Genomic DNA, 108,789 nt, shown 5'->3' with positions numbered 1-108,789 from the left:
AGCTCCCACCCTCTCCCCCAACACCCCCACCCCTCTCCCCCCTACACCCCCACCCCTCTCCCCCCTACACCCCCACCCCTCTCCCCCCTACAGCTCCCACCCCTCTCCCCTACAGCTCCCACCCCTCTCCCCCCTACAGCTCCCACCCCTCTCCCCCCCAACACCCCCACCCCTCTCCCCCCTACACCCCCACCCCTCTCCCCCCTACAGCTCCCACCCCTCTCCCCCCTACAGCTCCCACCCCTCTCCCCCAACACCCCCACCCCTCTCCCCCCTACAACCCCCACCCCTCTCCCCCCTACACCCCCACCCCTCTCCCCCCTACAGCTCCCACCCCTCTCCCCCCAACACCCCCACCCCTCTCCCCCCTACACCCCCACCCCCTCTCCCCCCTACACCCCCACCCCTCTCCCCCCTACAGCTCCCACCCCTCTCCCCTACTTTGTGTGCTGGGATCCCTCAGCAGCGCCCCCCTCCGCCGGAGGCCCTCCCGCCGGCCCGCCGGCTCCCCCTGGCGGTGGGGAGGCCCTCGGTCGGCGCGCCTGCCGCCTCGCTGCTGCCCCCGGCGGCGGAGCGCGCTCACTGCAGGACGGGCGCCCGGCGCGGCCCGTCTCACTCGCCCGACTCCTGGCCGGAAGGCGCCGGCGTTCCCTCACACCCGGCACGGCGGGCGGAGGCAGCCTGGCAGGAACGCGGCCGGCAGCGGTAAGGAACCATCCTCCCTCCGTGTTTCCCGTTGGGGGTGGGGGGCAGTTTCGGGTGTTGCCGTCGGTGGCGGCGGCGCGGTTAGGCCCGGGGCCTGGGCTCCTTGGCAACGGCCGCCTCCGCTGCTTTGTCCCCGCTGCAGCCCGGCCGCTCTCTTAAACAGCATCAACTCCTAATTATCTGTGTTGCTAAGGAGATGGTTGAATTGCTTCCTCTGTGGTTGTGACTGCTGCACATCCAGTGATAGAGTGAAACAAAGATGTTGCTTGGCAGCGTGTTTCTTGAAATCGGTTCATTGTTCTAACCCCCCGGTTCAGGGAGATGCCTGAGCACTGGGCTCGGGCACAGTGGGCTAGCTCTGTGTACGGAGGAATTGGGCTTTAAAGACACTCATTTTTAAAAAAAAATCATTAATTTTGGTCCTTAATGTGGAATTTGAAATATGTAAATTGCCAGAGCAGAACAGCAGCACAAAATTCTACACCAACAGTTCCAGTGCTGAGAGCTAAAAGATCACATAACACTCTTGCGATTAACAGCAGGAGGGTTATCTCCAGACCTGGTCAATCTTTATTCCTCATTCAGCATTGCTAACTAAGCAAATTGCAAAGTGCTTGCTGCCTGCGTTTCTTGATGTTACAACAGTGAGTACACTTCAAAAGTAGAATTGGAATTGGTTTATTATTGTCACTTGTGCCGAGGTTCAGTGAAAAACTTGTCTTGCGTACCGTTCATACAGATCAATTCATTACACAGTTCATCGAGGTAGTACACGGTAAAACAATACAGAATGCAGAGTAAAGTGTCACAGCTACAGCGAAAGTGCAGTGCAGGTAGACAATAAGGTGGCAGGGTCATAACGAGGTAGATTGTGATGTCAAGAGTCCATCTTATATTAGGGAACTGTACAATAGTCTTATGACAGGCAGGGTAGAAGTTGTCTTTGAGCCTGGTGGTACGTCTTAAAAGCCAACATGAAGAAATGTAACATCGACATCAACAATTGGGAAACCAACGCCAAGGACAGGAAACCCTGGCAAACCATCATCCGAGAAGGAACAGCAACCTTCGAAGCCAACAGATGTGCAGAATTAGAGGAAAAAAAGAAAATGGAAAGAGAGGCAGCAACAACCAAAGCCCGATCTGCCATCTGGAACTACCTGTCCTGAATGCGGAAGGACTTTCAGAGCCAAGATTGGGCTCACAAGCCACTTGAGAGCCCCTAAGTAGATCAACGGAATGAAGACCATCATCCTCGACCTCGAGGGATAGCCACGACGACGTGCTTTCAGGCTTTTGTATCTTCTGCCCGATGGGAGAGGTGAGAAGAGAGAATGTCCAGGGTGGGAGGGGTCTCTGATTATGTTGGCTGCTTTACCGAGGCAGTGAGAAATTTAGAGTGAGTGCATGGAGGGAAGGCTGGCTTCCGTGATGTGCTGAGCTGTGTTCACAACTCTTGCAGTTTCTTGCGGTCCCGAGCAGAGCAGTTACATACCAAGCCATGTTGCATCCAGATAGAATGCCTTCTATGGTGCATCGATAAAAGTTGGTGAGTGTCCAAGGGGATATGCCAAATTTCTTTAGCCTCCTGAGGAAACAGAGGTGCTGGTGAGCTTTCTTGGCAGTGGTGTCTATGTAGTTGGACCAGGACAGACTATTGGTCATGTTCAGTCGTAGGAATTTGAAGCTCTCAACCCTCTCGACCTCAGCACCATTCATGTAGACAGGAGCATGTGCACCACCCCACTTCCTGAAGTCAATGACCAGCTCTTTTGTTTTGCTGACATTGAGGGAAAGGTTGTTGTCATGACACCATTCCACTAAGCTCTCTATCTCCTTCCTTTACTCTGACTCATCGTTATTTGAGATACGCCCCACTATGGTGGTATCATCTGCAAACTTGTAGATGGTGTTAGAGCCAAATCTAGCCACACAGTCATGAGTGTATAGGGAGCAGAGTAGGGAGGTGAGGACGCATCCTTACGGAGCACCATTGTTGACAATAATCGTGCCAGAGGTGTTGCTGCCCATTCTTACTGATTGCGGTCTGTTGGTCAGGAAGTCAAGGACCCAGTTGTAAAGGGAGGTGTTGAGTCACAGGTCACAGAGTTTGGTGAAGAGCTTGCTTGGAATTATAGTATTGGAGGTGGTGCTGCAGCTGTAAACAATAGTCTGACATAGATGTCTTTACTGTTCAGATGCTTCAGAGATGAATGTAGGGAGATGGCATCCACCATAGATCTGTTTGGTGGTAGGTGAACTGCAGTGGGTCTAGGTTCCCTGTGAGGCTGGGGTTAATGTGTGCCAGGACCAGCCTTTTGAAGCACTTCATGATGGTGGATGTCAGAGCCACTGGTCGGTAGTCATTAAGGCATGTTACCTTAGTTTTTCTTTGGTACTGGGATGATAGTGGTCTTTTTAAAGCAGGTGGGAACCTCAGATTGAAGCAGGGAGAGGTTAAAAATATCTGCAAGTACCCCTGCCAGCTGATCTGCACAGGATCTGAGGAGACAGCCAGGGACACCGTCCAGGCCAGATGCTTTCCACGGGTTAACTCTCCGGAGACTGTTCTTACTTCCTCAATCGTGACTATGGGTTCAGGTGCATTGGAGGCTGTCAGGGTGGGTGGTGACATACCAATCTTCTGTTCAAAACTTGTATAGGGAAGGATGTGCTGTTGGCGGCAATGCTGCCTGACTTTTTTTTTTGTAGCACGTTATAGCATGTAAGCCCTGCCACAACTGAAGGCTCGATTTTGGACTGATGTTGTCTCTAGGCATCTCTCGATTTCTTGTAAAGGTCAGGATCACCTGATTTGAATGCTGAAGTCCTAGACTTCATTTGATATTGAGCATTGCTGAATACTTAAGTCGATTGAGTGTTAACTCGGCGAATATGCCAGCTGTTCAATGACTGATTGAGTCTCAAACTTTACTGGGTTGTTTTGCCAGCAAATGTGTTTTGTGTGGGAGAGGCTGTTGAGGGAGGAGTGCTGCTGAAGAATTGTGCCGTGATACTTTTTTATGATGTTCACATGAAACATTGGAACAGGCAGTTCCCCAATTTTTAAATCTCCATTGTGAAGTATTCACTTCAGACAACACTCTCTCAGTCTTGCACTGCTGATGTTTAAATCTTCATATGGAAGTTGCACTTGTAACTGTCTGATCCTTTTGAGTCTGTTGTCATCTGAGCCGAGTTCACAGCTTTTTAAGAGGGAGGGGTTTCACCTCACTGAGATATTGAATCTTCAGTAGGATTTATCAGCCAAATTGGTTCTTTTGTTTTTTAAAAAGACATGAATTTGTATTTATGGCAAGATGTTCCAAAGTACTTTACAGCTAGTGAAGAACTTTTAAGTTATAGGTTGCAGTATTGTGGGTCAAAGGGCCTGTTCTTGTGTTCTGCAGTTCTGTGTTCTATAGAAACCTGATGTTGAAACCCCTGTAGCAAGCAACAGGTTTGTGTGCTGCAGCCTCCCAGAGTAATGTGATAATGATCACTCACTCTCTTCCTCATCTGCAAACCGTTTATGTCCACCTGAGAGAGCAGTGGGGAAGATCACGCCTCCAACAGTGCAGCTCTGGTATACAGGAGAATGATTCTAGATTTTTGTGCTCAAGCCTCTGGAGTGAGAGTTGAGGCTGCAACCCTCTGACAAGGGGCCAGAAGACCCACTGAGCAAAGGCTGAAATGCCAGTACAGATCCACGCTCAATAGCTTTCTTGCCTTGGAGGAATTAGTGCTGCAGAGACCTGAAAGATGGTATTACTTATGATTTGAGGTGGATATAAATGTGAGTAGTCTACACAGCATTAAATGTACAGTGCATTTCCTTTGAATTTGGCTGAGACATCTTGTAATGAGGTCCAGCATCCCAACGAGATGGCAATGAACTTGAATCCCAGTAATCCCTTTTGCTAATCAGAATTATCACCTCCCAGCCTCTGTCGCTATCTCCATCCACTTGTCCCTCTCACCTCTTTATATTGGCTATCTCCCCTTTACATTCTCAGTCCTGATGCAGGGTCTCGACCTGAAAGGTCAACCCTCCTCTTGCCTCCACAGGTGCTGCTTGATCTGCCGAGTTCCTCCAGCAGCTTGGTTTTTTTTACTTGTGGATTAGACTAATTTCTACACTTGACAGAGGAACTCCAGTGTCACCAGCAGATGCTCACCAACTATACCAAATGCCTCTGAGCTAGGGTGTGGTGCTAATACCACACCTTAATTCAGCACACTCAAGTGACTAATGGTTGCCAATGAGTCACTGCATTGTGAAAAACCTGTAATGCACCAGATGCAATCATCGTAAACAAGTGATCGGAACTTGTGTAATATGGGAAGTAATATACCTCCTAAACGTGTTTAGATCATGATACTCTTGCCCTGTTAACACGCATCCTTCAATGAATGCAACTTAAAACACCTGGAACTTTTCCTGTGTAAATTGGCTTTTCTCCTTCATTTTTCAGGAAGTGAGTGTTGCTGGCAAGGCCACTATTTCATTCCCATTCCCTACTTTCTAATTCTCTTTGTAAGCAGTGACTGCATTTACAAAATGCTGAAGTGCTCTGGGCTGTGAAAGGCATTACATAAACTTGCGTTATTTCGTTGTGGTCAAAGGTATTTAACTTTATATGCTCTGAAATTCATGTCTGTGTGTAATACAGTAATGCTAGGTGCTTGTGAGTGGGACTTGGCTGGTGCCAACATGGAATGTGCATCTTGGCTTCTCAGAGTCAACCCAAATCAAATCTTTGTACCTTTTGAACAAATTAATTTAATTTTTATGCATCTCCACCCTACGCATGCTCATCTGAACATTGGCCCAACTCACTGGGGCACAATTCCATTTACAACACTCATTAGCTGGACTCTCACTTAAATGACTGACAAGAGTCAACAGTGAATACCAACAGCTGAGTCTAATCTTGAAGCCCATTCACTGCATGTCCACTCCTCAGGACTTGTGATGGGTTCTGAAGCAACATGAATCCTCCCTGACTTTTCCCCTCCCCAACTTTAGGGCATGGTGTTCAATTCTAACATCCCATCCCTTGTTAATGAGAAACTGTTATGATACAAGCCAGTGATTGAATCCAGCACCTTCTTCGACAGTGAGACTCAGACTTTACATTTTGTTATTTGTTATGTCGGGATAGCCAAGATGGGCCAACTGGCCTTGATCCATTTTGATTCTTAAATTTTGTTTTCTTTCCCCACCCCCCCCCCCCCCCCCCCCCCCCCCCCCCCCCCCCCCCCCCTTCACTCACCCAAGCTCTGTTGCCAGTTGAAAACCATTGGCTTCAAATGTTGGTATGATTTTCATGGGCACCAGATTCACAATCACAATTGGTGATTATCAATGGCTGACATGCATCCAATGTCACTTGAAACACTTGGGTCTTTTTTGTTTAAATTGGATTTTTTTTTGTTTTCATTTTTCAGGATGCATGTGTTATTGAGGCCAGCAATCAATACCCATCTCTAATTTTATAATTCTCTGGATGAGTATTGACTCCATTTAAAAAATGCTCAGGGTCATTGAAGGTGCTGCATAAGCTTGCATTCTTTCTTTGTTCATATGTAAATCTTGAAAGCGGTCTTGGGGGAGGTCATGGGGTTCTTGCATGTGTGTAAAAGACTGGGCTGCAAAGTGTTGTATACAATGGAGGCTTGGGCACCTTGTATAAAATTTAAACACGAGAATATTTCCTTTTGTGGGAGATTCTAGAACAAGGTCATCTTATTTTATGAAATTGATTGAGGGATAAATATTGACCGCAAACACTTAGCGCAAGCTGTTAAAAATTGTGTCACGTAATCTTTTTTGTCCAGCTCACAGGTCAGACAGGGTGTCAATTTCAAGTCTCATTTGAAAGGTGGTATCTTCAACAGTGCAGCATTCTCCCAGTGCTACATGGGAGTATCAGACTAGATTTTCTATTGTCAAGGCTGTGGAGTGGGACTTACCACCACAATCGCCTGACACAAGCACAGAAGCCACATCTGACACAAAGATTACTGAGAGGTTTTGATGAATCGCTTTAGGAAGAGCTGTTGTAATGCTTGAGTATCAGGCATTGCAGAATGTGGCTAATAGATTGTAGGATTGATTCCACAACATTTGGGGCTGTAAGAAACTGGATTTTGAATATTTTTCCAGACAAGGAGTTAATTCTCTTCTTGGCTTTGTGGAAACTTCACGTGGATGGGATTGGGTTAATTTCCAGTTCGATTTCTTTGAGCTGGGTGGGAATCAGCTTGTCTTCTTTTTGGGCACACTTATTTCAAAAGGCACCACAAGTTGGAACTTGAGCTTTAGATTTCTCTTTCTGCTGCGATTTGAATCTTTATGAGGAATTCCTAGGTGGAAATCTGCCATTTCAACACCATTTTGTTGTTATATTGCAAAATTAGGGATTTAAGTATTTTTAACTAATATCTGGATAATTGAATCAGAATCAGATTTATTATCACAGATGACCTAAGATTTGTTGTTTTGCAGCAGCAATACAGTGCAAAGACATAAAATTACTATAAATTACAAAAACAAATAAATAGTGCAAGAAAAAAGAATAATGAGGTAGTGTTCAAGGGTTTGCGCACCATTCCGAAATCTGATAGCAGAAGGGAAGAAGCTGCTTCTGAATCATTGAGTGTGGGTCTTCAGGCCCCTGTACCTCCTCCCCGATGGTAGTAATGAGAAGCGGGCATGTCCTGGATGGTGAGGGTTCTTAGTGATAGATGCCGCCGCCTTGAAGAAATTGCTGCTTTTTAAATTTATTTTCTCTTGGAGGGGTTTGTTTAATGTAGAGTACATTATCAAGAAAACTGCCTTGTAATTCATTTCGCTAATCCACTGCAGAGTAGAAATTGCTCTAATCTGCCTTAGTAATGTGCATTGGTCCCAAGTCCAGGAAAGACATGGCCATTATTGTTTTATTGTTCCTATTACAGTCGATTGACCTCTTGCAGCTCTTGAATACTCAAAGTTTGGGCACCTGTGTACTAATGTGAATTCCTTTTCTCCTTGTCAGCCATCCTTATGGCCTTTCTGAATGTAAGTGGTACTTTGAACATAAGCGTGAATGGTTGAAAACATAGCTGGGCTGGTGTCCATTGGGATACCATGTTTTTCTCTTATATCCCTTACTTTTCACTGAAAACTCAGTCATTCTCTAAAATTCTGGAGGCAAAATGTCTTGTCTTGATAAGATAAGATTTTTTTATCAGTCATATGTACATTGAAACACACAGTGAAATGCATCATTTTGCGTAGTGTTCTGGGGACAGCCCGCAAGTGTCGCCACGCTTCTGGCCCCAACGTAGCATGCTCACAACTTCCTAACCCGTATGTCTTTGGAATGTGGGAGGAAACCGGAGCACCCGGAGGAAACCCACACAGACATGAGGAGAACATACAAACTCCTTACAGAAGCGGCCGGAATTGAACCCGGGTCACTGGCACTGTAATAGCATTACGCTAACCGCTACACTACCGTGCCTGCCTAGATTTTCATGAAACCATTTTTAAAGTGGCGAATCAGTGCAGGAAATGACTCAGTGAAAGCACAGAATTGGTCTGTGGGTCTGGATATAATCAGGGAGAGCTGTTGGCATGTGTTGCATCAACATGGACAGCTCACCCATTTCTCACCCTGCTAAGCACTCGCTAAGTAGAATGAAAGACCCCAAAGGCTTGTTCTACTCAGTGCAGCCCAACTTCTGATAAGAATTGTTCGGTACCCTGTCCCTCATTTGCATGAGGAAGATGACTTATGCCTGCTTTAGGTAGCTTTCTTGAATGGCTAAGAAATAACCTGACCAGATTTTGGATCTAACGTGATTCAGACATTTTTTGGGACCCAGCAACTCGTGCCCCTGAATTGATCATTTTTCTGCTGGTTTCATGTCTTTAACGCAAGTGTAACAAGCACAAATTTCCACAGCCATAGTTTTTCAGACTATGGAGGCCCTCAGATTTTTGTAATCCTTTCTATTGACTTATTAGGCTGTAAATGCTTTAACATTCAGCACTCAAGGCATTGAATGCTCATGGGGGAAAGTTCCTCTTTTATCAGAAACTAAGCAGGGGGCCTGTGAGAATGTGTCAGTATTCACAAGAGGTACCTGGGAACATGTCAGTATTCCAAAGTGTCTCGCGTGCAGAAGAGTTTGCAAGTCACTAATCACGTCCATTGCAGTAGCCATTTTTAATATAACCTCATAAATATTCAAATATAAATCTTGAGTCTCATTATGAATCCATGCTACAAGCATATTTTTAATGAATTATGCAAGGTGTCTGAGTCAGGATGAAAAGCAATTATTTTGTTGAAAAATTCACATGGAGGTCATTGCTCTAATTATTGCTGCTCCAGCTTTTCAAAAGAAATCTGTGCAAAAGATCCAAGCTGCAGTGCATTAAACCATTTTTAAGTAGCAATTGATGTGAGGACTTGAAAGTGACAACTCGGGGTTACTAAAACATCACTGCTTTCTGTCCCCACTGACGTATTAAAATGGTGGCAATAGAATGTGCCAAACCACTTTACAGCCAGTGAGGGGTTTTTGACATGTGGTCACAATTCTAATGTAGGAAAAGTGGAAATTAATTTTTGCACAACCACATCACACAAGACATTTTTATTAGTCACATGTACATTGAAACACACAGTGACATGCATCTTTTGCATAGAGTGTTCTGGGGGCAGTCCACAAGTGTCGCCACGCTTCCAGCGCCAATATAGCATGCCCACAACTTCCTAACCCGTACGTCTTTGGAATGTGGGAGGAAACCTGAGCACCCAAAGGAAACCCACACAGACTCAGGAGAACGTACAAACTCCTTACAGACAGCGGCCGGAACTGAAACTGGGATACTGGCGCTGTAATAGCGTTACGCTAACCGCTACACTACCGTTCCAGCACCCATGAGATGGGCTGAGGGATAAATATTGGTCTGTTCGTTCCATGTGCTTGTTCCAAAACAATTAGTAAATATTTAAAAGATTGGTGAAGTCTGCACTGACCACATCCAAGTTATGTAGAATGTCAAACCAACCAGGATCTTGATTCTATTCACACTATTTTATTAAGGTGGAAATGCAAGTGAGTTAAAAGCTAAATAAAGCATTGTGCAGCTTTTAATGCAAGAGTGTTCAGTGCCATCATCACCAACCTCCTGAATCTAAGGAGCATTCAAGAATGAAACTCAAAAGCTTTTAGTCTATAAACATTGAACCTTCACTGTCTCCCGTCTGAAATTTTCATGACTATTTAGGTTAAAATACTGTGGTCTCCTTTACGTTTAACTTTCTATTTAAATGGACATTGCAGCCACAACAAATTTCCTTAGCTGTCTCAGCTGTCAATACAAAATGCCATCTGGCTGTGCATCCTGAGCAGATTTTATTCGTTGTCTCCTTCTACGCTTCTACTAGTGGCGAGCACACTTCAAAGATTTAAAGAACAGCAGGGTTTAATCGATTAGCTAGTTAAGTGAAAATGAACACTCGTAGATGAAGGAGAGACAAAATCTACAGCAATATCATGTGGATCAGAAAGCCATCCATCTATTAGATGGATTGTATTTGCTGATAGCTGAGATGAAAGATAAATTTTACTCCCATCGCGGTGTTGAATGCACTGTTGATGTATGAGGCTGTGCTTCAATTGTAGGCTGCAAATTTGGAAAATTTGCAACTCACCCACGTGGATGTTGCATTCTACACCCCCCCCCCCACCCCCGCCGCCATTCTTGTCCCTTCAATTTGTCCACTTAATTTGGAAAGTATTGTGTATGTGAGAAAATACAGTATTTTAGCTAATGAGATGATGAACTGACACACTTAGACGGTAAAGTAATATTTTCACTGGCCTGGTGAAATAGTGCTGTGCAAGCAAAATGTTTGTCCCATGTCCACTTGAATTCTGAAAAGCATCCAGAAATGGCAACTTTGTCCCTCCAAACTACAATTTTTTTTCTCAGTGATTTGGCTTGTAACATGGTAACTGGTTGTTGATCAAAAACCTTGATTCATTAGAAGAAAAGATGGCTGATGGTTGAGGATTTATGCAAGACTGTTTTGTATCTTATACATGGCCTTTGTTAACTCTAAGCCTGGATATCTTTTCTTTTTCAATCTTTTTATTGTTTCAAATTAATATCAAATTAATATACATAACATTAGTAATTCTACACATGGTGCAAAGAGATCGGGATAACAATAATAACAATAATATATACGCTCACAGGGAGTAAAATATATAATCTGACCCTCCCAATCTCTTATTAAGTGAGCATAATACAAAAGAATTTGAAAAGAAATTTAATTATATGAAAAGAGAACCCCCAAATTTAAAAAAAATAAACAAAAGTAAACCAAAAACTTCAAAAAAAAAAGCTGGACTGATATTTCTTTGGTTAAAAAAAACACTATTATGTCGTTAGCTCTGCTCCTCTATATTCAAAGGTTATTGAAAGGGATTCGAAAAAGGTCTGGTTATACCATATGGAAATACTGAATAAATGGACTGCAGACTTCATCAAATTTAAGCAAAGGATCAACAGTACCACTCCTAATTTTTTCTAAGTTTAAACATGTTATAGTTTGAGAAAACCATTGAAATGCGGTAGGAGGTATAGGATCCTTCCATTTAAATAAAATGGATCTCTTGGCCATTAATGTAACAAAAGCAATCATATGACAAGCAGAAGCAGATAAGTGGCCAGGATATCTTGTTGCTGGAAATGGTTCTCTGAAGATGAATTCCCCAGCAATTATATCTTCTGCTGTGATCCACTAAAGAAGGATATTGCAAGAGGCATCTTACGCAATTTTAGGGAGTAGAATAGTTCCCTACGTGAAGCTTTAAAAAAAATGGAAATTGTGCTTGGTTGAAAGCTTTCAAGGATTTATGTTGTTCCTATCTCTGCTGGCTGTCGTGTACTTTTTGCCACGAGTGTTCAAGTTCTCTTTCAGTGACATTTTTGCCTTTAAATAAATGTACATGTAAAATGTAATATCCAATTCTGTGATTGTGATATGATGAAAAGGTCAGGGTGTGTGTTTGCATCAGTTAGGCTTTTATTTACCAAGGTTTAGGAGATTGGCAGTGGGGGCAATGGATGGGAACTAATAGAAACCTCAAAATTCCTACATAATTCCAAAATTCCAACGGATTGAAGGCAGGAAGGATGCTCCTAATGGCAGAGCAGTCCAGGACCAGGAGTTGCAGACCAAGAATAAGGGGTATACTATTTAAGACTGAGATGATGAGAAATTTCTTCTCTACCACAGAAAGCAGTTGAAGCCAAATCATTAAGAAGGTGCTGGATATTTTTCTTGGGGCTAGTGGGATTAAGGGATATGGTGATAAAACTGAAACAGAATGATGAACTTGGATGATCAGCATGATCATACTGAATGGTGGAACAGGCTCAGAAGGTCAAATGGCCTCCTGCTCCTATTTTCTGTATTTCCATGTGTGAATGACCTTAATCATTTGAGCCATAACTTTCAAGGTGTGAAGTGAAGCAAAAACACAATCTGCTGGAGGAACTCATTGGGTCGAGCAGCATCTGTGGGGGTGGGTGGGGGTGGTGGAGGAAATCTCTGCATTTTGAAACCCTGCATCAGGACTAAGAGGAGAAAGCCAGTATAAAGGGGGAGTGTGGTGAGATGGGCCAGAGGTAGTCTGAGGGGTTGCGGGGGTGTGAAGGATGATGGGCATATCAGGCCAGCAAGGAAAGGGGGAGGGGTGGAGTTGGGAGATGGATGATAGATGGAGGCAGACAACAAAAAAGGAGGAAGATGGAGGTAGGAGGGGGAAGGGAGGGTGAAGGTAGAGACAGCTGCTGGAGGTTGACAAGCAGGAACACAAAGACCACCAGGTCTGGAACCTGATGTGAATATGGTTTTGAGAATGTGATCTTGCAGGATTTGACATTCAATGAATTACTGATTAATTAATGTCAATTATTGTTATCAATTCCACACAATGTGTTTAAAGAGCTATCTAGTCTCTCTCTGGTGCATTGGTAGGTTCATTCAGTGAGGTAGAACTATGCAGATGAGGATGGAACAGGTTTGATTCCAGACCTGCATTGTTAACTTGACATAGCCAAAGTTGTGAACAGGGAGCTCACATTCGGCTTAACATGGGGTGAGGGAGGAGACTGTAGGCCAGATTTTTTGTTCCTGATCTCTCTAGTGGACTATAATTGGTTATAGGTGATACAGTGGTGATCAATTATGTGTAGGTCCACATATCCACTGTGGTCTCTCAAGCAAGCCACCCGGCAGTGACTGCCACGTGTACCCAAGTAGTATAATTGTATCGTATATACTTTAATGCCATTGTGTGAGAGAATTAGCAAGGAAAGGAGTAAGTCTCAGGAAACAAGCTTATTTTCAGTCTGGTTGAGTTCAGGAAAAGCAGAAATAGCATTGATCTCAGTATTTTTTTTAGCCTTAAGTGGATGTGCCTTAGCCATTTTAAATAGCATCTTGAAGAGCCACTAAAACATCAGCAAGGAAACAACATAACTGATTATTCGTTTCTCCTTTTCAAAAAATGTGTAGATTAGGTACAGTTGCCAGATGGGAATACACTTCCAGCAGGCAGGATTTGTTTGGCAATGTCATTAGAGATTTAGAAATCTCCATTGAACCTGGCAAAGGATTTTTTTTATCTTTTATAATTCCTGTGGTGAATAGGATTGCCCTCTGTTGGCATCTCAGCCTATCTTCTTAAAGCTGGTTCCTTGGGTTGGTGCAAAGCAAGAAAAGATCTCTCTCAAACAAAAAAGAAATCTTTTTATTAAGGAATAAGAGGACTTGCATTTATATAGTAACAATTATCACAGCAGATGATTTTTTTTGATGTGTAGTCATTGTTTTAAATGTAGTGAAATGCATCAGTCAGTCAATACACAATATGCCACAAACAGCAATGAGATTATAGATCAGGTAATTGTAAAATAGATATTGGTTAGAATACTGTAAGAATTTTGGTTCCTCTTTAAATAGTACCATAGATCTTTGAGTTGTCATAATGAAGCAGGATGGTTTTGGTTAGGCTCTCATTCAAAAGCATCTCTAACAGTAGCAAACAACAACCTGCTGGAAGAACTCAGCGGCTCGAGCAGCATCTGTGGAAGGAAAGGAATTGTCAACATTTCGGGTCAGAACCCTGCGTCAAGATTCTGTAACAGTATATCACTCCCTTACAGTAGCACACCTAAAACTGTGTTCACGTACATATGTATGGGCTCGCATACATACTCTTATAACTTGGTTGAATGCTGCCGGTTAGCGAGCCCGAAACTTGGATTTCAGCAGAAAATTTTGCCAAGTAAGTTATCTCTCTGCAGGAGAAGGAAAATTAATGGGAAATTTCCTTGTGACCTGCCAAAAGCAGAAATTTTCCATCACCTTTCAACTACGGAAAGTTTATAACCAAAAGAAGGAACAGAAGGGAAAATAATTTATTGGGAGACTTCTGATTTCAACAAGCACAATATCAATGGTGGCATCCTCCAAGGCTTTAGACAAACTGAACTACTTTCAAGTGAAGGCCTTGATTAAATATTACCACCAAACTATGAAGGTTAAACGGTCATTCCACTTCAGCACAGGAGTGCTGCCATTTGTTGGGTGAGGCATGTTGGTAACAAGACTGTAGTGCATGGGAGATTCAAGATCTTAACTGTTTAGAAGATAAGGATTTAATGGCTCAAACTTTGTTGGACAATTGAGACAAGTTTGTTGAAGCCTTTGAGAGGACTTTTGTGAGTGTAGTTAATTTGGCAGTAAGCATATAACATATTTCCTCTGATTAGAAAAACAGTACTCTGTGGAGTGTGTCTAATTTCTAAAGCACCAATATCTAATACTGTGATCCACACACGTTTCTCAACTGTAATGTCATCACTTGCCCTTGAAGTAGGTAACCATTACAGATCCTTGATCCCCTCGAGTGGTGTCATTTTAATCTCTGGGTCCACCCTACCATTTTCTAATCCATCTCTTTAAGGACTGCTGTTTAGGCCCAGTATTTGGAAATAGTGTGTCTCTAATGTTATTAAGAAGATTTTGCCAATTTCCTTATTAAACTTGCAATTGAGATACTCCAGTAGCACGGGGCTCTGATTCACTTATTTTAAACTGGCTCACTCTGAGATCTGTTCAGAGATTCAGTCAAATGGCTGGAGAGGGTGAATGCCAGATTTGCCTCTGTTGATTGTTTCTTAGGCACTTGGAAAAATGCTCCACAAACGTGGAAGGTTTGTGCAAAACATTCTTTTAAATTCCTTAAACAATATCAACAACTTGAACTTGTATTTTTCACATAGCAGTATATTATAATACATCTCAAAGGTGCTTTACAAGTTTTTTATATTAAAAAAAATCTCACACTGAGCTACATAAAGAAGTATTTGGACAGATGGCCAAAAGCTTGGTCAAAGATTTGGGTTTTCCAGACCACCTTAACAATGGAATGTGAGCTGGAGAGGTGAAGATAAATATAGAAGGAATCCCAGAACTTGGGCTTTGGCAGCTGAAGGCATGACCACAAGGAATGGAGCAATTAAATTCATGGATGATTGAGGCCAGAAATAGAGGGGCATGAAAATCTCGGAGGGTTATGGAGCCAGAGGAGACTGCAGAGAGAGAAAGGGCCAAGATTATGAAAGGAATTGAAACCAAGGAAGAAAACCTGTTTAAACTAAATTACATTCAAGACCTTAAATGTTTATAAGGTAAGGATTTAATGGCCCAAACTTTGCTGGACAATTTATACAAGTTTCTTGAAGCCTTTGAGAGGACTTTTGTGAGTGTAGTTAATTTGGCAGTAAGCATATAACGTATTTCCTCTGATTGGAAAAATGCAGTGCATGGTGGAGTGTGTCTAATTTCTGGAGCACAAATACCCAATACTGTGATCCACACACGTTTCTCAACTCTACATGTCACTGCATCACTTGCCCTTGAAGTAGATAACCATTATAGATCCTTGATCCCCTCGAGTGGTGTCATTTGAACTTGCAGCTGTACTTCTTTCTAAGGTTACCAGGCATTTTAAAATGTAACATGAACCATTGCCTTAAGCCTTATTTTCCACTCCAAGGCTGTATTATGTGAAGCATCATAGATTTTTAATTGGGTTGTAATTTTCTATATCTTTCATTTAAAGTGGAGATCTTTATAACTTTAGTTGAATGGATTCAACACTTCTAGAGTCATAGAGTTGCACGGCATGAAAACAGGACCTTTGGCCCACCATGTCTTTGCCAGCCATCATGCCTATCTATTCTAATCCGGTTTGCCTGAATTAATTCCATGTCCCTCTATTCTCTGATCATTCAAGTACCTGTCCAGATGCCTCTTAACTGTTACTGTTCCTGCTTCCTCCTCCTCTGGCAGCTTGTTCCAGATACCAACTACTCTTTGTGTGAAAGATTTACCCCTTAGGTCCCCTTTGAACTTCCTTCCTCTCATAAACCGATGCCCTCTAGCTTTAAACACCACTACCTGGGGAAACATGTTAATGAATTTCCATAGCCTCTTTAACAACCTCAGGATATCCCAAACCATTTCATAAATGGAAGTACTTTTGAAGTGTTATCATATGTAGGAAACGTGGAATCCAATTTGATCACAGCAAGCTCCCAAAACAGCAGTGCAATAATTAGCAGGTCATTTACCCTATCTATGTCCCTCATAATTCTATATTACTCTATAATGTCACCCCTCAGCCTCCTTTTCTCCAGGGAAAACAGATCCAGACTATTCAATATCTCCTGAGAACTCAGGTCCTCCAATGCAGGCAATGTCCTTGTGAACATTATCTGCACCCTCTCTAACTTAATCACATCTTTCCTGTTGTGTGGCGACTAGAACTGCACCCTGATTCTATGTTTCACCACCCATCTGCCTGCCCAACCCTGCACCCAAAGTTTCTCCCCCTTTTGATCAACAGCCGCTATAGACCACCTTACCCAGCTGGCTACTTTGTAAATGGCTGTGTTTACCAAGTGTTGGCTAGCTATTTGCAAATGAAGAGTATTGTAACCAAGTTTCTCTATGATACCTTTACAATGGGAGCAGAACAAGGTAAAAAGTGACCAGAAGAAGGAAACGGTGATTTAATTCCACTTCCCTCTCCCATCACTTACCTCTGTTGCCATTCACACCTCCTCATGGTATTGACTATGAGATTCATTGTCCAGACTCAGTTACCATTCAACTACATTTGGCACTGACTGGGAACCAAATCTTGTACATCCTACTATGCCAAGCAGGGTTGCTTAACTTTATTATGTTGCTTGATAATATAGCCAGCCTCTGAAATGCCCAAGCAAACCATGCATCCCATGAATGAATTATAAACAATTGGATAGCTGTTTTAGCAAACTGGCGCTGATGCACTAGATGGAATGACTGCCTTCTGTGTTTTAAGACTTTAATTGCATTTTAAGATCCAGTTGCCATGACTATAATTTGTTTACATTATAAATTTATGTTAATTTGTGCATATTAAATCAAAGCCAGTGTAAATGAAATTTATCTCAAGAGTGTAAGTTGTATTAGTGTAATTCATTGATTTATAGTATAACCAGGCTGTGAAGATGAATTTGCACAGCTTTGACATTCCACCTCTCCCACAAACATTGTCAAGCTATCCTATGGGGGTTCCTTGCATTTAAAATTACAATTTATAATCACAAAGATTCATGAGTAGATTTGGAATTAAAGGAAAAAATATGCAAAACATGCAAAAAATAGCCCCTTTAACAGTCTTAGGATATGCCAAACCATTTCATAAATTGAGGTACTTTTTAAGTGTCATCACTTGTAGAAAACATGGAATCCAATTTGACTGCAGCAAGCTCCCACAAACAGCAATGCAATAATATCAGATCATTTAATTGGTGTTGTAGATGAGGAATAAATATACAACATCCATTTCATATAATACTCTACCGTGTATAGGGGAGCACTGAAATGAGTCTCCCTCATAGGATTGAGTCCTCAGTGCTAGTTAATTGTCCAGATTGCAGCCCCACCTGTCTCACCTGATGAATAACCCTTTCCACCCCACATTTCTTACCTGCTTGACCATTCTCCCCCCATTAGCCTGAACCCTCACCCCACCAGCGCAATCCCTGTTTTTGACCTGATGGACCACCCTCACCACAACCTGCCTGACTGTCTTTCTATCTCCCACCCCTCTCCATCGCTCCCCCCCGTTGTCTTTGGTGACAGGAGATCACAAGGGAAAAGGCCTGTTCTACCGAACATAATGACCTTGTGAGGCCACTATGTCAGAGTCTCTCCTTCAACAGGCCAACATTCAATTCTACTTCATCCTCTGGAGTTGGACTTAGACCCACAAAGTGCCGCCCACTGAGTCACAGCTGAAACAGTGCAAAATTACCAGCTAGCTAGAGAATATCATATATTGACCTCAACATTGTGTATAATTTTCATTCTTTAATTGTCTAGGAACAATAATTTTTAAAAAATGATGGTCAGTACCTAGTTGTCCTGTATACAGTAATAGCACTGTAACAATCTGACTGAAGGTGTATGCTCTATTGGTTTGCTAGTTCACAAGCTACATGATGCAGCTTGGAGATCTTTTCTGACGAAAAGCCATGTTGTCACTTTTTGTTTCAAAACCCAATAACTCCATTCCCTTTGCCCTACCCAAGTCCTTTTCGAGGGAACAGGCAGGTAAGGACAGGCAGGGAACTGAGGGATATGGAGCACGTGCAGGCAGATGTGCAGTTTAAATTGGCATTATGATCAGCACCGACATTGTGGGCTGAAGGCCTTTTCCTATGCTGTACTGTTCAAATATACTCCTTGCCAAAAAAAACCTCAAATCTCATTTCTTTGATCTTGCTTTTACTCAGGTCTCTCCTTTCATGGCTTACTTTTTTTTGATACAGGTGTTCTAGTTCACACCTTGAGATGCCTTTATATTAAAAATGAAAGCCCTTTTGTTTTAGTAAAAGCAGTTTACAAATCTTTTATAACACAGTGTCAGCAGTACCTTGCACTTTGCATTCTGAGTTACAAAAAAGGAGCAAGTGAATGAAGTTGCTCGATTGTATTTATCAGATAGTGTTTGTTCTGCATTTTTCTCCACTGAAGTGTGTGTATGTACAGCTGGAAATAAAACAGATTTAGATTAGTATATTGTCATTTACACCAGAGTGCAATGAAATTCCTTGCTCACATGGAGCACACAGAGTAAAGAGTGTACATGGTAATAATAAATGCAACAATAAATATGGCAATGAGCACAAAACAGCAGAACGGTGTGGAGTATAGTAGTGCAATCTGAAGTAGTGCAAAAAGAAATTCTAGAATAATAATAGAATAACCAAGAGAGGTCAAATTAAAAGTTTGAGAATGTGGCAGCACCCCTGTAAGGGGATGTGAAAGAGGTGATGGGTTCAGAAGTCTGATAACAGTGGAGAAGAAGCTGTTCTTGAGCCTGGTTGTCCGGTCTTTCAAGCTCCGTGTGTTTAAAGTCACAATTCTAAGATACAAGATTGTGCATAAAATTAATGAATGTTAGAAATGCTGTTAAGATTCTACTGTGCTGCACAGCCTGCAAAGTGGAATTACTCAACAAATTGTGAGCTCAAGTAAGTGTGTGGGATGTGTCACAGACATTCTCAAACTGACTTCACAGAATACTTGTTGCTTGTCAGTGACTGAATTCTCACAAGGAACATTTGGAGATGTTAAAATTGGTTCTGGATCTCCATTGTCTGACAACATTGATCCCCAGGCTTGAATTCTTCCCTTGTGCCAGTAATGGATACCGCCCCAGCTGTCTTATACTCTGGTATAAAAATTTTCATGCTTCTTGGTAAGGTCTTCTATTTTTACTCTTGCCTTTTCTCTGATGATTATAGCATTTATGAAATCCCCACACTGGATATCTTCTGAAAAGCAATTTAACATGGTGTTTGTAAAAGCTGAATGCAGCAACAGTTATTGGCATATTTGTTTAATCAGCACACTATAATATTTTTATAATAATTGTTCATGGGCTGATGGTATGGGTGTGGTTGCCAACAGGTGGGTGTGAAATAAAGTTGGAAAATAATGTCAATTATTTCTATTCTGTTGAGACAAAGGTTGAGATGAGGAACAACAAGATGTTTGGGAAGGACAGCCAGGCAGGTAGCCCATTAGCCAAGTACCTGCGTGCTCCAGTGGTCAGGAATGTAAGTATAAGAATACATCCCGGTAGACCAAAAATATAGATTAAAATGGATATGGATTTTAAAAAAATAGGTACTAAAACCTACTGTTGCTTGTAGACACGGCAGAGTTTTCCAGCTGAGAAGCAGAGAGACTAAGTGGTCTCTCTTCGCTATTCTATGGATTGAATTTGTCCTTCTTTATGAATAGTACATAGCTGGGCATCCACATTGTTGGGTAGATACCAGTGTTATAACCATACTGGAGCATCACACACAAAATGCTGGAGGAACTCAGCAGGTCAGGCAGCATCTATGGAGGGAAATGATCAGTTGACATTTCAGCTGAGACCCTTCATCAGGACTGATTTCCAGCTTTCAGCATCTGCAGTCTCTCTTGAGTCTCCATTATGACCATACTGGAACAGCTTGACTATCAGCATAGCTAGTTCTGGAGCACGAGCCTTCAGAACTACAGTGGGGACGTTGTCTGGTCACATAGCCTTTGCTCTATCCAGTGCTCTCAATGTATGGTGATGTTTGCTGAAGTCTTCAGGAAACAACTCATGCCATGCAAGTTTGAATACTACAGTTCATGTGTCACTCTTTCCAGTCAAAAAAAAATTAAAGAGTAAAGAATGGATAAAGAAATTCTGTCTGATCTCTGTCCTGAATGGCCAACCCTTTATATCTGAGTCTGTGGCAGCTGGTTATGGACACCTTAAGCAGGAGAAACGTCATCCCTGCATCTAGCCTGCAAGCACTTAAAGAATGTTGTATGTTTCAATAAGATTACCTTTCGTTCAGAGTCAAGTAAAGGCCTAATATGCTTAATCTCTCCTCATAAGACCAGTCCTCCATTCAGGGTTCAAGCTGGTGAATGTCAGTTGCACACTCTCTATTGCAAGTACATCCTTCCTGAGGGAGGAAGATCAGACTTGTAGACAATGTTCCTGACGCCATCTCACCAGAGCCCTGTATAACTGGAGCATGACATCTTTACTCTTGCTTCCATTTCTACCATCTACAAACTACCCACCTCCTCACTTCACCAGGCAACTCCTGTCTTGTGTGTGGAAATGTCAGCGGTTCCTGCACTGGCCTCATCAGAATCTCCAAAACTAGCAACTAATCCTTGATCCTGAGGGACTGCCTAAGAAGAAGGAAATAGATCCTGGCAGCTTCTATGCTGCTGATGTCATAGAACATAGAACAGTACAGCACAATACAGGCCCTTTGGCCCACAATGTTGTGCCGACCTTTAAACCTCACTTAAGACTATCTAACCCCTTCCTCCCACATATTCCTCTATTTTAAATTCCTCCATATGCTCATCTAGCAATCTCTTGAATTTGACCAATGTCCCTGCCTCCACCACCACCCCAGGCAGCGCATTCCATGCCCCAACCACTTTCTGGGTAAAAAACCTTCCTCTGATATCTCCCCTGTACTTCCCACCCATTACTTTAAAGCCATGCCCTCTTGTATTGACCATTGGTGCCCTGGGAAAGAGGCGCTAGCTGTCTATTCTACCTATTCCTCTTAATATTTTGTACACCTCTATCATGTCTCCTCTCATTCTCCTTCTCTCCAAAGAGTAAAGCCCTAGCTCCCTTAGTCTCTCCTCATAATGCATAATCTCTAAACCAGACAGCATCCTGGTAAATCTCCTCTGCACCCTTTCCAATGCTTCGACATCCTTCCTATAATGAGGCGACCAGAACTGGACACAGTACTCTAAGTGTGCTCAGACTACCTGGTCTGTAGTTCTCAGCTTCTGAAATAGTAGGTTCTATTTGCTACCTTCCAATCTGTGGGAGACATTCTTAGATCTAGAATTTTGGAAAATGGCAAGCAATGCTTTTAAAATCTTGGAATGTAAGTCATCAGATCCTGGGAATTTATCATTTTCAGCCCCAATAATCACTCCAATACTTTTTTGCTAATGTTTGTTTATTTCAGTTGCTCATTCATTCTAGACCTATTGCTTCTGAGGTTTCTGTATCTTCTGTGAAGACATGCATAAATTATTTATTTAGTTTCTCTCCCATTTCCTTATTCCCAAACGTAATTGCTCTGGTCTCTATCTGTAAGGTACCAATGTTGACCTTTGTTAATCTTTTCTCTTTTATATATCACCAGAAGCTTTTACAGTACTGTTGTGTTTCTCACTAGATCACTCTTGATTTCTACATTCATTTTCCTTGTCAATGCCTCCCTTAGTGAATTCTGAAGTTTTCCCATTCCTCAGGCTCAGGCTTCTTTTTGGCAACATGATCTGTTTAATACTACCTTTAACGTCTCATGTTAGCCATGATCAGAAATTATTCCTTGTTTACTGTAATACCTTTTAATGTAGTTCCCCAGTCTACTTTGGCCAATTCAGGCCTCACATCTTTATAATTAGCTCTACTTAGATTTTAGACCATGGTTTCAGATTGAATTAATTCATTTTCAATCTTCATTTAAAATTCTGTCCTATTATGATCACTCTTTCCTAAAGGCCCCTTAATTACCAGATTATGAATTAACCTTTTCTCATTGCACAATGCTGGTTCTAAAGTACCCCCTTCCTAGTTAGTTCCTCAACATACTGATCTGTAAAACTATCTCTTATTCACCGTCTTTTGCACTATTGTTGCTGATTTAGTTTGCTTAGTCTATACAGATAAAAGTCCTCCATGATTATTAGATTACTCTTGTTAAATGCACCTCTAATTTCCTGGTTTATACTATGCCTTACATTATCATCTCTGGGGAGCTTTGGACAATGCTCACCGATGTTTATTTCTGCTTGCTGTTTATCAGCTCCACACAAATTGATTGTACGCCTTGGTTTTCTCAGCTAAGATCCTTTCTCCGTTGAAATGAATAAAAATGGTCAATGACTTAAACTGTAAAACTGGCAATTTAAAATGCCTTCATCCTGACCTTGATTTCCATTAAGATGGAACGGTTACATTTTCTAGACAGCATTTAGCAAAATATATTGACTCATAAGTAATTGTAATTTTGCCTATAAATTCTGTTCTTCAGATTGTAACTGGATGGTGAAGGAGTTATCAGAGATCTTGCTGTTTTTAACATTGTGTTACAGCATTAAGAAAAAGTGATAATCTTATTTCAGCCATTAGTGCAGCTTGAGCTGAGTGGGATCGATGTTAATATAGTTGCAAAATGAAATCTGAGCCAAGGATGAGAGATGACCAGAAAATGTCTTGGATCATTTCAAACATAGACATGCTACTGACTTGGCCACTGATTCCCCCAGCTGACAGTTGACCAATGAAATCATCCGCTTAAAGCAGAGTGAGGCCGAAAGTTGTTCTGTGCTTAGATTCAGATGTCTAGTGTTTGAAGCTCAGCAGATTCTGTGCTTTTCTCTTGAATTTATTTTAAGCTCTATTTGATATTTTGCTTCCCAGTAAGCTGATGTCTGGAGAGACACAAGAGACTGCAGATGCTGGAATCTGGAGCAACAAAACAATCTGCTGGAGGAACTTAGCTGGTCGAGCTGTGAGAGGGAAGGGAATTGAAGCAGATGCTGCTCGACCCACTGAGTTCCTCCAGCAGATTTTTTGTTGTAGCTGATGTCTTATTATTTGTTGAATAAGAGGTGGATGCAAATAGGTTTGACTTTCACATCTGAGTCTTGCATAATACATATTGTTACTAATTGCATTTGGTTTCTAAGTGCTGAAATTATATACAAATTTAACTTCTACAATTTAGCCTACTTTCTGAAATTATACTAATAGCCCTATGAATAAGCCCCTCTAAAATAGCTAGTGTTAAAAGTATTGAAGGTAAGTGTGGTACCAGGTCCATCTTTCACTTTGTATCTGTGCTTGTCTGTAAACAGATGCCATGATGACATATAGTGTGCAGAATTTTGTTTCTCACTTCCCCTGTTGTAAACGATGACTGTGGAAGACAGGTATCTACAGAAAACAAAAACAAACTTAGAACACCAAAATTTAAGGCTACAACCTTGAAATTACAAAATGAGCAAGGCAGAGTATAGGAAAGGAGTTGATGAAATTTAATGCATGCATGTTTAAAGCATTGCACAGAGTATTGAAGCTCAAAGAAATCCAGAAGCTTTAATAGACTTGATGACTAACCAGTGCAAAACTGGAGTCAACAAAGCTGATGGAATATTGAACCTCAGAGCCGGTACAGTGAAATACAAGTCTGTAGAACGATGTGGCCAAACTGTAAAGTGCTCTGGCCAGAAAGAGCGTTTCATTTCCTGTCCTGGTTGCTCACTAACAAAGGAAGACATCCACACATGGCAGGATATGTAGGAAAGAACCATTCAACTAAGAGCCTGACTTATGAGAAAGGATTGAAATTCCATGGACTTTTTGGCTGAAAGTGACCTTATGGCAGAGGCAGAAACCAAGGAGATGGAAACATTCCTGAAACACTACTTACAATTAATTTGTAACTGTTGGAAAAGTTACTTCAGGTTTATTTTATAAAACTTTTAGAGTCATAACAAGAAATTTACCACAGAATACTTCTAATTTTCTGATACAGTGAAGGTGAGAACTCTGGCATCATTTAAAAGATAGTTCAGCAATAATGGGTTTGTAGGTTTTATTGTGGGTATGTGAATTAATGTGAGCCATTAATAGGGATTGGAGAACTGCAAAATTTCACAGTAGAGTGAGTCACTGTCTACAAGAAGAATAATGTAACAATTGTAGGGGAAGAGGAAGAAGATAAAGTCCTTTGGATATTTGGCAAATGTAGAACAGTGGATGAGGAGCATTCTATTGAGATGGCAAGTATTATTGTAAAAGACAAACAAGTAAGCTTTTGTGGTAATTTATTATTTTGGCTGATGAATTTATTTCTAGAATGTAGAGTTTATAACTTTTTACATTGGAAGAGTACAGATGTGGTAGATTGTACTCAGATTGCTTTCAAAATAGTCACATCTCAGCTTATTATAATGTCGGTGTACTAATTCTAAAGACTGATTCATTAGATATTACTTGTTTGGATATCCAAAACATTTTTGACAAAGTTAAACTTGCAGAGAAGATTAAAACATGTGAAACACATGACAAAATCCTGACAGATGCACCAAGAGGGTCAGTGGTGATAAATGGAAGATAGCTCTTTCTGGGATAACATGATTACTAACGTTGCTCAAGAATCTGGAATCTCAGCTGTTTTCGTTATTTGTGAACTCAGTTGAAGCATATCTATAATCTCAGAAGTGTTAAATTTCGTAATAATCTTCAGCCAGAAAAGTATTTGATTAAAAGTAATCTTCTGCAAGGCAGATCACTGGATGTACATTGTCTTGTCTAAATGGATTTTAATGGAAATAGTTAAGGGGGCAACGTGTTGGGGAGTAATAATAAATCTATAAAAGGCATTTGCTGGCAGAGGGTGGGAAGTACTTTAGAATGCAATCATAGTACTGGAAGAAAACATGTGGTAACATGAAACACATCAGTAAATTTCTGGACATTATCAGAATTTCAGTCTGAATAACTGGATTTTGTACAGATTAGTGGTGATGCTGGTTCTAGGGGATTATGAAGGGTTTAGAGGAAACTGACCAATTGAGCAATTACTTCATAAGGAAAGCTGCTAACGAGGATGTTTATTTTCAGTTGAGGAGAGATGTATTGCAGCTCTTTAAAATAATGAGAGGCATAGATAAGTTACTGGACTTTGTTTTGGACAGTGAACATAAAAGTACAGAATTTGAAAGGCTCCTGCAAGGAAAGTAATTACAAAAAAAACCTTTCCCACAAGGTTTTGCTATTTTTCTGTCAAGGGAAGACGGGATTCAGTGATTCAGTGTTCTATGATGTGGAATTTAACTGGTTAATATTAATATAGAGGTGCATGAAAATATAATAACATTTCCTGTATAACATGAGTAATCATAATAGCTGATCATACATACTGTAATCATACATACTGACTTTAAAGCACAATAAAATGTTTCAAGACTATGAAGGACTCTGTATAAACGTGCTTCCATTTTTCTTCCTTATTAGTGGCCTTGTTAGTCATGCTCAGATCCAAAAATGTTCTTGTGGAGCTGCAGCTTTAAAATATTTTAAAGATTTTATATCGTAGTAAAGATTCACTGGCATATAAATTAATTAAAAGAAATAAAGTTCATCCTGTAGCTCACAATGAGGCTGCCTTTAATTTCACACTAACTACTCCTACGTTCCACTGCAGTATTTACCCTGACTTGGTCTGTTTGGACTATATCATGTGTTAGCGAGAGAGTAGATGCCTTGTTACTGAAAACAAAGAGTCCTCTTCTTTCACATCGCCATAAAATAGGTCATGATTCAATAAGAGTCCTTTCACAATTTACAGCGAACACTTTTATTTTGTAATTATAGGAACAGCTGCAAACAAAAATCAAGGATTGTTATAGTTTTATAAAAATGAACATATAGTTGCTGTATGCTTTCTTCAAAAGCACTCCTCAAGCCAGTTTTGTTACTAGTTTGTATTGATGTAAAGCTGAATGTCTTATACCGATGTCTACCATCTAGAACAATTTGGATTACCCAAAGCAAGAAGGTCAAGACCACCTCCAGCAGGTGGAGATAACTGCAGCAAGTGTAAAGCTAATTTAAACTCAATATTTAATGTTCGGAGCAGACTGCCTCTCTTAAAAAGTAACTCCAATGCACAGAGGTCCATTATTCTGAATACAGAATGACACAGGAGCCAGAGTGTTAATTAGAGCATGCCAATCCTGTATTGCTCTGTATAATTACATATTACTTATTTTTTTATTGTTTGACATTGGTTCAATCATTGGGTATGTAAGGGGATTTATTTCTTTTACTCACTATGCCTTGAAGATGAATCTCTTCTCTCCTCTCCTTCAAATTTGGAGTTATATGTCATGTCTTTTTCCTCTCCCCTTAAAACTTCCTAGGCGCTGTGGTGCCTTGCATATGTGAAGCATAACTAGTTTTCAAGAGTTAATTTCTTTGTCTTTCCACATATTCTGTTCTAACACATAGGATTATAATATATGAAAGGCATGAAATATTTGTCACAGCAGGAAAAATCAGAATACCAAGCAGCATGTATACGTAATGTTCTATTTTGCTGTGTTCAACAGTTTTCATTCAGATGGAATAAAATACTTAGTTTCCTCATAAACAGAACTTTACAAAATAACTGTGTGAGATTTATAAGTATTTGCCTGAAAGCCAATGTGTACAGCAACTATTTTTAAAACTTCAATGCTATCAACTGTCACAGCTTTGAGAATTGACAGCAGCTTCACTGCACCAGATGTGACAACTCACACCCATGAAATCAAAAGCAATGATTTACTCAAAAGAATTACCACTCAATTCATTGAGTACATTTGCTTTGGTTGTTTGTTGGGCTTCACGGTGACATGTGCACACATCAGAAATACATACGAGTTTTGCTTCGACTTGTGGCGTTTTGTACCCATGAGAATGGAGGTCTCTGGTCTCACTTTGTTCGTGTCACTGTAGTGTAGACAGTCTTCAAGCACAGGCCAAAAATGTGCTGTGATTTCCCTTGGTTCTGAGCTGAGCTGATTCCTGAGGGGTGGGGGCAGGGGGTGGGGGTGGAGGAGGAAGGGGGAGGGGTGACAGATTCCACTCAGTTGAGCACATAGCAGCTCCAGCGAAGGGAAATCATGGATCCTTGTAGGTAAGCAGGATTTGGGCTGTGAAAAGGGAGACGAGAAAATTAAATAAGTTTGTGAATAAATTCATTGTCGTTCAACTTTGCTGCTGTCTGCTTGTTCGCTTTTGAGCATGATTCAGATTGATCAGTCAAGCCTATTAGCTGTATAAAACAGCACTGGTATAAAGTTATTGTGGTTGCCACAGTGTTCTTTTGTACCAAGTAAGTTTGTTCTTGAGAAACAGTAACTGAAGATTGCCTGGACTTTGGAATGGGGATAGTTTAAGAATAGCATTGCCATTCAGAAAGTGTCTGAAATGTTTGATATATAAAATAAAGATATTATTCAACTCAACAGTTTATAATCTCCATCCATCTTAACAATAAGTTGAAATACTGCTTCAGTGCTGTCCCCATTTTGTAGATTGACTGCTATATAATAAGCACCTCATGGAAGATACTAACCTGCAATCAAATAAACTGCACATGAGTTTCCAAATTCTAGGGACTCACAGTTCTCTGCTTATCGTTATACTGCAGAATTGCTAACATAACACCAAAGCTTCTCTGGGTCCTTCAGTACATGTGTCACAGTACTGTTGTCCTTTAGCTATAATGGCCAGTTACATGCAGTAAACTTGGTCCTTTGTGTCACAGCCTCAACGGGCAGCTAATATACGTCAGTCAGCAAACACAGCGGGTGTTGAGGCAGCAGAATGGTGCCAATTAGGCCATTCCAGCAGAGTTTATAGAGAGTAGAAACAAAGAGATTGACAAGGAGGATTTCAGCAACAAATGAACTGAGACGGGCAGAGCAGAATGCTTCCAGTGATACGTTGGATACTTGATCTGGAGTACATTTCAGAAGCAAATATGACATTAAGTTTGCAACCAGCCTAGTTCCATCTTGGACAGTATCAAGGGATAGATTTATAGATGACTTGTACTTGCTCTAGAGTGTTTAAGCTGACAGCCTGCCCCTCTGTATTTAGTCAAAGTTAAACACAGTGTTTGTACCCTTAAATGCATGTGCAGAATGTTTTAATGTTACTGAGGTGCCAATCCTCCACTCAGTTCATTAACATTAATAACATGGAAGTTGGCCCAATAGACTGCCCGCAGGTTAAAATTGATGGTTTTGTGCTAGTTGCAAATGCACTACAGCAAGTGTAAAGCCCAAGTGCTGCATGACAAGTGGTTTCCTATCATTTGCCAGTGTTCAATTTCTGTTCAGATTGCTTTTCATCCAATGTCAGTCTCCTCATGCATGTTCAAAGCACCAGAGGGATTTTGTGTACAAAATCTGCATTACAGACTTCGATGAATGAGAGATCTATATTTTCCATTGTATGCATTGATACAAAATCAATCAGCAGTACTGAAACAAACAATTGTATACTACAGTCATTAAAATTTATAATTTTCAGGCCTTTGGTGCCTTAAATGCTACATTTTGCTGATATCTAAGCAATAGATTCCTTAATTTTTCTTTTACTTTTCTTGACTTCTTAAATATCTCTTATTTGATTGCTTGTCTTTGTCTAGAAAGAGCAGACATTTCCTCCAGCTGAATGCTAGGAAGATCAGAGCCATTGACTTCGGATTTCATCCTAGAACACCGCTACCTGGTTAATGATTTTGTTCCTTTCTCTGATAAATGTTGGAAAATGAATCAGACTAATTTGCAACGTTGATTTCAAATCACACCAACATCTCGCCCCACCCAATGTCTGTAACCTTGCACTTTTCAATATGTGCCTTCTTCCTCTTCTGGCATCTTGTTCACACGTGCGTTTAATTACACCATTACAAGGCACCCATGCCTTCAGCTCCCAAGGCCTTGGAATTCCATCTAATCTTCTCCTATAAACTTCTCCTTAAAACCCAGCCAAGCTTTTGTTCATATACCCTAAAACCCCTTAAGTGGATCCAGGGAAGCTTTTACTCAGAATCAGGTTTATTATCACTGTCTTATAAGACATGAGATTTGTTGTTTTGCGGCAGCAGTACAGTGCAAAGACATGAAATTACTATAAGTTACAAAATAAATAAGTAATGCAATAAAAAGGAAACGAGTCACGGACTGTTCAGAAATCTGATGATGAAGGGGAAGAAGCTGCCCCTGAATTGTTGAGTGTGGGTCTTCAGGCTCTTGTACCACCCCCCTGATGGTAATATTGAGAAGGGGGCATGTCCCGGATGGTGAGGGTCCTTAGTGATGGATGCCGCCTTCTTGAGGCGCCGCCTTCTTGAGGCACCGCCTCTTGAAGATGTCCTTGATGGTGGAGAGGGTTGTGCCTGTGATGGAGCTGGCTGAGTCTACAACTCTCTGCAGCCTCTTGCAATCCTGTGCATTGGAGCCTCCGTACCAGGCTGTGATCCACCGTACATCTATAGAAATTTGCAAGAGTCTTTGGTGACATAACAAATCTCCTCAAACTCCAAACAAAGTAGAGCTATTGGCATGCCTTCGTGATTGCATCAATGTGTTAGGCCCAGGACAGATCCTCAGAGATGTTGACACCCAGGCAGTTAAAGCTGCTCACCCTTTCCACTGCTGACCCCTCAATGAAGACTGGTGTGTGTTCTCCCAACTTCCCCTTCCTGAAGTCCACAATCAATTCCTTGGTTTTGCTGACATTGAGTGCAAGGTTGTAGTTGCAACACCACTCAAGCAGCTGATCCATCTCACTCCTGTACGCCTCGTCGTTGCCATCTGAGATTTTACCAACAACATTGGTGTCATCTGCGAATTTATAAATGGCATTTGAGCTGTGCTTAGCCATACAGTCATGAGTGTAGAGAGAGTAGAGCAGTGGGCTAAGCACGCATCCTTGAAGTAAGCCTGTATTGATTGTCAGCGAGGAGATGTTATCACTGATCCATACTGACTGTGGTCTCCCGATGAGGAAGTCCAGTTACAGAGGGAGGTACAGAGGCCCAGGTTTAGAAGTTTGGTGATCAATACTGAGGTATTGAACGCTGAGCTGTAATCGATAAACAGCAGCCTGACACATATCTTGCTGTTGTCTAGGTGCTCCAAGGCAGAGTGGAGAGCCAGTGAGAATGTGCCCGCTGTATTCCTGTTGTTCTGGTAGGCGAATTAGAATGGGCCCAGATCCTTGCTCAGGCAGGAGTTAATTCTAGCCATACCCAACCTCTCGAAGCACTTCATTACGTTATATGTGAGTGCTACCAGTTGATAGTTGTTGAGGCAGCTCACCCTGCCCTTCTTGGGCAGCGGTATGATTGCTGCCCTTTGAAGCAGGTGGGAACCTCAGACCGCAGCAGTGAGAGGTTGAAGATGTCCTTGAATATTCCAGCCATTTGATCGGCACAGGTTTTCATTACCCAGCTGGGTACAGCGTCGGGGCCTCACGCCTTGCGAGGGTTCACCCTCTTGAAGAATGTTCTGATATCGACCTCTGAGACAGAGATCACAGGGTCGCTGGATGCTGTGAGGATTCGCACAGGTGTATTGTTATTCTCCATTTCAAAGTGTGCATAAAAGGCATTGAGCTCATCGGGGAGTGAAGCATCACTGCAATTTATGCTGTTAGGTTTCACCCTATAGGAAGAAATGGCATGCAGACCCTGCCACAGCTGTCGTGCGTCCGATTGTGTCTCTAATTTTGCGCAGAATTGCCTTTTCACTCTCTCAATGGTCTTCTGTAGGTCGTACCTGGATAGTTAGTACAAAGTCATATGATGTCTCGAAAATACATCCTGTGACCCTATTCTTTACATGCATTAGGTGCATATTTATTGCATTTTCATTTTTGGGTGAGAAAATTATTTAATGGAAAGGAATGGATAGGTGAAAGGAACAGTTTATGCTGATAGGTGAAATAAAGTGGAGTGGACAGAGGTTCATGTGGCGCATAAGCTTTGATATGAGCACATGGACAAAAAGCCTGTTTCTGGCTGTACGATATCTGTGACTGCCTGCCGGGCGGCAGCACAATCTTTGGCAATCTGAAGAAAAAAAAATTTTGAAGAACCTGGCACGGTGTACAGTTTTGGTCACCCTGTTATAAGGAAAGACATGGTTAAACTGGAACGAGTGCAGAAAAAATTTATGAGGATGTTGCCAGGACTAGAGGGCCTGAGTTATAAGGAGAGGTTGGCTGGGCTCTGTCCTTATTCCTTGGAACATCGGAGAATGAGGGGCAACCTTATACAAATGTTTAGTTATGAGAGGCATAGATAAGGTGGACGGTAACAGTCTTTTCCTCAGGGTAGGAGAGACCAAAACTAGGGACAGTAGGTTTAGGGTGAGAGGGGAAAGATTTAAAAGGGACCTGAGGGGCAACTTTTTCACACAGAGGGTGGTATGTGGAATTAGAAGGCAAAAAACAGCAGATGCTGAAAATGTGAAACAAAAAGAGAAAATGCTGGAAATATTCACCAGGTTAGGCAACGTCTATATAGAGAGAACCAGAGTTGATGTTTCAGGTCAATGACCTTTCATCAGAACTAGGCAAGGCAAGAAAGCAGGCACGCTTTAATTGCAGAGGGGTGGAGCAAACAAAAGAAATGTCAATGAAAGGATGGACACCAGGAAAGGTTGCATATATTATAGATTCAACCCTTGGTGTTAGCCTGGTTGATCAATCCCATTTGGGCAATTGTAGTGGCACTTCAGGGAGATAGGGTACAGAAGTGACTTCTATCCTTTCACTTCTGCTGACTTGCTACTGGCAGGTAGTTAGTGTGAGGATAGGAATGGGCTCAGCTGCTCTTAAGTATTTAAATGATGCAGTGCTTAAACTCAGATATAAAGATTGTTCACCAGGATGAGGTTCCAAAAAGAGTGCTGGTATCTTAGTACAACTACTGCTAATAATGTAGGAAAAGGAGAACGTTATATTTATAAGTTATGTAATCAGAGAGTGAAAAAGTGTTTATGAGTAAAAGCGTTATGTCTTTCGTACTTTGCACTACATAAAGAATTTCCCAAGCTCTTTGCAATATTTCAAAAATAATTCATTGGGTATTATGCAAGAAACATGGCAGTCAGTTTGTGTGCAGCAAGGTCCTCCACATAGCAATATGAAAATGATCAGTTAGTTTAAGTAAAGTTATTGATTAAGGAACATCTATTAGCTAAGGCTTCAGAGATACCACACTGAAGACACGAGACTACAGATGCTGGAAATCTGGAGCAACAAGCTGGAGGAACTCAGTGGGTCAGGCAGCAGCTATGGAGGGAAATATGGTACCACACTGTCTTCTTTGAAGTAACCTCATGGGACCTTGCATGTCTATTTAAGAGAGAAGTGACTTTAGCATTTCATATAAACAATGGCACCTACGACAATGCAGCACTCCCTCAGTACTGCATTGAAATGTCAGTTGTGATTTTCGTGGTTACATCTGTGGAATGGGACAAGCCTAGACCCTTCTGTTTCATGTGAAGTTGTTACTGACAGAGCCACAGGTGAAATTTGCAAAAACATAATGCTATTATATATCACGTAAAATGTTAAGATATTCCAGGATTCATAGTGCATATCAACATTCCAAGTTCTTATTTATTGTGGATGGATTATGACCATTACACACCTCTTTCAATAATCAAGCAGAGCTGTTGACCTCTGTAAGGTTTTATATCAAGCTCTAAAAATAACCATGCATCCCTTTCCCAAGAGAGTAATTCCATGTGACGACCACTCCACTGGAAGTCAGCTGTGCATCATCAGCAATGCAAACTCGTAAGGTATTCAAGCTGCCTGGTGTGCGGGTTTAAGATGTTCAATCTCAAGGGTGTATGAAGTCAGTTCTGGGAAATGAGTCTGCAAAGGAGTGTAATTTGTCAGTGGTCTTCTGGAAAGAGAGTTCCACTTCAGGCAAAAACAGAAACATGTCCTTGTGCGTCCCTTTCACACTGTAAGCCAATGTGAGAAACTTCATAATGGAGGTGGAGGTTGACTGTGGTGTTGCTCATCATTTCAGCTACAGAATCTGACTTTGTTTTCAGCCCAGAACCATGGATTGGAGGTTCTGTTCCTGATCTTAATACTAATAGATTGGCAAAACCTACCTACTATTGCTTATTTTTAATTTGTTGTCTTATTCTTGTCTCTTTGCTTCCCTACCCTATTCTCAAGGCACTATCATTCTTGCTTAGGTTCTCAGAGCACCAGTATGTTATTTTATTTAAGTAATATTTATTAATGTTAATGCTGGACCATAAGTATTATCAGAATATTTGACTGTAGGGTCAGTCCATTCGGTTCCCTCCTCACTGAAAGTCCATGTATCCTGCTTTCTGGCAGAGGTCATCGTGATCTGGAATGGGAACTTAGGCTAATTTCATTTCACCCAAGCTAATTGTTGTATCTAGATTTAGTGTGCTATTTTCTGGAGCAGGATTTGAAGTCTTTTGATTCAGAGAGGTGAATGCAGCCCAGTAACACAGCCGATAGTGCTCCTAGCACACACTCCAGTGATCTGGGTTCCATCCTGACCTCAGCTGCTGTCTGTGTCATGTTTGCACGTTCTCTGTGTTTCCTCCAGGTGCTTCGGTTTCCTCCCACATCCCAAAGATGTGTTGGTTGGTAGATTAGTTGGCTGTTGTAAATTACCCCTACTGTATGTGGGAGGTCAAACAATTGGTGGGGGGTGGGGGGGGGGCGTTAATGAGAATGCAACAAAGGATAAGTTACAGGGAAATAAGAGTGGGAAAAGGAATGAATGAATTGGTCTAAGAGTCAGCGTGACGGGTCAAATGGCTTCCTTCGATGTTGTCAGAAAACATGAGAAGTAATATATTAAAAAAATGAGGAATGGTATATAGTGAGCCATGATTGTAAACTGAAATTTGATCCTGAGTTTGAAAATGCTGGGGATTGAACCAATGGCATCTTGCATCAGAAGATTTAATCTTTTGCTCTGAAAATACGTTGGTTGCCTACATAGTTTGTTTGTGATGGAGTTCTCAGGTTTTCTGCAGCAGAACAGTTATTATTGTTGACTAAAGGAAATATGACCTTGATAGTGTCAAGGCATAAAAATATGATATTTATGAATATTTCTCTTCCTATCATCAAGTGATAACGGAGTGACTGGAGCTGAGCAGATGAACCGTGAAGGTGCCCACGGGAAGACTCCCGATGAGATGTACATCCAACAGAAGGTGCGAGTGCTGCTTATGCTGAGGAAGATGGGATCAAATGTGAGTGATGAACTTAATGTGCAACCATAACTTCAACTGATGTGGCTTTTGAATAGAGATTGTTATTAGAATCATAAAAAGATATCTCATAAAAGGAGGCCATTCCGCTCACTGTGATTGTCTGGGTCTTTGAAAAAGTTATCCAGTTAATTCCACTCCCTTGCTCTTTCCTCCATTCTGTCTCCCATAACTCTGTTCAGATGAAAGTGACTAAAGTGACTACAGGTACAACCCCAGCTTATCTTGTAGCAATGTATTTTAATGAATTTCATCTCTCTGCACATTTATCCTCTGAACAAATTTTTTTGTATTTATTCTTTTGGATCAGGGAGGGGATTGCTAGCAAGTCCAGCATCTCTAATTTCTCTTGAGAAGGTGGTGGTGGGCTGTGTTTTGAATCATTGCAGTCCTTCTGTTGGAGGTACTCCCACAGTGATGTTGGCTAGGAAGTTCCAGGATTTAGACCCAGTCATGATGAAGGATCAGCAGTATATTTCCAGACAAGAATGGTGTGCAGTTAGGAGGGGAACCTGCAGATAGTGGTCCACTGTCCTTGTCTGCAGCGGGAGAGGTCACAGATTTGCGAAGTGCTGTTGGAATAGCCCAGGTGAGTAACTACAGAGTGTAACTACAGAATGTAACTACAGTGCATTTTGTAGATGACACACACAGCAGCCAGTTTGCACCAGTGGTGGAGAGAATGAATGTTTATGTTGGTCGGTGGGGTGGCAATAAAGTATCCTGCTTTGTCCTGGATCATGTTGAATGATTTGAGAGTTGTTGGGGCAACATTCATCCAGGCAAATGGAGAGTATTCCATCATTCTCCTGACTTCTGACTTGCAGATGGAGGAAAGATTTGGAGTGTCATGTGGTGAGTCACTAGCTGCAGGAAACCCAGTCTCTGACCTACTTTTGTGGCCATGGTATTTGTATTCCTGGTTCAGTTAGGTTTCTGTTAATAATGGGGGATTCAATGACGGTAATGCCATTGAATGTCCAGGGTGGGTGGGCGGTTAGATTCTAGTCATTACCTGGCAATTCTGTGGCATGGATATTCCTTCCCATTTTTTTAATCCAACCTGAATGTCAACTAGGTACTGCTGCATGTAGGTATGTACTGCTTTATTTACTGAGGAGTTGCAAATGTGGTTGAACATTATGTAGTCACCGGCAAACATTTCCACTTCTGACATTAAGATGGAAGGAAGGTCAGCTGTATAAAAACTAGTACCTGTGGAGAGAATAACTTTGTTAACAGGCGCTTGTGATGAGGCTCTTTTCCAACAATGGTAATAGTTTTTCTTCATATTTACGGCAGTAAAATTCAGAAAGCTAGGAACTTATACCCAACTCTATGAAGGCGGATCAGATATGTATAGAAGTAATGTCAGAGCCTTAGTATGCTTGATTTGTAATATTAGCCACTTCATAGAACAACTTGTAAGTATGATAAGCCCTTCCTTATTTATAATAATTATACTTCCCCAGAGAGAAACACGTTTAATATAATGAAGTGGATCTTTCATGGTGAACCAATAAATATGGGATTTATCACATTCTAGAGGTTGATGCAATTTGCTCACAGACATGTGGAATGAATTTTGCATTCATGGGCTGAGGGCTGGGGTGGCCTTGGAGTCTTCTGGGTAATAGTGGGTTTTGGGGGTTAAATTTAATGTTTGGGTGCAAAGGGGAGCAAGGAATTAGATAAATATTTTGCTTACTTATTGGGATCATAGTCTAGCACTGCACTATTAAGACCATGTTGCCCAGTGTTGAATGTCACCAGGGCACCTCGGTCCAAGTTCCTCCTCACTACTCCAAAAGGATCATTGCAGGGAGAAGGTTGCATGATAGAAAGTGTCTTGTCAAGCTTTCCGAGTGATGCAGAACAACTTGATAATGGTCATTATTGATGGATCACTCGTGGAAAAATTGGTTTTCAGTTGCATATTGCTGAAATAAATTGCATTATGCAATTGAGTTTTCAGGCATATGTTTACTGAGTGATATGAGGGGGATATCAAAACCAGAAAGGTAGAACAGACGTAAGTGTGGAGAGGGGAATTAAAAATGACTGTCCTTTATTCTGAACTGCTGGAAAGTTAGGGAGAGGAAATAGGAGGAGCTGAAATTTGTAAGTCTGAAATCTGCAGATAAATGTGACCTTTCAAAAATTAATGGTTTTGAAATGACTTGCAGTTTATTGGATCTGGTTTACATCTGATTTACGGAATTATTCTTTGGCGCATTCAGTGCTGCAACCGCCAACAATTTTCCTTCCTTTCAGATGTCAAAGATCATGAGCCCCAACAGCTCTTGAATTCCAAAAGCCCACCTGATCTTCCTTTCCCTTCACTTTCCTCCAACTCCATCTCTCCTCCAAGTCCCACTCCCTGCTATGTTTACACCACGCTTGTGATCTTCATCCTTTTTGATCCCAAATGATCAGCCCTCAACCCCCTACATCCCTATCTTAATGATTTCCAAGCCTGAGGTGACATTGAGCTCTTCTGGCTCCATATTTCAGTCCACCTGGGGACGGACGGACGGACGGACGGACACACACACACACACACACACACACACACACACACACACACACACACACACACACACACTCTCTCTCTCTCTCTCTCTCTCTCTCTCTCTCTCTCTCTCTTTCTCTCTCTCTCTCTCTCTCTCTCTCTCTCTCTCTCTCTCTCTTTCTCTCTCTCTCTCTCTCTCTCTCTCTCTCTCTCTGTCTCTCTGTCTCTCTCTCTCTGTCTCTCTCTCTCTCTCTCATGTTTTACCCTCTCTAGATCTGTTCATTGCTAACTACTGATGTAACATTGACCTCCTTGATTTTCCCTTGGTGAGGTATGACTTCCCCAATTGATCAGCCCCTGATTCAATGAGTTACTGAGCTATGCAGGAAGGTCCCAAACTCCAGTGGCAGTTAGGATTGATTTTAGTTGGAACAATGTCAAGTTACTATGGCTGCCTCGAATGTATTCAGCTAAATGGTAGTAGTATAGTGACTCTCAAGTTCAAATCCTAAACTGTGTGAATTTTGTTTGTTTTTATTTCTGGATATCTCTCCAAAAGCCAGCATTTGTTTATTTATTTCTTTATTCCCAGGATGTGGACATGTCTGGCAAAGCCTGCATTTATTATGCAGTCCCCACTGCCCACTGGACTTTGTAGCAATTTCAGAAGGCAGTTAAACATCCACTTTGGTGGATCTGGACTCACATAATAGGCCAAACTGGGTAAGGATGGCAGATTTCCTTCCTTGAAGAATAGTAGTGAACAAGGATTTTATGACAATCTGATGGTTTCATGGCCATCATTACTGATACCACTTCCTTTTATTCCATATCTATTTATTTGATTTTTAATTACTCAGCTGCCATTGTGGAATTCAGACTCTTGTCCTTGGATGAATAGTCTAGGCTTCTAGAAACCAGACCAGTAACTTAATCACTCCGCTACTGTGGAAGGTAAATTTTAGGGAAAATGAGTGTGTGTTCTGCATGTAGTGATTGTTCTGTATAAAGCATCACAGAGAACGTGCATAAAGTGTTTTCCAACAATAGATTTGGAGGGATGTTAGTTCAATAAGAATAATTGAAGATTAGGAAATAGGGACTGCAGTAGGACTGAAATGCTGTCAGTAATTTAAATGATTAGGCATATTGATCGCTGCCTTAGATCATATTTATAAACTTTAAATTGGCTGTAATGTCTGTAAGCAGACATGCATTGAGTCCCATCCTTCACTGAGGCAACATTAGAAATCTTTCTGCACCATTTAGTGCAGATTAGGAGGCTCCTATTTGGAAAAGAGCAACAAAAATTCTCAAAGAAAATTGCACTGGCTCTTTGAAACTGAGGGGTCCAATGCCAACTCCTAGCTCAGCTCAATGCTGTCAAAAGTGTAATGACATTGCTAAGACTGGCAAGGTTGGGGAAACCATCTGCATTTTCCAGCAATACACTGCATTAAGCATCTGCTACTTATAACTTGGCTGTGTTTATCCGCTTGAAAGCTTAGCATCAATGCCCAGAAGATAGCATGGGGCCTTTTACAGCTCTTAGCCTTGAACTTCTGCTCCTTCATTCCTGGCGCATATTGGCTGCAATGTGAACCAACTATAAAGTGCACTGCATTTACTTGCCTAGCTTGTTCCAACTGCACTTCCCAAACCTGCAACCTTCCATACCAAGAAGGACAGGGGCTTCACGCATGTGGGAACAACTCCACTTGTATTTTCCCCTCCAAGGTGAACTTGGAAATCACTGTCCTTCATTGTTGCTTGGTTTAAATTCTGGGACTCCCTCCCCAAGAACACCATGGGTGTACCTTCACCAGAGGATTGCAGCAGTTCAAGAATGCAACTCAGCACCTTCCCAAGGGCAATCAATGTTGACCTTGACCAAGGTGTTAGATCCCAAAAAAATGAATAAGTAACAAAAAAAATTACTTGTATGCACTCCAGTGCAAGACTCACATGGCAATTAAATGCTAACTTTGTAATACTACCATCATCCCTATTAAAGTCTACCTGCTGATATTTGGCTTACAAATGCTTCTTATGGCAAACACAGGCTCTTTTTTTTGAAGATAGTGAAATAGAGACAGCTAGTGATTCATCTCTCAATCTTTGCCATTTGAGAGGCAATAATTTCAACATGAATGATATCCGAAGTCTAAAAGTGAATTTTGAGCAGTTTGTCCTAGAGTTAACTGCAATGAAACTGATATTGCTCAGGTGTATGTTTTATTAATTACAAAAACATGATTTCCTCCCATCTCTCATCCTCCCTGATTGTATTGTGTGTGCTGGGATATTGTTCTCCAGCTGACTGAAGGGCCTCTGGTATCTGCCATGGGGAGGGAGGGGGTGGGGATCATTCCATATGTGAGAGCCAAACCTAGCTACATCCTGTACAAGCGTGTGAACTTTTCTACTTGCTTCATATTATCCACCGACCTTGACTGATTCTGCCCCCACCCCCATCAAGGAAGTGAAAAAACAGTGTCCACTGCTCCCCTGCTTGAGATCCACTTAGACCAGGATTGAATCCTCATCTTGGGGTTTCAATATATAATAACTGCTTGTATTTATTTTGCCTCCCGGGGTTACATAATAGGGATGTCACTGTACTGCTGTAACACATAGTTACTGTTGGAACGTGAAATTAAATACAGTTCGGCTAGGATACAGTGCGACACATATGTGCTTGCAATAGCAGCAGTGTTGTAGAAAATATTGCAACAGCTGTGGTAGCCATCACCATAAGTCTCTTCTGAATTCTTAATTGTGCAGTTTTCCTGCAGGGGTTTACAGATCAGAGTGGAACTTCCTGTGTAGATTTCCAAAGCACAATAACATACCACTAAAGCATAGTAAGGCCATTCAAAATATTAACCCCTTTTGAAATAATATTTTTAAAAGCCACATTCAGTACTCTTGCAAAAAGTACTTTAATTTCACCCTTCCCTGCATGAATTAAATATTCTGTGCATCTTGTGTCTCAGTTTTTAAATCAGTTATATGAATGTCTATGTTAATGAGGCACAATCTGACAATTAACAACTTTAACTCTCCAAAGTGTAATATGGCTCAAACCATAAGCTGAGTCAAAGAGGAACTTGTCAGAATACTCAAGTTCCACTGACATTTATCTATAGTTACTCTTTTGAATCTTGAATAATATTGCCTGTGAATCTTCTCTAGTGAATCTTTCTAAAGATTTGAGGTAAAATTAGTAGAATTACCTTATAAGCATGAAATATCAGTAAACAGGATTTATACATTTTCAATTTCTTTTCATATGCATGCAGAAATATACTACTAACATATTCAAAATATAGTTAAACTATGTACAACAGAAGAGGTTAAATAAAACAGGGGATCTTTATTTTAACACCTACAAGTTTCATCCTTCCAAATTGCTGGATTTTTGAATGTGGAGAGGCATCGATTAGAAGCCAAGCACCTCACTTGATGCTTCACTAGTAAAAAAACATGAATTCTGTGGTACTGAGCCACACATGACTGGAAAGTACCTAGATGAGTTAGCCTATTTTAAAGTGGAATACACTGCAATTGCCATCAGCCTTCTCACTTAGGAAGTACAGTGTAAGCTATTTCACCATTCTCTTTTCTTTTTCTCCTACCTATTTATACTATTCAGGTGCCAGTGTTGGAATTGTGTCTGGTTGAAGAGATTGGAATAGATCAGTTTTGGTTGCAATAGCATGGGGAAGTTTATTTCTGTACTGGAAAGTACTTGCTTACCTTTGTACCTGATTTTATAAAACTGTTCAATTTTTAAGCAGCATTGGGCAAGTTATCCCAGCCCACTGGAATTTCTTGATTTTTGAGCAATAACAAATCACCTGCCTTAATGATGGTTTCAAGTTAAGGAAAATAAATCAAAGTGACCACATATAACATCCTGGAGCATTCCTGTACAAAAGAAATTGTAGCAAGGAAAGAGGAACTGAGTTTTAATAAGGAGGAATAATCCTCCACCATGGCAGTTTCTTTCTGCTACATAAATAAGTAAATAAATTGCAGTGAGTGTTGGGATAGACAAGCAACATATCCCATGCCAGTGTCTTATCTGTGCTGTCGCTTCTGTATCAAAATTCTCTTCAATTTATCTCAACAGAATGATACAAGCCATACCAGTGAGATTTATTGGTCCCTTTTGGATTGTTGATCTGTAATTCTTGTACAACGAGGTTAGGAATTTTTATGCCTGTACAAAATCTCATCATATAACTTAAACTCAATGATTAAGAAAATGATATCTGAATGGTACTTTAATGCCACAGTGCTACTGATCAATTCTGGTAAATAAAACAGGGGATCTTTATTTTAACAGCTAACTCCAAGCGAAGAGGCTTTTCTACGAACATATGCCGGAGTAGTGAACAGCCAGCTTAGCCAACTTCCACAGCACCCAATTGATCAGGGTAAGGACACAACTGTAAGAGACTGTTCTCATTGAGGCAATTGCAGCAGATGTTTCTGTTGAAATCCAGTTTTAAACTTCAATACAAAAAGTTGAGATCCAGGTTTATTTTGTCAGGACCAGGCCATGATCGTGTTAACAAAGCATTTTATTGTGAGACAATTGTGGCAAATTGAGTTGCTGTAATTTTACCCAGTAGAACTTTACTCCAGAATATAATTAACCCACTGAGGGCTTCTATTGGTCATAGATGGGTATTGCAGTTATAATACTGAATGTACTCTTGCACAAAGCAAGGGACCTGAATTTTACGTTTTTTTATGAATTTCAAACAGCTGAAGCAACATGGATCTATTGCATTTGCTACCCTTTTTTGTCATTGATATTGATTACAAGTACCTCTGGCACAAACACTGATCCTTACAGAACTCCACTGGTGAACTGAGTTCTAGCAGTTAACTCTGCCATCCTGAAAATGATCCATCCATTCTTTGGTCCTATAACCAATTCTAAAAACAGAAAAGCGGGATTAATTGAATAGCTGTGCCAAAGAGCTGGCATAAGCATAATTGCCCATATGACCTCCTCCTATCCTTGTATGATTTTACTGCCTTGTCTGTTCCTAATAGACTGCAAAATTTTGGCAAATAATCCTCAGTTCCATATGTAACTCTCAGCTGTGAGAAAGTTTGAGATTCCTGCTAAAGTATGCAGAAATGCCAAACTGTAAAGTTTACTGCTCTCTAGAGGAACAAGAACTTCCTGCAGTTTTCTAGCAATTAGCCAGGAAGTCTACCCACTGTCTGCACCAGATTAGATCAGGTGCAAGTTCAGTGAATCCATTCATTTCATTCATTCTGCATTTATTTAACAAAGAAAGATATGAATCTGCCGTTGTTTAATGTGCTTACTGGTCACAGTGCAACAAAATCAGGTTACTGACAAACAACTTCTACCTGCAGTTAAATACATTAGAGGAAATTAGCTAGCTGACAGAGGATAGCTGAAGTCCCTGACAGCTTTTGTTTTAGTTACCAAATTAAAGACAGAATGTGTTTTAATTGTGCAACAATTTTAAATAGAATAACAAGTTTACAGATACGGTTAACTGAAATTTGGCGTAACAATGTGGAGGCATAAGTTCAAACCCATGGTCTACCAGAAAATTTAATTCCGCTAATTAAATTAATCTGGAATAAAGAAACTGGCATAATCAGTGGTGATCATGCATTACTAGATTGTTGTAAAAACCATCTGGTTCACTGATGTTATGTGAAGAAGGAGCTCTGCCATCCTTATCCATTTGGGGCCAAAACATGATTCCAGACATACAGAATTGCAGTTAAGTTTTAACTGCTGTCTGAAATACCCTGTCAAACCATTCAGTTAAAAAGCATTTAGAAATGAGCAATAAATTCTGGCCTTGTCATCATCCCCTACATTCCATGAATGATTAAAACTTATTCTCCCAATCACATTTTTAAAGTAAATATCTTTGGATCTGTGTTGTGATCAATGCTCCTGACCTGTATGTTTTGTCTTTTGATCAGTTTTTCTTGGGACATTTTTCAGTGTTGTATAACAGGAACCTATTGCTGTTGTGTACTTTAGGAAAGGTAGAAAATAGGAGGAAGGGTAGGCCATTCAGCCTTTAAGCCTGTTCTGCCATTCAGTATCATCATGGCTGATCCTCTCTCCCAATACCAGATTTTTATTTGCTCGCCATACACCTTGGTGCCTTTTGTATCAGAAACCCACCTTCCTCCTTCCTGAATCACAGCACAGTGGTGCAGCTGGTAGAGCTGCTGCCTTATGGTTTCAGTGCCCTGGGTTCAGTTCTGACCTCTGCTGCAGTCTGTGTGGAATTTGCACTTTCTTCTTGTAACCACATGGGTTTCCTCCAGATGCTCCAGTTTCCTGCACATCCCAAAACTGTGTGGGTTAGCAGGTATAATGGCCTCTCTAAATTCCTCCAAGTGAGCAGTAGAATCTCAGAGGACTTAATGGAAATGTGGTGAGAATTAAAAAATGGGATTAGTGTAAATGGGTGATCGATGGTCAACATGAACGGTGGGTAGAAGGGCCTGAGGGCCTATTTCCATGCTGTACGACTCAATGAATCTAACTGTGTTCAGTGACTTGGTCACTGCCTTCTGTGGTAGAGAATTCTGTAGGTTCACCACCTTCTAAGTGAAGAAATTTTTCCTCATCTCTTCACCTAAATATCCTAACTGCTATCCTGAGACCGTAACCCCTTGTTCTGAATATGCCTTGCTTCCAGTCTGTCCAGCTCGATCAGATTGTTCTCTCTCAGTTGTACTCCAGATGGATATTTGATTCAATAGTCTCTAGTTATTGTCACGTATGGAATGTCAGGGTAGGGGGTAAAAGGAAGGTCAGAGTTGTTTACCCAAATCTATTTCAGCTCAGCCAGTCTCTGAACTCCTGACAGTTTATCATGTAACTGCAGGAACCTATGTGCCCTTCAAACATGCAAACCCAGGAGGAGGTTCCACATAGCTATTGGTGGAATAGGTTCAGCACTTCTGGACTAGAAGTTGCTGATTGTTGATTACTATATCGTGACCTTAATTGCAAAATGGGAAAGACTAAGCATCAAACAAAAACAGGATTACATTCGGCTGTGGACCTCAACCCCACCCTTTCCACACCCCTCCCATCATTGAATAGTTAGAAAGCTAACGGAGTTCATTATCAGGGATAGTGTAAGTGAATAGAGAAGTGTAAACTGATAGGACACATCATAATGCCATATCTAACCAGCCCAAACAAGATTTCTAACATGGTGGAAGTAAAGGGATCAATGGATGCCATGTATAAATTATGGGTCCAGACAGACACTATCTATGTCAAAGATATTTAGAAATGATGTAAGGTGGGATATATTTGTGTTACATTCCCTAAAGGCAAGTTAATTACAAAATAATGATGGGAAGGGGGCATGGTCAATTCTGGCAAAACGAGAGGACAAAATCATGAAGTTGAAAATTTAATCAGAGGGAGAAGGAAGTACCATCTTTTTCCTTCACTGCTTGTTGTGATTCATGCTTGTGAGAATGAGCACACAAATTTGCTCCAATGTTTGGTGCATGCAAGTTAGAGTCATAGAGTCATACAGCACAGAAACTGGCCCACTGAATCCACACTGACCATCAAGCTTCCACTTACACTAATCCCATTTTCCTCTTCACATATTCCCACCAACTCTCCCCAAATTCTACCACTCACCTACACACTAGTGGCCAATTAACCTACCAACCTGCATAGAACCTGGAGGAAACCCATGTGGTCACAGGGAGAACTTGCAAGCTCCACACAGACAGCACTAGAAATCAGGATTGAATCTGGATCACTGGAGCTGTGAGGCAATGGCTCTATTAGCTGTGCTACTGTGCCACCCTATGCATACAGGGGAAAAAACAAGCTCCAAAGGGCAAGATCTGTATTTCCTCACCCCAAAAAAAGCCTTGGAATAGCATAGGGATAAACAAGTCTTACAGTAATGCAAAATCTAGCAGAGAGCTGGAATTTGGGAGCGATGCAAAATAAAGGAAAAGCTGACAAAGCAAGAAGTAAAAGCTATAAAAACAGTGCGCGAAATGAAACTTGCAAGGGATATCAAAATCAATGCATCTTTAAAATTATGTCAGGAAAAGAGGGTGGTTAGGACTGATTGAACATTGTTAATGGAGATATAAATAAAGTATGGAAATGACAGATTCATTAAATGATTGCATTGCATCAGTATTTGCAGTACTGGAAGAGGAGGGCATGCCAGGCTTTCCAAGGAAACCAATACTGAATCAGGGACAGGAAGATCTGAAATTAACATAGGTGAAATGACATTATTGTAGAAACGAATGACATCCCCAGGATTAGCTGACTTCCATACCAGGATTTTGAAGAAAGCAAATGAGAACATTGTCTTAATTATTAAAGTTTATCTTAAATTGGAAAATTGTGCACATCACTCCACAGTATTAGAAAGGCAGAGGGGAAAATTATTGGCTGGTTAGTCCAACATCTGTTGGGTTATTAAAGATACAATGATTGAACACTTTGGAAATTTTAACTTGATGGATTTGTAAAGGGTAGGTCATGCCTAGTGAATCTGACTGAGGTTTATGAGAAGGTGCATGTTCGGAAGAAGTGAATAAAGTTGTGGACAGAGATCTTGAGATTCAGTTCACTTTTGCCCCAATTGGGATTTCTTGTTCCTAAGAGTATTTTATTTCCTTTTGTTGACTTTTCTGCAATTATAATAAGTAGCTTCAACCAGTTAATGCTAAAATCTAAAGTCATCCTGAATGCACTGCCAGAGAGGAAGGTTTGGTCTTTTTGGTGGGTTATTTTGGCCAAAAACATTCAGTCTTGCAACACTGAGAAAATCCTCTCTGCACCATTCCAACAGCGTCACATGTGCGTGAGGATGATGTTGCATCACAGAGTACATCTTGGAAAGCAGATTGAAACCAAAACCAGCTTACGATAATGCTGCACCAATTTCAGAACCAACAAGGCAGAAAGGAACAATGACCAACACATTTTAGATTTGTACATTCAGAACTGCACTTTAATTAATTCAGATACTTCCTTGTTTCCAATGCGTAATTTAGTAGATCTGTTCCATTGTAGCTGCATTGATTTGGCAATAAGGTGATTGGACTCGTACAATAGTCCCACCTTACATGTGATCAAACTAAGTGAGAAAATTTGAGTGTGGTAACCACTCTAGTGCAGTGCAGAATCTTGATAAAAAAAATTAGAATAATCCTACCTTGTTATTTTTATAGCTATACCTATGCAATTCTTGAGTTTACTGTAGCAGCTTCCTGCACAATGCTTTCATTATGAATGGGAAAACCTGTTCCATTTGCTTCACTCACTTTAAACAGATTTGATATTCCCTTAAAAATGCAGACAAAGATTTTTGTTGTTGACACAATTAGCTGTAGATCTTCCTTATATTATTTATGCTCAGTTTATCAAGCATTTGTGCATTTTGATGCGATGTCAAGTCAGTTTTCATCTCCGGAGAGTAGATTTGTTTTACAAGTCCTAAAAATATTGTCAAGTGGAAAACCATGCAGTTCCTGCAGAGCTTGTCACAGGCAGCTTACTGGGCAACCCCTCAGTTAAGCAGGGGTCCTCCTAAAATGTACATGGTCAGGAACATGCTGTTTCATAGCTGCTGGAACTCATAATTTGTTCAGTTTTTGGATTCTGGCCCTGGTTAGGTTTACCAACATGTGGTCAAATATTTGAGAATATAAAAAAGCTCATTGTTGCACATTATGCAGCTTGAAATTAGCTTGGGTGCAGGTAGAGGTTCAGTACGTGACATCATTTCCACTCCCTAAATGTTGTTTCACTGGAATGTGTAAGCCTCTGGGTGGCATTGTGGCACAACATATTGGTGTGCTGATGGACTGCAGAACAGAACAATAGTGTTCATATATATAGTCAATAGTACCCAGTATTCTTATGGAATATTCTTCCACGCTGGAGGACATTGAATGCAGCTCATACCCTTCCCTGTAATGGAGAGGAAATTGGTTGGGTGAGCCAACAAGGGCTTCTGTTTTGTGCTTCCTAATATTATTTATTAGTACTGTGGATTGAGTATTAGGAGTGCTGTGAATTGAGATGAAGGCTCTGCCTGCTGTTAAAGCCATATGAAATCAGAAGGTTCTCTATTTACTGCTCTTTTGGCCATTGCTGATCTTGGGATGGTCTTTAGTATCCATTCAGTTGGGGAAGACCTAAAAAAGCAGCAAGGATATTGCTTTTGCTTATTTTTTGCTGAAAAGTTTGGATTTTTGGAAGGACCAACATGGAGTTTGGTTCTAATACAGTCTTGAGTGAATAACCAGCCATTAGTTCAGATCCATCTCATCATCTTTAACAATATTGTCTTTGCGCTCAAAACCAAAGAGCATGGAGGACAACAGTGTCAAAATCCTCTCCGCACCAGGGCCCAACTCCCTTGACCCCATCCTCGCTCCCACTCCAACCCCTCCTTCTTCTGTAATTATGAGTAGCAAATTGATTGTTATTGGGCAAGGCATGAAAGATTTGGACAGTTGATCCTGAAATATGAATTTCAGTCCCACCTCAACAGTTGGGGCATTTATATTCAAGTAATTAAATAAATCTTGCAATGCTGTAAACTTCTATTTGCTTCACTATTGTCCTTCGGGGGCAAAATCTGCTTTTATAATCTAGTTGATAACTGTCTTCAGAAATGGCCTACCAAGCCACTCAGCCCAGGGAGCAATTAGGGAGGGACAGTTGCTTCAGTGATGTCTACATCAAGTGAACAGATATGAAAAATGAGATAGTAATTGATGTATGAACTCTGGCCAGCTCTTGTTCTCTTCCTAGTACTGAAGTACTGTGCCTTGACATATTAAATCTCTGCAGAAGTCATCCACTCAATTAAGGGCTTCATTGTACTGAGCCACAAAAAAATATGAACTTGAATCTAGAGATAAAAATTTGAATCGAAAGTATTTAATACTGGGCATTGCTTTGTACACTAGGACATTAAGGGAGCTACCAACTGTCCAGTATCAAACACTAAATTGCCTTCCTATTGTGCATTCTGCGTTATGTTCCCATCTGTTGCAAAGGTATTACCAATGGAGACCCTGTATTGTTTATGCATCATGTGCCTGGGGAGGAAAAAAATACAAGTTTATATAACCACCTTCACTAAATACTAATGCTAAATTATTACCAAAATTACTAGTGCAGACAGGTATTCCATCTAAAGTAGAGAAAAAATACATTCCAAATTGGTTGGCAACACTTTCTTCCTGATCTTAAAGGCATGAGAATAAAATGCAAATATGTCATCCTTTTTACAATTCAAACTGCAAGATAGGAATGCAGGAGATGTGAGAACTTGCTGAACAGAGCAAACTAATATGAGGCGTATTTGGTTTGAGAGCAGTTTAACAGTCACATAATTGTTTCACGGATCTTTGGTGCCTACATATCAGAATTGAAGGGAGAACTATTGTATTTTAATTGACTTGAAGAAAATACTTTCTGAAGAACTTGTGAAGCTTGCATAAATCTTCTGAAAAGGTGCATGTATTCCAGCAGAGTCACTGGCAGAATATGTGTTATTTTCCCACTTTTAAGAGAAACACTGCCAGCTGCTACAGAATAAATAGATATAATGTATATATATCCATGTTAGATTGTAGTTATTCTATCTGTGGTTACTACACAGAAATAGTGAAGGAGGTTGGGTGAAACTGTCACAGTTGTATCAGATGATTACTTGCTCCCTCCCCAGTTATCATGCACATATAATGCAAGCCATTTATCGACCATATTTCATGCTTTAGGTTGCAACACAGGGCAGGTACGCACAGCAGTTACGGTGCTATTTATAGGGAATGGGTTCAGCAGGAAATGAGAACTAATTTTCTGCCAACAAAGCTGTTGAATTTCATGCTGATGTATAACCACCCACATGTGAAATTCAATGAACTGCATATTCTTCATAAATATGAAATGTCATTGCAGTCACGGCAGATGGAATTTAACTTGGACAAATGCAAAGTGATGCATTTTGAGAAGTTAAACCAGGGCAGGTCATACATAGTAAATGACAGTGCCCTGGGGAGAGTTATAGAACAGAGAGACCTAGGGATACAATACATAGTTCCCTGAAAGAGGCAACACAGGTAGACAAAGTGGTGAAGAAGATGTATGGTGTGTTTGCCTTCATCGGATGGGGCAATGAGTACAGGAGTTAGGACATTATGTTACAGCTGTACAAGATGGTGAGACCGCACCTGGAATCTTGTGTGCAGTTCTGGTCACCTAGCTCTAGAAAGGATGTCGTTAAACTAGAGAGGGTACAGAGAAGATTCACAAGGATGTTGCCAGGACTGCAGGGCTTGTGTAATGAGGAGAGGCCATTTTCCCTGGAGTGAAGGAGGCTGAGAGGTGACCTTATAGAGGTTTATAAAGTAATGATGGATATCATGGATTGATGGATTGTTGCAGTCTTTCTCCCCAGGGTAGGGGTTTCTAAGACTAGAGGACATAGGTTTAAGGTGATAGGGAGAGATTTAAGGGGGACCTGAGATGCAAGTTTTTCACACACAGGGTGGTGGGGATATGGAACGAGCTGCCAGAGGAAATGGTAGAGGCAGATACAAATACAATATTTAAAAGACATTTGGACAGGTGCATGGATAGGAATCATTTGAAGGGATATGGGCCAAATGCAGACAAATGGGATTAGGTCAGGAAGACAACTTGTTTGGCATGGATGAGTTGGACCAAAGGGCCTGTTTCTGTGCTGTATAACTCTATGACTCTTAACACAAATAATGTAGCTTCTCTGCCTGAAACACAGTTTCCTTTACATCACAAGAGGTGCAATATTTGTTATTCTGTGTTCTCCATGGCGCTAAGATGATTGCCTGAGATCTTATGGTGCTTATTTTTTAAATGCATTGATAGGAAATGCCTTTGCTAAAGCAGGGTTTGCTAATGACAATAACATCTTAAGTGCCTGTCAAATAAAATGACCAAAAAGTTTCACAAGAAACCTGTTGCTTCAGAAGTTCAACAGTCGCCTTTTGATTTCTTTGTGAAACTTAATTGTTCAGTGATTTCATCCCCAGTGAATTCGTGAGACTGCCTCACCCCAGTAGAATTGCACATAATCCTCAATATTTTACTGTGTAAAATTTAATAGTGTTTATAGAAAAGATTTCCTGTAATTAGTTCTCTAGGTAACACAAAGCCTTACAAAGCAGAATATTTGATGTCTTAATCTAGAATGTATGTTTCAAAGTGAAAGATGTTTGGTCTTGAGGAGAGAAAAATCAGGAAAATCTAGTTCTGGTGGAATAACAAAGAATTGGTAATTTTTCAGTTGTGCTAAGATAAATGAACTATTAGATCTTAACTGTTTAATGTCAAATTTTAAAATGTATGAAACTCAACTCTGAAATTCCTTTCATGAACCCTGCCGTGCAGAATAGATTCACCGGGACTGGAGGGCTTGAGTTATAAGGAGAGGCTGGATAGGGTGGGATTTTTTTTCCCCTGGAACGTAGGAGGCTAAGAGGAGACCTTGTAGAGGTATATAAGATCATGAGGGGCATAGATAAGGTGGATTGCCACAGTCCTTTCCCCACGGTAAGGGAGCCAAAAACTAGAGGACATAGATTTAAGGTGAGAGGGAAAAGATTTAAAAGGGATCTGAGGGGAAATTTTTTCACACTGAGGGTGGTGGGTATATGGAACAAACTGCCAGAGGAAGCTGTAGAGGCAGGTACAGTTACAATGTTTAAAATATATTTAGACAGGTACCTGGATAGAAAAGATTTAAAGGGATATGGGCCAAACGCAGGCAAATGGGACTAGCTCAGATAGACATCTTAGTCGGCATGGATAACTCTATGACATTCCTACCTCTAACCTTCTAATCTTCATTAAGGTATTCCTTAAAACCTACATCCTTGACTGGGTTTTTGGTTGCCTGTCCTAATTTCTCCTCATGTGACCTGGTGTCAAACATTGTTTCTTAGAATTCCTGTGAGGCATCTTGGGATGGTTTCTATGTTACAGGCACTATCTAAATACAAGATGTTGTTGCTGAATCTGGGCTACACTATGTCATCTCTGTAGTCACTCATGAAATTATTTTTCATTTCCTTCATTCACATTGTTTCCATTAACCCAGGGGACATAATGTTGTTCAGGCAGTCCTGACATCAGATGGGAACTGTAGGAAAAGATGTTGCCAGTTTCATAAAAGAAATATAAATGGGAGTAGCATATTAAACCTGTCTTGCTTACTCCACGATTCACTAAGATCGTGGCTGATCTTTTGCCTCAGCACCACTTTTCCTGCACTAGTGTCATATCTTTTAATTTGCTCAGTGTCTAAAAATCCAGCAATGTTTGCCATGAATATACTCAGTGACTGAGCCTCCACAGCCCTCTTGGATGGATCTGTCCAAAGATTCACTACCTTCTTCTAGGTGAAGAAATGTCATCTCTGTCCTGAGAAGCCAACCTCATTTTTAAACTGTGACTTCTGGTTCTAAACATTCCAGCCCGGGGAAAGCATCAACCCTGTCAAGCCCCTCAAGAATCCCCCTCAATGAGATCTCTCATTTTTCTGAACTTAAGAGACTACAGGTCCAGTTCTGCTTAATGGCTCCTTATATTTCAAATCTGCCATCCCGGGAACCAATCTGCTGAATCTTCACTGCATACTTTTTCTTGCTAGTGAACCTTTGCTGCACATACTCTATTGTAAGTATATCCTTCACTGAGTAGGAAACCAGAACTGCATGCAGCATTCTAGGTGCAATCTCACCAGAGTCCTATAGAGTTGTAATTATACACTTGTAGTCAAATCCTCTTGCATCTTGAAGGCCAACATACCACTTGCCTTCTTAATTGTCTGCTGTATATTCTTGATTTATGTACAAGGATTCATGATTTCAAGAAATCATGTTCATGATTCATATCCACATTCCTCTAAACAGCAATATCGTTCAATCTCTTACCATTTAAAAAATACTTATTTCTATTTTCCTCCCAAAAAGGATGACCTCACATTTTCCACATTATGCTCCACCTGCTGTGTCCTTGCCCATTCACTTGACTTGTGTATGTCCCCTTGAAGCTTTCTCTGCATTATTCTTACAGTCCATATCAGCACTCAGTTTTGAATCATCAGCAAACTTAAATATATTACACTTGGTCCCCTCATCCAAATCATTGATATAGATTGCAACCAGCTGAGGTCCCTGTGGCACCCACTATAGTCACATTCAACTCTCCTGAAAATTACCCCTCTTTTCCTATCCTCTGTACTACCCCAATACTATGCACTCTTATTTCAATAATCTCTGGTGTGCCATCTTTTTGAAGGCCTTGTGAGTCCAAATGCACCACATCAACTGGTTCATCCCTACCTATTTCGCTCATTAAACCTCAAAGACCTCCAATAGATTTGTCACATGTGATTTTCCTTTAATAAATCCATGTTGACTCTGCCTGATCATATTACTATTTTGTAATTGCCTGTTACCATTTCTTTATTAACAGCTGCCAGCATTTTCCCTACTACTGATGCCAAGCTAACTGGTCTATTGTTTCCTGTTTGTTCTACTTTCTTAAAGAGTGAGGTTACATTTGCTATCTTCCTTTCTAGAATCCATGGAATTTTGAAAGATCGCAGTCAGTGCATAAACAATCTCCATAGCCACCTCCATCAAAATCCTACAATACATGTCATCAGGTCCCGGAAATGTATTGCCTTTCATCCCATTAATTTCTCCAATGTAATTTTTTTTTAACCAATGTTAAATTTTTGGTGATATTTGCTTACTGTAGACCTGTTGTACTGCACTATTTTCAGGAGGTTTTCTGTAATGTCTTTCATGAGGAGAGATGCAAAATTGGTTAATTCTCCACTATTTTCTAATTATGCACTATAATTCTCTTTTCCCAGTCTATAAGAGATTAAAACTAACTGTAGCTCATCTTTTTATTTTTACATATGTGTAGGAGTTTTCACAGTCCATTTTTAAGTTTCTTGCTAGACTACTCTCGTATTCTACTTTCCATTTTCTTAACAATGTCTTGGTCATCCTTGTGTAGGTGTTATCCTAATAAAGTCTAGAATGCCTTTTGACCCACTCTGAGCTGCAATGAGTCAATATAAGAAAGTTATTTTTGAGATGGCTATGCTGGAACCAGAATTATTTTTCCCACTGCAAATTAGATTTTGCACAAATACAAAACAGAAATTCAATTATTAATTATACAATGTTATAACAACATATCTCCTTTGATGTTGATTATAGTTGGAGGATGTGCAGCTGTAAGACTGTAGCAGTGTTTTTAACAAAGATGATAAGGATGGCATAGTGGCAGATTGTAGAACCGCCACCTCAGAGCGCCAGAGATCTGGATGCAATCCTGATCTTGAATGCTGTCTATGTGGAGTTTGCATGTTTTCCTTGTGAGCGCTTGGGATTCCTCCGGGTGCTCTGGTTTCCTCACACATTCCCAGAAACGTGTGGGTTGGTAGGTTAATTGGTTACTGTAAGTTGCCCTTTGTATGTAGGTGAGTGGTAGGATCTGGGGGCTGGGGGGGCAGGTTGATGAGAATGTGGGGAGAATAAAAAATGGGATTTATGTAGGATTAGTGTAAATGGGTAGTTGATGGTGGAACAAAGCTTCCATTTCTGTGCTATATCTCTCAGTGACTCTAAAATTTGCATGATTAAGAGTGAGACAAGTGTGCTCTAAGTGCAAATCTTTAAGGTAGGGGGTGATACCTAATGCATACTTTTCATAAAAAAGAAGTTCAGTTAACATTTAGTTTGTTAGCGTTGTATTCATTTTCGAATAGAAAACTGGCAAAACATAGTGTTGGGCTGCTGCAGTGCTGTCTTTCAAGTGAGATTTTAAACCCTCCTTAAAAGACCCCATAGCACAATTTGAGAAAAAAAGAGTGAACAATGTCCTGGTGCCTTAGCTAACATCTGCCCCTCAATAAAACTAGACTAAAATCAGTTTATTTTGTTATTTATGCAATTTAATTGCTCTACATGAAAACTTACTTGTGCAGATTGAACATTACAGAAATTGCTGCATTTCCAAAGTATTGGCCATGAAACACTTTAGGACACCTTTATGTTTTGAAAGTAGTTTTGTAAATACAAATTCTCTTATTCTTTCTCGAAGGGTTACACAGTTCCATGTTAATCCTTATAATGTTTACTGGCAAAGCCAGCATTTATTTTCCATGCCTAATTGCCCTTAAGAAGTGGTGGGGAACCACTGTGGTCCTGAGATGCAGCTCTACCACAATGCTGTTAGGTAGGAGTACCAATATTTTGATCTAACAGTGATGAAGGAACAGTGATACATCCACATGAATGCAACAGTGACACAGCAGAAAATATACTACTTGCTTGGAGATCGTTCTCGATGCTGGTTCTGTGCCAAGCCAGAAAAGCCATGTCCAATGGGGAAAACTTTCAGAGTGTTGCTCTGAGTTTGCAATGTTTTACTTGTTTGGATTCTATTACTTTGGATGTTGTATGACACAAGTGTGTACGAGATATTCAATGCAGTATGCAATCCTTTCAGCTAATGTCCACATGCAAAATTAGCTTGTTCTAGTTTATTCCAGCAGCGTGACCTGATAGCCCGAATATTGATTATTTAATTTTTGAATTAAAAGATTTGGTCCATATTTAAATCACTTTCAAAGAGGGTGCAATTTCAGTTGTGCTAAAAGAAAATCAGGCAGCAGTATATTTGCAGTACATGGGGACTGATTGCTGCTGAGTGCAGAAATAGAAGACCAATGCTGAGAAAACTGTTGGGAGTCAACTCATCATTTGCAAAACAGAGGAGAGGGAAAACTTAGAGAAAGTCTGAAGGTGATCAGGTATTGAGAAGGGAAAAAAAAGGAATAAACTTTAAACCTTTAATTATCCAGGGAATGCACACAAGTTGATCTAACAAATCAATCAGATTATGAAACAAATGGGTAAAATCAGCTATGTAAATGCAAGACTGATTCAGATTTAGTTTCTCTATTTAAAGTAGGGGAGATAACAAGGATTGATAAGGACAGTCTGTTTGATGTGACCTACATGAATTTCAGCTAGCCTGTTGACAAGATCACACATGGTGGTCTAGCTGAAAAAGTAAAAGCCCAAGGGATCCAAGGGAAAATGGCAAATTGGATCCAAAATTGGCTTAGTGGCAGGAAGCAAAACATATTGGTTGACAAGTATTTTTGTAGCTGGAAGGTTGTTACCAGTTGGGTTCCACATGACAGAGTACTCAGTCCCTTGTTTCTTATACCATACTTTAATGATCCTGATGTCTATATACAGGTTACATTAAAGAAGTTTGCAAATGATGCAAGCATTGGTGATGTAGTTGACCGCAAGGAAGAAAACCTTAGTTCTCAGGAAGACCGAAATAGTCTCGCCACCTGGCCATAAGTGTGGAAATTCAATCTAGAGAATGGTGAGTTAATGCTTTTGGGGATGTGCAACAAGGTAAGGAAATAGATAGTAAATGGGGAGTTACAGAGAGATGTGGAGGAACAAAGGCAGTATATGTGCAAAGATCATTAAAGGTGTCAGGACAGATTGATAGGGTGGTTAAAAAGACATTGGGTGTGCTGGTGGTGCACACCAGCTCAGTTAAAAGACTGAACCAGTATTTCAGAGGTCTGGATTAATATTCCAGGCACTCACATTTAAACCCCAGCATGGCAGCCATGGAATTTATGTTCAGTTGATAATCTGGAATTTCAAACCAGTCATCGGTAATGGTGACATCAAACCGATGGGATAGTTATAAAAACCTATCTGGTTGATCAATGTCCTTCATTGTCAGGAGATCTGCATCCTTGCCTGTTCTGGCCCATGAGTAACACCAGATCCACCAACGAGCTTGACTTTTAAAGGTCCTCTGAAATGACCAAGCAAGCCATTCAGTTCAAGGCCAGTTAGGAATGGCTATAAGTGCTTGCTTTGTCAGCAATGCTCAGCTCCCTATAAATGAATTTGAGAAAGGGATGCTTTTCTCTATTAATCAAGGCAAATAATTCTGGAGAACTTGTATTAGAATTCTGTACCGTGCATGTTAGGTCACAGCTTAAGTATTATATGTAGTATCACATTGTAGGAAAGATTGGATTGAATGAGGGTGTTGCCAGGAATGAAAAATTGCAGCTATGAGGAAAGATTATAAGATTAAGCATTGTCTCCTTTGGAACAGAAGAGATTGAGAGGAGGTGTATTAAATTGTGAGGGGCCTCAATAAAGTAAATAGGAAATACCTATTTCTCTTGGTAGCGAGGTGATAAAGCAGTAGGCACAGATCTAACACAGTTGGTTGAGGAACTAATAGGGAGAATAGAAACCTTTTCATCCATACGATGGTAGGGGTCTGGAACTCACTGCCTGAAAGAGCAGTAGAAGTAGAAACTCTCATCACATTTAAAACATAATTAGATATATGCTTAAAGAAGTCTTGAGTTGCAGGGAAATGATTATTTGAAGGGCAAAAAAACAAACTTCTGGAGGAACTCAGCTGGTCAGACAGCATCTGTGAAGACAGTTCAGATAGACAATAGACAATAGGAGCAGAAGTAGACCATTCAGCCCTTCAAGTCTGCACCGCCATTTTGAGATCATGGCTGATCCTCAACAATCAATATCCTGTTCCTGCCTTGTTCCCATATCCCTTGATTCCCCTATCTATAAGAAACCTATCTAGCTCCTTCTTGAAAGTGCCCAGAGAATTGGCCTCCACTGCCCTCTGAGGCAGTGCATTCCACAAATTCACAACCCTCTGGGAGAAGAAGTTTTTCCTCACCTCTGTCCTAAATGGCCTAGCCCTTATTCTTAAATCATGCCCCCTGGTCCTGGACTTCCCCAACATCTGGAACATATTTCTTGTCTCTATCTTGTCCAATCCCTTAATAATCCTGTATGTTTCAATCAGATCCCCTCTCAATCTTCTCAATTCCAGCGTGTACAATCCCAGTCTCTCCAACCTCTCAGCATAAGACAGTCCCGACATCCCCGGAATTAACCTCGTAAACCTACGCTGCACGCCCTCTATAGCCAGGATATCCTTCCTTAACCCTGGAGACCAAAACTGTACACAATACTCCAGGAGTGGTCTCACCAGGTCCCTGTACAAATGCAAAAGAATCTCTTTGCTTTTGTACTCAATTCCCCTTGTAATACAGGCCAACATTCCATTAGCCTTCATCACTGCCTGCTGCACTTGCTCATTCACTTTCAGTGACTGATGAACAAGGACTCCTAGATCCCTTTGTATTCCCCCCTTACCTAACTCCACACCATTCAGATAATAATCCACCTTCCTGTTCCTGCTCCCAAAGTGGATAACCTCACACTTATCCACATTAAACTTCATCTGCCAAGTATCTGCCCACTTACCCAACCTATCCAAATCACCTTGAATTCTCCTAACTTCCTCTACACATGTCACACTGCCACCCAACTTTGTATCATCAGCAAACTTGCTAATGTTATTCACAATGCCTTCATCTAAATCATCAACATAGATCGTAAACACCTGCGGTCCCAGCACCGAGCCCTGTGGCACCCCACTAGTCACGGCCTGCCATTCTGAGAAACATCCATTCACCCCTACCCTCTGTTTCCTATCCGCCAACCAGTTTTCTATCCATGTTAATACCCGCCCCCCAATTCCATGAGCCCTAATTTTACCCACCAATCTCCTGTGCGGCACTTTATCAAATGCCTTCTGAAAGTCGAGGTATACAACATCCACTGAATCCATTTCCCTGCATAGTTTGTTTTTTGCTCTGGATTCCGGCATCTACAGTCTGTTGTGCCTCTATCATAGGGTGAGAATAGGCTTGGATTACCTCTTATTTGACAGGAACTAACAAGATGGACAGACGGTCATCTGTGTCTTAAATTTTCTTTGATTGTATAATTGCACTGTGTCTGCCTCCTCCTTGACTGCTTGATTTCCCTTATCCTTTTGAAATCTTCCTCCATGTTCCTCATATTTGCTCTCCCAATTAGCTTTATAACAAGAGCAAACTTAGATACATTATAATCACTACTTCATCTAAATTAATAATGTAGATTGTAAATAGCTAAGACCTAACCATTGACCTGTGAGACGCCATTAACTTCTGCCAACCTGAAAATGACCTGTCTATTCATGCTCTCTTATCTTTCTATTAACCAGTCCTTTTTTCGATGCCAATTTATTACATCTAACTCTGAAAAATTCCAAGGTGGTGATATATAACACAGTCAATGGATTTCAGAAGAGATTTTAGTATGAAGGGAAAACAGGTGGCAGATCTAAATCTCTAAAGATAAACAAAGGCAAGATACATAGTAAAGAAGCATTAAGAAAACAAGGGGTGAGGCCAGCACATGGGTCACAGGAGATGACAAAGGAAGGGGCTGAAGCTCAGGAACATTTAGACAAGTTCCAAGATTTTGAAGTTGATCATGTTGAAGTGCATGCAAGTCAGCTTGGTCAAGATGATAGCAAATAAGATCCAGATGATGGAGCTGTGAATGAATTAGAATTTAGATCTTATGAATCAGTGAAAATAAAGTTGGAAAAGTAAAGTTTGAGGGTGACAGACATGATTGAAAATTTCATGGACAGTGGTGATGAGTAACGTACAGAGATGAAGAATACTCCAGTGATATTTTAATCGTACCAATATTTCCCGAGGGCATGGTCCCAGTCAACTTTTCATTTCTTGCTATGCCTGCTCTAAATCTGAGAATCAGCATTAAATGCCATAGATTATAACTTGCATAAACCTGCTATTCATTGCCACGTGACTTTCCATGGTATAAAATCTTATTGTAGCTCAAGGCAATGGCTCAACTAGCTAGATATGTTTACATGGATGCTAAGTTCAGTTCTTCTGATTGCTGGTCTGTACAGAACATCTCCAGTGGGTTAATATGATTTACAAATCAGCCAATGTATACTCCACAGACATGTATCTGAACAACATTCTGGCCAACATTGTTTCTATTGATGTCGAAAATCAGATCTATGATTGAGACTACCTCAGTCTCAATCAAATGTCTGCCACGCCTTAGTATCTAGTTTGATATCTAGCCAAAGTAGAACATCTGCACCTCAGGATAGCATACTTTATTGCCTTCATCAGCCAGGAGGACAGGCTTCAAACGCATTGTGGTGCTATTCCCAGGCCTTATTTGAGATAAAGCAATCTACTGATCCTCAGTGCCTAGGTGGTTGGAACTGAAGTACCAATGCATCAGCATGCCCTTGGAGGTACTGCCTTTACGGATTTGTTCTTCATAATTATTATAGTGTTTTGATATGGTCCATTAGTCACATAGTTAATGTGAACATGAGCTCTCTCCTGAAAGAACTTCAGAGATGAAAGTATAATGTTAAATTTGCATATCTTTAATTCAATTAATGTGCATAGTTCAAACGGGTTTGTTATTGCCCTTCTCGAACCACAACTTACAGTAACTTGTTTAAACAAGAATTAGAAACAATATCTTTCTGCTTTTTTCAGTAACCCTCCCAATTCTGCTGCCAATTTTCCTTGCTTGATGCTCTCATAATTGGCATACTCGCTAACCATATGTCTGCACAACCATTTCTGACTTTTATCAGTGACTTGTATGATATCAGCAGCATATGTGACCAGGCGGTTAAATGGAAACATTTGTCTTGCAGGTACTCTGAAAGTATAAGGAAAGAACTTGCATTCAATTGAACCTGATGACTCTTTATAATAAACCAACAACTTTGTCAGCAAATTCCTTATAACTGCTTTGTATCAGATATAAAAGAAATCAGAACCCTCAAACTATAATTAAGGAGAAGGGCAACATTATGGTCGAAGAGTTTAACATTTCATCCTTGTAGTGTGAGTGAAAAATTGTTCAAGAATGGCATCTATATAAAAGAAGCTAGAAGATGTTTATGGCACTACTTTTGTGTAATGTCTCTTTTTTAAAATCCAGTTTTATCAGTGTTTTCACTTCAGGAAATAAATTGGTTCACAAAGCTTTTAGGGTCAGGAGTAAACATCATTTAAACTATCATAATTTTCATTAATCTATACTTTTGACATGTTACGCACATAACTTCACAGTTTTCTGAAAGCTGCTTTCCTATAGCAAAGTCATTGTTGTACTCTTCAAAACAGAACAACTAATTTTGCACAGGAAGTTCCCCTAAGTATGATAATGACTAAATAATCTGTTCATTATCACGTTGATTGCCAAGGTAACTATAGATAATGTCCCTGCTCTTCTTTGAAATATGACCACCCGGAGGACAAGTGAAGCCAGCTCCCTCAATACACTGTCACTGCACCACCATGTTGGTAAGCTTTTTGTGTGCTAGTCTCTAGAGTGGGACTGACACTCAAAGGCAAGACTGCTACCAGCTGAGCCACAGCTGACACTTAGGTTGTCACAGTGAGCTATATCAGTGAGCACAGGATTGGAAAAGATTGTTCATTTCACTGGAATTGGTGATTCTTGGAAAACTATTTACAATTTCTCCTTCATGGAATCTTCCCAAGATGCTTGAAAGAAAGAAAATCTGTAATGTTTACCATGAGCTCTCGAGGTAATTGAGCAAGAATTCTGAGAAATTGGGTAACACAACCAAGTATTGAGGCTCAAACTCAACTGGAGGACAGAATCTGGACTCACACTTGGCACCCTTGCACAAGAGCATTTGCAGTCCATTCTGGACTTGTGCTTATTCACTGAAGTGGATACATTCCAGAAATAGCAGTATGTTGGGGATTATAAGGCAGGGCGGAACTCAGGAAAACAACAAGCACCAGCAGAGTGGTACTGGGCCAACTGTTGGAGCTCCAGGCTGAGAAGTCTCCAGGTCCTCGTGGACTTCATCCTAGACACTTAAAAGAAGTGGCCAGTAAGATAGTTGGTGCCTTAAAGCAAATGTAACTGAGGGTGACAAAGTGGGAAACTATTAACCAGACAGAATATCTGCCATGGGAAAAATGTTAGATAATACAGATGATGTTACGGCAAATTCAACGTAATCAGGCAAAATCGTCATGGTTTTGTGAAATGGAAATCGTATTTGACCAAAATATTAGAGTTCTTTGAAGAAATAACATGCTCTGGGTAAAGGGAACTATGGACATACTATACTTAGATTTCCAGAAGGCATTTGATGAATGCCACATCAGAAGTTATTGTGTACAATAAAAATTCATGTTGTAGAAGGTCATAGAGGAATAGGGTTATATGGCATGAAGATAAGCCCTTTGGTCCAACTGATGAAAAACACTATGATACTCGAGGAACTCAGCAGGCCAGGCAGCATCCGTGGAGAAAAGCAGGCAGTCAACGTTTCGGGTCAGGACCCTTCTTCAGGACTGAAGATAGGAAAAGGGGAAGCCCGATATATAGGAGGGAAAAGCAGAGCAGTGATAGGTGGATAAAAGAGGGGAGGCGGGGTGGGCACAAGGTGGTGGTAGGTAGATGCAGGTGAGAGATAGTGATGGGCAGGTGCGGGGGAGGAGGGGAGAGCAGATCCACCGGGGGATGGGTCAAAGGTCAGGAGGAAAAAAAAGGGTAGAAAAAAGTTAGGCTAGGAAAGGGAAGAAGAGCAGAGGTGTGGGGGTGGGGGGGGGGGGCGCAGATAACTTAAAGTGGGAGAATCCAATGTTCATGCAGTTGGGCTGCAAGGTTCCGAGATGGAGAATGAGGTGCTGTTCCTCCATTTTGTGCTTGGACTTCTCCTGGCAGTTGAGGAGGCTAAGGACTGACATATCTGCAATGGAGTGGGAGAGGGAGGTGGTGACTGGCAATGGGGAAATGCAGATCGCAGTTACTGACAGAGCGCAGGTGTTCTTCGAAATGGTCACCTAGTCTGCATTTGGTCTTGCCAACGTAGAGGAGGCCAGGTCCAACTCATCCATGCTGACCAAGTTGTCTACCTAAGCCAGTCCCATTTGCCTGTGTTTGGCTCATATCCCTCTAAACCTGTAGCGGTCCAAATATCTTTTAAATGTTATAATTGTACCTGCCTCTACAGCTTCCTCTGGCAGCTCATTCCATATATCCAGCACTCTGTGTGGAAGAAGTTGCCCCTTGGGTCCCTTTTAAATCTTTCCCTTCTCACAAATCCATGCCTTCTAATTTTAGACTCCCCTACCCTGGGAAAAAGACTGTGACCTTTCACCTTACTGATGCTCCTCATGATATTATATACCTATATAAGGTCAACCTCGAGGCTGGGAAAAATGTCCCAACCTATCCAGCCTCTCCTTATAAGCCCTCCAGTCCCGGTATCATCCTTGTGAATCTTCTCTGATACTTTTGATAAAAGATTAACTGGCTCATAGGAAACACAGAGTAAGCCTACATAGATCTTTTTCTTGCAGGCAAAATGAAAGTGTAATGTGCTGTATGGATTGTTGCTGGGTCCTTAACTCTATGGTTTCTATAAACTATTTGGATGAAGACATTGAAGGTTTGGTTGCTAAATTTGTTGATTACACAAAGATAGGTAGTAATGTTGGTTGTGAAGACATATAGAGGCTACAAAGGGATGAAGCAAGTGAGTAAAGATCTGGCAAATGGGTTATAATGTGGGGAAAATTGGAAATTTTCCCTTTTGGCAGGAAAAATAATATTAAAAAATCCTATATCTTTGTGCTACTTCGATCATATCTCCTACTATTTGGCAGCAGTATTCAAGAGGTATGAACTTTCAGAGGAGCATTGCAGAAACATTGACATTTTCTTCAGTGACAACGTCCATTGAGTTTCCTTGTCCTTGGATATTTTTAATTAATTTCTTTGATCTCTTGTAAATTAACCAAAAAGTTGACTAACTTAGCAGAATGCAAACAACTGATTTGGTAATCGCTGGAGCCAAACTGGTAATCAGGTTGATGTAGCCCAAATTCATGTGAGATTATTTATTTAATACTTAACCTTCAGGAAAGACAGTTTTAAAGAATGTGGGATCATGAATATGTACATTCGTGGGTGCACACACAACCACATGCAACTCTGTATGTGCCAACATTCCCCTCTCACTCACTTGCTTGTTCTCTCTCTCGCTCTCTCTCTCTCTCTCTCACACACACACACACACACACACACACACACACACACACACAACAAACCCTCGGAAGGTCCCACATGCAGGATCACAAATGGTCATTACTTTGCAACTCCCTACTCCAGGACTATTGAAATCAATTATAGTCCCCCCACTGAAATTGCTGTTTCTTCTCATCATCTACATCGATCAGCACCATACCAGACTTTCAGAAACTCACTTGGCTGTGTGATGGGCAGTTGTGGTTCCAAGATGAAAAATCCAGTCCTGTAAATCTGAGAATGCTTTCCTCTAAATTAACCTATTTTCTTTTTTGCATAGTGGTGTTAGTTTGTTAGAAATCAGGTTATAAATAGTGGAATCTGGGAACAATACCCCACGTCCTAGTTTTTTTTGATCTTACTCTATAACACAGGGGTCATGTTGAAGCTGTCTCATCTCTGCCATATTTTATGGAAAATTTTTGAGAGCTATTGCATAAAACGGGTGAAGCAAATGGGTTAATATTCAAACTGCAAATTCAATTTGGGAAAATGGAATTATTTGCTTGTAGCTTGGGAATAGTTTTCTAGATGGGGAGTTCAGCATGAATGTAACTAGCAAGAGGTAATGAGATAGTTGCGACCTCCATAGGTTTTAAGCTTTGAATTGTCAGAAATGTATCTGCTTTTTTGAAAAGAAAAGCATCATCCTCCATATTACAAATTGGAATTAAAAAGTACACAATACAGGCCAGTTATGTAGAGTCTCCATGAAAAATTGCTGGCAGCTTGTCAAATTGGGTGCATTAGGCACTCTTCTATTTAGTATACTGTATGTTGTGTTTAGAGCTTGGTAACCAGGTGGAACAGTTTGTTTAATTGGAGTTTTTCGACATTCAACTTGCTTATGAGCCTATGGCAATTCTGGAGTCGGAGCTCCAGGGAATATCGGTGCATGGTGTATATTGTTGGACTCTGTTATAATGCTGCAGCTTATTTCTGTCTCCTTGAAGTAAAGCACAGACTCAACCAACGAGATAAATCAAGCTAAAAATTTCATAAGAAAATTATGGCAATTAACTGGATACTTTGAAAATACTGGTCCTCCCCTTGATTAACAGTTCTGAATGCCGCACCCTTATTCTGGAGAAAGGTCTTGCACTCTACAAAGGTTTGTGCTGTGCCTGATTGCAAAAGGTTGTTCATAAAGCTGGTACTGCCATGGCAACGCTAGAAAAGAAATTCACACACATGAGAATTGCCTGATCTAAAGAAGGTTTTTTTCAAACCTATATTTTTATGGTCAGATTGATGTGTAATCTATATGCTGCAACAATGTGCTGGGGGAACTCAGCAGGTCATGCAGCATCTGTGGGATGAAAGAAATTGTCAGCGTTTCGGGTCGAAACTCTGCATCGGGACTGAGGGTGGAGAGGAAGGATTGCCAGTACAGAAAAGTACGGGGGGAGGTGGGGAGGTGGAACAGAGACTGGTAGGTGATAGGTGGAACCAAGTGAGGTAGGTGGGAGGGGATGGGAAAGGTGAACAATGGGACAAGATACCTGTGTGGACAGGTGAGTGTGTGTGTGTGTAGGGGTTACCTGAACTGGAAACCCCACCCCCCCCAACCCCCCCGCCAGTGTTCTCCCACTCACGCTTACCAGTCCACCATGGGTTCACCCTTCCCATCCCATCCCATCCCCTCTTCTCCTCCCACACCTTGTTCCATCTGCCCATTGCTTCCCCCTCCCCCTCACTCCTCCCCCAACCTATCATCTGCCAGTCTCTGTCCATCCCCTCCCTCGTACTTCTGTATACTGGCAATCTTTCCTCTTCCTTCCCAGTCCCGATGCAGGGTCTCGAGCCGAAGTGTCAACACACACCTTTTGCCTCCACAAATGCTGCTTGACCTGCCAAATTCTCCCAGTGTTCTGTTTTTAATCCAGTGATTATGATGGAGTTAAAAATGTTTTAATTTGAAAACAAAATTGAACCTGGTGGTTCTGTCTTGGAATCCTAGGACAACTGAGCCAAAAGACAATGAAAATAATTTAATGGCAATTTTGAGTGTTCAGGAAAGGTAATATTTAAGAAAGGTATTATTCATTTAGGGACAGAGGGAAAGATTATATAGAATGGACATGTACTTTAGGACTTTGAAGAATAGAGATGATCTTATTAAAATGAATACAATATTGAAGGGGTTTGATGAGGTAGATTCTGTGATGATCTTTCCCCTCAGTGGGGAACTACAACCAATCAGGATAAAGAATGAGATGAGAAAGAAATTCTTCTTTGGAATCAGGGAACTTTGGATGGTGAATCCTGAAGTATATTGAAGGCTAAAATAGATTATTGGATATAGAGGAATCAAGGATTATGGGAACAAAGTAGTATAGTGGAGTTGAGCGAATGGAGGAGCAGGCACAAGGTGATGAATGGCCTATTCCTTACCCTTTTATTAAATTCTTGACTTTATGGCTTTTAAACTCCACCTCCCCCCCTCCACACACACACACACACACACACACACACACACACACACACACACACCCCCCCCCCCCCCCGAGCTCATTCCACCTTTATGTTAAATCATGGATAATCTTCTCATTAATTTGCCTGTCTATCAGTCTGACATATAAAATATTAAGTTGACCGAGTCTCAACAAACCTTTGGGTGGAGAGAGTTCCACATTTCTATTGTCTTGTTTTTCAGAACACCCTAACCCACCACGGCAGGAAATGTGGGCCCACAAAAAATTCTGCAGATGCTGGAAATATATTCTCCCAACTCCCCATTAACCCTATCAGTTATCGTGCACCTCGATCAACCTTGCCCCTCTGTACTCCAGGAAATAATACAGCTTCCAAATACAAAGTTCCTTTAACATAGCAAAGTATCCCAATGCACTTCACAGGAGTGTTATCAATAATTTAATGCTGAACTACTTAAGGAGATTATAGAGCAGATAACTAAAAGCTTGGTCAGAGAGGTAGGTCTTGAATGGGACTCTTGCAGGAGGAAAGAAAGGTAGAAAGGCAGGTGGGTTTAGGGAAGAAATTACAGACCTTAGGGCCTTGACAGCTGCCAGTTTTGGAGCGATTAAATTCTGAGATGATCAAAAGGTTGGAATTGGAGAAGCATAGATATCTTGGAAGTTTCTGGACCTGGAGGAGATTGGAGTGAAAGAAAGGAATGAGGCCTTGGAGAGATTCAAAAACAAGGATGAGAACTTTAATATTGAGGCTTCACTTAATCTGGAATGATGTGTACAACTAGGCAGAGTTCTAGGTGACTTGGAGATTATGGAGAGTAAAGTGAGGGAAGGTAGTCAGGTGTGCATTGGGCTGGTTCACTTTTGTATAGTTCAAGGCTAATTCAAACCATCACTATCATAGAAATTACACTTTTTACTCCTATTTCAAAACTAGTTGTTAATTTCTGAATTTTCTGATTATCTGGGATATTATCAGCAGTTTTTGCAGCTTTCATTTATTTGCTTTGAAATATCTCATCTTGCCGGCTTATTTCGTCCATGTATTTGTATTTGATTCCTTTCTGATGCTGGGCATCAGAGTAATTAAAACTAATGATATATTTGCACATTTCTATGCATTAGCACACACTAGGATTAGCCGAGGCTGGAGTGAAACCACTGCGCTAATTACATTTCACTGTCTTCCATGCTGAGCTTAATATGTGTTTATCTGCTGTGGCTCCTGCTAAGGATAGAAGTTTTAGGACGATTCATCGTTTATCACCTCTGATCGCTCTCTATGTGCATTGTAAACTGCTGATAGCACTTAAAAAAGTGACTCTGCTGTTTATAAATGAGGCTTCTGAATAGGTGGAGGTGCCAAAACTATCATATATATACAAATAAAAAAATGCAGACATTTTGTATCAGCTGCTCCACTTGCCTAGAGAGAGACGAGTATTACTAATAAAACCCAAATTACTTTCTTTATCTCTATGGAATCCAATTTCAGCATGTGACAAAGACAGAGGCTCACGATTTGGGCATTGATTCAGTGCTTAGGTTGATTCATTATAGTAAGGATGCTTTATGAGTTCAAGTTTCTGCTGCTGATTTCCAAATTATGAACCTTCAGTGACAGCCACTGTTGAGAGGTACACGGAAGGCTGCGGCGAGAGAGAGGAAATTGTTGGGACAGACGCCGAGCTATTGGAGCAGAGCAGTACGTTTAGAGCAGCTTCTGCTGAGACTTAGGTCTGCAGGTGATTAGATTATGTGCTCAGTTCTGGGAGTGAGAACTATTTTGCACACTTAAGTTTGAAGCTGAGTTCAGACATGTTAGAGTTGCTGTGGAAAGCTCCAGAATTTGTCAGCAGATTGTTTGTTAATGGTCGGGAAATCCAAATTGGTTTTGACAAACTCGAGCAGTTTTATATTTGGTATATCTTGGGGTTGCTTTTTCCTTCCTGCCACAGCAAGTAGTGAACCAAAATGCCCCCATTGGAAATACCCAGATTGGCTTGATATGCTGCGCCATCGGAACACATGTTGCATCTGTAGCAAATACCCAAGGGAGGGACCAGGCAATTCATTCTGCATTTTGCACCATTAGTGGGCAGTTTCCTGAGGCTGAGGTGTTTCATTTCCCTTTGAAAATAATGTGTATCAAATAATTCTATACGACCATAAGATATAGGAGCAGAATTAGGCCATTCGGCCCATTGAGTCTGTTCCGTCATTCGATCATGGCTGGGTTTTTTTTCAACCCCATTCTCCCACCTTCTCCCAGTAACCCTTAAACCCCCCCCCTCCCCACCACCACCACCAATCAAAAACCTATCAATCTCTGCCTTAAATACACCCAATGACTTGGCCACAGCCCTCTGTGACAACAAATTCCACAGGTTCACCATCCTCTGGCTGAAGAAATTCCTCCTCATCTCAGTTCTAAAGGGATATCCCTTAATTCTGAGGCTGTGCACTCGGAGCCTAGACTCTCCTACTAATGGAAGCCTCCTCTCCACGTCCACTCTATCCAGGCCTTTCAGTATTCGGTAGGTTTCAATGAGATCCCCCCCGTCATCCTTCTGAACTCCAGTGAGCACAGGCCCAGAGCCATCAAACGCTCCTCATACATTAAGCCTTTCATCACCAGGATCATTCTTGTGAACCTTCTCTGGACCCTCTCCAAGGCCAGCACATCCTTCCTTAGATACAGGGCCCAAAATTGCTCACAATATTCCAAATGTGGTCTGACCAACACTTCATAAAACCTCAACTGTACATCCTTGCTCTTATATTCTAGTCCTCTTGAAATGAATGCCAACATTGCATTTGTCTTCCTTACTACCAACTTGACCTGCAAGTTGACCTTAAGGAAATCCTGAACTAGCACTCCCAAGTCCTTTATTCATCTGAAACCATTAAGAAATCAGAAATCATCCAAAGAGTGGGATGGTTAGTAACAGAAGGTGTAATTTTCAAGGACAAGTGTACCGTTTCTGTTGCAATTTATCACATCAAGATATTTATTAGTCACATGTACATCGAAGCACACAGAGAAATGCATCTTTTTGCATTACTGAGAATGTGCTGGGGGCAGCCCGCAAGTGTCATCATGCTTCCAGCGTCAACATAGCATGCCCGCAGCTCCTAACCTGTACGTCTTTGGAATATGGGAGGAAACCAGAGCACCCGGAGGAAACCCACGCAGTCACACGGGGAGAACATACAGATTCCTTACAGATAGCGGTGGGAATTGAACCCGGGTCGCTGGTGCTGTAATAGCGTTACGCAAACCACTACACTACTGTGCCGTCCACTGTTAACACCTTTACTTTGAGGAAAGTCTTGCTGCTATTCTCTTATTTATTATTTTAATCATTCAAACCATAGATTACTGAATAATTTATTTTGATGCCTTCTAAAGTCAAAGAAATCTGCTGAGGCTGTATGAAATAGACATGACAGTCAAATGTAGTAACAGAAGCTATGTATTTAGTCTTTGAACTTGCTCCAGACATTAAGCAAGTAAAGAAGCATTCTCGGCTAAGGAGACACCTGTAGTAATGATCAAGATTGCTGAATCAAAGAAAATTATCCAGGCACACACAAACACAAGGCAGTCATTCTCCACACTATGACTTGGACGGGAGAAATGTTTTAATACAGATGAATTATTATTTACATAATAATACAAGCAGGTGATGATATTTCAGTGGCAAGTTCCAGAGTACAGTTAATGCAGAACAGTGCTTTCAAGCTGAAGTCTTTGGCCCTGTTGCTGTACTAAGATTGAAGACAACATAACGAATATTCGAGACAGGATACAGCACACTGTTACCACTTGATCACACACCTTATACTACAGGCTGAAGATGAATTTCTAGACAAGGATGAAGAGTAGGCCTTATAGTCCCTCGAGCCTGGTCCATATTCAGTAAAGATGATGGTTGATCCTCTCCCTCAACCCTACTTGCCTGCCCTATTCCCATTTCTCCAAATGCCCTTTGCCTAAATTTTTTAACATGGCTGTTTCAGACATTTTCTCCACAAAGTGTTCTTCAAAAGTGACCTTAAAGGGGCAGGCCAGATACAGCCTAATTTTGGTGGCTTTGTTACAATCTGCTCCAGGACCCTGGCAATCAGCTAGCATCATTCTCAAAAATCTTGGGATACCTCATCCACAATATAAATTCACATGCTTATTTGAAGAAAAGTGTATTAAACATAGAGTCCTACCTAATAGGACCATAGAGTTGATCCTTTTTAGATAAAAGACTGTAATGTGTCCTCTTTGATTCATGATGATTGTTATAATTAAACAGGATATTGTGAAATGCTGAAAGAGCATTCACGGCTTGGTTTAATTTTTTAAGCATAATTGTAATGACTTCAGACTATCGTCTGTAGTATTTTTGAGCTGAGCATATTGCTTATTTTTGCACAAATCCCATTCCATTATGACTGACAGATTCCAGTGTCAGCAATGTAAACGGAGTCCTGTCAATATCGACTTGCTCACTTGCAAGCCTGTTAGCTGGCCTCCACAGTAAACTTTAACTAATATCACATCTGTCACTTGATGTCTGGTAATGTTCTTTTAAATCTTGCAGGTGCGGAGGATGTTGTGATGGCTTTCTCCAGACAAGAAACAGAGGACAGGCGGCAATGAAAGGATTTGGGTGGCAGGCAGCAAGATTATGGACGATTCTTAATGCAGATTCCAGAGTGCTCACAAGTTGCTTGTCTTCTCGTGTACTGTAGCATCGCAGCAATGTCTGTGTTGTTATCTGGACTGCTTCTAACGACCAGGGGCAAAAAGACCCATTTTCTTTTTGGTTGGTCAAAGGGATTCACTGTCCTCATGTATTTTAATTTGTGTGCATTGTCTTTATTTTTTTAAAGTATATTACGACTGCTCCTGGTTTGCAGCATAACTGCAGCTGGGATGTTGTGTGACACAAGCTAGGCTCTGCCTCTGACACTCTGCATTGAAGCTTCACTTGTGCACTCCTACGGTGGAAGGAGATGCAGTGTTTTCCAGTTCTTGCTGGTGGACTCTGTGGAGAATTGACTGACATCACATGTCCTTTTACTGCAGCCTAATAAACACAACAAGCAGCAAAAGCTCCTCCCTGGAAACAGCACCATATGCAACAAGTGAAACATTAGTTTAAGTTTCATTTTTAGATCCTACTAAAACTAATATGGTTATTTGTTCTTTTTGTATCAGCAATACAGCTGCTTGAAACAAAGTTTAAAACCTTGGACAATTTATTTGTGTACAATGACCAAAATGTAATCAAAATGCTTGTGTTATTATGTCCAATACCTTGCCCTCCCCTCCCATACTTTTTTTTAAGGAAAATGGCTGACACTGAATAACAATTTACTTGAAGGAAACACTCCAGAGGACATAAGCAACGTACTTAACAAACTGACTTATGCAGCAGAGGTAGCAGAGCAGCAAGTCATCAGGGAGAGATCTGGCTTTAACGATCCATGCAGCTGGTTACTGATTTCTGAGGATGCCGTTACTGAGGTAACCATCCCCAACGTGGTGTCATTGGCCTTGTGAGCCCAAGGCCATCCATTTAATTGATACCTCTGCACCCGAGTCCTTGATGTTAATAAAGTGAATGTCTGCTTTGTCTCTATTATTCATATATTTTTGTGGGATTCCATAAAAAAAAATCTGTCTAGCTAAGGACAAGTTTTGACTGCATCCTGTTTTTGGAACCTCTTGGGTTTGACTCTCATCAAGTGAAGCAAATGGTGCATGTGTATGTGTGTTTTTGTTTCAAGAGTCTGCTTGGAAGTCGGGTGCCTGGTATTGTAAATATCTACACTGTTGCTACAGCTATTTCTTGAAACCGGGTATTTCTAAATTGGTTATACCCAGGCAAATTTTGTGTGCCAAGAAGTACTGTCCTTGATTTAGATCATAGTTAAGGAAATCTATTGATTTTGTTTTTCCTTATATAAAAAAAAATCCCCTCATGTCAAGAATAAAGTAATGAAGGCTATCTGATTCAGGAGACCGGGTTCTCTGCTTCAAGGCTCTCCAAACTTGTTCAAGGTGATTAACTTTACTGACCCACCAAACTCCACCCCATCCCTCCCTCCACCACTATAAGAAAATGAAAGTGCAAATCCTGCTCCCCACTATGCAGACGATCAAGTCTGTTTGTTTTAGATTTCAACAGAAAGTGATGGCAAAACTCTTGACCATCTTTGGTTGCTAAGCTGAGAGAAATGAGAGCAATTTTACATCTGAGGCAGTGTGGGAGTAGTGGGGATTTAATAAAAGTCTGCCCGACTGGAGGTTTTGCTGTATCACGATTTCCTTCTGGATAAAAACCCTCCTTTGCTTTTGTATTGTGCATCTGTTAATCAAAACAGTAGATCATGTACCTTATGTCTTACCCCCTACCATTCTCCTCCCCTCCTCCCTCCTGCATCTCCTCCCATCTTCTTGCCCAAATACTTTGGCACGCAAGATAATTTTGTACTATTTAACGATTGCTGTTGATTGGTTGGCATCCCTCCATCTATGTCAGATGATAGATATGCAGTTTTCAAACTTCGGTGAGGTTGGGTGTTGTGAGAATTCTATGATTGTTGACCTTATTGGTTAGAATAATTGAAAATACAATGAGAACTGTCATGTTAACCTTGATTAAGTACGTTGTCTTTTTTCACACTAATGATTGGTTTGCACTTGGTCTGGCCGTCTTGGATTCAGAGTCTCCATCGCCAACACTACATCAACCAATGAACTGGATGCAGAGCGGAATGTCTGACTTGGCTTATAGCCAACAACCAACTGTTCAGCTAACAATGTCGATTTACTCAGAAAACAGTCTATGTGAAGAGTGACAGAAGCAGATTCAATGGCAGAAACTGCAGTGACTTTCACCAACCTGAGCAGGTTATTTTTGCCAGAAATGTAGAAATGGAGGACATTTAAATACACATTTTGCCCTTACAGTCACTAACAGCAATGTGGTCATAAAGCTTGATTAACCAATCGTGCCCACTCTGTCTTGGAATGTCTTTAAACTTCTGCAATAGCTCCCATCTTCTTAATACTTGGGGTCAATTCATCAATCAGGCTAAAAGAAATCTGCAAATCACCACTGTTATGGAAGAGAAATGGAATAATTGCAAAAAGAGGCTTCTATATCATGTAATGCTACAGATAGTCATTTAGGAGTTCTGCCTCTGATGCCTTGTTTGTTCCTAATGTCTGCTGTCTTGCGATGAGTTGAACAGAGTTAAACAACCTCTTGATTTTAAAATTCTCATTCTGGTTCTCAATTCCCTCTCCATATCTGTAATTACTCCCAATCCTACAACAAGCTAAGATAATCGACACTCCTCCAAAGCTGCTCACTTTATCCTCCCCAGACTTGATCGCTTCATCACAAGCACCCGTACTTTCAGCTGCCAAGGTCCTCGATTCAGAAATTCCTTCACCAAGCTTCTCTCTCTTATTACCGCTCTTTTCTCCTTCAAGGTTACTCCCTAAACCCTATACCTTTGATCAAACTTTTGATCTTAGAACTGTATCAGCGTGAGAGGAGGTCATTTGACACACTGCGTTTCTGCTTCCTTTTTGTTGTGTAATCTAGCCGGTCACTTTCTCTGCTCTTCCCTCATAGCCCTGCTCATTTTTTTGCCTTCACATATTTATCCAATTCCCCTTTGAAAGCCACAATTTACTCTGTGTCCACTGTGTTTTGAGGCAGTGCATTCCAGACCATAACTGCACGCTGCTTAGTTTGTCCTCACTTTACCCTTGGATTGTTTGCCAATCTGCGGCTACTGGGTCCTAACCTCTCTGCAAGTGGGAACAGTTTTTCTCTGGTCACCCTATTTAAATCTCACAATCTTGAACACCTCCAACAAATCAGCTCTCAACCTTCTCTAATGAGACATATGCTAGCTTCTGTAGTCTATTCCCATCACTGAAATCCTTTATCCATGGAGCCAATCCAGTGAATCTTTTCTTCAATTCCTCTAAGGTCTTCACATCTTTCCTAAAGTGTGTGACCAAAATTAGATACAATATTCTAATTGTTACCTAGCCAATGTTTTACCATGGCTCAATGTAATTTATTTTTGTTCTATGAAGCCCAAGATCCTATATTTCACTAACAGCTTTCTCAACCTGCCCTGCTACCTTCAAGGGTTCATGCACATATACGCTGTTCTCTCTATCTTGATCCACTACATCCCAACATCTTTTATGACTTGGTGTCAAATTTGATAATGGTCTTGTGAAGCATTTTGGAATGTTTTGCCACCTCAGAAGTGTAGGTTATGTGTACTATGATACATCGTAAATGCCAATACGATGCGCACATATGTAGTCAGATGCAGCCTAATTTTAGCATCTCAATGGTGATACAAGCACATAGAAATGGCATTTTATGTCCTGGCTTTACAACCATTTCTGTATAAATGTCATATCCTGGTGTCGTCTACAGTTCCCAGCTCTGACCTCCAGGTTTGACCTGTGAAAGATGTCAAAGTATATTGACATTTTTAAGACACAATTTGGACGCCAAAGTATTCATTAAGTAAGGAAGTCTGCGGTTGTTGTGCCACCTGAAGTACATTTTAGCCCCTACGTTTGAACATGCCTGTTTGAGGACTTCTTTGTAAAATTGTGCTGGTTGGGTTTGGAGCAGAGAAATGTCACTATGTTGCCAAACCACTGGCCATAATGAGTTTAATTTGTGAACAATAGATTGCTTATTATTACAGATGTGAGCTGTTGTCAGCTTCATAGAGTAAGACTTTATACAGCTTCCAGTGATGGGGACATCCTTGGACTCCCTTTCCATCCACTCTCAGTTGTGGAAATTGCTACAAGCCCCGTTACTGTCTCGTGCCCGTGTCATACTGTATTATTATAATACGTAGCAGCAAAGAGAACACATTACTGTCAAACTAAGCACTGCAATATAGTTAACGTTATTTTTTTAAAAAACCCTCCTTTATTGAGTTGGAGTCACAGGGTTGGTGGTGCTGAAGGTGACATGGTCCTGCTCAGCTCTTTTTAAGTTACCATTTGTCCCCTGGCCAGTAATCTTACGGTAGAAATGGAGGGATTTGAACAATAATTTCTACCACAGCAGGAAAGTGTTTGGCTCAACCCACACCTAAAAATCCAGATTATTTTATTATCGCATTGCTGTTTATGTGAGCTTGCTATGCATTAATTAACTGTCACATTTCTGGTGTTACATCAGTGATTACCCTTCTTTACTGTGCTTCACAAATCAACTTACAAACCTGTGAGCCGTGGTGCAGTGTTCACTCGGTGTGTGCTTTCTGTCTTCCCCATCTGGGCATTTCTAAAGACAGATGAATGGTGCACTGCTTGGTGGACCCCACCTTCATGTGGGGCTGTCTGACATGTTGGCTTTCTGAAGTTTTGCTCTGCTGGATCCATTCAGTTTGACCCATGGTTCCCTCTACCAAGGTCACACCCATCCAGGGTTTTATTTGGTTATGTAATGAAAAGCTCCAGGAATAGGTACAAGTTTTTCCAGCATTGCTTCACATACAAACAGCGAGTGAGAACACTACAAGATGGTCTCACTTACTATAAGAAATTCAGGTGGGAAAAAAAGAGTTCCATTCATATAACACTTTGCACATCAGTAGAACTACGTTTCTTATAGCACCTTTCATTTAAAAAAAACATTTACAGGCAATGGGGTAATTCTGAATTGTGATCAGTATTGGAATGTAGGAAACAACAGCTGATTTGTTTGCAGTAAATAGTAATTGTGATAACAGCCAAATAATCTGTAATAAGATAAATATTTGGTTGGACACTTGAGGAGCTCCCCTTTAAGCCCTCTGGCAGTACAACAGTCCCTCAGTAGTACACTGGAAAGTCCCTGGAGTGGAAAACCCTAAGGCTGTGAAATGTGCCATATTAAGGTATTCTTTTTAGCTCTGCCACACAACTCATTGAAATTATGGTTGTATAATGCACATTGTGGCTGCAAGCCATTGTTGTATGGCATTGAACCTCCTGACTCAACACCTCTCAGAACGCTGCCAAGCTGTTTACTTCTGTGACATCTTTTCACTGCCCTAGTCCAGTGTTAAATCATATTGAAAATGAATCTCATCTGCAGTGAGAAACAGTGAAGTTGATCATACCCAGAGAATAACCAACCAATCTATTCATGGAAGAGTGAATGCAGAAGTAAAATAGATAATGCCATAATGCCCAGAAGGTCAGGCAGCATATGAATTAAAGATAAGGAGCTGTTCCTCAAACTTTGTTGAGGTTCATTTGAACAGCCTGGATAGAGAAATCTGTGGGAGTGGTACAGCAGATTAAAGTGCCAGGTGACTGAAACTGTGGGGATCACATCCGCAAATTGAATATAAATGTTCTACAAAACAATCACCCAATTTGCATTTGTTAAATTCAATGTGAAGAGATTACATTGTCAGCAGTCAATACAGTATACTAAATTGAAAGAAGTAAATCACTGGCTTGCCATCTTTCTATTGTTCCATTGTCTTCCCTTTTATCTTCACCACCATCCCTTTTGTCAATTAATCTCTCCCTTTTTCCCTATCACAAACCTTCCATTTTGCCTACTCCACACCCTCTCTTGATAAAATTGACCTTGACTGTTAACCATTCCCTTCTCCACATATGCCGCTTGACCTACTGAGTGTTTCCAGAGTTTTTATTGCAAGATTTCCAGCAACCATAGTATTTTGATTTTACACTGAAAGCAAACTTATCCAGGTTCATAAATTACTGAGGGTATAGCAGAGCACTTAATTTGAACTAGACAACACAAGTAAAAAAAATCTTTTCCCCAAAGAGTTGCACTTTCATATGGAATCAATTCATTGCTGATGCAATGTCATTGTGACTCATTGCAAATGTAGGTTGCTTGGAGCAGGATTGCAAGTAAAAGGTATAGCCACAAACTGGGATAATCATAAAATACAGTGAATGAAATAACACACATCCTTGGCTACTGATATTGAAGTGTCCTCAAGAAAGAAATGGGGAGGAGAGGATAGTTAGATGTGCTGACAGGCTGATTTTGTTTTACCTTGGAGAAGTGCAGCAGCAAGACTTTTTCGAATTATCACCTTAACTTTGAAGCAAATTGTTCAAGATGTGAAAATTGGGATTGAAAAACCTTTCTTAGTCTGTAAATTGTGCGCAGTAACTTGAATTAACCTTTGAACTGATTTTTATTAACTGTTTTATCAAGAGAGGAAAGACCTTGTGATCCACTTGCCTTTCCTAATTATTTTGCATTTACATTTGCTTACATGAAATTATCCTGCCTTACCCCCTCTTGCTGCCTAGTTGGATTCAGACCAATTAATTATTGTCCTTGCACTCTTCTACTCCAACCTCACTGGTTTTTAATCACAGAATATTAATTGTAAATGTGGCATAATGTATGTTCTGAGGTAAATGCTTCTTAACCATGCCCATCAATAAACCTTTCTGTCATTGGAAAAGCCCATTCAATCCTATGGGTATCTGTACTCTAATTCCTGGTCTCCAGAGTTGCTAAATCACTATGGAAATGAAAATGATAATGATGTACTTCATACCTAAGTGACATATTGGGATTTATTCCACTTCTCAACTGTTTTAATCTCAATGTTAGATTGTTGCATCTCATTTTAAACTAATTCCAAAAAAACTTGAAAATGTTTTTTTTTCATTGAAAAACATACTTTAGCAAAGTAACATTACCACGGAAAGTGAGGAGAGCAGAGGGTGAATTAATATTACTGTTATCCTGTGAGTAATTTGTCATTTCATAATACAGAATAAAGTTAAAGATTTGTCAGAAATGCAACATCCAAATCACTTAATGTTTGATTCCCATTTTAGCATCTTTGACTGTGTGTGTGCATTTGAACATCTGGGAGGGATGATGAGTACATATCTAATACTATCTTAACCTTATTAAAAAAGATACCAGAAGATGTTTTCTTTGCTGGGAGGTATTTATTCTTCTGACAAACATAAAAAACAAAACTTTAAGAAAATTAAATATCCATCTTCCACAGACCCTGCTCCTCAGGTTGCCATTATATTGACTTTTGGAGACCCACACAATCTACAGAATATATTTAATATCTTACACCCATTTGGATTTCTTCTCAACATCTTCCAGTGTTATAACCGGAATACAGACAAATTGTGCAAAGTTGCTTCATCATACATATCCTACAATGGGAGGAGGTGCAGTGTAGCTACAGGTGGAAGGGTGTAATTATAATGTGACACGCATGTTTACATGGACAATTTCAACCTTAACTATGTATGTGGGAATTTCTAATCAAAAACGTGAGCATGATTTATGCATTTGAAATGGGGACTGTGTTATGTCTGTGTGCCCTGGTCCAATTATCCTTCAAATAGGGAAGACATTTGTTCAACTCCCATTCCCAAAACATAGAAATTGGAGTGGACCATTAGCTTTATCATTATGAAAACCCATTCAAAAGCCAATGTACAATATTCATTGAATAGTCACACTGGCAATAGGAATGAAAAAACAGGGTTACTGCATGAGATCTACACAGCACCAGTGGCTGAGAGCAACTGTAGGTACGTTTTCGAGATTCACGTGCAGCATTTACCAACATGCTAAATAATGAATGAGACACTAAAAGTTCCCCAATGCCAGTCTGCTCTTAGCAGTATGTTCACAGATTTTCTCCTGATAGTTTTTCTTGCCTCCGGTTTGTTTTTGTTGCGAAATATATTTGTATTGGTTAGTTATTTCTGAAGTAATCAGCCTTTTTCTCATCCTTCCTCAGTGTAATGGCTGAGTCAAGGGTCACCAAATAACAACTTGGAGAAGGAGTCCATGGATAGATTTTTGATATTAAGGGAATTAAGGTTAATGCAGGAAAGTGAAGCTCAGGTAAAAGATCAGCCCTGATCCCAATGAACGACGGGACAGGCGCAAGTGTTGAATGGTCCACCCCCACTTCCTATGTTCTCTTCCCTCGCCTGAGGGTAACATAATTAAAGCTCTTCAATCATACATGTTCATTTGGGAATAAAATGATACAGTTTCATTTATTACGTCGTTTAGTATCTGCTTTGTAATTACCCATATTTGGAATTTACAAATCACCGCTATTGCTGGTCAGTATTTAGGCAATTTTTTTTATTTTTGGATTTGTCTTTTAAAAATTTAAGTCCTGAATTAGTAATATAATTAAAGTCTTTTTTATGTAGTGCTGCTGCCTCATAGCTCCAATGACCTGGGTTCAATTCTGACCTCCGGTGCAGTCTGTGTGGAGCTTTCACTCCGTGTGACTATATGCTCCAGTTTCCTCCCACATCCCAAAGACATGAGGGCTGGTAGGCTAATTAACCCCACTAAATAACCTCCAGTGTGTGGCCGAATGGTAGAATCTGAGGGAGGAGAGAGTTGATTAGAACGTGGAGAGAATAAAATAGGTTAGGGTCGGATTAGTATAGGTTAGGGTCGGATTAGTATAGGTGGGTCAACAAACAAGATGCTGGAGGAACTCAGTGGGCCAGGCAGCATCTGTGGAGGGAAATGGATAGTCAATGTTCACTTCCCTCCACAGATGCTGCCTGACCCGCTGAGTTCATCCAGCATCTTGTGTGTTGCTCCAGATTCCAGCATCTGCAGTCTCTTGTGTCTCTGTCTTGGTATAGATGGGTGCTTGATGATCGGTTTGAGCTGTATCTCTCTATAAAAGCCTTCCCTCCTTGTGGATGAATCCAGATGAATCAGGCACTGCCTGCAATCACACCTCTTCAGAAATGAGCCTAGACTGAATGTTGGCTGAATACTTAGAAGTATAATAATTTGGGCAAGAAATAGAGCATGAGAATGATAGTTCGACTCGCCTGATATCCTGTTGAACTTGCCAATGGGCCAATTGTTAGAGTTCAAGAGCAGGAACCCTGGTTTATTTTTTTCTGTCCCTAACCAGGAACCACAAGATAGTTGATACTTGAATCAGAAGGCTGAGGAGTGTGTGGTGCACCACTTTATTTAGCAGTGGCTTTATTCGTGATGTAATGTAGCAATTCATTGGTTCCCACTGGAAACTCAAATTTGTTGTGGTCACTTTTCCAGAAATGATTCCTTCAAATGGTTCCAGGGATGTGGCACTTCTGTTGCATGGTGGGTCAAGAAGGTGGAGTCATTCTACTTAAAACAGAGGTGGTTAAGGTAAGATTTAATTGAGACGCAAGAGACAGCAGATGCTGGAATCTGGAGCAAGAGACAATCTGCTGGAGGAACTCAGCGGATTGAACAGCATCGGGGAGGAAAGGAATTTTGTTGATGTTTCGGGTCGAAACTCTGCATCAGGACTCGTCAAAGATTTAATGGAGGTTAACTCATTTTGGGTTTGGGTGGCGTAGAATGCGGGAAGGAAGGTTGGTAACCAAAGGACACCAATGTAAAGTGATTAGCAATGAGGAGAATATGGTGCAGTGACTCATGAACTATAGTTGATAGAAACAGATTCAAAAACAAAGAGAATTGGACAAATAATTAAAGGTGAAAATATTGCAGTGTAAGGGGGAAAGGACTGGTGAGTGGGAGTAATTGTATAGGTCTTTCAAGGCTAAATAATCTGAGTGGTCTTCTCCTTTGATCCAATTCTGTATTCAAAATTTGAACTAAAACTGACAAATAACATCCTGTCATCAGATATTAGTAAAGACTATGGCACAACTGATCTGTCATCCCCCTACAAGTATTCCTTGATTTACAAATGTTATATTTATGAATTTTTGTGAAAATGCTATCGATCCTTTGGAGTATGTGTCTTCAACTTACAAAGCTATTTTTCACTAATGAATAGCGTCCCACTCTCTATATATAGGATACATTGTACCAAAGTGCCCATTTTGCCTAGGCAAAATACATAATGTAATAAAGAGTTTTCTACACAGGCAACCCTTTTATATATCAAGGAATGGCAGCATATGTAAATGTAGTTTGCCTTCAAAGACTGAGGGACCCGTAAATCATTCAAACAGGGAAGAGGTATTTTGAAGATGTCCCTATAATCCTTCTAATAAATCTGCAACATACATCAGGGATTTACAAATCACTGTTGTATTCGACATAGTTGGTACATTAGAATCATGACAGCACTTCAAAAAAAAGTCCTGCACTGGTTGTAAAATGCTTAGGGACATCCTGTAGGTGTTAGTGTCTCTCAATAAGTACGAATCTTTCATTCAGTCAGTTAAGCTTCACTTTTGTAATTTCGCAAAGGTGACCCTGTTTTGAAAAAATCTTGAAAACTGTGATCAATGCTTTTGTTGGCGGGGGAAAGGACTCAGATTAACTTGTCTGTCTGCAAAACAGGCAGTGACTGAAGTGATTAGTCCTCAAGTAGGTGAGAACTCAGCAGCCTTTTGCATGCTGGGCAAATTATTTAGCAAATAATGTCCTACAGCACAGAAAGCTGACTCTCATCCAAGGTGGAGAAAGAGAACTAGGCTTTGGTATTGGTTTATTATTGTCACTTGTACCGAGGTACAGTGAAAAACTTGTCTTGCATACTGATCGTACAGGTCAAGTGCAGATACATTGAGTTAGTACAGGTAAAAACAATAACAGTACAGAGTAAAGTGTCACAACTACAGAGAAAGTGCAGTGCAATAAGGTGCGCCAGCCCTGTAAGAAGATTTAAAAGAACATTATTAATGATAGTTAGTGACATAGAGTTTAAATTTAAAAGTGTAGAACGATTATAGTAAGGGTGATGTGTAGATCTGTAGAGAGCAGCTTGCAACGAGTCACCATGCTCCGGCACCATCTTGTCTAAGAAAGGCTTTGTGAAGTTGCACGTTAGCATAGTGGTTAACATAATGCTTTACAGCGCCAGAGACCCAGGTTCAAAAATCCAGCCACTGTCTGTAAGGAGTTTGTACGTTCTCCCCGGGTCTGCGTGGGTTTCCTCCGGGTGCTCTGGTTTCCTCCCACATTCCAAAGACGTACAGGTTAGGAAGTTATGGGCATGCTATGTTGGCGCCGGAAGCGTGGCGACACTTGCGGGCTGCCCCCCAAAATCACTACACAAAAGATGTATTTCACTGTGTGTTTCGATGTACATGTGACTAATAAAGATCTTATCTTAAGTGTGCCTGCCTTCTGCTGCCGCTTTCAACACTTTGCTTCCAGCTGAACTTATCACCATGTACAGCACATATAGTGCTGGAAAACATTTTCATGTTGTCCTCTGCTTTGTGTTTGGTGCATGTATCAGAAACCAAGCTTGTGGCAGTATGATTGATGACTCTTTTAACCTCTGGCTGTCAGGAGAAGTGCAGAGGGCAATGAGCAACCATTAGAAGATTCACAGAAATAAAGTCAGCAGACACACACATCACACGGTGACCTCACTTAAACTGTGTGGTTGCAATTATGTCTTGCACGCTAAATGACAAAGCTACAAAAGAGGATTGCATAGAACTGCTCCAAGGTCAGACTGTTCCAATGTGTTATGAGATAGAGACATGAATAAAACCATGCTTATTTTCTGTAGCTGATCACTGTAGTACAGGGGACGATGAATTACTGGCACTCTCTGATGTCCTTGGGAACCTCATCACGTGAAATTGTGAGTCTCGTGAGTTGCCTTTAAAACCCAAGACCACACGGGTAAATTCTGGGTGTGGCTACAGTGTTTGCAAACCTTAGCTCACCGATGACCGGGATTGGAGTGGCAGCATCGGTCAAACCAGGGAGGCAGTGTGTGGAGTTCTCAGCCCCCACACACTGCCTCCCTGCTTCACAGCCACTGCAGGAAACAGAGCAGCCAATTTGCTCACAACAAGGTCACACAAACAGGTGGACTCAAGTTTCAAGTGTGGGATTTGAACCCACAACCCTCTGTCTCTACTGAGGCACGGCTGATAAATGAACTGAAGTCAAACACACTTTATCAAATCCTGAGGAAGAGTATGGTTGTGTAATCAGAGTGATCCCAATTATTATATAAACACAGCTGTAATCTGATGTTCTTTGTACTTTGTTCATGTTACAGATATTTGTTAAAACTGTAAATACAGTTCCACAAACAGAAGAGTATGTCCTTGAGGGCTCGAGGAGGTTTGGGACCAGACTGAGTGCCGAATTCCTCCAGATCCGCGCCTTTCCTTCCAAGTTGAGACTTGAGTGTTGCAGCTCTGTGTGTACCTCACACCAGGCACAAGATCCAGCTGGAATCTGGAGCAACACACAAAGCGCTGGAGGAACTCAGCGGGTCAGGCAGCACCTATGGAGGGAAATGGACAGTGGACGTTTCGGGTCGAGACCCTTCATCTGGACTGAAATATAGAGGGGAGATGGCCGGTATAAAGAGGTGGAGGGAAGGGGTGGAGCAAGAGTTGGCAGGTGAGGGGTGGGGGGCAGGTGAAAGGGGAGAGGAGAGCGGAGTTCACTTTCTCAAAGGAAAATGAAAATCCAGATCAAACTGAGGTGTGAAGCTGTTGAAACGGGGGTTCAATAAAAAGTTTTGTTGGGCGAACATATTAAGGTGGAAGCAAAGCTGGTGAGATACAGATCAGTCATGATCTATTGAAATGGCAGAATAGGCTTGAGGGCCTGAACGACACCCTCTGTTGTTATTGTCTCTTTGACGTCCTATAATTTTGGGACAACTTTCAAGATTGTTGTTTGGATTATTGTTTTTATGTCCCAGGTTGTCTGTGTCTTTTTTCCTATTTGTTCACAAGGCAGATGCATCAATGGTAAGGGCAGCAAATTGTTCTCACACAAAGCTGTCATGGGCTTGATGGGCCGAATGGTTTCCTTCCATGCTGTAACCATTCCACGGTTTGTTGCCCACCCGGCGGTGCCCACAGGAAGATGGCAGCGGGTCTCCTTGAACTGTAAAAGAACTGCAGAAACTGGAAATCTGAGATAAAAGCAGAAAATGTCGGGGATACATTGCAGGTCAGGCAGCATCTGGGGGGAAGGAAACAGAGTAAACTTTTACTTAAGGTCAAGAACTAGTCTTGGATAAAATTGGTTTAAACGTTCATTATTGGCACCATCAGTAGTATCTGCAGGAGGTGCTGCCTCAAGAAGGCAACATCCATCATCAAAGATTCCCACCATCCGGGCCGTGCCATCTTCTCACAGCTACCATCGGGCAGGAGGTACAGAAGCCCGAAGTCCCACACCACCAGGTTCAAGAACAGCTACTTCCCTTCAACCATTCGGTTCTTGAACCAACCTGCACAACCCCGATTGCTAGAGTTTAGCACTTTGATCATTTTGCACTAAAATGGACTTTTTTTGTTCCAATTGTGTTCTTTCTTGTAAAAATTGAGTTTAACATGTCTAATTTATGTTTTTCTTGTGAATGCTGCTTATCTGATGCTATGTGCCTGTGATGCTGCTGCAAGTAAGTTTTTCGTTGCACCTGTGCATACACATACTCGTGCATGTGACAATAAACTCGACTTTGACTTTGACCTCCTTGCTCATCTTCAGAAGAGTGCTATAGCCTTTTTTTTATGTGAGAAGACTTATTTTAATTTTCCCTCTAAAAGATGTTCCCTTGACAATGCAGCACTCCCTCTGCATCAGTCTTGCACTTAAGGTTATTTAGTCCAATCCTGTCATCATTTCCAGCAGAGGTCTCTGGGTTTATAATCAGGAACAGTTGTGAATGAGTTACCACTTCCTTGTGCATGTGATACATAGGACTTGGTAACCACCAACACGTATACACTACACAACCACAGATGTGCATGCAATAAGCATACACTGTACCAATGTGCACACACACTGGGAATATCACATTAACTTGACGTAAATAGATGCTGCAGTAATTTTATGTCAATGCTGTACATTCAAAAGGATGTTCAAAACGTGCCTTGAGAAAGGAAGCTAGGACTGATTTGGTTAACTACGTCTCACTGCAATTAGGAATAGGCAATAAATGTTGGCCCAACCGGTGATGCACACATCCTGTAAATGAATAAATAACGTATCACCTCCTTTAGAGGAGAACACCTCTGATTACACGGCATCCTCTCAGTGCTACACCAGTCCAGACAAGAATATACTCTTGGGAGTTACAACTTTGAAACCACTGAAGCAAGGCTTACGATCAAAATAATCTGAGAGCCTTAATGTGCTGCCTTGTTTTTTAACATGGCCATTTCATATCCAGGGCAGTTAGGTTAGTTTGTGCAGGTGGATTGGAGCCCCTCTAGAAGACCACTTGTCTCTGAGGAACAATAAATGATGGAAAGGTTTCAGTTACGTAATGGAGAGAGACTTTCAAAGTCAAAGTCGAGTTTATTGTCACATGCACAAGTACAGTACATGTGTGCACAGGTGCAATGAAAAACTTACTTGCAGCAGCATCACAGGCACAGAGCATCAGATAAGCAGCATTCACAAGAAAAACATAAACATATACACAATTTTTACAAGAAAAAAACAAAAGAAATGTCAATTGTAGTGCAAAGTGGTTAAAATGGTTATAGTTATACTGTAGTGATTAGGGTTGTGCAGGTTGGTTCAAGAACCAAATGGTTGAAGGGAAGTAGCTGCTCTTGAACTTGGTAGTGTGTGACTTCAGGCTTCTGTACCTCCTGCCCGATGGTAGCTGTGAGAAGATGGCATGGCCCGGATGGTGGGCATCTTTGATGATGGATGTTGCCTTCTTGAGGCAGCGCCTCCTGTAGATACAACTAATGGTGGGGAGGGTTGTGAGAGTGACGCATTGGGCTAAGTCCACTACTCCCTGCAACTTCTTACATTCCTGTGCATTGGAATTGCCGTACCAGACCGTGATGCAGCCAGTCAGGATACTTTCAACAGTACATCTGTAGAAGTTTGTTAGAGTGTTCAGTGATAAGCCAAACCTCCTTAACCTTCTAAGAACATAAAGATGCTGGTGTGTTTTCCTTGTGATTGCATCTATGGGCATATCATCCAATATGTTAACGGCCAGGAATTTAAGGCTGCTGACCCTCCCCACCGCCAATCCCCCAATGTAGACTGGCGCATGTTCGCCCTCCTTCCCCTTCCTGAAATCAACAGTCAGCTCTTTAGTTTTACTAACGTTGAGTGAGAAGTCGTTGTTGTGGGACCACTCAACCAGGTGTCCTATCTTGCTCCTGTACACTGCCTCATCACCACCTGTGATTCATCCAGCAGCAGTGGCGTCGGCGAATTTGTACATCGAAGTGGAGCTGTGCTTGGCCACACAGTCATGTGCGGATAGAGAGTAGAGCAGGGGGCTAAGCACGCAGCCTTGAGGTGCACCTGTGTTGACGGTCAGTGAGGAGGAGATGTTGTTACCAATCTTCACTGATTGAGGTCTGCCGATGAGGAAGCCGAGGATCCAGTTGCAGAGGAAGGTCTTGAAGCTTGATGATGGGTTTGGATGGGATCATTGTGTTGAATGCCAAGCTGTAGTCGGTGTATGTGTTCCTGTTGTCCAGATAGGCTGGAGCAGAGTGAAGAGCCGGAGAAATCGCCCTGCCCTGTTATTTGAAATGTCTGGCTCGCACAGATCAATTCACCAGCTCTATGAGTAAAACCAATTTGTTGAAATGTTAGTTGGGTCGAACAGCTCTTACCCTGGGTCTCTTTGTTCTACGTTACACACCTCCAGCACATAGTAGCTCCTAGGCGTTTGTGCATGGCTCTTTTCCCATCACTTCTAGAGGCCCGTTCATTACCCACCTGTCAGTTTCACACAGTATCGCCAGAGAGGAATGGACCTTTGTGTCGCTTGACACTTTTTGTTCAGTTCAATGCTGCTCAGATGTGAGTTACACCAAGTCTGGACCACCAACTGTAAACCTGCAGTCCATCACCAGAATCTGGGGCCAGAGTTTGAGCAAGCAACTAGGTTGCTTCCTAACATAAAACCATTCATTACTGCTAGAATGATTTATATTGGTGAACACATTTCATACAATTTAAATGTAGGTGCAAGCACTATGTGAGGTGGGGTTATTTTGTCACGGGTTTTTGTTATGTTCATTCTGGGGATGTGGGCTTCACAGGCTGAGCCAGCATTTAATTGCCCATCCTTAATTGCCCTTGAGCAGGCAGTGGTGAGCTGCCTTCTTGAACCGCTGCAGTCCTTGAGGTGTTGGTACACCCACAGTGCTGTGAGAGAGGGAGTTCCAGGACTTTGACCCAGCGACAGTGAAGGAACGGTAATATATTTCCAAGTCAGGATGGTGTGTGGCTCAGAGGGTGACTTTCAGGTGGTGGTTATAGTTCAAATGTACCATTCCCGTTATTTTCCAATATTGCAGTTGCCTTTGATGTTCTTCCCAGTTGCTTATGTTTCTAGGTAGCGGTGAAATCTGCCCAAAGTGTATTAGGAAGATAATAGGAAAAACATCATTAAACTGGAGAAAGTGCAGAGAAAATTTACAAGGATGTTGCCAGGACTCGAGGGCCGCGTTATAGGGAAAAGTTGGGCAGGGTAGGACTTTAGTTCTTGGGGCGTAGGAGATTGAGAGGTGACCTTACAGAGGTCTATAAAATCATGAGGGGCATATAGGGGGTGAACACACATAGTCTTTTTCCTGAGAAAGGGCAACTAAAAACTAGAGGGCATAGGTTTAAGGTGAGAGGTGAAAGATTTAAAAGGGACCTGAAGGGCAACTTCTTCACGCAGAGGTTGGCGGGTGTATGGGATAAGCTGCCAGAGGAAGGGGTTGAGGCAGCTACAATAACAACATTCAAAAGACATTTGGATAAGTACATGGGCAGGAGGGGTTCAGAGGGATATGGGCCAAACACTGGCAAATGGGACGAGCTTGGTGGGCACCATGGTCGGCATGGACAAGTTGAGCCGAAGGGCCTGTTTCCGGGCTGTATTTCTCTATGACTCCAGAATAAAGAGTTCCTGGGGTAGCATTATATCACAGGTTACAAATATCTATTCCTTTGTCACAATGCTTTTACTGTGCTGCATTACTTCAGTAACACCAAAGAAAAATCGACTTTTATCTAAGCTGCACGTGATTAATATGTCAGTTGAAAGTACCTAAATATTGCTTTAACCTCGGAGAAAACATCATCCATGTTAATGTCCTGTGGTGGAAATAAGGTTTAAAATAAGTAACAAGTTACTATCGTTGGCATCAGCTTAAGGTCCAGTTTCCAAATGTAGGTGAAGAGAGCCCAGAGGCTTCATCACAATGAAGGACTCAGATGATATTATTAATCATGAGTGTTGAGTCAGAAAGGTTTATTAATGCAATTTGACCCCAAGATCCTGTTACAGTGGCCGGTGATGTTCTACTTGGTGTTTTGACTGTGCTGTCTGCCAAGCTTAACTACGTTTTGACATTTTAACAAAAGAAATTGGATACTCGGGAGGTTTATTGATTTTAACTATTGGTTTAAGAGAAGGGCAGAAAAAGCCTGTATTTGGTTTGTGGAGCAAGGTTGAGAAGCAAAGTTGGGAAACAAAGATTGGAAGAAGTCAGCAGCTGCCTCTGCGGGGTTTGCACGTTCTTTCTCTGACCACATCAGTTCCCTCCAGGTGCCCCATTTTCCTCCCATGTTCCATGGACATGTAATAAGTTAATTGGCTGTTGTAAATTACTATTCAGTGTAGGTTGACAAAGGGGTGTTGGTGGGCATGCAAGAGAGAGTAAGTTGCAGGGGTACAGGTGACCAAGGAGAGGGGAATGGGATCAATGAGATTGCTCCCCTGAGAGCTGGCATGGTCCTGGTGGGCCAAATGGCCTTCTCCTGTGCCATTACAAGTATAGGTTTGATATGTGTAATAATTGATCATCCAAGTCCAATAATCCAAGTCCATAGCTCTCTGAAAGTGACTGCACAGGTTGATAGGGTGGTAAAGGTGGCGTATGGCATGCTTGCCTTTATTAGTCGAAGCACTGAGTTCAAGGGACAGAAAGTTATGTTGCAACTTTATAAAACTCTGGTGAGGCCGCATCTAGAGTATTGCATTCAATTCTGGTCACCCCATTATAGGAAGGATATGGAGGCTTTGGAAAGGGTGCAGAAGAGCTTTACCAGAATGCCGCCCAGATTGGAGGGCATGTGCTATAATGAGAGGTTGTTTTCTCTGGAGTGGCAGAGGCTGAGGGGAGACCTGATAGAAGTTTATAAGATCATGAGAGGCACTGATAAAGTAGACAGCCGGTATCTTTTTCCCAAGGTCGAAATATCTAATACTAAAAGGCATGCATGTAAGGTGAGCGGGGCTAAGTTCAAAGGAGATGTGCGGGGCAAGTTTTTTTTACACAGAGAGCGGTGGGTGCCTGGAATGTGCTGCCAGGGGTCCTGGTGGAGGCAGATATGACAGAGGTGTTAAGAGACTCTTAGATAGGCACATGAATGTGAGAGTACGCAGGGATATGGACCACGTAGGCAGAAGTAATTAGGTGTCATTGGCTTAATTAGTCTAGCGCAACACTGTGGGCGAAAAGGCCTGTTCCTATGCTGTACTGTTCTATGATGCTGGATCAATTGCCAGAAATTGACAGGTTTCTGTAACCAAATGTAATGTAGAGAAGCTGAGTTGATGGCGTTAGGTCACTGACGAGCCAGCATCTGGTTAAATGGCCTACAGCTTTGGGTCCTTCATTTAAAGGAGGATATACAGCATTTGTCTTATAGTTGAGCTGAGGAGATTGATTCCTGAGGCAGGAGTTTTCCAGTGGGGAAAGTTTGAACGGAATGGGCCAATACTCACTGGAGCAAAAATCAAGCTGCTGGAGGAACTCAGTGGGTCAGGCAGCATCTGTGGAGGGAAATGGACAGTCGACGTTTCAGGATGAGACCCTTCATGCGGACTCCCTGTGCACTGCTATAGTCTCTGGAGTTTGGAAGAACGACATGGTCTCATTGAAGAATTTACGATTCTGAGACGGAGGTGACAGTAGCTGCTAACATGAATGTTTCACCCTGTGGTTGGAGTCTAGAACTAGTGATATAATAAAATAAGGGATCAGCCACTTACCACAGAAATGAGAATTTCTTCTCTCAGGGGGGTGTGAGTGCATGGAATTCTCTGTGCACAAGAGCTGTGGATGCTGAGTCATTGAATATTCGAGGACGAGACACATGTTCGCACTGCAGGGAATCAATATTTTTGTTTCCATCTGCTGGCAGAAAGGAGTCAGGCTGGAAAATGGAGCTGAGGCCAAAATCAGATGAGTTAAGATCTTATCGAATGGTGGAACAGACTGCTACTGACTGGCGGGAGGTACAGAAGCCCGAAGTCCCACACCACCAGGTTCAGGAACAGCTACGTCCCTACAACCATCAGGTTCTTGAACCGACCTGCACAACCCTAACCCTACCTCAGCAACAGAACACTACGGACCACCTCTTGCACTGCCGTAGACTTGTCTCTGATTGTGTTTTGTTTTGCACAGTATTTTTTTTCTTCACTGTCTGTATAACTTATATTGTGTGTGTTGTCTGTACCTGTGATGCTGCTGCAAGCAAATTTTTCACTGTACCCGTACCTCACCGTACTTGTGCACATGACAATAAACTCAACTTGACTTGAATTTCTTCTGTCTTTACTTTCTTTAATAGCTCAGAAGGACTAAAGGGTCAAATTCTGTCTCCAAGCTCCTAAGACGCAGTGTTTAACCAAGTTTTCCCTTCAGAAGTTGCAGTTTCAGTTCCTGGTCAGTACTTATTTTATCTATTTACTGGTGCCATTCTAGTAACTCTCCCGAACCCTCTCCAAGGGCTGATAGCTGTCTGAACGCACAGCATCAAGATCTGAGCGTGCACTTCTAGCTGAGGCTGAAGATGATGGGCGATGCACCAGGAGGTCAAGCAGCAACTATGGAGAGAGAACCAGACTGCAGATCGTGCTGGACCTGGCCGTCTCCGGGTGCGGAGTGCTAGACGAGCTGACCCCCCCCAGCACCCAAAAGGGGAAGGAGGCTTCGAGTAGTGAGCAGGCCACAGGAAATATAGCACCGAGGCCCTTCTCCTGGCAGGTCCTGATGACCTTTGACAGCTTGCCACTGTCAGTGGCTTTCAAATTCCAAAGAGAAATTGAATACCTGTTAAAAAGAGCAGTTTAAAAAAAAATATTAGTAAGAAAAGACTGCATTTAATTAAAAGCATTGTTTTCTTAATAATTAAGATAAAATGAAGGAAGTCTCACCTGCACTTCCCTTCTTCCACAGGGCTGGTGACCTTCTCATTGTCCTGCAACCCTGGGGGAAAGCCCAGGGGTCAGTGCAAGGAGCCTCCTCACCTCAGGGATTCAGTGCTGAGTTTGCTGGTAGATCAAAGGCCAGAGGGAGGGTAGGAGGATGGGGGGAACCTGCCTTCTAACCCTGGAACAACTTGAAGTTCCATATTGCAAGCCAGACATGCGGTGGAAGTGTGAGGTGACCTGGACGTAGAACAGCTGAGAGCCAGCATTTCCCTTTGGAATGGCCAGCTACAGGTGAGCAAGCATTTCAGGTGACCATTTGTTTCATCTGTTCAATGTTATTTCTGTCATTAGTCCACAGATGTTTACAGCATCAAAGGAGGCCATTTGGCCCATCGTGTATGTGCTGGCACTCTACTTTGATGTAAACCCTAACCAAGTCTATCATGTTTACCAGCCTCCATGGACTTTGTCTTCACTTCCCTCTGCCTCGGGAAAGCAGCCAACATAATCAAAGGCTCCCCCCATCCTGGTCATTCTCTCCTCTTCCCCCTTCCGTCGGGCAGAAGATACAAAAGCTTGAGAACACGTACCACCAGGCTCAAGGACAGCTTCAGTCCTGCTGTTATAAGACCCTTGAATGTACCTCTTGTATGATGAAGAAATCCTGATCTCTCAATCTACCTTGTCATGCACTTTATTTGACTACCTGCACTGCACTTTCTCTGTAACTGTAACACTATATTCTGCATTCTGTTATTCTGTATACCGTGTTATTCTACACGGTAGTGTGGCAGTTAGCTTAGTGCTATCACAGCACCAGCGACCCAGGTTCAATTCCGTTCACTGTCTGTAAGGAGTTTGTACATTCTCCCCGTGACTGTGTGGTTTTCCTTCGAGTGCTCCGGTTTCCTCCCACATTCCAAAGACGTACAGGTTAGGAAGTTGTGGGCATGTTATGTTGGCGCTGGAAGCGAGGTGACACTTGTGGGCTGCCCTCAGAACACTCTACGCAAAAGATGCATTTCACTGTGTGTTTCGAAGTACATGTACAGGTAGTACAAAGATATCTTTGTACAACCTCAATGTACTTATGTATGGAATGATCTGTCTGGATGACATGCAGACAAAGCTTTTCACTGAATCTCAGTAAATGTTAAAATAATAAACCAATTACCAATTATCAAACATGGTGGGTCGATTTAGCATCACCACTAACTTCAGTCTCACTGGCTGGGCTCCACGTCTCATCTTACTGTTATATTTTGGGGAGGGAACTAAGTGCTTCTGTATATCTGGAGCCACATATGGAATAGGTGAATTCCTTCACTTAAAGGGCTCCAGTACAACTAGTGGGTTCTTACAACAATCTGGTCACCGTGTATAATATTCCTGATGATTTAATTCATCAAATCAAATTAGCCAGCCGCCATGGTGGGATTTTATCTCAACCATCTAGGATATAAATCCAGTCCTTGTGACTACGAGTTGGTAATCCTCTCTTCGACGGGAGTTCTGTGGGACTCCCTCTCACTGCTCCCCTTCCGTGATCTCGGATGCTCTCCAGCTATCCCCTGCCTGCGTGTACTCCTCCCCCTCCACCCGACCTTCTTATTCCGGCTTCTGCCCTCTTCCTTTCCAGTCCTGATGAAGGGTCTCGGCCTGAGACATCGACTGTTTATTTCCCTCCATAGATGCTGCCTGACCTGCTGAGTTCCTCCAGCACGTTTTGTGTGTTGCTGAATATAACCACTATGTTGCCTTACTCTCTCCCGCAAGAGTTGGAACTAATCAAAGAGATGATGGTAAAGTGCCGATGCCTCAACAGAATATGTGAGTGGTCAGTCTTCCATCCCACCCTGATGCGCAAGTTCAGAGCTCTTTCTCGTCCAGAAGTTTGTTCTGATAAAGGCTCATTGCCCTGAAACATTAACTGTTTCTGTCTCTACAGACATCGTCTAACGGGTTGAGTGTTTTTCATCATTTTCTTTCTTATTTCACGTTTCCAGTATCCACAGAATTATGATTTAATTAAGATCCACCGCTTCAGCTGCGTGAAGAGTGTCTGAGACACTGAACGTCGTCCCAATAGGATTAATGATGATAGAGTGAAATGATGTAATCCTTAGACCAGAAAGGCAACTGTCTTCATTGCCTTCTGACATGCCATAAAGCTTCAGTGGAACAAAGGTCTTCAGTGAATCATTTTAGATATTTTAATATTTATATAAAATTGTGGATTTATCTCCATACTAACTGCGTTATCCTGATCTGTTTTCAAATATCAAAGGAAACAACTGTTTATTTGACTTCTGGAGACAGATTGTTATCTTATTTCTCAAATAGCTTCTTAGACAAGTGGATAAATTAAAGGGCATTCTAACCCTGAAAGCTCTTTTGCAAACCAACACAGGAGAAGTGATGTCTTTGATTCTATTAATTGATAACCATTTGCTTTAATTTTGTCATTGTATGCAACTCGAACCTCCTACAATATGGTGTATTATGGGATATAATTGCACTGTGAATTTACATGCACGTCAATGCCATTTTAGTAAATTACTGTTAGATTCTGCCTTCTGTAAAGTATACTGTAGATCCCAGCAAACAAAATTTCTTCTGGAGCTTGACAGTGTGGATGCAGGGGAGATGTCTCCCCAGTTGAGGAACCTAGAGTCAGGGGCCATGGTCTCAGAATAAGGAATCGACCATTTAGCACTGCGATGAGGAGAGATCTCCTGGTATTGGTATTGGTTTATTATTGTCACTTGTACCGAGGTACAGTGAAAAGCTTGTCTTACAAACCGATCGTACTGGTCAATTCAGATGCCGAATTCATCCTCACTCAGATGCTGGTAGACCTTTGGAGTTCTCTGCCCCAGAGGACTGTGGAGGCTCAATCACTGAGTTCATTCAAAACAGAGATGGATAGGTCTCTGGATGTTAGAGGAATCAAGGGATATGGGGATAGTGAAGGAAAATTAAGCTGAAGTGGAGATCAGTCATTGCTGACTAGTTGTAAAGAGGGGACAGGTACACTTGTAGGCATCAAGGCATATGGAGAGAGAGCAGGACTATGGTACTGAGGTAAAAGCCCAGCCACAATGGTATTGAGTGGTAAAGCAGGCTCGAAGGGCAGAATGGCCTCCTCTTGCTCCTAATTCTTATATTGTCATAAAATGTCAGCAGTCCTACCGCAGAATAGCGCCATTTTAAGTTTGCACCTGTGTAAATATTGGTCAGTTAATCCAGAAACCAGGGGTAATAACAAAATGACTTTGGACCCCACCAGGGCAGTTTAATAATTTGAATGCAGCCATTAAAACTTCAAAGTGAGGATGCTGACATCCATAAACTTGACCTTGAAGCTGTGGAACTGTGGTTAAAATTGAAACTGTTTCACTAATGTCCTTCAGAGACGGAAGCCGTGTCTATCACCCTGTCTGCGTCCCATTCAGAGGAGGAGTTGGTATTCGGTACTGTCCTTCAGTAGCTGTAAAATGCTTTTGGACGTTCTCATACCAGAAGGCATGCATTAAGGTTGAGGGGGGGGTGTAAGTTGAAAGGAGATTTGCGGGGCAAGTTTTTCACACAGAGAGTGGTGGGTGCCTGGAATGTGCTGCCAGGGGTGGTGGTGGAGGCAGATACAATAGAGGAATTGTTTAAATTAAACTCCTTTTATGTTGCTATTATCTTGAGAAAATTCATGCTGCAGGAATTTGGAAACTTTCTTATTGTTTAAATTAGTGTAATTCCCTACTTTCTGACCATAATGTTTGCAGGCTCCATTCACTCAGTGTGCTAATGCTAGTCTAACAGCTGAGTTGTTTTATTTTACATTCATCCTAGGGATCTGGACATCGCCAGTAAGACCAGAATTTGTTGCCCATCCCTAATTGCCCTTGAGAAGGTGATGCGAGTTGTCCTCTAGAACCACTGCAGTCCCTTTGGCACAGAGATGCATACAATGCTGTTGGAGGGGGAGTTCTGGAATTTAGACCCAGTGATGATGAAGGAATGGCGATATATTTCCAAGTTCGAGTGGTGCATGACTCGGTGGGGAACCTGCAGGTGGTGGTGCTCCCATGTGCCCGCTACCCTTGGCTTTCTCAATGGCAGAGGTAAGTGCTGTCGGGGTAGCTTGGGTGAGTATCGCAGTACGTTTCTTTGTGCTGAATAGACACATAGCTCACTTCACCTGACCCACTCCCCTCATCTCCTGTAGGTGCTGCCTTGTACAGGGACAGGATTCCCTGGGTATCAGCTCTTCATGGTCCCCTGGGACACCATGAATCGTTTTAAAATGCAGCACCAAAAGGTGGAGAAGTAAAAGTCTCCAGTCAGCACCGCACAGAGTCTTTTAGGGAAGAGAGAGATGTCTTGTAATTGCACTGTGTGGCATTTCACAGAGACATTTTATGCTCAGTAGATATCTTTGAAGTGTGGCATCTGTTGTTATGTAGCCAGATATAATTATTCAATGCACAGCAAAATCTGCTAACAGTCTATTGCACCCCAGATAAAGTCAATTTACTCAGAAAACTGCAATTGTTTGAACACTGGGACAAACAAAAAGGAAGCATTTGTGGAATATTAGCCACGTTGCCAAGAGAAATAAGAGTGATAGAGTATCCCAGCATGGAAACAGGCCCTTCGGCCCAACCTGACCAGTCTGACCGTCAAGCACCCATTTCGCTAATCCTTCATTCATCCCAGTGTATTCTCCCCACATTCCCATCAACTCTCCCAGATTCTACCACTCACTTACACACTAGCAAAAATTTACAGCGGCCAATTAACCTCCCAACCAACACGTCTTTGGGATGTGGAAGGAAACCCTGGCTAACATGAGGGGACATAATTTTAAGGTGATTGGAGGAAGGTATAAGGGGGATATCAGGGGTAAGTTTTTTTACACAGAGAGTAGTGGGTGTGTGGAACGCACTGTCGGCAGAGGTTGTGGGGGCAGGTACATTAGGGACATTTAAGAGGCTCTTAGATAGACACATGAATGATAGAAAAATAGGGGGCTATGTGGGAGGGTAGGGTCAGATAGATCTTAGAGCAGGATAAAATGTCGGCACAACATTGTGGGCCGAAGGGCCTGTACTGTGCTGTAATGCTCTATGTTCTGTGTTCTAAACCAGAGCACCTGGAGGAAACCCACACGATCACAGTGGGAATGTGTAAACTGCACACAGACAGCGCTTGAGGTCAGGATCAAAATCCAGTCCCTGGAGCTGTGAGACAGCAGCTCTACCAGCTATGCCAAGTCAAAGTCAAGTTTATTGTCATATGCACAAGTACATGTGTGCACAGGTGCAATGAAAAACTTACTTGCAGCAGCATCACAGGCACAGAGCATCAGAGACACAACATTCACAAGAAAAACATAAATTAAATAAATTATACAAGAAAGAATACAATTAGAACAAAATAAAAACAAAGTCCATTAGGGTGCAAAGTGGTCATAGTGTTGCTATAGTAGTGATTAGGGTTGTGCAGGCTGGTTCAAGAACCAAATGGTTGAAGGGAAGTAGCTGCTCTTGAACCTGGAAGTGTGGAACTTAAGGATTCTGTACCTCCGGCCCGATGGTGGCTGCGAGAAGATGGCATGGCCCGGATGGTAGGGATTTATGATGATGGATGTTGCCATCTTGAGGCAGCACCTCCTGTAGATACTTCTGTAGGTGCAGAGGGATGTGCCCGTGATGTATTGGGCTGCGTCCACTACTCTCTGCCCTGTGCCACTGTGCTGCCCTCTGCCCTTTTTCACAAGGACTTTGTAGCGTCCAGTCTGACCTCTGGAACACACACAGAGACCCTCGATTTAACGTCTTGTCTGTAAAACCAGGGCTTTAACCATTTGTGCAGTTCAGGCTAACCTGGTGTGGGCAATAAATTCTGACTTTGCAGCAATACTCACATCTGTGAACAAATGAACAAACATCTTTCATCTGCACATTAATAATCTGTAAAGCATTTCTGATTCAAATGATGTCCTTGAATTATGAGGGATTTCCATTCAGTGTAACTCAACCCTTGTAACTGCAGTTGCATTGAGCCATTGTGTCCTTGAGTTAAAGCTCTCAACTCTAATGCAGGTAAATTGATTTTAATAATTAATAATAATAAATAATAATTAATAATAATTAATATTAATGCTAACAACATAATAAAGAAACAAACCACATCAAAGTCAGAATCAGGTTTATCATCACTGACATACGTTGTGAAATTAGTTGTTTTGCAGCAGCAGTACGGTGCAAGACATAAAAATTACTATAAGTTATAAAAACTAAATAAATACATTCATCAGCTAATAACTTTTCAGACAATTACTTCAACCAGAGCGCTGCCACACCCATTGTACATGGACAATTACGTGGTAATCAAAGTACTAGTAGTGCTTTGGAAACGGTTTGTGGCAGTGTAGAATTCAGACATGGTGAAATTACCTTCGGTGTATATGAGACCATGGTTACGGCACTTGTAGGGTATTATACACAGACCGCTGTTCCCTGTATCACACACAGGACATAGAACTGCTGGACCAAGTTCAAGGAAAATTTACAAAGATAGCACCACTTAACAACGATGGAGGAAGAGTAATTTTGGGGGGAAAAAATTCCTTGAGGTGATCTGATAACCTTTAAGATTATAAATGGGATTGCAGGGTAGATAAGAGTCAGTGTCATAGAGTCACGGTAGTGTAGCGGTCAGCGTAACGCTTTACAGCACCAGCAACCCAGGTTCAAATCCAGCCACTGTCTATAAGGAGTTTGTACGTTCTCCCCGTGTCTGCGTGGGTTTCCTCCGGGTGCTCCGGTTTCCTCCCACATTCCAAAGACGTACGGGTTAGGAAGTTGTGGGCGTGCTATGTTGGCGCTGGAGGCGTGGCGACACTTGTGGGCTGCCCCCAGAACACTCTACGCAAAGATGCATTTCACTGTGTGTTTCGATGTACATGTGACTAATAAAGATATCTTCTTATCTCTTATCAGATGTGGAGAGAATGTTTCCACATGGGAGAGTCCAAATCTGTGGGGCATTAATACAATCCAAAAGGGAAATAAAGGGAAATTCTTCACATGGGGAGAGGTTAGAAATGGGAATTAGGTGGGAAATTGCATCTACAAGATACGCCAACTCTTTACAGTCCATTTAAAAAATATTCTGCCTCTCTATTTCTTCTACCAAGGTGGGTGAGCTCACATTCTCCCACACTATTTGCCACTTGCCATGAACTTGCCCATTCACTGAACCTCTCTATATTCCACTCCCCCAACCGCCCCCCCCCCCCCACCACCAACAACCGAAGCCTTTATGCATCATCATAGACCACATTGCCCTGATAAACCCCCACATCAAAATTCTGGGACTGAGATGTTTGATGTCTATAAACCTTTGTGTTGAATAAGGTGCAGCCAGTCAGGGGATTTCCCTTTGATCCTTTGCATATTTAACTCATCGTCAACCTTCTCTGGGCTTCATCTCTTTGGTCCATGATTGGAATGGGACTGTGATGAGGTCCTGATTAAAGTGTTTCAGGCCGATGGTTAACAGACCTCAACAAATAAAAGGATCTGAGACACAATTATGGGTCAAACGAAGATAACTTTGAAGTTTCTCCACGGTTTAAATTAAATTGAATTGGTTTATTATTGTCACATGCACCGAGGTCAGTGAAAAACTTTGTTTTGCATGCCATCCATACAGATCATTTCATCACATCAGTGCATTGAGGTAGTAGAAGGGAAAAGCAAGAACAGAATATAGTGTTACAGTTACAGAGAAAGTGCAGCGCAGTAATGAGTAGAACAATAATAATAGAAGTAGTGAGTAAATCTGCAGAGAGCAGCTTGCAATGAGTCACTACACTCCAGTGCCACCTTGCAGTTAGGTTCCATATGGAACAATCTCAGCCCATGTACACTGACGCCTGGAGATCCAACACACTTCACTCTGGGAGAAATAGAAAGCATCCTGTTTGTACTGCACAGGATGACCATGCTTCAGTTACCAGCATCATCATCAAAGCAGGTTATCTGGCCTTACCTCCATGCTGCTTGAGGGTTCTTGCTGCGTACATATTGGCTGCCACATCTCTTACATTTGAAATATCACTTTAGGATATCCCATCAAATGCTCATAAACTGAGATAGAATCACTTGCTTTCATGTGACTCCATATCTGAAGCAGTGTTCACCTTCCTGAAAAGGCTTTGAGTTTTAACATAAATCCTTTAGATTTTACTTTTAATGCACCTTTTAGGCTGACAGATGGAGTAGCCCATTAAGTCCTGGGAACTTGTTCCCTATTCAATGACCCCATGACCAAGTTGTAATTTTACTCTGTCTACCATTTTGTCCCCACAATCCTCAAACCCTGCTTAATTAACCGAAGAATTATCAATCTCAGGTTTAGAGTTAATAATCGATCCAGCATCAACTTGTGTTTGTAAAATTTAAGCATCTTACAATTATTACAATAAAGTGTTTTGTTTTGTAAAGCTTATTGGGATGTCCTGAGGTTAGATCCAAAAGTGACCTGGCCCTGTTGTGTCAGATGCTGGAGTATTGAACACAATACTTATAAAACTTTAAATCTTAAAACAGCACCATAACAGGTCCTTCCAGCCCAATGAGCCAGCGCCGCCCAGCTACACCCATCTTCAACCCTAACCTGTACATCTTTGGAATGTGGGAGGACACCGGAGCACCTGGAGGAAACCCACGCAGTCACAGGGAGAAGGTACAAACTCCTGACAGACAGCAGCAGGAATTGAACCCCAATCGCTGGCACTGTAATAGCGTTACGCTAACCGCTACGTCACTGTGCTGCCCAACAAACCAACAAACAATTTATACCAACAAACAATCTGCTGGAGGAACTCAGTGGGTCAAGCAGCAACTTGGGAAGTGTCAACATTCTGATCAACAGTCCTGATGCAGGGTTTCGACCTGAAACGTCGACGCTCAAAGCAGCTGCGCAGGTTGATTCTGTGGTTAAGAAGGCATATGGTGTATTGTCCTTTGTCAGTCAGGGAATTGAATTTAGGAGCCGTGAGGTATTGTTGCAGCAATATAGGTCCCTGGTCAGACACCACTTGGAGTATTGTGCTCAGTTCTGGTCGCCTCACTACAGGAAAGATGTGGAAGCCATAGAGAGGGTGCAGAGGAGATTTACAAGGATGCTGCCTGGAATGCAGAGCATGCCTTATGAAAGCAGGTTGAGGGAACTCGGCCTTTTCTCCTTGGAGAGACGGAGGATGAGGGGGGAACCTGATAGAGGTGTATAAGATGATGAGAGGTATTGATCGGGTAGATAGTCAGAGGCTTTTCCCCAAAGCTGAATTGGTGGCCACAAGAGGACATAGGTTTAAGGTGCTGGGGAGTAGGTACAGAGGAGATGTCAGGGGTAAGTTTTTTACTCCGAGAGTGGTGAGTGCGTGGATGGGCTGCCGGCAACGGTGGTGGAGGCGGATATGATAGGGTCTTTCAAGAGACTGTTAGATAGGTACATGGAGCTGAGTAAAATAGAGGGCTATGGGTAAGCCTAGTAATTTCTAGGGTAGGGACATGTTCGGCACAGCTTTGTGGGCCGAAGGCCCTGAGTTGTGCTGTAGTTTTTCTACGTTCTATGTTCTCTAATTTCTTTTCCCCCACAGATGCTGCTCGACCCACTGAGTTCCTGCAGCAGATTGTTTGTGGCTCCAGACTCCAGCCTCCGTAGTCTGTTGTGTCTCAGTATTTATACCACCTGAAAGTGGGGCTAGAGATCAGGGAGAATGACATTTGTGGCAGATTGAATATAACATTGCAAATCCCAGACAATGAAATCCATTAAGTTGGCCCGAATATGTCTCCACCCTGAAAGGGCCACTTTCGTGTTTGTTACAGGGTTAAATTTGCTGCACCAACTCAAGCAGCCCCTTGTTTGCTGGAGACAAATTATGTCACATACTGTGTCGTGGTGTGGTGCTTTTGGGAAACTGAAGTAATGGAAAAAGGATGACTGCAATAAGCAAAGAGCTGAAAAAGGAGACAGGATTCCAAAACCACACAGGAATCAGACACAATTACCATTAACCACATCTCGTTCCAGCCCTTCTCCACATTAATCTGAATGGCCACCGTAGCAATGGCAGGAATTTTCATCTTCTCAAACACTCGCCCACATTTTGCCTGCTCCCAATGGTTAAAGGAATCCTTGCTTGCTTTTGAATGTCTCCATTAGAAGTGCAAAGGTCTGTCCACCAGCTGTTGGGGAAAAAGTTATAAAACCCCAACAAAGTTGGAGGCAAAGCCTGTGGTAAACTTTTGCCAATTAGAGTGTCTGATACATGTGGTGAATCTGAAGTTGGAACAACAACGATGTCATTTTATAATTGTCCATCAACAATGGCAAGAACACTTCACAGAAGCATTGTTGAACAAATATTTGATTCTGCTCCATGTGTAAATGAGCAAAAGCTTGGGTGAAGAAGTTGATTTTAAGCAAGGTTCTAAAGAAGGAAAGACGTATTGAATTGATAGGGTTATGGAGGGAATTGCAGAGCTTAGACCCACAGCTCCTGAATGCACTTTCAGAGATGGGGAGGAGCCCAGAATTGGATGATAAGATATCTTTATTAGTCACGTGTACATCGAAACACACAGTGAAATGCATCTTTTGCGTAGAGTCTTCTAGGGCAGCCCGCAAGTGTCGCCACACTTCCGGCGCCAACATAGCACGCCCACAACTTCCTAACCCGTACGTCTTTGGAATGTGGGAGGAAACCGGAGCACCCGGAGGAAACCCACGCAGACACGGGGAGAACGTACAAACTCCTTACAGACAGCAGCCAGAATTGAACCCGGGTCGCTGGCGCTGTAAAGCGTTATGCTAACCGCTACACTACCGTGCCCGCCCAGGAAGAGAGCACGAATCTTGTGCAGATGGAGAAGAAATCGAGGTGTTGGTTAACCACAAGCCTGCGTGGATTAAAAAGCACAGAAGTGAACAGGACAATGTGGGTTAGGACACAGGCAGCAGAGTTTTGGATGACCTCAAGTTTATGATTGCAGATGAGGGAGGCCAGTCTGAAGTGCATTAGAATGACCAGCAAGGGCAGTGGCGAAGATTTCTGCAGTACATGAGCTGAGGCAGGCTGGGGGAGCAGATGATGTTACAGAGATGGAAATAAATGGTCACGGTGATAACACAGATCTGTGCTACAAGGTTCATCTTGAAGTTAAAAATGGTACTAAAACTGCAAACAAATTGGCTCAAGTGGTACAAAAGAGTAGGAGAGAGAGCGGGGATTGTGTCAGAAGCTGAAGACGAAGGCATTGTTCTTCCCAATATTTCGCTGCTCGTCCCACCCTGGATGCCAGGTCATCAGTCTGACAGTTCAGAGACAGACAAGGGGTCAGGGGAGGTGGCAATGAATTTACGCTTGGATAACTGTCATGGTTCACACAGCCAGCCCCAATCCAAGCACAACAGTTATCCATTGTACACAATACCAAAATACCGTGGATGTAGGAATGGAGACAGAAAATACTGGAATTCCACAGCAGGTCAGGAAGCATCTGTGGAGAGAGAACAGCGTTAATATTTCAGCTAATGACCTTTCATCAAGATCTCTCTGTCTCCCTCACATCCTGTTGGCAGAGGCATTTCATCCTTTACCTTTCTCCATTCAAGCACGGAAAATATCAACATCGCTTGGATATTGAGATCTCAGTCACCTCTCTGGATCCTCCTTCATGTAAACCGTCTCCGACCCACAGCCCTTCCAGTCCCAGTCCCAGTCCCACCCCTTCCCGTTCAGACCTTCTCCTTCGGCCCTGAGTGACGAGCAGAGGTCTCAGCTTTGTCTTCTCAAGGGAATGATAGTCATATCTTCATCTGCCACCTTTGCCCCCAGGCCCATGCCTTTGGCACTTCTGCCTGCACAGTGGGACCTTTAGCACCTTCAATATTTTCTGCCTACCTGCACTGTCCCTCTGGCTCTCAGGGACTTTCTCAGCTCTCTGAATCCAACCTAATCCCTCTAAACCGCAGCTCTTCATTCACCAAGGTCTGAAGAGTCTTGACGAAAGTTCATTGATAAATGATCATTGACCTGAAACGTTCAGGGTGGCTGGGTGACACAGCAGGAAGTGCTGCTGCTTGACAGCTCCAGGTTCGATCCTGACCTCGGGTGCTGTCTGTGTGGAGTTTGCATGTTCTCTGTGACCGCAAGAGTTTTCTCATGAGTGTAAGTTCATGTAGGTTACTCTGCGGTGGAGATTAATAACAAAAAGGATCAAAGGGGATTTGAAAGGCATGTGTGAGAGAAGATAAGTTGCAAGGGTACTGGGAAACACTAGGAGGAACGGGATTGGTGGGATTGTTTGTCCTGGGAGCTGGTATGAACTCGATGGACCAGATGGCCTGTTTCTGCTGCTTGATTGTGTGTTGCTCCAGATTCCAGCATCAGCTCCTCTGGCCTCTTTTTCTGTTGCTATAAGTTTAATAATTTCCTGCTGTGTTCTGCATCTCATGGTTCCAGCATGTTTTAGTTCCTTCCCACTCCCCTAATTCACCTTCCTCCAGATCAGGGACAGTTAATAAGCATTTATTTCTCTTTCTTGAATGGTGCTGAAAGTCATTGACCCCGCTGGGCAACCTTGGTGTCTGGCCCATCGCAAACACCTCCTTCTTTCCTCACCCTCTCTGCCTGTTTTCACATCTTACCAGTTCCAGTGAAAAGCAATCGACCATTCACTCTGTTTCTCTCTCCACAGATGCTACCTGCCCTGCTGAGTGTCGTCACCATTTTCTGATTTTATTTCACCTTTACTGGGTGTGTTCGGCTACACACAGTGGCCAGCAGTTTCTAGCGCACGAGTAGCAGGTGCCAGAGGAAAGAACGAAAGTGCCCATTTTGATCACCACCCAGTTAACTCTTTTGGAAATTCTGTAGCAGACTCACAAACAGAGGAACAATGGACTGCAGATGCTGGAAACTAGATGAAAAACATTATGATGCTGGAGGAACTCAGCAGGCCAGGCAGCATCTGTGGAGAAAAGCAGGCGGTCAACGTTTCCGATCAGGACCCTTCTTCAGGATTCAGGCAGTCAACGTTTTGGGTCAGGACCGTTCTTCAGGACTCAGGCAGTCAATGTTTCGGGTCAGGACCCTTCTTCAGTACTCAGGCAGTCAATGTTTCAGGTCAGGACCCTTCTTCAGGACTACAGAGGACTGTGCATCAGAGAGTTGATGCTGCTTTTGTACAGCATGAAGTGACTATTGACTCATATATGAGTCTAGACAGTGAATCATTGCTTACATGGGAGGGAGAGGGTGTTGGTGAGAGGATGTATTCTATAAACAGCATTTTAAATACCCATTTCTCTGGCTGCATCACAGTCAGAACTTGAAACTAGGGAAGCAGACTACATAAAATACTCACAGGAAATGATAATCATCACAGCCTCACTCATTTTGAACACTCCTTGATTTTGATCTTATCTTGGTTCGTTGCTGGTGTTATGTAGTGCTTTATCAGCTGCTTTGCTCTCTGTTATGTGGTTAAATGATTTGCTTCTTCCTCTCTCTCCGAATGGCGTGGTTAGCTTTTCACTGAAGTGAGCTGCTGTCTCGATTACCTTGGCAGCGAGCCATTTTTCAAGCAGGAACCTACACGCTGAGAGTCTGCAGTCTGTCGAAATGAAGTAGGGTCTGAGCCCGAAACATCAACTGTCCATTTCCCTCCATAGATGCCGCCCGACCCGCTGAGTTCCTCCAGTGTGTTGTGTGTTACTCAAAGAATGTGTTTGTTTCACCTTCTGTAGAGCAACCAGCCTGTGGGAGGAGGTGTAAATATTAAAAATATTTAAAAATAATGTTTTAATATTGAATGTATTCAAATACCAATTTACCTCCAGGGTTCCCAGAGCAACATAGTGATGTTCATGATTATAATTGCGGCTGTACATGTGCCCTTTTTAACGGCACCTTCCAAACCTCCTGGAAGAGGAAGGGCAGTGGGCACATGCAATGTCATCACCTGAGGGTTACCTTCCAAGTCACATGCCATCCTCGGAAATCTGCCTCCGTTCCTACATCGCGGCTGGGCTTAAATCCTGGAACTCCCTGCCCAACAGCACCGTGGGAGCACCTTCACCAGAAGGACTGCGGCAGTTCCAGAAGGCAGCTCACCACTGCCTTCTCAGGGGCAAGTAGGGATGGGCAATAAATGCTGGTGTTGCCAGTGATGCCCGGGTCTTATGATCGAATGATTTAAAACTACACAAATCACAAGAAATACATGAGTAGGATTCCACAGTACAAAAGTGTGTACTGTACTGATGAGATGGCTCAAGTAATTTTTAATTTTTATATTTATGAAATTGTGATTAACAAAACAGATGAACCAGACTGCAGGAAAATAGAATGTGTTCTATTTCAGGCATTTTGTGTCACCAGAAGTATTCCCAGTGAACCAGACATAAGGATCTCCCCACCCTGCAGGCAATTAGGACCCACCCCCAATAGGCAGCTACCACATAAAAGGGGAAGGGGTCAGAAAAAGAAACAGTGGAATTAAAATCAATATTTATTACTGTTTGGGTCTGAGTAAAGTATCACATATGCAGATGTGCACACTGAACAATTTCATCCCAAGACTGACAGCCTGATATAATCTGATGAGAATCAGTAGAAGAAGGAGTTGCGTTAATCTAGCACCTCCCCAAAAGTGCTTTTATCTGAAGTGTAGATGCTGTAGTAATGTGGGAAATGCAGCGGTGAATTTGTGCACAGCAAGCTCCCACAAACTGCAATGTGACCCTGATCAGATAATCTGCTGCTTCTGAAATGCTGGTTGAGGAATGGCTCTCCTGTTCTGCTGGGGACCTTCACATCCATCTGAAGGAATGGACAGGGTGTAACATCTCATTGGAAAGGCAGGCCACTTTGCACTAAAATGGACATATTTTTAAGATAAGATTTCTTTATTAGTCACATGTGCATCAAAACACACAGTGAAATACATCTTTTGCATAGAGTGTTCTGGGGGCAGCCCACAAGTGTCGCCACACTTCCGGCGCCAACATAGCATGCCCACAACTTCCTAACCTGTACGTCTTTGGAATGTGGGAGGAAACCGGAGCACCCGGAGGAAACCCACGCAGACACGGGGAGAACGTACAAACTCCTTACAGACAGCAGCTGGAATTGAACCCAGGTCGCTGACATTGTAATAGCATAACGCTAACAACTACCCTACTTTTCTATTTCTAATTGTGTTCTTTCTTGTAAAAAATGGTGAATAATTTATGTTTAATTTATGTTTTTCTTGTGAATGCTGCTTATCTGGTGTTATGTGCCTGTGATGCTGCTGCAAGTAAGTTTTTCATTGCACCTGTGCACACATGTGCTTGTGCATATGGCAATGAACTTGACTTTGACATCTGACAGTGCAGCACTCCCTCACTTCTGTTGACATCAGTATGCTGGGCATAATGGCTTCCTCCTGTCATGTAAATTCCTGTGAATTGCTCCTTTTATTGCTGTGTTTGTTCTGCCCTGATTTCTGTCTGTGCTGCCTCAATGTGATTCTCCCCCTCCCCTCTCCTCCCCCTCACCCCACTTACTGTCTCAGGGCATTCACCACAGTTAATAACACCCACTGCTTCAGGCTTCAGGCTTCAAAAGAAAAGCATCCACTCCTGGACTGATGGCAAACAAGGCCTGCAACTCAGCCGGATTTAAACGAAGCCAAGAGTGAATCACAGACTCGAAGGAAGATTTACCCTCTCCAGTATCCACAACACAACCTTGTCCTGAAACACTCCCAGCTCCTGAATACAAAAATTGAAAAGCATTCGGAGGCAGATTGAAAATCAGGGGCTCGTGTCAGTCAGGAAACCCTTGGTAAGGTTAACATTAAGTCTTAACACAGAATGAAAAACATAATTCTGAATTGGTGCAAGAGAGTGAGGTTCTGGAGACTACTTGCTGGTTTGTGAGGATTCAGTACATGCTAAAATTAGGACTTCACAGTACATAACGAAAAGCAAACTGCTAGAGGAACTCAGCGGGTCGGGCAGCATCTGTGGAGGGAAACGGACAGTCGACGTTTCAGGTCGAGACCCTTCATCTGGACTGGAATAGCAGAGAGGAGATAGTCAGCAGTGAGGGGGAGGGGTGGAGCAAGAGCTGGCAAGCGATAGGTGGATTCTGCTGAGGAGGGGTTGATTGGCAGATGGGGGAGGGAGGGGCAGAGATAGCGACAGAGGCTGGGAGGTGAGAGTCGGTTGCAGATGATGGTGACGCAAGAGGCTGCAGACACTGGAATCTGGAGCAACAAACAATCCGCTGGAGGAGATGCCGGGTTTCGACCTGAAATGTCAACAATTCCGTTCCTCCACCCACTGGGTTCCTCCAGCGGATTGTTCCTTGCTGCAGATTCTGGAATCTGATGAGAAAGGAAGGCGAAGAGGGACCAGACAAGGGAGGGGTTGTGGGCAGATGGGAAGAGGGGACCCAGTGGGAGGGGTGTGTGGGTGATGGGCAGATGGGAAGAGGGGAAAGAAAATGGGTGGTCGGGGTCTGGGGGTAATGTTTGGAAAGGAGGGTGTGTGAAGGAGGCCCAGGGTAGATCAGGAAAGAGAAAGGGACAGGGGGCAGCGGATTACCTGAAACTGGAGTATTCAGTGTTGATGCCATTGAGTTGTAGACTACCCAGAGGGAATACATCATGGGATGCTGTCCAATCCACTCTTGCACAAGGATTGCACCCATCTTGGTGAGGCCTTCCAAAGGCACAAATACCAATGAATTTATATAGCACCTTTGTGAATGCCTCAAAGTGCTTCACAGCCATTGGAAATGCAACAGCCAATGAGAGCAGAGCAAACTCCCATGAACAACAATGTGATCACGTGCAGATAATTAGCTTGAGTCACACTGATACATGTTGGCAGAAAATCCCCCGTTTTTTTTCTGCATTAGTCCCATAAAATCTTCCACATCTACCTGAGAGAGAAGATTGTACCTTGGTTTAAGGTCTCAGAGAATTGGAAACAGGCCCTTCAGCCCACTGAAAGCATACTGCCCATCAACCACCTGTGTTAATGTTAGTCCTACATTAATCTTATTATTTTAATCTCCCCAAATTCTTATGAACTCCCCCCTCCCTTCAGATTCTACCTCTCACCTACATCAGGGGCAATTTACATCCACAATTAACCCACCGACCCATATGTCCCTGGGATGTGGGAGGAAACCGGAGCACCCGGAGGAAACTCACAAGGTTACAGGGAGAACGGGCAAACTCCAAACAGGCAGCAGCCGAGGTCAGGACTGAACCTGGGTCTCTGGCAGTGTAAGACAGCGGCTCTACCGGCTGTGCTGCATCTCAAAGGCTGCACCTTCATCAGCACAACAATCCCTTGGTCCTTCATTAGAGTTTCTGCCTTCATTGAGCACTCAGGTTTCCAGAGTGGGATTTTTGATGGAATTAAAATCCCGGAAACTTATGGCACAGAGGAGGCCACCTGGCCCATCACATCCACACTGATCAGAAAAGAAGTTATTGAGGTTAATCCTTGCTTTGAATTTCCTCCAATTTGTTTTTTTTTATTATTGTTTTCCACCTTCCCGCCGAAAGTAACAAGTGCTTGATATTGAAGTAGTCTTTAGTCTTTTACCAGCCCCACC

At 41.8% G+C, this 108,789-nt stretch overlaps 1 protein-coding gene across 4 annotated transcripts; it reads left to right on the top strand.

Moving 5' to 3' along the window:
* Positions 1–558: 558 nt before the first annotated feature.
* On the top strand, positions 559–71,566 carry ctnnbip1 (catenin, beta interacting protein 1). Of its 4 annotated transcripts, none has more exons than XM_052039592.1 (4): positions 559–705; positions 34,664–34,787; positions 41,669–41,759; positions 70,523–71,566. In XM_052039592.1, exons 2-4 carry the CDS (start codon positions 34,692–34,694, stop codon positions 70,579–70,581), a joined length of 246 nt encoding a protein of 81 aa, XP_051895552.1. In that variant the 5' UTR covers positions 559–705; positions 34,664–34,691; the 3' UTR covers positions 70,582–71,566. The 4 variants fall into 4 exon arrangements, with proteins under 4 accessions (XP_051895552.1, XP_051895553.1, XP_051895555.1 ...); XM_052039593.1 differs by lacking the exon at positions 559–705 and adding an exon at positions 3,404–3,504; XM_052039595.1 differs by lacking the exon at positions 559–705 and adding an exon at positions 5,209–5,331.
* Positions 71,567–108,789: the final 37,223 nt, after the last annotated feature.

Source organism: Pristis pectinata, chromosome 26, assembly GCF_009764475.1.
Source record: "Pristis pectinata isolate sPriPec2 chromosome 26, sPriPec2.1.pri, whole genome shotgun sequence".
Taxonomy (NCBI): domain Eukaryota; kingdom Metazoa; phylum Chordata; class Chondrichthyes; order Rhinopristiformes; family Pristidae; genus Pristis; species Pristis pectinata.
Note: the sequence above shows the minus strand (reverse complement) of the source record. Positions and strands in the feature narration are given on the sequence as shown.

What these genes read in the sequence shown, in the direction of transcription:
- ctnnbip1 (XM_052039591.1), top strand. An exon ending in TGAGGAAGATGGGATCAAAT is followed by an intron (nt 34,788 to 41,668) that starts GTGAGTGATGAA and finishes TTATTTTAACAG; the next exon opens with CTAACTCCAAGCGAAGAGGC. An exon ending in ACAGCACCCAATTGATCAGG is followed by an intron (nt 41,760 to 70,522) that starts GTAAGGACACAA and finishes TAAATCTTGCAG; the next exon opens with GTGCGGAGGATGTTGTGATG.